This window comes from Myotis myotis, unplaced genomic scaffold (genome assembly GCF_014108235.1).
Source record: "Myotis myotis isolate mMyoMyo1 unplaced genomic scaffold, mMyoMyo1.p scaffold_m19_p_6, whole genome shotgun sequence".
NCBI lineage: Eukaryota > Metazoa > Chordata > Mammalia > Chiroptera > Vespertilionidae > Myotis > Myotis myotis.
The window spans coordinates 82,050,611-82,185,008 of NW_023416368.1; the positions used below are offsets into that span (position 1 = coordinate 82,050,611).

The following is a 134,398-nucleotide window of genomic DNA, read 5'->3' on the forward strand; positions in this document are numbered from 1 at the left end:
TGGGGAGCGAAGTGTCAACAAGATTCATTTTCACACTCTGCCTCCACCATTGCCTCACACAACCCATTCTCCACCCATTAGCCATTTCTTCACTGATTCAATATGTGTTGTGTGTACGGAGTGCCTTCAATGTGCCGAACACTGTTCTAGGTGATGAAGTACAGTGGTGAAAGAGTAGAGAAAAGCCCTTGTCCTGGTGAGCCTGCACTTTAGTAGGGGAGACAGTGGACAAAACAAGCAGTGAGTAGATCACAAGAATGCTCCTCAAACTTCAGTGTACATATGGACCACCTGGGGATTTTGTGAAAATGCAGACTCTGATTGAGCAGCTGTGGGTGGCGCCTAAGAGTCTGCATTATTAACAAGATCCCAGGTGATGTTACTGCTGCTGGGCTGTGATGCAGACTTTGAGTAGGCAGGTATACTAGGCTAATAAGTTTCATAAAGAAAAAATCAAGCAGGAAAAAGAGATACAGTGCTGGGAGAGGAGGGTGGGGTTGTGGTTTTAAATAGGGGTGTCAGAAGACTGATAATGAGTATGGACTCAATGGAGGTGAGAAGGGAGCCACGGGGATAGCTGAGGGAAGAGCATTCCAGCCACAGGGAGGAGCTGGTGCAAAGGGCCTGAGACGGGTGTGTGACTGATGAGTTACAGCAGTGGCTCCCAACCTTTTTTGGCCATACCCCACCTACGCATCTCTAAAATCCTGAGCACCCCCCTCCTCCCCGTGACATACAATTCTTTTTTTTTAAAATATATTTTATTGATTTTTTACAGAGAGGAAGGGAGAGGGATAGAGAGTTAGAAACATCAATGAGAGAGAAACATCGATCAGCTGCCTCCTGCACACCCCCTACTGGGGATGTGCCCACAACCAAGGTACATGCCCTTGACCGGAATCAAACCTGGGACCCTTCAGTCCGCAGGCCGATGCTCTATCCACTGAGCCAAACTGGTTAGGGCGACATACAATTCTTATTATTCAAAAAGTGAACTCCTATTCACGTGGAGGAAGCCTAAAAGGCCATTAACTTGGTCTAAACAAGCTTCCAAAGAGTATGGCATCCATGAAAGAGAAATATAAAAGAACAAAAGGACGGCTGAAATACTGAGGAAGAAATCACTAAAAAATTGTTTAAAAATATAGTAGTAATAATATGAAGTGATATGAAAAAATAGCAAAGTTTCCCAAAACATAGGGAACTGAAATGCATAAATATATCACAATATATATTTATATACTGTGTATGAGGCCCCTAGAACCATAAGAAATGCACTGTTAATAACTCATTCTCGAATTGCCCCCCTTAAAAATTAAATTGCACCCTTTGGGGCATGTGGCCCACGTTGGGAACCACTGAGTTAGAGGAACAGCAAGACCAGTGTGGCCTCAGTGGAGTGAGCGAGGGGCGGCAGCAAGCCGAGCGGTAGGAAGCAGCAAGCAGGTGAGCGGTAAGGAGGGAGGGGTCCCGGACTGCGAGAGGGCACAGGCCAGGCTAAGGGACCACTCCCCGCTTCTCCAGTGCACAGATTTCGTGCACCGGGCCTCTAGTTCTAAAAATAATGACATGAACTCAGTTAAGTTTTAAAAGGATTGCTCTGGCCACTGCAAGGAGAATAGCTTGTGGGAGAACAGGAGTGGAAGCTGGGACAAATGGGAGGTGACTGTAATTATCTGGGCAAGAGATGAAGGTGACGCAAGTCAGGGAGGCAGCATAGACTTGTGAGAAGGAGCTGAGTGCTGGCTAAATTTTGAAAGTTGAGCCAACTGGATTAGCAAACAGATTGGATTTTGGGTGCTTTGAAAAGAGGGAAATCAAGCATGAGTCCATCTTTTTTAGGATGAGCAAGTAAGAGGATGAAGGAGGGATGCACAGGTCGGGGGATAAGAGCAGTAATTCATTCCAAACATGTTCATTTTGAGTTGCCTAATTAGACACCTATGGGTAGATGTGAGGGAGGGAGGTCTGGAGTTTAGAGAGATATCTGGGTAAGGAGAGAGAAATCTGGGAGCCATGCGGCACACAGGTATGTATGTATGTATTTATTTATTTATTTTAATTGATTTCAGAGAGGAAGGGAGAGGGAGAAAGAGATAGAAACACCAATGATGAGAAAGAATCACTAATGGGCTGCCTCCTGCAGGATCAGGAATCAAGTCCCCAACCAGGGCATGTGCCCTGACCAAGAATCGAACTGTGACCTCCTAATTCATAGGTCAACGCTCAACCACAAGCCACTGTAGCGGTGGCACACAGGTATTTAAAGCCAGCAGACCAGATGAGATTACCAAGGGGGTGTGGGTCAAGGTCAGGGACTGATCAGGCCTCTCCAAGGCAGAGGGGTCCCTCTAAATGGTAACTCTTGTTTTCCGTTCTTGCTAACTTCCACGATTCATTATCTAGGTGGCAGCTCTAGTGACCTTTCACACAATGTAAATTCTTTTACTGCCTCCGCTGAATCCTCCAGTGGATCTCAGGTGCCTACAGTAACACCCAAGCCCTTTCCCACGGCTCACTGCCCCCTTACACTACCGCGCCTCCTCCTGCCACCTCCCTCTCACCTCTGCCACCTCCTCCCGCCCTGTACTCCAGCCACTGCACTCCTGTCCTCAAGGACAGCTAGCCTACTCCTGCTTCTGGAGCTCCGTACTTTACTCCTCCCTCTGCCTGGTGCACCCTCCCCTGGTCTGTATGTGGTTTGGTCCCTTACTCCATTCAGTTCTTGCCCAAATGTCCTTTATCCAGGTAGGCTTTCTAAACTATGGTAGGTTAAACAACCTTCCCCGTCACTGACTTCCATGACACTGCTGTGATGTCCCCAGCACTATCTGAAGCTCACTCTGGTTTTTAGGGTCTCTTTGTAAGGGCTGGGGCCCTGCCTGTCTTGCCTGACACCACATCCCTAGCAGCTAGAAGAGATGCTTTTGCGGGGTGGTGGTAGGGACAACAAACAGGTTGAGGCTAATGTGGGTAGACAGGAAGGCCTGTCAGACCAGGACAAAGAGGCAAGAGGGGTGAAGAGGAGGGCACTGAGGCCTGGCTTTACTGCTCTGGACCTTGGGCACCTGCCTTTTTTTTCCACTTCAAGTCACTACCCACTTTTTAAGTCAGTGACTTTCAACTTGGAGCAATCCTGCCCTCTGTGGGTACACTTAGCAAAGTCTGAGGCACTTTTGGTTGTTATGATGGGGGAAGGAATGCTACTGGCATCTAGTTGGTGGGGGCCAGGGAGGACGCTCAACAGCCTATAATACACAGGACAGCCTCCTCCCACCCAACAGGAATTATCCAACCCAGAATGTCATTAGTGCCAAGGTTGAGAAACCCTAATATAAATGACATGGAATAAAGTAGGATAAAATAGAAGCATCAGAAGACATTGCTAAAAAAAAAAAAAAAAAAAAAAAGAGAGAGAGAGAGAGAGAGAGAGACATTGCTCAAAGTAAGGACAAGTATAATTTCATAAAACTTTTGTGTTTTGTGTCCTCTGACACTATATGAGGTGTATTTCTCCTTGTGAGTCCTAATCAAAAAGGTTTAATAACAGCGTCCCACGGGCCCACAGAGCTGAGTCATACCCCTGAGCTTCAGGCCTCATGGAGTTCACTTCTACAGACAATAAAGAAGAAAACAAATAAATTGATGGGATTGTTTTGGAGAGCCAATGAAACAAGGCAAACATTCCAGAGAGTGCTTGGGGGAGCAAGGGGGTCAGGGAAGGCTTTTCTAAGGAGGTGACATTTGAGTGGAAACTCAGGAGCTAGATTCAGGAAGAGGACACAAGAAAAGGCTAGGTGACTGTCCGGAGCTTGGCATTTTTGAGGAACAAATGTCACCGCTGGAGCAGAACAGGGAAGGAAGGTGGAAGGAGATGAGGTTAGAAGACAGCAGAATGATAGGGAGCCAAGGGGAGGGTTTTAGGCAAGGAAGGGACATGGTTCAATTAGCTCGTATGAGGGTCACCTAGCCTGCTGAATGAAGAAGTATTAGGGGGGCACCCTTCAATGGTGAACTTGGAACACCTATGAGCTGGGTGTGTTGACAAAAGAGGTGAAAAGTAGTTGAACTTTGAATAGACAGAACAGATATCTGGGAGGCAGAGAGAGCAGGGGTTGTGGTGAAGTATTGAGGGGAAGGATGCTGGGGTGGTAACAGCTGATGGCCCTTCTCCCTAGCACAGGGTGGGAGGTCAGGCCCTAAGACAGTGGTTCTCAACCTTGGCTGCACATTAGAATCACCGGGGAATCTTTTTAAAATCTTGATTTCTGGGCCTCATCCTCCGGAAATTCTGTTTCTTTGTTTCTAATGTTATGGCCTCACCCCATAACAAAGAAACAGAATTTCCGGAGGATGAGGCCCAGAAATCAGGATTTTAAAAAGATTCCCAGGTGATTCTAATGTGCAGCCAAGGTTGAGGACCACTGCCCTAAGGGAACCAGCTAGGCAGAGCCACACACCTGACTCATAGCAGAAACTGGGACAGCCTGCACTGCCCACCTACCTCCTCAGTCCTTGCCAGGGGAAACACCAGTGAGACCTAAATGCCAGTCCCCCTCATGCCCCACCCCCCACCAGTGAGACCTAGGTCTGGGCCTTCTGCCAGGGTTTGACAGTTCAAACTCTTCCACTTCCATGTCCTTCCCTCTGTTTTGCCCCCAAGTCCATAGAGTGACTTTCTTCCCTGCTCTATCTCCCCATCAGAGTGGGATCCTCTGAGGGCACGGAGGGTACAAAACCATCCTTACCTAGGGCAGCTAGCATTGAGTTTTAGAGTCCAGCACCTCAATATTGCCCACCTAGAACTCCCGCCTGAGTCAAAATCCACTTCAAATAGACCCTCATTTGAGAGAACTTCTTGGACCTGAGGGCCTGAAGCACAACCATCCTAGGACCAGGTGATCACAATCCCCATTTTACAAACGGGAAACTGAAGCTCAAGTACAACCAACCAGTAAATGGTAGAGCCAAGATTTGAACTCGTCATTTCAATACGCAGGTTCAACAGCAGGTAGCCTTCAATCTGTGTGATACTGATCATCACCATCTTCCAGATGAGAAACTTCACGAATGGAGGGGTTAAGCAATGCACCTAAGATCACACAGTAAGTCCCACAACCTGTGGCCCCTCCCTCGATCCCACACTTGACCATAAATGAGTGCCAAGGTCTCTGCAGGAGTCGGCCCCATCAAGCTGAAAGGTCACTGAGGCCAGGGCACAGTGAGGACAACGCTGATATTCCTGCCCGCTCCACCCCTACTCCACCCACGTGATAGAAATCCATCTGCTCGTGTTTGGCAGTCGAATTATTATTTTTTAAATTCTCATGAAGATATTTTCTCATTGCTTTGTGGGTTTTTTTTCTCTCATTGCTTTTTTTATATACAGTGGAAGGGAGGCAGGGAGAGGGGAGAGAGAAACATCCATATGAGAGAGACGTGATTGGTTGCCTTCCACACCTGGTCCCAACTGGGGCAGGGGAGGAACCTGCAACCCAGGTATGTGCCCATGACCAAGAATTGAACCCAGGACCCTTCGGTGTACAGCTGATGCTCTAACCAGCCAGGGCTGATTTTTATTTATTTTTTAAAAATATATTTGTATCCCTAACCGGTTTGGCTCAGTGGATAGAGCGTCAGCCTGCGGACTCAAGGGTCCCAGGTTTGATTCCAGTCAAGGGCATGTATCTTGGTTGCGGGCACATCCCCAGTAGGGGGAGTGCAGGAGGCAGCTGATGATGTTTCTAACTCTCTATCCCTCTCCCTTCCTCTCTGTAAAAAATCAATAAAATATATTTTAAAAAAAACAAAAACTGACATATTAAAAAAATACATATATATTTTATTGATTTCAGAGAGGAAGGGAAAGGGAGAGATAGACACATCAATGATGAGAGAGAATCATTGACCGGCTGCCTACTGCACGCCCCCTACTGGGGATGGAGCCCACAACCCGGTGCCCTTGACTGGAACTGAATGGAACCCGGGACCTTTCAGTCTGCAGTCCGAGGCTCTATCCACTGAGCCAAACCAGCTAGAGCAGATTTTTATTTTTATTATTGATATGAGAGAGAGAGAGAAGGGGGGGGGGGACGTGGATGTGAGAGAGATACATCAATGTGAGAATCACCCATGGTTGCCTCCCCAAAGCACCCCTACCTGGTATGTGTCCTGACTGGGAATGGAACCCGTAACTGAGCCACTAGGGGAGAGCCGAATGTTGTTGCTTTTTTAAATAAGTAGTGAACAGCAGAATATTATGACGAATTCGTTAGGAAAGGGACTCGAACTGGAGGTTCTGAAACTTCTCCAGCTTTGCCTGAAGTCCACTTCCTCCCAGGGCTCCGCCCCGCCTCTGAACGTGCCCACCCAACTTCCGGGAAGTGGGCGGCCCAGAGAGCTAGCGCTGTGTGCGCAAAGCACCCTGGGAGTTGTAGTTCCGTCATCGGACGGAAGCCGGGAGGCACGAGCGGCGGGATGTGGAGCGGAATGCTGGTGGGGGGGACCCGGGTGGCGGCAGGAAGGTGCCCCGCGTTGTGGCCTCGCCTCGCCGCCCTCTTCCCCACACAGCGGATGCCCGAGACGGGTCTGGCCCTGCAGCGGAACTTGCACACGACGGCGGCCCGGGCTATCCCGCTCATTCCCATCGTGGTGGAGCAGACGGTATAGCGGCCGGCGGAGAACAGGCCTGGGGGCTTGGGCTGGGGGCATGGCCGCCCTGACCCTCACCTCCGTCTTTCTCCTCCAGGGTCGCGGCGAGCGTGCCTATGACATCTACTCGCGGCTGCTGAGGGAGCGCATCGTGTGTGTCATGGGTCCGGTGAGCACCCAGCACGCTGATCCTCCCTTGCTCCTGCCCGGATCCTAGGCGCCCCTTATCCTCGAATCCCCTTGGCTCCCTGACCTCTCCCACTTGAATTTCCTCCCTGGGCTCTGCTCTGCTCTAGTCACAACCTGACAGCCTCTTCCTCGTACATAAGCCTTCTGACTACCCCGCCCCAACGTACTCCCCACCATTCCCTCCTGACCCCTTCTTCAAACCTTCTCCTCCCTGATTTCTGAACTCCCTCCTACAGCTATGATCCCGTCCCCGTTCCTGGACTCCGGTCCCCCAACCCTTCTGACCCCTTCCCTTCCTGTGCTCTGAGCCCACTGACTCTGCCCTTCCGGTGCCCCAAACCCCTTGGGTCCCAACCACCCCCTACATACCCTCCTGAATCCTGAATTCTTTCCGACCCATCTCACTTGGGCCCTGACAGTCATCCTGGTTCCCAGACTCATCCCCAGCCACGCCAAAACTTGCCTCCCTTAGCCCTCTCCCCACCCCCACCCCCACCTGGGGACACCTGTCTTCCCCACTTGCAGATTGATGACAATGTGGCCAGCCTGGTTATCGCGCAGCTGCTGTTCCTGCAGTCTGAGAGCAACAAGAAGCCCATCCACATGTACATCAACAGCCCTGGTGAGCGTGGAGCGGAATGGGGAACCCCTAAGTTCGAGGGGGCACTGCTTGGATGCACTAGGTGACTCAGGAGACTCTGACACCCCCCTCCCCCCCCCCCCCCCCCCCCATTTCCCAACCCCATCAGGAATGTTCTCTCTCTGGAGAAACTAGGGATTCAGAATTAACTTCAGAATCCCAAAAGTGTCTTGAACCCTCCAAAAACTGCTCCTTGCTTTTAAGTCTAGGTTCACAAACCTTCAGCTGAATTTTCCTCTTTGATCACAGACATAACTTTTTATTTTATAGTTGAGTTGGTATTCAATGTTATTTTATATTTACTTCAGGTGTACAGCATAGTGGTTAAACAATTATGTAATTTACAAAACGATCCCTCTGATCATTCCAGCACCCATCTGGCACCATGCATGCCTATTACAATTTTATTGATTATATTCCCTATGATGAACTTTAATCCCTATGACTATTTTTTGACTGCCAATTTGTACATCTTAATCCCTTCACCTTTTTCCCCCAATTCCCTCTCTCTGGCAACCATGAGTGTTCTCTGTATCTATGAGTTTTTTGTGTGTTTTTTCTGTTTTGCTTGTTATTTTGTTCTTTAGATTCCCCATATATGTGGAATCATATGGTATTTGTCTTTTTCACACACATAACATTTTACCAACCTGACCAGGTTATCAAAATCTTAAAACTGGTAGATTCCACCACCACCCTCTCCCCTCAAAAAAGGAACTTGAGTGTTTACTATTCCAAGCACTTTTTAAGCACTTTATGTGCATTTAACGTATTTGATCCTTATGGCAACCTCGCCTGAAAGGTACTATTTAGTTACTGAGGAGACACTGTGGCCCCGAGAGGCTAGGTAACTTGCCCAGGCCACAAGGATGATAGATTGCCCAGCCAGGGGTTATACCCAGGCAGGCTGCCTCCAGAGCTTCACCCTCAGCCACATCTCTGAATTTCTAGTACCTCTTGAAAATTTGGCAGATCTGGTCACTCTGGGCCCACATGCACATGTGGCAACAGGTCACTCTCATTCTGTTCCCACCTGGCCTGTGCCACCTGTTCCTGTCACCTCCCTCCCCCCTGAGGTATTTGCAGACCCTGCTTTAAAGGGCTGCATCTAGCCCTAGCCCAGTGCCTCAGTAGGAGCATCATCCCATGCACTAGAAGGTTGCGGGTTTGATTCCTGGTCAGAGCATGTTCCTAGGTTGTAGCATATATGAGAGGCAGCCAATCCATATTTTTCTCACATCAGTGTTTCTCTCTCTCTCCCTTCCTCTCTCTCTAAAATATCAACCTTTGGGAGAGGATTTTTTTTAAAGACTGCATTTACACCAACTCTCCCTAAGACCAGGGCCTAATATAGGGAAAGGATGGTGGGAGGAGCTGGCACAGCCCCTAACTTGCGCTCACACCCATAGGTGGCCTGGTGACCTCGGGCCTGGCCATCTACGACACGATGCAGTACATCCTGAACCCCATCTGCACGTGGTGTGTTGGCCAGGCCGCCAGCATGGGCTCCCTGCTTCTCGCCGCGGGCACCCCAGGCATGCGCCACTCGCTCCCCAATTCACGCATCATGATCCACCAGCCCTCTGGGGGCGCCCGGGTGAGTGCCAGGCCCTGCAAGCTGCTTCAGGGATGGGGGACAGGGGTCTAGACAGAGGACTGACTGGGTGAAACTCCTGTGGTGATGTCAGTGTTTGAAAATGTAGGGTTTATTATTATTCAGCTACAGTGAGGTCAACAGAAGCCAACTGCTGTTGAAAAGAGTCTGTTGCTCAGTCTCCAAAAGGAAGGGGCATGCCAGGCTATGGCAGGGACACAGGGCACGTGCCAGGGCTGGTCAGGAGGCAAAGGGAGCAGGAAGAAAACGTGACCAGAGCCTTTATTGTCGTGTCTGTGGGGAAAACTGGGGGCAAGGCAAGATAAACAGCCTTAAGATTGGCTAGTCGGAGTAACTGTAACAAGCTCCGAGGTGTAATAGCTCTCCCTGGTTGTATGGCAACTGGCCTTGGGGTGATCGGGGCAGAAACAGTGGCTCAGAATCCAGGAGGTGGGGGGAGTATGGCCTCTGAATCGTCTGATTTGCACACGAAAGGTGTGCTTTTAGGTGAGCTGCTTGCTATCTCTAGGAATTAGCCAGCCCTGGCAGAGGGACCATTCCTCTAGGTCAGTGGTCGGCAAACTGTGGCTCGCGAGCCACATGCGGCTCTTTGGCCCCTTGAGTGTGGCTCTTCCTAAGCCTTAGGAGTACCCTAATTAAGTTAATAACAATGTACCTACCCATATAGTTTAAGTTTAAAAAATTTGACTCTCAAAAGAAATTTCAGTCGTTGTACTGTTGATATTTGGCTCTGTTGACGAATGAGTTTGCCGACCACGGCTCTAGGTCGATGAGGTCCAGATACAGAAAATAAGATAATATATTTAATCCAGGAAGCCTTCCTGATGGTGGCGAGGATGAAGCAGGGTGTAGAGGGACTTAAAGCCCTGACCCACCTGCCTGACCACTGGCAGCCCAAAGTCCAAAGGGGGCTCCCGGGTCCCCATCTCCAGCCTTCCCATGAGCGTGCTGACACTGGTTCCAACCTTCTCCTTGGGACGTCCCCCAGGGCCAAGCCACAGACATCGCCATTCAGGCAGAGGAGATCATAAAACTCAAGAAGCAGCTCTACACCATCTATGCCAAGCACACCAAACAGAGCCTACAGGTGATTGGTGAGTGCCCTGCCCCAGGCAGACCCCCACTGCTCCCCTTCCTTTATTTGAACCAACACAGGTGTAAGTGTCAGGCCTTGCGCTGAGCCAGGGCCTCTCAACCTTGGCACTACTGACACTCGGGGTCAATCGTTCTCTGGGGTGGGGACTGTCCTTCACACTGTGGAGTACTGAGCAGCACCCCTGGCTGCCACCCTGGAGGCCAGGAACACCCTCTAATTTGACAACCAAAACTATCTCCGGATACTGCCCAGTGTCCCCTGAGAGACAGAATCACTTCCAGTTGAGAACCTCTGTTCTAAGCACTTAAAAAAAATTTACAAAACCCTCAAAAACTTCATTGAAATGGGTCAAAAGGTTTGAGCAGGGCCTTCCACAAAGAATATTCCAAGTGGCCAAAACCATAAGAAAAGATGCTCACGCCTGGCCCTGCTGGCTCAGTGGGTTGAGCATCATCCCATGGACCAAGAAGTCCCGCATTCAATTCCCAGTCAGGGCACATGCCCAGGGGTTGCAGGCTCGATCCCCAGTAGGGGGCATGCAGGAGGCAGCCAATCAGTGATTCTCATCATTGATGTTTCTATCTTTCTCCCATCTCCCTTCCTCTCTGATAGCAATAAAAATGTATAAAAAAAAGAAAAAGAAAAGAAAAGAAGCTCACCATCTTGAGTGATGCTGTTTAATCATGACATTATGAGTTATGAGGGAAAAGAAATTAAGGCCACAACGAGATACCATTTCAATCCACTAGAATAGCTCAAATATAAAATACAGACAACATCAAATGCTGACAAGAATGTGGAACAACTGGAACGCTTATCCTGCAGGCCGGAGTGAAAATGGCAGAGCCACTGCGGCTCTGACCTGCAGCTCCCTAACTCCAGCTGTTTGGCACTACTGGCGAAGGCTAAACATGCGAAAAGATGCTGGGGTTCCCCCCTCAGCATATAGGGGAGAACTGAGTGTTTATGTCCATCAAAGATGCAGACAGGAATGCTGCTGGCAGTCCTGTTCATACAGGCCCCGAATAGGGAAACACTCGGATGCCCACAGCAGGAGAATGAGCGCATTGGTGGAGGTTTATTCACAGAGTAGAATACTACACAGCAGTGAGAGAATGGTCCACAATGACATGGCAGCCTGGATGAATCTCAGGAACCTAATGCTGAGTGGAAAAAAGAGTAAACACTGCGATTCCACATATTTAAAGAACAAAAACAGGCATAACTGTTAGGCCACTGTTAAGATGGTGGTTACTCTTGGGCAGAAGGACATGGTGACAGGAAGTGGGCTTAAGCAGGGTTTTAGGGGGTCTAGTGATGCTCCTGGTTTTTTTTTTAATCTTCACCTGAGGAGATACATATTTAAATTGATTTGAGAGAGAGAGGAAGGGGGAGAGAGAAATATTAATGTGAGAGAGAAACATCGATCAATTGTCTCCCATATGCACTCCGATTGGGGATCAAAACCACAACCTAGGTAAGTGTCCTGACTGGGAATCGAACCCATAATCTCGGTGTACGGGATGACTCCAACCAACTGAGCCACCCGGCCAGGCCAATGTCCCATCTCTTGATCTGGGTGCTGGCCGTGTGGGTATGTTCAGTCAGAAATTTATCACATTATCCACTTAGGATTCATGCCCCTTCCCAGATTATCACCCATTACTAACAAGTAAAAAAAGCTGAAATAGGTATTTTAGCAATGGGGAAACAAGCACAGAGTGGGAAAGGCCTGTGCCCTGACGGGGAACTGGCGACCTTTTGGTGCATGGGACGATGCTCAACCAACTGAGCCACACCAGCGAGGGCTCCAGGTCTCTGCTTTTAACCAGACATGTCCTGCCTCCCACTTCCCCCCTCCCCCAGAGTCGGCCATGGAGAGAGACCGCTACATGAGCCCCATGGAGGCCCAGGAGTTTGGCATCTTAGACAAGGTTCTGGTGCACCCACCTCAGGATGGTGAGGACGAGCCTGAGCTAGTGCAGAAGGAGCCTGTGGCAGCAGCGACAGCAGCAGAACCTGCCCCAGTGAGCACCTGAGTGGACCTCACCCTTGGGAGGAAAGTTGAGTGGCCAGAAGCTACAGCTGCTGCACTGTCCGCTCCTTGCTGCTGAGCCTGGAGGAGCCCCTTGAGGACCTTTGGACTTGGGTGTACCCTAGTGGCGGGTATCCTGGCTGAGACACTGTGATTTTAAATTAAATCTTTGTAGTCTTTGCTCCCCTTCTGTGGCTCCTTCCTTCCCCTCTTCACCACCATGCAAGTGTCTATGCTTCATAAGGCCCTTCTGCTTTGGCCCTAACCCTGAGGCTCTAATCTTCGGCTCCTGAACTTCAACAACCTGGACTGAGCAGATACACCATTCCACGCACTGTTAAGGCCTTGAAAGAAGGTGACACTTGAGCAAAGATCTGAAGGAGGTGAGGGAGGGAGCCATGTTGCTATCTTGGGACCTTGGGACAGAGCAGTCCAGGCAGAGGGTATAGTGAGTGTAAAAGCCCTGAGGCAGGACTGTGCCTGGCACCTGGGAGGAACCATAAGACTAAAGAAGATTAGAGCAGAAAGGGGAGAAGTACAGATTTCAAAAGGCCTGGTAGATCTTAGCAATGAGGGAGATAAATTGCAGAGGGCTTTGAGGAGAGGAACAAAAAGAAGCATGACTATGGCCCCCATGGAGATGTGGGAGAGCAGGAAGCTCAGAAACGTGGAGGCCGGTTAGGAGACTATTGGGATAATCCAGGTGAAGGCTGAAGGCCCAACCAGGTGTGAGAAGAGGTCAGATTCCAGCCAGGTTTTAAAGGCAGGGCTGACAGGTGGAATGTGAGATTTGAGAAAGAAAGTAATCTTCACAAACTCCAAGGAATTGACCCAAAGCAGCTGTAAAGATGGAGAGTTGCTAACTGAGATGGCAAGGCTGGCGGGAGGAGCAGGTTTGAGGGCCACGATCAGAAGCTGCTTTTGGTCATGTTATATTTGATACTGGATGAGCCTCAGACATCCCAGGGGATGGGTAAGTTGTGGGTCAGGGTTGGAAATAAAAATATAGGAGACGTCAGCTTGTTGAATTCGTGGTCAGGCTGAGAACTGGCAGCTGGATTTGGCACAGTGAAAGGCACTAAGTGGCCGTAAGCACTTTCAGTGCTGTGGGGTCTCGGCATGGGCTGGAAAATACTGGAGCCAGACAAGTCTTTCAAGGAATTTTGCTGTGAAGGAGAGCAGAGAACAAGGGCTGGAGCTGGAGGGAGAATTGGGGTGAATTTTATGTTTTTAAGATTCAGAGGACTTTTAATTTGGCTATCTTTATCGGTTACATTTGGCTAAACTCTTCATTCTGGACAATTTTAAATATATACAAAAATAGAAAATACAGGATAATGAGGCCTCATGCACCCATCACACCAATTCAAGGCCAACTTTTTTTTAAAATATTTTTTATTGATTTTTGAAAGTAAGAGGAAGGGAGAAAGATAGAAACACCAATGAGAGAGGAACATTGATCAATCAGCTGCCTCTGGGATCAAGCCTGCAACCCAGGCATGGGAAATCCTCTGGGAATCCAACCAGTGACCTCTTAGTGATTGGGGCGATGTTCAATCCATTGAGCTACACTGGCCGGGCTTACAGCCAACTTTGATTCGTCCCTCCCTGTCCCCCACTTCCCTGGACTACTTTGAAGCAAATCCCAGTTTTCATTACATCTATAAATATTTCAGTATGTATATCTACAAGGATAAGGAATCTCCCAAAAGGCAACCAAATACCACTTTTAAACCTAAAAAAATTACAATAGCCTTTCAGCCAGAACCACCATCTTCCAGTAATTCGCCAAAATGACTAGCACAAAGGGAAAGAGGAGAGGCACCGCTATATGTTCTCCAGGCCTTTTAGGAAACATGGAGTTGTTCCTTTGGCCACATACATGTGAATCTACAAGAAAGGTGATATTGTGGACGTCAAGGGAATGGGCACTGTTCAAAAAGGAATGCCCCAGCCCTAGCTGGTTTGGCTCAGTGGATAGAACATCATCCTGCGGACTGAAGGGTCCCTGGTTCGATTCCAGCCAAGGGTACATGCCTGAGTTGTGGGCTCCATCCCCAGTAGGGGGCGTGCAGGAGGCAGCCAATCAATGATTCTCTCTCATCATTGATGTTTCTATCTCCCTCTCCCTTCCTCTCTAAAATCAATAAAATATATTTAAAAAACAAAACAAACCACAAACAAACAAACAAAAAAGGAATGCCCCACAAGTGTTACCAGGGCAAAACTGGAAGAGTCTACAGCAGTGGTTCTCAACCTTCCTAATGCCGTGACCCTTTAATACAGTTCCTCATGTTGTGGTGACCCCCAATTTCATTGTTACAAATTGAACATAATTAAAGCATAGTGATGAATCACAAAAACAATATGTAATTATCTATGTGTTTTCCGATGGTCTTAGGCGACCCCTGTGAAAGGGTCATTCGACCCCCAAAGGGGTCGCGACCCACAGGTTGAGAACCGCCGGTCTACAGTGTCACCCAGCATGCAGTGGGCATTATTGTGAACAAGCAAGTTAAGGGCAAGATTCTTGCCAACAGAGTTAATGTACGTGTTGAGCATATTAAGCATCTAAGAGTTGAGATGGCTTCCTGAAACGTGTGAAGGAAAATGATCAGAAAAAGAAGGAAGCCAAAGAGAAAGGTACCTGGGTTCAACTGAAGCGTCAGCCTGCTCCACCCCGAGAAGCACACTTTGTGAGAACCGATGAAAGGAGCCAGAGCTGCTGGAACCCATTCCCTATGAATGGATGGCATAAGTGGGAAAAAATAAAAAAGACTTCCGTGCTGATAAAACTGTTTCTCTTAACTGACTGGGAGTGTGGCGTCCCTTCTCCCTCAAATAAAGAAAACTTTATGTCCTTAAAGAAAAAGAAAAACATTTACAATATTTACAAATATCCAACCAGTGTCCAAATTTCAATACTTACAAAAAATTAAAATACTTACAAATATCCAACCAATGACCAAATTTCCTCAGTCTCAATTTTTCTAGCTTCTTGCAACTAGTTGATAGATCTCTAAGTCTCTTGTAATTGCAGGTTTCCCCTTAGTCTCTCTCTCTCAATCTCTCCCTCTTTTCCTTGAGATTCATTTGTTGGAGAAACAGGTTGTTTTGTCTTGTAGACTTTCAGTTGGGATTTTGATGACTGGGTCAGAAAAGGTGGTGACACCTATCCTAGGTATTTCCTGTAATTTGGTGTATAAACCTAGAGAAATCGAACTAAATTCAGGTTCCCCATTTTGGCAAGGGGAGGGGGCACTTCCATCAGGAGGCACATGAAGTCCAGTTGTCCCTCTTTTCCTGACCTTAGGGGCTGACGAGAATCCTTGCCTAGATCCACTATATATTACTCCAATAAGGACTGCAAAATGGTAATACGCCAATTCTACCAGGAAGTGAAGGGTCTTCTGTTTTTATTGTGTATAAGGTGCAAACCAGCCTGTTTGTATGGGAATGGGTGATTCCTGGTTTTCCGCAAACTGGGTCCCATAATCGAGACCTGCCGTCACTCCTCTGACCCCTGTGCCCGACCCCTTCCTCTCAGTCGAATTGTTCTCTACCCTTCCAGTGGTTCTCAACCTTCTGGCCCTTTAAATACAGTTCCTCATGTTGTGATCCAACCATAAAATTATTTTCGTTGCTACTTCATAACTGTAATGTTGCTACTGTTATGAATCATAATGTAAATATCTGATATGCAGGATGGTCTTAGGCGACCCGTGTGAAAGGGTCGTTCGACCGCCAAAGGGGTCGCGACCCACAGGTTGAGAACCGCTAGTCCTGGCCAACTCCATAACGTGGGCTTTGGCCCAAATTCTGCGGCCCCTAACCACCCCAGGCCAGGTCCCGCCTTGGCCACTGGAAACGGACCTGCGGGACACCCAATAGTTTAAGCTACTGAGGGAGGCGCCCAATAGCGCGGGAGAGGAGGCGGGCCCTGGGAGGAGTCGACAGCTTAGGGAGGAGAGCCAAGCAGCAACCAGCAGTCTTCTCCGAGAGGCGGGACGCCGAGGAAAGCCAATCGCGGGACGCACTCGGCGCAGCCGCACCCCAAGGCTCTGGGGCGGGGGTGTCACCCTGACCCGGCCGGTCCCGCTCCCGGGCTCCGAGGCTATGGCCGGGAGCGGGTGGCTGGCGCTGCGGACGATGCCGGGGCCTGGCTGGGTGCGGGGCTCTGGCCCCGCCGTGCTGAGGCGCCTGCGGGATGCGGCTGTGGTGCGGCCCGGCTTCCTGAGCGCGGCCGAGGAAGAGACGCTGAGGCGCGAGCTGGAGCCGGAGCTGCGCCGCCGCCGCTACGAGTTCGACCACTGGGACGCGGTGAGGCCGGCGGCGCTGGAGGCGGGACCGCGCTGGGGGCGGAGCCACGTCAGAGGCGGAGGCGGGGACGTTGGGGGCGGGGACGGGAGAGGTGCTCTGGTGGGGCGGGGCTCCCGGGGGCGGTGCCTGGGGCGGGGCTTTGGGGCGGGGCTACGGTGGGGACGGGAGTGTGGCGCTGGGTGGGGCGGGGCTACGGCTGGGGGCAGAACCTTGGGAGTCTTTGAAGATGAGGGCAGGGCCATAACTGGAGGCAGGACCTGGAACCGAAGGGTGTTTGGGGTACAGGACCAAGGTTTGGTAGAGAAAGGGGTGTAGAGGGAGGAGAGGGAGGGTCACCGTTTGAGAGCAGAAACTGACACAAAATTGAATATTGGGGCGAGGCCAGCATTGGAGCCTGGATTTGGAACTGAATTGGAGCCAGAGGTTGGGTACAAAAGACTGAGGCCAAAGATGATGGCTTAGATAGGTCAAAGTTTGTGAGTTGAGGGTGAGATCAGGGGTCATGCAGGAAACCAGCCCCTGGCTCTGCATTCTGCCCTTCCCTACCTTAGTTTCCCTGTCTTCTCAGTGCGCTGTGTTCTCCCCGCACCCCCAACCCCCACCCCCGGCATACACCCGGGGTTTCCAGGTTTGACCTGAGCTCTCTCTGCAGGCCATCCATGGCTTCCGAGAGACAGAAAAGTCTCGCTGGTCAGAGGCAAGCCGGGCCATCCTGCAGCGTGTTCAGGCAGCCGCCTTTGGCCCAGACCAGACCCTGCTGTCCTCAGTGCACGTGCTGGACCTGGAACCTCGGGGCTACATCAAGCCACATGTTGACAGCGTCAAGGTGGGCAGAAGCCTGCAGCTTGAAGCTCCCAGCTGGGGTTGGGCCAGCCTGGCCAGAGCCTGACCCACCACCCTGCTCCCTCTTCCAGTTCTGCGGAACCACCATCGCTGGCCTGTCCCTGCTGTCTCCCAGTGTCATGCGGCTGGTGCACACCCAGGAGCCTGGGGAGTCGCTAGAACTCTTGCTGGAGCCATGCTCACTGTACATCCTTAGGTACTGCCCCGCCAAGAAGCCACCACCCTACTAATCACTGGTCAGACACTACCCAGCACTTCAAGCACCTTCTCTCATTCAGCCCTCACAGAAAACTACCATCCACTACACAGCAGACGCTTAGCCTGGAACAGGGGTGCCCTCACCCTACCCAGTCACAGCCTCTGCTTTCTCTTTCAGAGACTCTGCCCGTTATGACTTCTCCCATGAGATCCTTCGGGATGAAGAGTCCTTCTTTGGGAAACTTCGGGTTCCCCGAGGCCGACGCATCTCCGTGATCTGCCGCTCCCTCCCTGAGGGGGTAGGACCAGAGGAGCCTGGGCAGCCACCCCCAGCCTGCTGACCCCCAGGCCCTTTGACCAGCTTCTCAGGGACACTGTTTGTGAATAAAGCTAGGAAATGGACAAGGTGGCCTTCCTTGCACTGGCTGTTTGCTGGGGCTGGGATCTGCAAGGGAAGCCCAGACCCTACCTGCCCACCAACCAGGAACTAAGATGACAGGGTCAGGAGCACCCCACTGAACACAGAATCACAAGACCCCAGGATCAATTTCCTTTATTGTGTCCCTTGCTGGCATCCCCAGCCCACCCCATCTTCTCATCTTCTGGGCATCCAGGTCTCCAATAAATAAGTCATCAGACCTCTGGGGTGGCTGCAGGGCCCCATCTGGGCACCCTCAGCCACTGCAGCCGCAGGCAGCCGCTGAGAGCTGGGGCAGCCACTGCCAGCGGTGGTGATCATCCAGGAAGGCCACGTCAGCATAGCGGGTGGGCTGGCAGCAGGGGCTTCCATGTGCTCGGCCCTGGCTCCGCAGCCAGGCCAGCGTCAGGCTGTGCTGGGTGCGGGCACCTCGGGGACAACTGCCAGCACAGTAGCGGAAGATGATCGTCTCCTCCGAAGCATAGCCCAGGCCCAGCTCCACCACTGGCAGAGCCAAGCTCTGCAGCTGGCATGGGCCGGCCGGGGCTCGGCGCAGGCGGGCACCTGGATGGGAACAAGGGGCAGTTGACAGTGGTCAGGGGTTGGCCAGGAAGGAGTTGGGGAGTCACGGGGTGCTGGGGGTCCTTACTCAGCTGTGCCTTCCAGGTCCCCATGTCTGCTGCCGGCTCAGACGAGAGTGTTCCCTCCACCACTGGAGCCCCTGGCGTACTCGGGTTCCCGCCGAGGCCCAGCTGCAGGGATAGGAGCAGCAGAGAGCTGAGCAGGACTCTTCCTATGGCCATGGCGACGAACAGGTTCTGAGGATGGAGAGGTCCTGGGCTCTCAATTTATCCCCATCTGGGCTGGGAAATGACCTCTTCACTGCCGGATGCTGTATGGGCACGAAGGCCCCATGTCCCCCACCAGCTTGTCTCCCACATCCTCAGACCCAGGCAGACCAACTCCCTTTGTCCCACATTCTTTCCTTCTAAGAGTTAAGGGCTCACCCCCTCATCCAGACATTCCATAGATTTCTGACACCCCCTCCACACCTTGATTTAAGAGTTGAAGCGGCAGCCAGGGCCCAGCCCAGGGTGAGCAACCAGGGTCCCTGCCCCACTGTCCCACCTGCCATCTGGAAGGAGAGGTGGCGGGGGAGGTTCTGTGGTCCCCCCATTGGGGCCCCTTCCCATTCAAGCAGGGTGCTGAGGCTCAGGAGCCCCTGTGTTGGGCACCAGGTGGAACGGATATGTTGGAGGGGGGGAGGTGGAGCGGGAGCAGGGAAGAGGTGGTTTGGCAGGTGAATTAGCTAATGGGGACTCATCCATCATGGCTCCAGCCTAGAGGATTAAGACATCATGCTCCTGTGTCTGGGCCTGGCTGAGCCAGTGTCAAAACAGGAAAAGGGAGAGGCTCCAGGACAGCCAAGAGTTGGGACATAAGGGGCCGGAAGCTCACCCTGCAGGGACTCCTGCCTCTAGAAGGCCCACCTGAGTACCCTGGGACTCAGCCGGTCCTGGTGTCCAGAGCATCAGCAAGAAGGGAGGTTGGCTCCCACTGGGTCTTGGAGGCAGTTGCAAGTCACAGTGACTTCCATACCCTGCCCCTGTGGCCCCTGGGAAGTGAGACTGTCCCTTACCTCTGAAAGGAGGCTAATCAGTCCCTCCCACATGAGGTTTTGAGGACAGTGATTAACATGGTGTTTGGCACTGAGGAGCTTGGGAGAGCTTTTGAGGCGAAGGAAATTCAAATAGCTTTTGCATGTTTGAAGAGGTGCTCGACCTCACACAGGTGAGATTGAGTTAAAACTCTACTCGGAACCCAAGATGGGCAAAAATCAGAGCTTGCTTTCACATGGCTGGGGTGCACGCATGACATAGGTGCATCCCCACACTGTGGGTGGGAGTGTAAGTTGGTAGCAGTTGAGCAGTTGATACTGAAACTGCAAATCCCATCCCTTTGACCCCGAAACTGTCAGGAATTTATGCTTAGCAGGTGAGCAGACACAAACTCAGGACTATTCGCTACTTTCTATCAGCAAAAGATCAGAAATGACCGGAAATCTACATACAGGGGATTGCTTCACTAATTTGGTATGGTGGTTCTTTTTTTTAAAATACATTTTATTGATTTTTTTACAGAGAGGAAGGGAGAGGGATAGAGTTAGAAACACCGTAGGGGATGTGCCCGCAACCAAGGTACACGCCTTTGACCAGAATCGAACCTGGGACCCTTTAGTCCGCAGGCCGAAGCTCTATCCACTGATCCAAACCGGTTAAGGCTGGTGTGGTTGTTCTTATTGCAGTACCTATTGAGACTACTTTCAGAAGTAGTCCAGAGTCACCCAAAATTAAAAGCAGGCAGAATTTGAACCCAGGTCCTGCTGAACACACGGTCCCTGCTCCTAACCACTGATGCATATGGCTTTACTGGTAGATCAGTCCACATGGCCGAGTATAGGGGTAAAAATCCCAGGGCAAAGGGTGAGAGCATCTTTCCTGTTGCCCCAAAAAGGCCTGGCGGAAGTATGGGGAGGGAGGTTGGACCAACCTGGGACATTCCTAGGAATTAGCCTGACATCTCAGGCATTCCCATTCGACAGCCAAGGTCCTGTGGAACTGGGTGGGGAAGTTTTCCACCTGCAGTTTCCAGCCAAGGGCAAGATAGAAATCTGGATCACTTGGGATAGGGGTTAAAAAGTAGCACCTGCTGCCAAATTTCATTTCCAGCAGCAGCATTATTGTCCATGAAATTGAACAGTCCTCCCACTACAGAACATCTCTAGCAATGCTGGAAAAAATAAATGCATAACCAACTTGTAAGAAAGGGAAGCCCCAGAAACATCACTGGAAAGCTGAAGAAAATGCCAACATCAGCAATAAAAGGGGTTTGGGTTTTCACTGTCATGTAAGGGACAGAGCCCTGAGCTGAGAACCATCCCAAATGGGCTCAGGCTGGGACTCATGGGGCACCTGGTGGGAGCAAAGGCAAAACCCATTTACAAGGACCGGCCTGTAGATCATCCAGGAGTCCCACAGATAGAGCCCCAAGCTGGCCACCAGTTCCCCTATCCAAGATTATAATCAGTCATGAAGACCAGTCAGAAGATAGAAGAGGAAGCCTGTGAGCTTCAGGTGCTGATGTGTCTGATGAAAACTCTAAGATGCTTAAAATAAAAATGTGAAAGCGATGAAAAACATTTAGGACAGTCTAGCCTGTATGGTTCAGTGGTTGAGCATCAACCTATGAACCAGGAGGTCACAGATTGATTCCCAGTCAGGACACATGCCTGGGTTGCGGGCTTGATCTCCAGTGTGGGGCGTGTAGGAGGCAGCCAATCAATGATCCTCATCATTGATGTTTCTCTCTCTCTGAAATCAATAAAAATATATTTAAAAAACACACACATTAAGGACAAAACACGCAAAACAGGCCGGCTGTTGAGCTGGTTGAGCATCATCCTGTGCACCAGGGGATTGCCAGTTTGATAGCAGTCAGAGCACACATCCAGGTTGCAGTTTTGACTCCCCACTGGGGTGTGTACAAAAGGCAACCAATCAATATTTTTCTCTCTGATAGATGTTTCTCCTCTAAAATCAATAAAAACATTTTAAACTAGCCCTAGCCAGTTTGGATCAGTGGGTAGAGTGTTAGCCTGCAGCCCAAAGGGTCCCAGGTTTGATTCCAGTCAAGGGCACATGCCCGGATTGCTAGTTTGATCCCCAGTAAGGGGCATGCAGGAGGCAGCCAATCAATGATTCTCATCATTTTGTTTCTCTCCCTCTCTCTTCCTCTCTGAAATCAATAAAATTTTTTAAAAAACAAAACACACAGACCAACTGATCTGAAAAAGAAACAGCTGAAGAGAGAACTGGCAAAGTGGAAGACAGACCTGAAGAAATCACCCTATGTGCAAAATAAGTTCTGAGAGACATCTCAAGGCTCTAGAACAGGGGTGGGCAAACTTTTTGACTCGAGGGCCACAATGGGTTCTTAAATTGGACCGGAGGGCCGGAACAAAAGCATGGATGGAGTGTATGTGTGAACTAATATAAATTCAAAGTAAACATTACATAAAAGGGTATGGTCTTTTTTTTTTTTTTTTTTTAGTTTTATTCATTTCAAACGGGCCGGATCTGGCCTGCGGGCCGTAGTTTGCCCATGGCTGCTCTAGAAGGAGGAGTGGGGGAGAATAAGAGAAGTAAATTGAGAAGAATGCTGCTTAGGTTTTTCCAACTTATTAATGCTGGGTCCTGGGATTCAGGGAGCAGGGTGACAAGTGGACAGTTGGACCTACAGCAATGAGTATGTGGAATTCAAGAGCCCATGAACTTCTGGAGACGAGCTTATTTATTGGGCAAAAGGGTGGGGACCAGCCCCTCACTCCTTGAGGGAGAAGTGCATCTTGTCGTTGATCATCTTGCGCTCAGGGTTTAGGCGTTTGAGGATCTGGGCAAGCACGTTCACTGTCTGCTCGCTGCTCAGCCCTGTCTTCTTGGTCTGGAACTTTTTCAGCAGGTCTTTCGTGGTCATGGGCTTCCGTGTCAGGTAGCGGCGCACAGCGTCCTCAGTCACCTGCACGTCACTGGAGTGCAGTGGAGAGTGGGGAGGTTAGTGGGTGGCCCTCCTTCCCAGTGGTCCCCTCCTGCCCCTGCTGTCCTCACCAACTTACCCACTGCTGGGGGTTGACTTCCCAGATTGGGGCTGAGGAGTCGACTTCCCAGACAGGCTCTGGGGTCCACTGTCCAGCCGCAACCGCTTAGCTGCTGTCGCCTCATTTGTCCGCTTTCCTGTAAGAGCAGAGGCAGGGCTGAGTATTAGAAATGTGACACTGGACATGTTGGGAGACCCCAGGCCGGGTGGTGCCTAGATTATGGATACAAGGAGCTCAGGGGCAGATAGGTGTCTGCCCCTTGATCTGGCCTCAGATCCTGATGCTCAGTGCACACAAGAACAAAGGTCAGGAGGTTGCAGTGGGACGGGAAGGCCACCCACCTTGCTCCAGTTTGCTGGCAGCTGCCCGAAGGGTGGAGGAGGTGTTGCCACTCTCTGTGCTGGGTGTGCCTGGCCGGCTATTGCCCCTTGAGCTGCCCCCTGATGGCTTCCGCTCTCTCTTGGGGGGAGTCTTCTTTTTCTGCAAATTTTAGGGTTGGGGACGTGAGTCTGGAAACAGACACCAGGGCCGACATCCCTCCTCCCAACCCTGGCTGGGCCTTACAGCCATGAAGAGAGCTGAGGAGGCCTCACTGTCAATGTCACTCTCTTCTGAGCTGTCAGACTCATCACTGCTGTCTGTATGGGGACAAAGAAGAGCTGTCAGGATCAGAGGCACCCACACCCACCCTCAGCTCTATCTCAGATAAGGGGATCTAGTAGGGGCAGAGGGGACAGAAGCCTAGAAAGCCAAGCCCACCTCTCTTCCGCTTCTTCTCTTGTGGGGTGGGTGCCTTCTTCTCCTCCTCCTCCTCCTTGTCCTCCTCAGGAGGCTTCTCCTCCTCACTCTCCTCACTGCTTTCGCTCTGCTCATCCACGCCCTTGGGACCCTCCTCCTGCTGGGTGACCTTGGGCTTGCCCTCCGGCTCTTCCTCAGAGCTGCTGCAACACCAAGAGTGAGCAGAGGGTGAGTGAGCTCTTCCTCCAGGCTGTCCCAGGGTCTCACACCTGCCTCCCGCCTGCCTCACCTGGAGCCATCAGACATGTAGTCCACCTCCTGGCCCTCAAAGTCCCCATCGTCACTGTCCTCAAAGGCCTCATCATCTGACCCCTTCTTCTTCTTCTTCTTCCGGCCTGCCTTAGTCATCGGTGCCTTCTTCTTGGCCTTGGGGGCTTTGACACCTGGGGAAGTGGAGGGGGGCTGAGCACTCATCTGGGGTTTGTATATTCAAGGACATTGGGACATCTCAGGCCTTGACAAAGGGGGAGATGGCCAATTCTTAGAGAAGCAAAGGGCTTGCCTAGGGGCAACACCTCATGTGCAAACCAAACCAATTTGGGATCTATACCCCCTGGCCACAGCCTTTCTCCAATCTCACACTGAGGGCCACTGTCTTCTGCACTAAATCACTCTTGGAGCCCAGAGCCCCTGGAAAGATTCAAACTGGTGGATCCCACCATATCTTTTTTAAAATATGTTTTTATTGATTTTTTTTTTTAAGAGAGAGGAAGGAAAAGAGAGAGGGGAAACAATGATGTGAGAAACATCAATCAGCATGCACCCCAACCACAGATCAAGCCTGCAACTTGGGCATGTGCCCCAACAGAACTGAACTGCAGACCTTTCAGTGCATGGGATGATGCTCAACCAACTGAACCACACCGGCCAGGGCCCATCACTCATTTCTGCCTCCAATTCATTCTGGTGCTTCTGCAAGTGGCCCTGCATGGCATGTTGTGCCTGCCTCTCATCTCCCAGGAAACTGTAAACTGTTTTTTTCAATGGCATTAATTACTCTGTGTTGTCACTCAACTACCTTTATAAAGTAAGACTCAAGCACGACTTAGGCAGCTGTGCCGAACACCCCAGCCACCAGGGCAGGCTCTGCCCAGGCTCACCCTCCTCGCCGCTGGCCTCGCTGTCATCAGACGACATCTCCAGGTCGTCTTCCAGGTCATGGATGCGCAGCTCACTGGGCTTTTTGCGGCCACGCTTATCCTTCTCCTCATCCTCCTCGTCCTGGTCCTGGTCTTTGAGCCGCCGCTGCTGCATGATGCTGAAGTGGTTCAGGACTTTGTTCCTCCTGCAGGCAGAGGTAAGGCGTACACTGGGGTCTGATAACAGGCCTGGCTCCAGGGCCCTCCTCCAGGAACCAGGTCTCCTCCCTGCACGTCACTGGATGTTCCCCAGAAGGGAACCACAGACACGAGTTAGGTAATAAGAGGCATGATCTGACCACAGGGGACTCACACATAACATGGACACCCTAAAAGCACACGGGGAGAGCTGACCCTTTTTCAGTTCCCTCTGCCCTGAGCTCTCAAGGAGAAGGTGTTGGCATCCCAGCACCTCTCTCAGCTTAAGACCAATTTCAGGTCCACACGAAGACACATCAAAATTAAAATGGCAAAGGTGCCCAGCCAGGATGGCTCAGTAATTGAACGTCAATATGAACCAGAAGGTCAAGGTTCAATTCTCAGTCAGCACACATACCCGGGTTTCAGGCACAGTCTCCAGTGGGGGGGCGTACAGGAAGCAGCCTATCCATAATTCTCTCTCATCATTGATATTTCTATCTTTCCCTCTCCCTTCTTCTCTGAAATCAATGTGTGTATGTGTATGTGTTAAGTAAAAGAATGGAAAAAGATATTTCATGCAAACAGAAAAAAAAAAAAAAAAAAAAAAAGCTGGGGTAGCAATATTTATATCAGACAAAATAGATTTCAAAACAAAGGCCATAACAAGACCAATCTCAGGCAACAGATATCTGCAGTTGATCCAGCCTAGATCTCCTGCCTGGGTAAACTCAAGGGATACCCTGCCCTGCTCTCAGTCACCAACTTCTTAGCCCTCACAGGACCCTGTACATCCCTGATGGTTTGATTGATGTCTCCCCACTGGACTGAGAGCTCCCTGAGGGCCTGGTGGGGTCTGGCTTGGTCATCACTGAGTCCCCAGCTCCCAGCGGGGCATAAAGTTATGGTGACCTACCTCATTTCCAATTATTTTGGCTCTACGCTGGTGAAGCTATGAGACGACACTGTCTGCATCTGCTTCCCTCCCAGCCCCGCCCGGGCTTCCTCACCTCTCCCACTCCTCCTCGGCTTCTTCAGCAGTGAGCGTACGGTGCCGGGCCAACGGCGTGAAGTTGTACCAGTTGTGCACTGGGAACGCTTCAAAAGCCCCGTCAGGGCACTGGGTGAAGATATAGTAGGACGTGTTCTCTGTCACACCTCCCTTCTTTATACCCTTGAACCTGCAAAGAACCACGGTCACGGTCACAGCCTGTGTCGAGAGAGACCCGCCCTGGCCCACCATGCCCCTAGGCCTGTCCCTTCTACAGAACCACCTGGTTTCTCCGAGCAGTCAGAGGCTGGGAGGCTTTGGGCTAGCTCTTGAACTGTCTGAGGCTTGATTTCCAAATCTGGGAAGCAGGGCCAGTGCTCCTCACCTGCAGAGTGGGCTGAGGGCTTCCCCCATTTTACATATCACGGTCCTTTCATGGAAGGAACATGTTAGATAACCTGAAGAGCACAGGCCCTGCAGTCAGACCCCTCTGATCTGCCTCCAGGCTGCTCCTTGGGCCTGAACCACTGCCAGCCTCCTCCTGGCTTCTGCCCTCACACTCCTCCCACACAGAAGTCCAGGCAACGTTAGAGTGCCCCTTCCCTGCTTCCCACCTTCAAGGTGGCCCCTGGATGTACATGAACAGGGCAGGTGCCCTTGGAACTCCTATACAAGCACCAACTTGATTTACCTTTAAAAATAAAACCCTATAAAAGAGATATACCAAAGAACTTATATGCAGAGCCCATGGACATGGGCAATAGGGTGGTGAAGACCTAGGAGGGTAAAATGGGAGACATCTGTAATACTAACAATTATATATATATATATATATATATATATATATATATATATATATATATATATTAAAAAACAGAATGAATAAATAAATAATAAAATGAAACCCCATGACGGAGGACATGCTGTCACCTGCACTGTGCATAGGGGGCATACAAGTTCTGAGAGAGTACCCCACAAAGTGAGGGCATGAGGGAAGAGGAGGTGGGCACCTGCTGCCATCACCACTTACTTCCTGCCCGACTTGCCATTGACTCGGAGCAGCCAGGGCTGGTCCTCAGGCCGGAACTCCTTGAGGACGATGCCGTACTTCTTCCTCCGAGCCTCCTCCCGAAGCTTGCGGTTAAACTCACTGCCTGCACCTGACTCAGGCATCTCCTCCTCTTGGTAAATCTTCTTGTTGCTCAGATCTCTCTCTAGCCGGGCCTGGGGGCACATGGTGGGGGAAGCAGGAAATAAGATCTCTCATCAGGGCACCTGCCTTTGCTCAGGCTGTGCCCCTACCCCTAAGAACACCCTTTATTCTCTCCAAGCTGAGCTATAGACACTCCAACTTCTTGCTTGGCAAAAAAAGTAGAAAGTCAGTACTCAGTGAATGTGAGTGAAGGGATATGGGCAAGCTTTGTACTATGTCTATTTGTGCAGCTTTTTGAAAGTTTGAAATTATTTCTAAATGAAAATGAAAAAATAAAAAAAAACAGTAAAAAAAAAAAAACCACAGTAAGGTCATAGTGGTGGTAAAACAAAAACAACAATAAGCCCTAGCCAATTTGGCTCAGTGGATAGAGCGTTGGCCTGCAGACCAAAGGGCCCCTGATTCAATTCCAGTCAAGGGCACATGCTTTGGTTGCAGGCTCCTCCCGGGCCCAGGCCCTGACTAGAGCCCATGCAGGAGGCAACTAATTGATGTGTTTCTCTCACTTCATTGTTTCTCTCCATCTTTCCCTCTCCCTAAAAAAAAAAAAAATCAATGGGAAAAAAAAAATCAATGGATTAACAAACAACAATGAAAACAACCTGCTTGCCTGGCTGGCGTGGCTGTGTTTGAGCATCGACCTATGAACCTAGAGGTCACGGTTCTGATTTACGGTCAGGGCACATGCCTGGGTTGTAGGCTCAATCCCCAGTACGGGGCACGCAGGAGGCAGCCAATCAATCTCTGGCATCATTGATGTTTTTATCTCTCTCCCTCTTCCTTCCCCTCTGAAATTAATAAAAATATATTTAAGAAAAAGAAAAGAAAACAACCTGCTTAGAATTGGCCTTCCTCTCTCTGCATTAGACCCTGGACTGCCCCATGAATTCAGAAGCCATTAAAGGCTGAGGTTTTTCAAATTTTAATCTCTGGACAATTTAACAGTAGGTATTATTTTAAAATGTACGTTTATAATTCTGCCCTGGCCCTCACCCCTCAATATCCAATCCATCAATAAACCCTGTCAGCTCCACCTCCAAAACCCACTATAGTTAAATCATTTCTCATCCCCTGCTTGCTCCAAAGCCCATCATTGCTCACCAGGACCACAGCTGTCACCTCTACCCTGCTTCATCTGCCCTCCACCCTACAGCAGCCAGATCACTTTACAAAACCCCCATTTAAAACCTTGAATGGCTTCTGCTATAGACTGAATGTTTGTATCTCCGTCCCAAAATGCCTATGTTGAAACCTAACACCTGTGGATGGTATCTTGGGAGGTGATTTTATCATGGGGGTGGAGCCCTTATACCAAAGGGTCCCAGAGAATTCCCTTGCCCCTTCCTAGAGGACACAGGGAGAACAGTGCTGTCTATGAACTAGAAAGCGGGCCTTTCCAGACACCAAATCTGCTGGTGCCTTAATCTTGGACTTTCAGCCTCCTGAACTGTGAGCAATAAATGGCTGTTGTTTATATGATGTTCTGTTAGAGCAGCCCCAACGGACTGAGACAACTCCCAAAGCCCTTACGGTGGGGACTCTGAGACCATGTGTAGGATGTAGCCTCCTCCTTTGCCCAGAAAAATCTAGGCCCAAAATGCCCATCAGTGGGCACAATGTCTAAATGTTCTCCTTTCAGAAGGCCTCCTGCAGGGCCTGACAAGTTTTACTCAGAGCCCAGCTGCTCAACCTGGACCTTAGTTGTCACTTATCTCCACTGGGGAAGCACCGAGGGAACACACTTAGTTACTATCACAGCCACGACATTCACAATCAATTCTCATTCCCCTCAGAACCCGGATTTACCTGATTCCAAGTAGCGAAGTTGACTTTATCAGCTGCATTGAAGGCCATGATGTTATATTTTTTGGTTGTATTTCTGGAATGATCAAGAAGAGATAGTGCTCAATGATTGAGCTTCAATCCATTCAACAAACCCTCCCGGGTTCAGCCCTCTGTGACAGGCAATGCTGAGGACCCTTAAAACACCCCAGAGGTCCCAAGTCTGTCAGCGAAGCCAGATCCGTACTCTCAACCTATGCAGAAAAAGGTACAAAGATTTAGGGGAACCAAGATGAATAATAGGGAACTCAGACCTAGGCAGGAGGGAAGGCAAGCAGAGAATGCTTCCTGGAGGAGGAAAATACTGGAACTGGTTTTGGGGATCAACAAGAATCCACCAGCAGTCACAGCTGGGGAAAAGGCATTCCTGGCAGAGGGAATGTTAGGCCAGGGGCTGCATCGCTTGCATATGAATGTACTCATTCATTCATTCCATTCAAAAACAGTGCTACCCCAGAGAGTCCTCGCTCAATCCCAGCCCTGCCCTCGTCGCTGCCAGTCTGGAGGATGAATCACAGGCAAGGCAGCGCCTGGCATGCCTAGAGGCTCTTAAAGGTTTTGATTGTTTGGGGGGGGGGTGGGGTCGGGTGAGACTTACTTGGGAACTCGAACGACATACTCAGTGACATTCTGGCTGCCAGGACCCTGCGCGGGGAGAAAGCGGGACGGTGAGTGAGGGACTGATTGCTGAGGCCGTCGGAACCCCTGGACCCCGCCTCACACTTACGAAGGCCGCCATGGGCAAGGGTCGGTGGTTCGGGTCTGGTCCAATCCGTGTTCTTTTCGCCTCTCCTGCGGTCCGCGACCCTCACACCGGGGAAAGCCGCCTTTGCGGGATCGGGTCTTTGGCCCCGGTCGAGGACCCCAAGTCCGAGGCGCCACCGAACTACCCGGAAGCGCTGCTGGGTCGTCCGCCTCAGTGGCCGCTCCTAACACATCTGCGCCTGCGCCTAACCTGAGACACTCTCCCGCGGACCGCGGACCGCGTCACGACCGCAGCCTCCTCGTTTGCCCCGGGACCTCAGTGAGCTGTCACCTAGCCTCCTGGTGCCTTTCGGAGGCGTGAACCAGTCCGGGCCAAACGTAACTGCCTTCTGGAGCTCCTGCAGCTGCTGACCGCTTTATATAGCGCGGTTAATTTGCTCATGACGTGAGCACGCCCTCCCGTGACGTTAGCACGCAAAAGGCAGCGGGGCATTCTGGGAGGGGAAGGAGAAACCATCCACCCTCACGGACTCTCCAAGCCTAGGGCTGCCCCGCCCCACTACGGAAGTGAGTTCCAGGAGGCCGCGTCACCATAGCAACCGAGGCCTCAGTCGCGCCACGCAGCCGCGGCACCACTACCTCTTTGGAGTTTATTTCTTCTCCCTGCCCGCGAGGGGGCGGGGGGGGGGGGTTGGCCATACCATCATCTTGCTAAATGATTGGGCCAGGTGCCCTTGTGACGTTGAGCCGAGCCGGAAGAGGTCAGGGCCAAAGCGGGGATGGGGCGCGATAACCCCCCAGGCCGCTGGGAGGATGGGTCTGTGCAAATCCAAGCTGCCCCCATGGACAGACCCCTGAGGCCACAGGAGAACGGTAACATCGTGGGGGTGGCAGGCTTACTGGGGGAAGGGAAGGAGGCTATGGAGGGCAGGAGGGAGGTACAGGTGTGCACACGCTCCTCGCACACAACCTAGTAGTAACACAACTGCGCATGCTCACAGATCAGCCATTCGTTAATCCCCTTGAGCATCCGCTGTGCTGGGTTCAGGGCGGTCCACCGTGACTGTGTCAAACCAGCTCCCTGTCCTCTTGGAGATTACAGTGTAGTCGAGGAGACCGTCTTAGAAAACAGTGCCTACAACTCAGGAGATGTCACAGAAAAAGCAGAGCTGGCTCTGGAGGCCTAGAGAAGAGGGGAGGTTTAAGCTGGGCCCTTCGGGTTGCTTAGGAGTTGGCTAAGCAAAGACAAGAGGGAAGCAGGACACTCAAATTGCATCATAAACTACAACACCCCATAGGCTCCTCGCTCACTGCTGTTATGTCAGTAAACTAGAAATATAGGGACAAGTGAGACAGATAGAGTCCTTGCCCTCATGGAGTACACTGGCTGGGAGGCAAAAAAAAAAAGAAAGAAAAAGTCATCACTGATCTTTGCTGTGGAGGAAATTGCGTTCCAACACAGGGATGAGTGGGTTTTGACCTGAAAGTGCTGAGGCAGGGCTTTCCCAGATGGAGGGAACAGGCATGGGAGGAATGAGCTTGGCAGTTTAAGGGACAGAAAGGAGACCAGTAGGCTACTGGGGCTGGACCAGAGTGAAGGAAGGGGAGGGTGATATGGGATGAGTCTGGGGGATGGACAAGTCCCTTCCCCCTATCTGAGCCACAATTTCCTCAACTGTAAATGGGATGATAGAGTTATTATGATGCTTCAAGGAGATGCTGCATGCAAAGGGCCTAACCTGCTCTGGTTCACATCCTTATCCACAGAATCCACAGCAGCAGTAATGTATGCCAGGCCTGAATACCCAGGTGTCACCCTAGGACAAAAGTGGGTTTGCCATCAGACCTGTGCCTGGTATCACCCCAAGGACATGCACTGAGCTGTGGATATAGCTCTACAGGCACCAAATACTCTCCCTCTGTCTTTCTGGGCACCACAAACATCCTTAGGTCTTCCCATTTTTGTGATGGGTGGCCCAGGCTGTGACAAAGGGACGCAGTGCAAGAACATGGTGACCGCCCAGCCAGTGTGGCTCAGGGGTTAAGAGTCGACTCATGAATCAAGAGGTCACTGGTTCAGTTCTCCATCATGCCCCACATGCCAGGATTGTGGGCTCGATCCCCATTAGGGGCATGCAGGAGGCAGCCACCAATGTTTCTCTCATTAATGTTTCTATCTTTCTCCCTTTCTCTTTAAAAATCAATAAAAACTGCCGAAACCGGTTTGGCTCAGTGGATAGAGCGTCGGCCTGCGGACTGAAAGGTCCCAGGTTCGATTCCGGTCAAGGGCATGTACCTGGGTTGCGGGCACATCCCCGGTGGGAGATGTGCAGGAGGCGGCTGATTGATCTTTCTCTCTCATCGATGTTTCTAACTCTCTACCTCTCTCCCTTCCTCCCTGTAAAAAATCAATAAAATATATTAAAAAAAATAAAAATCAATAAAAACATTTCTTAAAAAGAACGTGGCAACTAATTATGGGTTCTGCCATGTGGTGGGGCTGGACCAGCTACTGTGGCAGGAGACCCAAGGTGGCACCTAGCAAGTATGGAAGATTTGCGACATGCTGCAGAGGCGCCTAGTGCCCAGGGTGAGAGTTCATGTGTGCAGGTGTAAAGGGAAGAAGAGGATACATTGGGACACAAACTTCTGGAAAAGGCCCTGTGGAAGCTCCCCACCTCAGCATTGTTTTGTTGCCCTGAGCCTCTGTGTCCTCATCTGTAAAATGGGAGAGCAGCTGATTTATTTTATATATATATAAAACAATGACATGATTTATTGTTTTATATATATATAATATATATTTATATTTATATTTTTATTTCAGAAAGGAAGGGAGAGGGAGAGATAGAAACATCAATGATGAGAGAGAGCATAGATTGGCTGCCTCCTACATGCCCCACACTGGGAATTGAGCCTGAAACCTGGGCATGTGTCCTGACCGGAAATCAAACCCATGACCTCCTGGTTCATAGGTCGCTGCTCAACCACTGACCCACGCCAGCCAGGCATTATTTATTTAATTTTATTTTAGAGAGAGGAAGAGAGAGAGAGGCCGAGAAACATTTATCAGAGAGAAACAGCAATCAGTTACCTCCCACATGCGCCCTGATGACCAGAGATCAAACCTGAAACCTTCCGGTGTGTGAAACAACACTTCAACCAACTGAGCCACACTGGCCAGGGTTAGAGGACATCATTCTTATAAAGTGTTTGGTGTGGTGCCTGACACTTAAGAAGTATTCAATAAAATTAGCACTTATTCCCTGGGCACATATATCATTGGCCTCTTCTCTGCACCTGTTTCCTCACCTGTAAAATGAAGGTCACCCCTGTACCTATCTGTAAATGAGACCCAGCCAGCCTGGCACATGGCAGTCGCTGTGTCCATTTCTCAGGAGTGCTTCCAGAAGCCTCGGCATCAGAGCAGATTCAAAACCTCTGGTATGGGGTGGGGCAGCGTTTCCCGAATTCACCTAAGGTCCAGACTGAGGATGAGAACTTGTCAAGGTGACCTGGTAGGCGAAGGCACTGATCCACCTACCCCTTTCCTTCTCGGGGTACCATCCTAGATATGATCAATGACAAGATGCTGTCTTACCTGGAGAGCCAGGGCCTCCTCATCGATGGCTTCTCCCGGGAGCTGAAGCAGGCCAAGGAGTTTGAGCACATTGACCCTAACATATGCGAGGGTGTGAGACATTGAAGCCATTCTTCCCTCCCCACCTTGGATGGAGATCTGAAGGGTGAGACTAAGGGGAGAGGAGAGGACCAGAGGGAAATGGAGTGTTGTATTATCAAGGGACAGTCAGGTTGTTGGAAGCTTCTAGAACCTGGGTGAATAGCTAAAGAGTTCTATGAGGGCATGGACAATGTCATTTTAATATCTCCCTGTACAGTTCCTGCCCACTGGATAGGAGGGGGTTTAGCAGCCTCTCTGAGCCATAAAGATGGAATACAATTCTTTATTCTATCTTCATCTATTTATTCCACTACCTCTGTTTACCTACCTCTATTCATTCATCTATTTATTCCCCCAAAGAGTCCTTGAGAACAGGCTCTGTCTCAGGGAGTTCATGAGACAGACTTGATCCCTGTTCTTAGGATGCCAACAGCCAGAGCAATAAGTGACCTGTAAAACAAAAAATTTCTGGTAGAGGTAAGTGCAATGAAGAATAGACGACAGAATGACATCTGGAGCAACCCTATTTCAGTTTGGGTGGTCCAGGCAGCCCCCATGAAGCAGGGACATTGGAGAGCGGAGTGATGGAGGAGGAGCTAGCTGGTGCTGGGCAAATTAGAGTGAATGCCAAGTTATTTTTACACATCAGTAATGCTGATGACCCATCAGCCCATCGGGGCACCTGAACAGCAAGGATTGGAGCATCTAGAAACAGCTGAGCAGGAAAAGATAAACAGGAAGGCTGCAGGCCTTCAGACATTTGGTGAATTCCAGTTGCAGTGTCTTCAAAGAAGTCCAGCCAGGAATCAAACAAAGGTTGCTGGGTCAGGATAGCTGCCACCTGGGCAGATGGATCCCTGCCCTTGTTCGCACCTCCATTGGAGCAATTCTGCACTTTTCTGCACTCATCAGCCCTGGGCCAGCGGCTGCTCTAAAGTAGGCTCCCAGTCACAAATGCCAGATGAATGGACTTCTCAAGTGGCCACAAAGTCTTGGAACAGAGGCTAGAAACCCCCAGTCTGGTGTATTCAGTTTGGATTGTAGAATTTGGGGCCCTTTTAAATTTATGGGTTTGTTTGTTTTTTAAATTGATTTCACACCTTAGTCGTTTTGGCTCAGTGGATGGAGCACTGGCCCACGGACTGAAGGGTCCTAGGCCTGATTCCAGTCTAGGGCACATACCTCGGTTGCATGCTTGATCTGATCCCCAGCCCTGGCTGGGGCTCATGTGGGAGGCAACCAATCTATGTGTCTCTCTCACATCAATGTTTCTCTCTAACTCTCCCCCTTCCTCCACTCTCTCTAAAAATCAATGGGAAAATATCGTCGGGTGAGGGTTCGCAAAAACAAACAAAAAAATAAATAGATAAAAATAAAATGATTTGGCAAATTTAAAAAAAATTTATTTCAGAGAGAGGGAGAGAGGAATAGAAACATCAATGATAAGAGAATTGTTGATTGGCTGCCTCCTGCCTGTCCTCTACTGGGATGGAGCTCACAACCACGGGCATGTGCCCTGACCGGGAATTTAACCATGACCTCCTGGTTCATTGATCTATGCTCAACAACTGAGCCACACTGGCCAGGCTGACCCTGTTTAAACTTTAAATGAGTGGCCCACTTTCAAAAATTAGGAGATGCCACATCAAAACTCCCCGCTTCTCTTGAAAATTGCCTGACTCGGTAATGTGGGGCCCACATGTCCCCATGGTAACAGCCGTGTGAACTGGTCCTGAGCTTTTTACAGAGCCTAGCACAAGAACGTTTGTTGCACTGTTAGCATCCCACTGTTTCAAGGAGGTCGGCATTTTTTGCCCAGGGTCACACAGTTTAGGTAGTGGAGGCGGGACTGGGTTCAGAATCTGGCCTGGCCCTTGGTTGGCACTGTATGTCCAACAAACACACAGGAAGCCCCCCAGGATGTGCTCTGCTCAGGGATGGTGGGGAGGACCAGACAATCCATGTGCAGGTCCCTCCTAATCCAAAGCAAGCTGTTCTGCTTGCTGCCCTTGACCCACTGAAAATCTGGGCAGCCATCTCTCCTCTGGGATTTGTCCCTGTGCTTCCTTCCTTCCAGCACTATTTACCTTGCCTCCCTCCAGCCCTTGTCTGGCCTGTACACTGCAAGTTAACTAGTGAAACTAAATCGAAGTACACTTAGATTTAGTGTGCTTAGATTTAGGTTAGTGTATTTAGATTTAGGTTCAATACGTTTTGCCCTTTTTAAAATCCATAAATATTTCAGTATATATTTTATAAAAGATGACTTTTATAAAATCATAACACTTCCATTATCACACCTTAATGTTATTAGACAACTGATCAATATTTAAATTTCCATAAACATCTCAAAACCTTTTTCATTTCACATCTTGTTTTAATCAGGATTTTTAAAAAAATGAAACTATATATATGAATATATATGAATATATATGAACTATATATATGAAGGGAGAGGGAGAGGGAGAGACAGATAGAAATATCAATGATGAGGGAGAATCATTAATCGGCTGCCTCCTGTATGCTCCCTACTGGGGATCAAGCCTGTAACCCGGGCATGAGCCCTGGACTGGAATCAAACCCAGGACCCTTCAGTCTGCAGGCTGATGCTCTATCACTGAACCAAACCAGCTAGGGCCCACCTTCTTCTTCTTCTTCTTTTTTAATTTATCTACTGATTCTAGAGAGGGGAAGGGAGAGAGAGAAACTGATTTGTTGCTCTACTTATTTATGAATTCATTGATTGATACTTGTATATGATCCCTGACCAGGGATCAAACCCACAACCTTGGTGTATAGGGGATGGTGCTCTAACCAACTGAGTCACCTGACCAGGGCTATTTTGATCAGGATTTAAGTAAGGTTTACCCACTGCAATTGGTTGCTATGTCTCTGACATTCTTTTTCATCTATATGTGCTCCTTCCACCTCTATTGCTTTTGTTTCCTTGCAATTTTATTTATGGAAGAAGCCGGTTCTCTGGTTCTTTTTATTTCACACAGTGTGGATTTTGCTGATTGCAAAGTCATTTTTTTTCTACCATGTTCTTCTCTCCTCTATATTTCCTATAAGTTGGTAGTGTGTCTCTAGAGCAGCCGTGGGCAAACTACGGCCTGCGGGCAGGATCTGGCCCGTTTGAAATGAATAAAACTAAAAAGAATAAAACTGAAAAAAAAAAAAAAGACCGTACCCTTTTATGTAATGATGTTTACTTTGAATTTATATTAGTTCACACAAACACTCCACCCATGCTTTTGTTCCGGCCCTCCGGTCCAGTTTAAGAACCCATTGTGGCCCTCGAGTCAAAAAGTTTGCCCACCCCTGCTCTAGAGTCTGGTTCAGGACTCAGACTATTTTTCAAGCGTACTTCATAGGCGTTGATGTGAATTTGTAGCAGGTGTCCTGCATGCGTAGTTGTCTCTTTGCCATAGCTGGTTTCTTGTTTAAATGTGTTAAGAGGAGTTAGGTCCCTGAATGTTCACTGGGCCCCAGGAGGTGGACTTGAGAAAGTGGGGGAAACAGTGTATTGTGCTTGCAGAGTTCTTGTTCTTTCCTTTCTTTTTTAAAACAGTAAACACCTTTATTACTGAGCTAAGATAGGAGGGAGGGGAATTTATTTGCCTTTCTGGGCCTTGATTTTCCTCAGCTAGAACTCCAGCCTGCGGCCCTCAGCACATAGCCACCTGCCTGACCACACCGGCCTGGTCTTGAAGCGAAGCAAACCAGGAGCTCGCCCTGCTGGAGCTGCTCCTCAGGAAACTGCTGCTTTTGGCATGCGTTTCCCTTTCATCCTCTTCCTTTTGCATTTTGTTTTTTGTTTAAAATCGCTTCCTCCTCAGGAGCCTAGAGCCTCACCCCCTTCTTGGGGCTCAGGTGCAGTGCATGGTGGGACTTGCACCACTGTCGGTATGGTCCGCTGTCAATGAGCATGAATGAGGCAGTTCTTCATCAGGATCTTGGTGTGGACCAGTTTGTTGCTGGATGCATTGTAGACAACATCAATAATCCTCACATGGTGTGTACAACACTTGGTGCCCTAGAAGTTGCCCGCGTCCAGCCTCAAGGCACAGTACTTCTTGCTGCCTCCCTGCATGTGGACTATGTGGGCAGGCGCCAGCTCATATTTTCCCTTCTTGTGGTAGGGCTTTCTCTTGTCCCCGGCCTTGCAGTGCTTAGGCCATTGTTCTGAGAGATGCCCATGGCTTGGGGCTGGCTGGAAAAGTCTTTTTTCTGTCCAATTCTGCCACCCAGGGCTGTGATACTCTCTTTCTCAATGGTCTGCTTCCTCCCCTGTTTACTGGTACATGAACCAGTGAGTTGGGTGTAGAGCAATGTGGTTATTTCAGCAGGCTCCTTCTTGCCTGTCTGCCACACTCTTAGTAAGGGGTCTGTCTTGACCTGAATTGTGCCGTTCAATCCATATGTTGAGGTCCTAATCCCCACCACCTCAGAATGTGACTGTACTTGGAGACAGCATCTTTAAAGAGGTGATTAAGTTCAAATAAGTCATTTAGGTGGAGGCTAATCCAATCTGACTGGTGCCCTTATATGAAGAGATCAGGACATTAAGACATACACAGAGGGAAGACCACTGAGGACACAGGAAGAAGACAGCATCTACAGGTCAAGGAGAGAGGCCTGGGGGAAACGGACCCTGCTGACACCTTGATTTTGGACTTCCAGCCTTCAGAACTATGAGAAAATATAATTTCTGTTGTTTGAGTCACCCAATCTTTGCTATTTGGTTGTGGCATCCCTAAACAATCCATAGCATCAGATAGTGACTGTTGTAAAATGCCCATCAACCTCTTATTTCATAGTTTTGTTTTAGCTTAAAAAAAAATCTTTATTGTTGAGAGCATTATAGATGTCCCTATTTTCCCCAGTGCCCTCTTCCACCTGGTTCCCACCCCACCCCAGGCCTTCACCACCCTATTGTCTGTGTCCATAAGTAATGCACATATGCAGATAAGATCTTTGGTTAATCTTTTTCCACCCCCTCACCCCCACTGCCCCGAGATTCTTGTCTGTTCCATGTTCCCAAGCCTCTGATTCTATTTAATCACCAGTTTATTTTGTTCATTAGACTTTTTGTTCATAGATATGTATTTATTGCATATATATATATATATATATATATATATATATATATATATATATATATATATAATCTTCTTCCTCTTCTTAAAGAATATCCACCCTTTAACATTTCATGTAATACTGGTTTGGTGGTGATGAACTCCTTTAGCTTTTTCTTATCTGTGAAGCTCTTTAACCTTCAATTCTAAATGATAGCTTTGCTGCCCTAGCTGGATTGGCTCAGTGGATAGAACGTTGGCCTATGGACTGAAGGATCCTGGGTTCGATTCCCATCAAGGGCACATGCCTGGGTTGTGGGCTCGATCCCCAGTAGGGGGTGTGCAGGAGGTAGCCAATGATTATCTCATCATTGATGTTTCTATGTCTCCCTCTCCCTTCCTCTATGAAATCAATAGATATAGAAATAAGAGGCCTGTAAAATTGTTTTGCCCTTGTCTATGGGGTGGAGGGCAATTGTGTAGCTCTAACAACTGACCCCTTTTCTCACACTCTAGATCAGCCGTGGGCAAACTACGACCCGCGGGCCGGATCCGGCCCGTTTGAAATGAATAAAACTAAAAAAAAAAAAAAAAAAGGACCGTACCCTTTTATGTAATGATGTTTACTTTGAATTTATATTAGTTCACACAAACACTCCATCCATGCTTTTGTTCCGGCCCTCCAGTCCAGTTTAAGAACCCATTGTGGCCCTCGAGTCAAAAAGTTTGCCCACCCCTGCTCTAGATCTTGACAAAAGTTCCAGAAAACTTTTTGGTAAGCACTGCTGTCATTGCAAGCCTATAGTGAGATGGCAGAGGCTGGAGGCTGATTCTTCCTCATCCCAGTACCAGCACAGGGCTAAGGGAGTGCAGTGCCTGCACAGCAAGCCCAGGGTGCTAATCTAACCTGCCCATGTGACCCTAGAGCAGTGGTTCTCAACCTTCTGGCCCTTTAAATACAGTTCCTCATGCTGTGACCCAACCATAAAATTATTTTCGTTGCTACTTCATACCTGTAATGTTGCTACTGTTATGAATTGTAAATATCTGATATGCAGGATGGTCTTAGGCGACCCCTGTGAAAGGGTTGTTAGACCTCCAAAGGGGTTGTGACCCACAGGTTAAGAACCACGGCCCTAGAGCAATAGCATCCCTCTTATGGCCCACTGTGCTACAAGGTGGGCTTTCTGGAGGCCATCAACTCCAACAGGGACTGGTTCCTAACAAATGTGGAACATCACAGGGTTGTGAATGGTCCCACCTAAAGGCAACACTTTTGCTGGCCTCTGCTTGGTGTTGCCACTTAAGTCTCTAGACCCAGGCAATCAGATTCAGAATGTGAGACCTGATAATTTTAAGTGTTAATTAATACTCAACCATAAATCCAAATGGAACACTCCTGCTACAGTGTGGGAGACAGTTCAAGTGGCCCCTTAACTTACTCTCCCATCTCCTGTCATCCTTGGGAGGCCATGGCCACCAAGCACTCAAACTGGCGCCATTCCCATAGACAGACTAGGTTTCCACCTCAATTCTCTAATGAGAGCACATGTAGCAAGGCCAGGCTGATTCCGGTGAGGCAGGCCGAATCCATGGGAACGCAAATCCCTGAGGATCATCCTGGGTGCTTTGCTACCCAAGTTCCCAGAGGGAAGAACAGGGTGCACCTACAGGGATATGGCCTTTTCCTCCCAAAACAAAATCAGAGGGTAGAGTCTTTGGATGGGGCTAGTACGCCCCCCTCCCACTCTCATTAGCCAAGCCTTGTTCCTTTACAAACATAACTGCGGCCAGCACACAGTTTTAGACAAAAAGCACTTTATTTAACAAAAAAGAAAAAAGAAAAAAATGGGGATGGGGGAAGAAAAGTTATAGGAAAGTACAACGTGCCTGCTGAAACTATTTTATATTTGTTTTCTTAAAAAAAAAAAAAAAAAAAACAAACCCAAAAAACACAACACAAAGCTTGTAATTTCCAATCACCATTATCAGGGTTTACAACATCTATAAAGAACAAACATCTGCTTCAAAATTCTATGGGGGCAGGTGGGAACAGAGAAAGAGAGACGGCACCCAGCAGACATGGGGAGGTTTTGTTATCATTTATTTGTGAAGTTAAAAACGAGCGATAAAAAGTAAAAACTGCCATACAATTTTTTTTTTTGTTTTGTTCTCAATTTGTTTTCATTTTCAATGTCCTCTTGAACAGATGAAACATGACAGACCAGTCCTGGGAGAAGGGACGCGGGAGGGGAGGGCTGCGAGAAGCAAGCTAGGGCAGAAGGAAGAGCGAGAGGAGCAGAGAGGCTGAGGGGCTTGACTGAGATAGGGCAGGGTATATGTGTGTGTGGGGGGGTTCCCTGCAATATCAACACCTGGTCCAAGGAATGTTCCAACTCTAACTAAAAAAAAAAAAAAAAAAAAAGCAAGAGTGACTTTTTTTCCTTTTTAAAAGTTTATTTTAAAAACATGAAGAGGGCAAGGGTGGCAGGGAGAAAATAAGTTTTCCTTGAAAGAAGCAATTTAGGGAAGACTGGGGGGTGGGATATAGAGATTTTTATATATATATATAATTTTATAGGTTTTGCTTCACTTATTGTGTTTCTTATTAAAAAAAAATTTTTTTTTTTGGCAGAGATTTAATTCTCTCTATCTTCTATGGCTGGCTCAACATGAAGGATCCCAGTTTTGAAAGAAAAAGAAAGGATGTGAGACACAGAATGGGCGAGAGAGTGAGAGCCAGGCATGACCTCCAAGCCACTCAGAGAGGGCTCCCCTGCACCCCACCCCCATGTCAGCCATCGCTCTCTCGCCTAACAAATGGAGGAAAAAAAAAAAAAAAAAAAAAGCAAAAACCAGAAAATAAGCCCCAAACAGAACAAATAATAAAAGAATTTTCACAGATGAAGAAGTTCACATTCATTCGATTCATTGAGCCTGCGGAGAGGGAAGAGATAGGAATTGGTCACTACGGGGAGGGGGAGGCAGAGGCGGAAGACTGGGGGATAGTAAGGAGGGGGCCAGGAAGCCCCTCTCCCACGCCAATGGCTAGCAGGATGTGTCTGTAACTGTCTAGTCAAGTGCTCCAGGGACTCAGCTGAAGTCAGACTGGCTCCTTGATGGAGGAGGAGAAAGAGCGACACAAAGGCAAGAAGGAGAGAAGCAGGGGCCGCGGGAGAAAGAGAAGCGAAGTCAGGGTCTGCAAGGGAGAAGGTGGTGGGTGGCTCCCGGCGCATCACAACATGAACAATCTGAGATCACGGTGTCCCCACAACACCCCTGTGAGGTAGGTTGGAACGTGGCAGCGATCATCATGCCCACTTCACAGACAAGACCGGGACACAGACACGGGCGTGACAGCAGAGGCTGAGCCCAAGGGGCCAAGCCCCTTTGCAGGCTTCCTGCATCCCTGCTGGAGCCAGGGCCACCCCACACTGGGGCTGCCTGCAAACAGTCACTTGGACACCGTCGGGGAGAAGACCATGGGTTTAAAAACAAAAAGAACAAAAGCCAAAAAAGTAATGCAGAGGGGAAAAAATATCCATTTTCTTCCCAAGTGGCCAGATTTTGAGTTAGCAGCCAGGATGGTGACCAAAGTGCAGTGCCCGGGCTGCCCCCACCCCCAGGACTACCCACCAGTTCAACAGTTCCACCTTTTATCTGTCTCGCACTCGCCCCCAGCATCACGACAGCATTACACAGGAACAAGCGAGCCGGCGGAGGGAGGCCTCTTCTTTAACCTCTGGACCCAGCGCACACTTCCCCTGGCTCATGGGGACTCCCGGAGACCTCCAGCCACACGGCCCCCGCTGCAGGCATCAAGGACACACCCCGCAGGGGAAGGGATTTCCGGCGCTACCCACTAAGGCAGGATGGACGGTGGCTGGGGGTTGGAAGGAAAAAGGAGGAGGAGGAGGGTGGCAATTCCCACTTGCCTGCTGCTGTCCCTGTTGTGTGGGTGGAGGCTGGGGGCCACCAGGACCTGGGGTCTGTCCGTAGTAAGCGGCTTGCTGTCGGTAGTATTCAGCCCAGGCGGCACTATAGTCCGGCTGGGAGCCTGGGGGAGCTCCTGGACCCCCTCCAGTGGCCACTTGAGCTGTCAGGGAGGAGAGGGTGAGTGTGGCTGGGCAAGAGTGGGGGCCTGGCCCTGCCTTGCCTCAGGCCCCACCAGTTCAGCCTGCTTTAAAAAAAAATTATGTTGAAGTACAACCATGTTATATTAGTTTCAAGTGTATAAGTGATTCACCATATAAATTCCTTAGGATGTGATCATCATACTAAGTCATTGTACAAATTCATAATGACTTACGTTCCCTATACTGTACTTACACCCTCTATTTTTTTGTATAACTCACCTTGCTTCTTGTAGTACTCCTCCCAGGCCTTTGTGTAGTCCTGCTGTGGGGGAGCTCCAGGCTGCTGGGGCTGCTGGCCTGCAGGAGGCGGGCACCAAGGTCAGACGACAGCAAGGGGACACAGCTGCCCTCTTCTGCCCTTCTGGCTGATTTGAGCCCATGCAGCAACCCGCACACTCACCAATCTTTTTGTAATACTCTTCCCAGGCCTTAGTGTAGTCTGACTGGCCAGCAGGTGGGGGCTGAGGGGGCTCGCCCTGGGCAGGTGGAGCTGCGGGTGCAGGTGCGGGGCCGGGCACGGGGCCTGGAGGCTGCTGGTAGTAGTGTGAGTAGTAGGCAGCCCAGGCTGCGTTGGGGTCTGCGGCGGCTGCAGCGGCTTTATCTGCAAGAGGAGGGCAGTGCAGGCTGAGAGCTGACACAGAAGCCAATCCTGGGCCCAAACCCTGTGCTGCCCCTCAAATGGGTAGCCTTACTTACTCGGGTCATGAGGAGCAGGTGGTTGCCACTGGGGGTAGGTATTGCCCCAGCCCTGGGGTGGGTACTGGTGAGGAGGGGGACCCCCAGCACTGTAGGATGAGAAAGATGGGGAACACATGAGCGGAGGTTGCTCCTTTGCAGGGTAGAGATGGCTAGTAGGAAGAAGGCCCAAGGAAAGATGTGAGACAACTAAATGCATAAGACCCAGGCTATGAAACAAAGTACCCCAAAATCAACATGCAGATTTGTGCATGGGGTGGAGACCAAGGTCAACACCTATTGCATCTTATAAAAGATGGTGTCTGTGAAACAAAGCTGGAATGGATTGTTTGGGCCCGAACAATCATTGCTTCTGAAAGATGAGGATGGACCTCTTGGTGGTAAATGGAAACGGGGCCTGTCGCTTTTCTTGCCAGCATATTGACACCCATGTCACAAATCCCAGGCAGCTGAAGAGTACTCACTGAGGGGGAGCCCCTGGTGGCCCCTGATTGAAGGGCCCAGGATTGAAGGGTCCCATGGGGCCGGCAGGGCCTGGTCCTCCTGGGCCTGGTCCAACTGGACAGAGGGGACCCTGGAAGGAGAATGTGACAAGGTCAGTGGTGGGTGTCAGGAGTCAGGAGCCGGACTCCCAGAGCCCTCCATGAGCCCACCTCAATCTTCTCCTCGATGAGCTGCTTGGCATGATCAATCTGCTGGGGCGAGCCCCGGATAATAAACAGTTTAAAGTTGGGGTCCCCGTTGGGCGGCAATTGCCGGGAGATCTCTACAAAGGCGCCCGTCTGCTGGTTTATGGCTTTCACGTTCTCACCACCTGCAGGGGACACAGGCAGTGAAGGGAGGGAGGGAGGAATAAGTGGGTGAGGGACGAAGGGCAGGGAGAGGCCTCCTCACCTCGGCCGATGACTAGCCCACACTTGTGAGTGGGGATGGAGAAGGTCATCTCCCCACCAGGCGGGCCCCAGTTGCCTTGGCCCCTTCCTCGGCCACGGCCCCCTGGGGGCATGCCAGGGCCCCCTGGAGGACCTGGGGGACCACTCTGCAAGACAGGGAGATGGAGAATAAATGTAGGAAGCCAGGCACATTACTCTGCCCCCACCAGCTCTTCTCACCTACCCCATGCCACCTACCCTAAGGCTCTGGAGGAGGTCATTGATAATCCTCGCCGCATGCTCGCACCGGTCTGGGGGCCCCATTATGTGAGCTATCTTCTCAGGACCTGTCCCATCATCTGAGGCCAGCATCCAGAGAGCGGAGACACGGATTTAAAAGAGAAGCACAACTCCAAACCACCACACCTCCTCAGGGCAGTACTGTGCCAAGCTAGGTGTCTGAGACATCTCAGACTCAGTGCCGCTCGCCTCACTCCACGTACTCAGGAGTGAGGAAGGAGGCAGGCAGGCCCCATGTCCCCAGAGAAGAAAACTGACCAGCTGGGCAGGGAGGTAGCTGAGGCTTTTTTCTGCAATTAGAACCCCCAGAACTAACAGATGCATTTTATAGAACTAAGAACAACAAATCTCTGAAAAGCAGGAAAGGGGTCCCTCCTCCCCACAGACCTGCCCTCAGACTCTCACAGGCTTGGCAGGAGCCCAGAGTTGGGTCAGTGATTTGATCCAGCCCAGTGCCCAAGTTACCCAGGCTGCCTAGTTGAGACAGGCTACTGGTGGGGGAGAGGGAAGAGATAGATTCAACAGGAGAGGAAAACACAGAAAGTGTGCCCATCACCAACTCTCTCACGGGGCTGTCCCACAGAGGAGAAAGACAAGATCCAACAGTAAAGAGGCACAGCATGCTAACCATGGTGCCAAGCTGCCCACAGTGGACACTCAGGTTGATCTTAAGAGGACAGCACTGGCTTACACATCACACGACTTGGCCCTGACCTTGTTTAAACTGGATCCGCACACCAGCATCATTCTGGATCTTCTTAATCATCTCTCCGCTCCGGCCAATAACCACGCCAACAGAATGCCTAGGCACTGGCACCTGAGGGAGACGCAGAGAGAGGGTCAGCTGAGTTCTGTCCCCATAGCTTTGCTGCCCACTGGACACAAGGAGCCTCTCATCCCCCGCATAGCCCTCCATCTTCTGGGGGAAGCCCACACTCACATCAATTCCCCCGCCAATCCGGGATCCATACTCATTCCGGTCCCCAAAGCTGCCCTGGTCACGCTCCCGAAGGATGTCCATCACCATCTCACAGGCTTGCTGAAAAGACACAGGGCATGGTGCACATGGCAAGCCCTGCTGCCCCACTGCACCCCCAGCCTCCCATAAACCAAGGGGTCCCAGGCTTAAGCTAAGGACTGACACAGGTGCCGAGCTCTATATTTGCCACCCTGAGAGGCAGGCATGGCCAGCAACTCCACTTTCCACATGAGAAGATGGAGGATCAGTTAGGCCACTTGCTCATATACAAACCATTGTTGAAGGGAGAATTCAACACAAGAACATGAACCTTGGGATGACTTCAAAGCCAGTGCTTTTGAAAACCTTTCCACTTTTATTCAAATCTCCAGGCAGCCCACCAGCTCTCCCTTCTCTAAAACCCACTATTCACCATCACTGCAGGGCACACTCACCTGCACTTTGTAAGGATCTCCAATGATCCGAAGGGGCTTGTCAACATTTGTATTCTGGGAACCATCTTGAATTAAAATCATCTTTACTCCAGCACGTTCCTTTAAAACCAATGTCGACTGTCAGTGTAGGACTTTCAAATAACTTTCTGGCGACTAGTGCATTTGGGGCAGGGTCCATGATCAAAAAGGATAGAAGACTGGGAAAGCAGCTGGGGGTGGTGGTGGTGTGCAGACCAGATACAGGATGGAAACTTTCTTGGGATGGATGGAACCTTCTGTCTCCACTCCCTCACCTGTAGCTGTTTAATGGTCTCCCCGCCTTTCCCGATGACAAGGCCAGCCTTCCCCGCAGGGATCATAATCTCCTGCACTGTGCCATTCTGGCCCCCGTTGGAGTTGTCATGGAACTGTCCTGGGGGGCCCCCACGACCCCGAGAGACGATGTCATCCAGCATCATCTTTGCTTTCCTGGGAAGGGGAAGAATGGGGTGCTGTCACTTGAGAGTACTGGCCTGGTGACCCCCCCTCCCCAAAGCTCAAAGCAAAGAAGGTGACTCCCAACACATGCGTTTGACAGATGATGAGGAAGAGAGTACTACGGTCCCTGGGGCTTGGCTGCAAGGACATGGTGTGGGAGTCACCCCCAATTTTCAAAGGGATCAAGAGGACTTCTGCCCACTCCCATCACAATGACAGGCCCAGCTAGGCACTTACTGGACAGATTCTGGGGCTCCTGTCAAGGACACACTGCGCTCAGGGAGGCCACCACTGTCTGGAGAGAAGAGGAGATAGGGTCAGTGCCTTTCCAGGCCTGCAGACCCTGGAAAGGCTTTTAGTGGAGATGAGGAAACTTCCAGAACAATCACCAGCCACTTTTGCCACCATTCAGCAGCCTGACAAATCAATTTACCTCCCCAAACACCTGGGAGGGTCCCCTATGCAAAGCCAAGGTCAGGAAGCTTAAAGTCCAATAAGGGAGACAGAACTTTTAGGGGAAAAGATGAGGTAGGAGAGGCAGATTCTGGAAGGTCCAAACCCTGGACCATTTTTGCCACCACTAATGATCACATGCACACCCTCTAGTTAACAAACTCCACTCTGCTGGAACAAGGCCTCAGAAGCAGACTCCTACAGAGGAGCAGGCAGAATTGGGATTCAAACCCAGGCCCACTCTCAAAACTTTTCTTTCTAATGCACCTTCCTGCCTCCCATATTCCTGTCTGGTTTCCACTAGATGTTTAGGTGGCAACTTAACATAATGGTTCACAGCAGACCTGGAATGAGGCAACCTGTGTTCAATTCTAGATCTTCCCCTTCAGTTCTCCCCCCACCCATAAAATGGAAACAAAAGTCAGAGCTACATCCGTGGTGCTGTACACTGGAGATACTACACTGAGCCTGGCACACAGAAGGCACTCAATAAATAAAACAAACAAATATGTTTCATGTCTAACGGTCAAGTTAAAAGTGAGAGGAATACTCAAGTGCAAAGAGCCCAGCCCCTGCATTCATTCTGGCGCAAAACTGGCTCACTCATACCTGGAGAGATCTGGACTTTGCAGCCTGAATCTTGCTGGATTTTATTAATCTGTTCACCTCCTCTGCCAATGACTAGGTGGTGAAGAAAGGAGAAAAGTGAGTTACTTTAAAATGGAATACAAAAGAAAAAAAAAGCAGAGCTGACGGAAGGGGCCAGCACCAAGTAAACGAGGCGATGGTGGGGCCACATGAATATTCAAAGGAGACGATGACCGCTCTTCCAGTCCAGAAAGAACAGGTTAACAGGGGAAGCCCTTTCAGACCAGAGGCTTCTGGGTTGGCAGGGCTTCCAGGACACTGTCCCAGGGCGGGGCTGTGGATATAATGGACACCCCAGAGCACGGTGACCCACACTCACTTAGTCCTACCATGCCATCTGGGACCCTGTACTCCTCTGTCATTGAAGTCCTGCAAAGAGACAATGAAGGTCAGTCTCAAATGGGAAAGCAAAGGATCTGCCAGAGAAAAGGGCCCCCAATGTTTCTGGCCTCTGACCCTGCTCCCTATGATGGGACCAAGACCTCACAAGCCTATGCAAAATCTAGCAGCATGAGGCTGGGGATCTCTTGTCCCACAGCAGGTCACTCCATTTCTTGAGGCCAAGTTTCCCCGCGCGGGCCATGAAAGGCCTGTTTGTTTTTTTTTTAATATATTTTATTGATTTTTCACAGAGAGGAAGGGAGAGATAGAAACTTAGAAACATCGATGAGAGAGAAACATCGATCAGCTGCCTCCTGCACATCTCCTACTGGGGATGTGCCCGCAACCAAGGTACATGCCCTTGACCGGAATCGAACCCGGGACCCTTCAGTCCGCAGGCCGACGCTCTATCCACTGAGCCAAACCGGTTTCGGCTTGAAAGGCCTGTTCTGAGGCAGTGTGGCCCCTGGACCAGTGCTGTCCCTAACTCAGGGGGAGAATGAGCACCTGGACACTTTTATAGCAATCTGATAAAGTCAATTTATAACCACTGACTTTAAAAACAAACAAAAAAAGGAATAATTTTGCACCTTTTAAATTTCATTTTCCAAGCAAATCATTTTTTTAAATTAAATATATCTTTATTAATTTCAGAGAGAAAGGAAGAGGGAGAGAGACAGAAACATCAATGATGAGAGAGAATCACAGATCGGCCACCTCCTGGCACGCCCCCTACTGGGGATCGAGCCCACAACTCAGGCATGTGCCCTTGACCGGAATCGAAACCGGGACCCTTCAGTCCCCAGGCCGATGCTCTATCCACTGAGCCAAACCAGCTAGGGACCTAGCAAATCATTTTTATTGTATTTTACAAAAATGTTGGCCCATTAAAAAAATAAAAGAAACAATGTGGTCCTTCACAAAGGATTCTATGTCAGATTCATTGAAGTCATGGGGTGGGTGGGGGAGGAAATAAGGTAGGCTCCATCCGCTCTCAGGGAACAAGCATTTGCAGAGGATGGGCGAGAAAACCAGCCTTTTCGAGGAAGACAGATGTGTGTGCTTCTGGAGAGTCCCCACCCCAACAAAGGAAGCACCATGGTGCAGAAATCACCATTCTGTCATTACAGGGAAATGCCACAACCCTGTCCTACCTCCAGCCTTGAAGACAGGTAAGTACAGGGATAAAGGCAGCACCTTCTACCCCTGAGTCCACTCTTTGGTGGACCATCCTGAAATGGTGCAGGGCTCCCAGACAGAGTTCTCCCTCAAGACAGTAAGAAAGGCCAGAGACAGCTGACAGACAAGCGACATTTTCTCCAAATCACAACTTACCTGGGGGGAGGGTGGATGGGTCCAAGTTGAGAACTGATGGCTACAGAGAGAAAATCCAAAGGAAAGATTGGCGTGGTTTCTCTCTGGAACCCAGAACACTACTGACCCCAGGTGCTCCTACCTACACAGGAGCGACTAACACTATTACAGTCTAAGCCAGTGGTTCTCAACCTTCCTAACGCCATGACCCTTTAATACAGTTCCTCATGTTGTGGTGACCCCAACCATAAAATTATTTTTGTTGCTACTTCATAACTGTAATTTTGCTACTGTTATGAATCGTAATGTAAATATCTGATATGTAGGATGCATTTTCATTGTTACAAATTGGACATAATTAAAGCATAGTGATTAATCACAAAAACAATATGTAATTATATGTGTTTTCCGATGGTCTTAGGTGACCAATGTGAAAGGGTCATTCGACCCCCAAAGGGGTCGTGACCCACAGGTTGAGAACCGCTGGTCTAAGCCCTCCTGAGCACTGGAGCATAGTGGACCCTGCTCACAACAGCACAGGCACTGGGTATTTCCGCCTCAATTTCCGGGGGCTATAGGAACCCCAAAGATCACGAAGCCCAGATGATGAACACCTAGAGCCTCCATAAAGGACAGGTGCGCAGTGCTCCCAACTCCAAACAACCTCCTAAGATCCTGAAGTTGCCCTCTGCCTGCATTACCCAACAGACTTACAGTCTCCCTGAGAGGCCAGTTTCTTGCTCTCCGGTTGGTCTGTGAAAGAGAGAGGATGTCAGATGCAGCACCCACCCACCCACAGCCTCCTTAAATCTGATACTGGTGCCACACTTCCTGGCAAACTATCCCCTCTTCTGCTACCCCCCCAAAATCAGAGCAGAGACAGGAAAGACCAACCCCTAAGTGAGGCCAGACTTCATCAACCGGCACTAAGGGTAAAAAAGCCCTTTATAACAGGGAGACAATGATAGTGGCATCTGAGTCCTTCTAGCTCAGGATGAGACCTGCCTTGGGCACCCGGGGTTCTGGTTGGAAGAAGTTGCTGGCCACCCAAACTTTACTCATGTGGGGCCTCAATAACAGTACCAGCATTTCTCCAGCCTACCAGAAGGGGAGAAACAATCTTGAGGACTTACAACTTGGACCCAGCCACAGTCAATCTGCTCTCCTCTCAGCCACCTGATACCTCAGGATGGTGGCCCAACAAAAAGAATGAACAAAGCTGGGATTGCTGAGGTTTTAAAAGACTGAACAGCAGCAGGCTGCCCTCCCCCCACTCTGAACCACATTCAAACAAAGGCACCTCACTCTCTATCCTCCTTCCCAGCAAGTAGTTACCTCCATCTTCCAACTGCCTCTTTTGGCCCCCAAAACCGAAGTCAGGAGTGCTGTTATTCACTGTTGTAGCAGCATCGCCTCCAATTTTGGCTGCGATCTAGAAATGAAGTTGTAAGCAGAGAAGAATTAGCACCAAAAAGCAACCTCCATGGGGCTCAGATCAACTTCTCGGAATCTCTCCTGTTCTCTTTGCTGTTCCGACTGAGAGTCAGGTTCCCCCTAATTTAGGGAAGAACTTGATGGTTAAGACATTCTAGAAGGAATTTCCACCTGAGGTCTCAGAGTTCAACAGTTAACTCCCTTTCTTGATGGGATTTGGTCCCAAATGGTTTGTGGCCAGACTGTAACCCACACTAACTTGGGGTAAAAGGAACGGAAGCTCAGTGCCACTGAGGGTCCTCAGCCAGGTTCTTCTGGGATGCTGAAGAGCATCATCTCCCTCACCCTCAGAGCCTTAGCCATTGTGAAACAAATCTCAGGGCAGTTTTTGCTTCAAAGCATCTGAAATCTTCATTTGAGGAAAATAAAAGACGCTTCTGGAGCACATGTTACAATTTAGCCACACGAAGAGCAACTTCAAATAAACCCCCATCCAACAAACCTAACACCAGAGTCTGTTTGTGCAAGTATTACAAGTTTCCCAAAGAAACACAAACCCAAAACTAAGTATCTATCCTTTCACTTCTCAACTATTTAACACTTGGAGCCAAAGCTCTTGGGCTGTCCAGATGGGGCACCCAGCACCAACTCCCCCAGGTACAGCTGCTCAATCAAGACAGCTCAGTGGGCAAGCAGACATAAGCGCACATTAAAACATCCCAAGGCAGGGAGAAAGCCTCGGGCACACTGGGCGGGGCCGGGCGGCCGCCTAACGGGACCTCCTACCCTGCCCTGGAGGCACTGGGAGTACCCGGGGTTGGGGTCTGGCTCCCGGAAAGGGCGGCCAAGTCCTCCCATTCTATGAGCCTCCTCCCCGCCAGGCTCTGGGGAGGTTGGTCCCACCAGCATGTGTCACCTCCATGTTGTCATCAAGACTCAAAACACGGGTAGGGATCCTCCTCTCTTCATCAAAAAGATAGAAGACCACGCTTTCAAGCAGCCGGAAGCATCAAAAAGAGCCAGCTCCTATGCCCACCCTCCCCGTTTCACTGAAGTGCTTGGCCGCTCGGGCAGCAAAAGGGTCCCCTTTCCGAACTCAAGAGGAAGGACTTCTTTTCCCCAAAGTCCCTTCTTCCTGGGGAGCGGGCTGAAACGGGGCTGGGATGAGGGCAAGCAGTTCTGTGCCCTGACGGGGAGGTGGGGGCCAAGTAAGACCAACCCGGGAAGGCGGACCCCTTCCTTCCAGAACAGCGGAGCATGCTTTCGCGTACCCTAAGGCGAGGCAGAGGTACCCCCGGCACTCGGGGGCCCCTGCACACCCAGGGACCGCTTTTGGGAATCCCCCGGACGCCCCTTCCCCCTGCAAGGGTCACCCGTGGGGGACCCCACTCGAGGCGCGCGGGGCGGCCCAGGCCCCAGCCTACTGCTCCACGTGACCCCGCGGGGGCCACGGCGCCCCCTTACTCGCGACCCCGTGCGCGCGCGCACGTGACCCCGCCCCCTCCCCCGCCCGAGCGCGCGCCCCTCAGGCCCGCGGCCTCCTCACCTGGCGGGCCCGCTGCACGGCGTCGGCGAAGGCGTCCTTGCGAATTCCCGGGCCGCCCCCGCCTGGGGGCTGCGAAGGGCCGCCGGCCGACCCTCCGCCCGGGCCCCCGCCGCCTCGGTCCCCTGCGCCTGGCGGGCCCTGTGGAGGGCCTCCCCCGGCGCCCCCGGACCCCCCGCCCCCGCCGGCGGTCGGCGGCGGCCCGGGCGGGGGTCCTCCCGTGCTGTAGTCCGACATGGCGCGGCGGGGCCGGGCCTGGCGCGGCTGCTGAAGCTGAGGAGGTGGAGGCGGCGGCAGCAGCAGCGGCGGCGGCTCAACGCGGGAACAAGGCCTCGCTCCACACGGCCGCGGAGCACTCTGGGAACCCAGCGGCTGGGAAGACGATGGTGGGGGGGAGGGACGCCCCCCCTCCCGCCGCCGTGACGGACGGCAGGACCGGGCCAATAGGAAGCAGCCGCCGCTCCCCAGACACCAATCAAGGGCTCTGTGGTCAAGCGACCAATCGGAGTGCTGCGGAAGGCACTGGGTAGTAGGCGCTGTGTGACTGACAGCTCTCTGAGGCAATGCGCTGCTGGCTGCCAGCGCTAGGTTGGCCCAATGAAGCGGAGTTCCAGAATCGCGGGGCGGCTTCAGAACCTATTGACCGCTTGGAAGAGTCAAGCGTACGGGAAGGAGGAGCCTAGCAAATGGCTCCTTTGAACACAAGCCAATGAGTGCACGCGGAAGGCGGTTCTTGTAAAGATTGGCAGTCAATTTAATCCAATCCCTTACGAGTTCTGGATGATGCGCTTGGGTTTGGATTGGCTTTTCATGTTAACCATAATCCTTTTCCAGCCTTGACTTCTAAGCCAATGGCTGAGAGACGGGGGCAGGTGTTAGGTGACTGACACCGGTCTAGACAAATGGCAATGAAGTAAAGGTGCCCAGTATTAGTGGGAACCAGTGGAATCGCATCTGCATTGGGGCGGAGCCTGCTACCAGACGGCGAGAGAGGATTAGTGGAAGGGGAAATGAGTGGCAGCGTACATACGCAATAGCGACTGGCTGCCAGAATTCGGGCCTGACGTCAGGGCTAGCGTCCCGGAGCCTGGCTGGGTAGGCCAGGCACGTGGTTTGCTTGAGGCCTTGGAGCTCGGGTGCTCTCTGGAGTTGAAGTGGCCTGAGAGCAGGAGGAAACCCAGGGATTCCCCTCTAACCCCTTTTCCTTTCTCCACCCATGGCTCTAGGAGCCCCTTTCTTCCAGGATTTATGGAACCAGCTCCACTCCCGAGCTAATGGGTTTTGGGCCATGGTTCCCTCCCAGCACTGAGGGATACCAGACCCTAATTCCACACCCCACACCTGCTTCACACTAGGTACCGGGACCCAAGCTTCACTGGACGCAGGCAGCATCCATCCTTCCCATTCAGGACCCAGAGGTCCGAGGTACTCAGCCCCGCTCCGGGACCCACGGAGTGCAGATACTCAGCTCCTCTCTTGGACCCAAGTATCCAGGTCCCCAGCTCCCCTCCTCAATCCAGATATCCCAGACATGTTTAGCAGAAACCATCACTTTATTCCTGGTTTGACTCCATGTTCACCAATTTGCCCTGGAACCAGGACAGACTACTACGAGCCAAACTGGAGTCCATAGTAGTTTCAGGCTGCATCTGGAGAACATCTTCTGACCCAGACCCCCAGTCTGCTTTTCCTGAAAAAAAACTTCCCTGTGGCCTGAGCCTGGGGGGCTCTTTGGGGCCAGGGGACATTGAATCCTCTGCCCATTTCTGCCCAGGGTGTGTGGCTTAGCTCATTGTCTATACACCCAGGGTCTTCTTCATGGCTTCATACACCACATAGCTGATGCCACCAGCCGGCGGCACCTTCAGTAATGTGGGAGTCATGCCTCGGTATAGCCCTGGCCAGCCCTGCTGGGCCAGGATCCGCTGGAAGACTCCACACATGGTGGGGTTCGGACCCTCCACAGTGTCTGCAGGGACAGGAACAAGCTCAGCGTCTCAGAGATAAGCTGGCCTCCCGGGGCGGGAGTGTGTGTGTGTGTGTGTGTGTGGGGGGGGGTGCTGGAATGTTACGGGATGAGGAGTGGAGCCAGGGGCAGTGGTTTGGGGGGGGGGGGTCAGTTAGAAAGAAGACTTTTAGAGAAAATCAGTTGGTTTGGGAGAGCAATTGGGCAGGAATTTTCAGATTTCCTTTTTGGGAACATCTTTAAAAACATTCAAGCCGCCGAAACCGGTTTGGCTCAGTGGATAGAGCGTCGGCCTGCGGACTGAAAGGTCCCAGGTTCGATTCCGGTCAAGGGCATGTACCTGGGTTGCGGGCACATCCCCAGTGGAGGATGTGCAGGAGGCAGCTGATCGATGTTTCTCTCTCACCGATGTTTCTAACTCTCTATCTCTCTCCCTTCCTCTCTGTAAAAAATCAATAAAATATATTTAAAAAAAAAAAACAAAAAACATTCAAGCCTATTTGGGAGGTAACTTCTAAGATCTAGAGATTTTGGGGAGTGTGCTCAGGAATAGTTTGGGGACATTTTCAAGGTGAAGGGGGTTGGCTAAGGACCCACTTGGATGTTTGAGGTTGTTTGAGAGTCCATTTGAGAGAGTCACATTTGGGGAGTTTCCAGGGTTGTGGGGGAGTGGTTATGAATTTTGGGACATCTAAGGGTCAGATTTGGCAAATTTAGGAACCATTTTGACTTTTGGAGCCAATTGAGGACTGGATCTGACTTGGAGAAGTTAGGAGGTCATTTGGGGGATATTATGTCTTGAGGTCAGAATGGGGGCCTGGGTCACATTTCGGGGGGGTTGTGATAATCATTTGGAAGATGGATGTTCATTTCAGTGATCTGTAGTATTAATTTGAGGGCTGGGATCAGATTTGGAGATGAATGTAAAGTCTTGGTGGCTTAGGGGGTCAGTGAAGTTGGCCAAGATCAGATGTGGGAGTTTGGGTATGAGAAATTCAGAGGGTTGGTGGAGGGCCAAGCAGGGAGAGCCATACACGGTGGCCACTAGGGCCAGGCTGACCTTGAGCCTGCATCCTGGTGCGCACCAAAGTCAGTGGGTAACTGGCCATCTGACCACAGGTTGTGGACAGCGTCACTGACAACAGACTGACCAGGCCACTAGGGTCCGCCATGTCTCTGCCTGACTTCAGCCAGAAGCCTCTGAGTATCTGCAAGAGAAAGGGGGACAGGAGGAAGCTTGCTAGGGCCTGGGTTCATCCCTGCCACCCCGTCTGAGGGACCCATACCTCACAGACAGCCAGGTCGGTACAGGCATAAGGGATGATGCCGAGCATGTTGGGCAGGTAGCCACGGTAAAGGGCGCGGGTGCCCTCCTGCTCCAGGATCTGCTTGGCACAATCTAGCAACCCCTTGTATTGGCCTGTTCGGTGCAGGGTCAGTCGTGTCTTCAGCACCTGGGGAGGGTGAGGAGTAAGGCAGCTCATTTGATTTAATCCTCTCAGTGACCCTCAGCAGTGGCCATTGTCCCCATCTACAAATGAGGAAACTACTCAGGAATGTGCAAAGCTAGGTGTCAAATCCAGAGCTCCCTGTCCCATTCCTTGGCCTGTGTTTGCTCTCAACCCTGGGTTCAGAAGTTCAAGTGCTGACAGAGGCCAAGAGGGGAAGGGAAGTGACATGAGCCAAGTGGGGTATGTGGCAGCTTGCATTTAGCACCAGCCAAACATAGCGCCATGGGAGTGCAGGCTCCATCCAGGTGGCCAGATCTGCCAATTTTCTGAAAGAGCCAGAAATAGGAATTTTTATGAAATGCTCCAACATCAAAATATTGGCAACTCTACAATTTCACAAAAAAATAAAACACAAAGTGTGGTAGGCAAAATTCTAAGGTGGTCCTCAAGATTCGTGCTTCCCCTGTGTACTCCCCCACCTTGAATGTGGGCTAGACCTGTGAACTCAATGAGATGGCACTCCCCTGATCATGTTACATGGTAATGACAAAGGTAACCGGATTTTGCAGATGTAATAAAGGCCTCTAAGCAGTTGACTTTAAATGAATCAGGAAAAATTGTCCTGGATGGGCCTGACCTAATCAGGCAAGTCCTTTAAAGAGGTCTATTACCAGAGGTAGAAGTAGAAAAACTGGAAGCATCAGAGACACTCTCTGTTGGTCTGAAACAGCAAACTGTTACAGAGAGGACCACATGGTTGGCTTCTAGGAGCTGAAGACATCAGTCCTACAACCTTAAGCAACTGAATCCTGCCAACAACCAGGAAGCTTGGCAGAAGGGCCTCAGATAAGTTCGTTGGTAGCCAGCTGACACCTTGATTTCCACCAGATAAAACCCTGCACAGATCACCTCACTAGCCAGTGCCCAGGCATGAACCACAGAATCAATGAAATCTTTAAAAATCTGTAATTTTGCCCTAGCCAGTTTGGCTCAGTGGATAGAACGTCGGCCTGCAGACTGAAGGGTCCCAGGTTCGATTCTGGCCAAGGGAATGTACCTTGTTTATGGGCACGTCTCCAGTAATGGGTGTGCAGAAGGCAGCTGGTTGATGTTTCTCTCTCATTGATGTTTCTAACTTTCTATCCCTTTCCCTTCCTCTCTGTAAAAAATCAATAAAATATATTTAAAATAAAAATAAAAATCTGTAATTTTAGCCATGGATGGTGTGACTCAGTGGTTAGAGTGTCCACCCTCACACCAAAGGGTCACAGATTTTTTTTTTTTTTTGCTTTAAGTCAGAGAAAGATTTATTATCAGGTCACAGATTTGATTCTCAGTCAAGTGCATATACCTGGGTCGCAGGTTTGATCCCCATCCCTGGTTAGGGCACATGTGGGAGGCAGACAACCAATCAATATGTCTCTCTCACACTGATGCTTCTCTCTCTCTTTTTCTCTCTCTTCCACTCTCTCTAAAAATCAGTGGAAAAATATCCTGGGGTAAGGATTATTTTAAGCTAATTTAGTCTGTGGTAATTTGTTACACAGCCAGTGAAAACGAATACACTTTGTTTTTGTTTTTGTTTTAAATTAAATCTTTATTGTTCAGATTATTACATTTGTTCCTCTTTTTCCCCCCCATAACTCCCCTCCTCCCAGTTCCCACCCCACCCTCCGCCCTCACTCCCCACCCACTGTCCTCATCCATAGGTGCACGATTTTTGTCCAGTCTCTTCCTGCATCTCCCACACCCCTTTCCCCCGCAAGAATAGTCAGTCCATTCCCTTTCTATGTCCCTGATTCTATTATGATCACCAGATTATTTATTCACTTGATTCTTAGATTCACTTGTTGATAGATGCATGTTTGTTGTTCATAATTTGTATCTTTACCTTTTTCTTCTTCTTCCTCTTCTTAAAGGATACCTTTCAGCATTTCATATAATACTGGTTTGGTGGTGATGAACTCCTTTAGCTTTTCCTTATCTGTGAAGCTCTTTATCTGACCTTCAGTTCTGAATGATAGCTTTGCTGGATAAAGTAATCTTGGTTGTAGGTTCTTGGTATTCATCACTTTGAATATTTCTTGCCATTCCCTTCTGGCCTGCAAAGTTTCTGTTGAGAAATCAGCTGACAGTCGTATGGGTATTCCCTTGTAGGTAACTGAGTTTCTTTCTCTTGCTGCTTTTAAGATTCTCTCTTTGTCTTTTGCTCTTGGCATTTTAATTATGATGTGTCTTGGTGTGGTCCTCTTTGGATTCCTTTTGTTTGGGGTTCTCCGCGCTTCTTGGACCTGTAAGTCCATTTCTTTCACCAGGTGGGGGAAGTTTTCTGTCATTATTTCTTCAAATAGGTTTTCAATATCTTGCTCTCTCTCATCTTCTGGCACCCCTATAATTCTGATGTTGGTACGCTTGAAGCTGTCCCAGAGGCTCCTTACACTATCTTCGTATTTTTGGATTCTTTTTTCATTTTGCTTTTCTGGTTGGGTGTTTTTTGCTTCTTTGCATTTCAAATCTTTGCCTTGATTCTGGCGCTCCTCTGGTCTGCTGTTGGGAGTCTGTATAGTATTCGTTATTTCAGTCCGTGTATGCTTAATTTCTAGTTGGTTCTTTATCATAACATTGAGGGTCTTATTAGATTTCTTGAGGATCTCACTACATTTATCGGCGGCTTCTAGACAGTTCTTAAGAGACCTTAAAAGTGTGGTTCTGAACTCAATATCCTCCATTGACAGTTTTGTCCTGTTTCTTTGTCTCCACATTTTTATGCTTTCTTGGTGCACCCCCTAGTGGTCTTTGTGCACAGTCTTGTTGTAGTTAAGCCTTGATTGTTGTCGGCAATACCGGGGGTGATTTGACCTCCAGGCTAACTGGCTATGAGAGTCCGCTGTGTCTGCAGTGGGAGAGCTTCTGTGCTGGATCTCTAGGGAGGTGCTAATCTAGCGTTTGCCTGAGGCTATCCGGCAAATGGCTCTGTGCAGGGCTTGGGTGGGGCGGGTCCCTGGGGATCTACAGGGCGGGCTGGAGCGAGCAGTTATGGCTGCTCTCAGTTCCATCCCTAGGGGCTCTGCCTCACAGAGTCCCAGCAACCACTGCAAACCTCGGAGAGAAAGCTGCCTTCGAGTTCCGACCGAAGCCAGACAGTCCCGCTTCTCCCGTTTGAGTCTGGGTCCCTAGAGACTCGCCTGGATCTGGAGCTCAGTCTGAAACTCCCTCCCGATTGAAAACAACAACCGCGCCCTCCGCCTCCAGCCCGCTCCGCGTGCACTCTGCACCTTAGTATTTCACTTCGGCACTGCGCCTCCTCTGAGTCTGGGTATGATATTCTCTTTCCTCCTAGTTGTAGAATTTCCACTCAGCCAGCCTTCCTGTGGTTCTGGATGATGCCCGTTCCGTCTTTTAGTTGTTTTTTGAAGTGGTTGTGCGAGGCAGCAATCTCCAGCGTTAACCTATGCCGCCATCTTGGTTTCTCCAAAAGTGTTCAAATCTTAAGTCACGAATACACTTTGAAAAAAACTTAACCAGACGAGGGCAAGAATTATATATATATTTAAATCTTTATTATTGAAAGTATTACTTATGTCCCCCTTTATCCCCCTTGACCCCTTCTAGCCTGCCCGCCCTCTGCCCCAGACCTTCACAACTCTATTGTCTGTGTCCATGGGTTATGCATATATGCATACAAGTTCTTTAGTTGATCTCTTTCCTCCCACTCAACCACCCCTACCTTCCCTCTGGGATTTGACAGCCTGTTCCATGTTTCTATCTCTCTGGATCTATTTTGTTCAACAGTTTGTTTTGTTCATTATAAGTGAAATCATGTAATACTTGTCTTTCTCTGACTGGCTTATTTCTCTTAGCATAATATTCTCCAGGTCCATCTATGCTGTCTCAAAAGGTAAGAGATCCTTTTTTTTTTTTTTTTTTTACTGCTGCATAGTATTCCATGGTGTAAATGTAAATGTACCACAGCTTTTTTATCCACTCATCTATTGATGTTTCCAGATCTTAGATATTGTAAATCGTACTGCTATGAACATAGAGGTGCATACATTCTTTCTGATTGGTATTTTGGGTTTCTTGGAATATATTCCTAGAAGTGGGATCCCTGGGTCAAATGGCAGTTCCATATTTAATTGTTTGAGGAAAAACCATACTGTTTTCCATAATGGCTGCACCAGTCTGCATTCCCACCAGCAATGTGCTAGGGTTCCCTTTTCTCCACACCCTCTCCAGCACTTGTCATTGATTGATGGTAGCCGTTCTAACAGGTGTGAGGTGATACCTCATTATCATTTTAATTTTCATCTCCCTGATGATCAGTGACTTTGAGCATTTTTTCCTATGTTTCTTGGCTATCGGTATGTTCGCTTTGGAGAAGTCTCTATTTAGGTCCTTTGTCCATTTTTTCCTTGGATTGTTTGTCTTCCTTTTGTTAAGTTCTATGAGTTCCTTATATTTTGGAAATTAACCCTTTATCAAATGTATCATTGGCAAACATGTTCTCCCATTCAGTGGGCTCCCTTTTTATTTTGTTGATGGTTTCTTTTGCAGTGCAGAAGCTTTTTATTCTGATGTGGTCCCATTTGTTTATTTTCTCCTTAGTTTCCTTTGCCCTAGGTCACAGTGATGGCGAACCTATGACACGCGTGTCAGAGGTGACACGCGAACTCATTTTTTTGGTTGATTTTTCTTTGTTAAATGGCATTTAAATATATAAAATAAATATCAAAAATATAAATCTTTGTTTTACTATGGTTGCAAATATCAAAACATTTCTATATGTGACATGGCACCAGAGTTAAGTTAGGGTTTTTCAAAATGCTGACACACCGAGCTCAAAAGGTTCGCCATCACTGCCCTAGGACAGTGGTCAGCAAACTCATTAGTCAACAGAGCCAAATATCAACAGTACAACAGTTGAAATGTCTTTTGAGAGCCAAATTTTTAAAACTTAAACTATATAGGTAGGTACATTGTTATTAACTTAATTAGGGTACTCCTAAGCTGGCCTTTGCTAAAAACATCCTCAATCTGATTGAGGTTCATTCACTGAGGTCGACCCCTTCCAACTCTCCCATCCACACTCGTCTTGTATACTTGTTTCATCTATCTCCTTTCCGAAAACTGACTTCTGCGCATGGGCCACGAAGTTTCAATCACACTGTACGTGCGCACCCGCACATGGTATTTTGTGGAAGAGCCACACTCAAGGGGCCAAAGAGCCGACCACTGCCCTAGGACATGTACCCACAAACATATTGCTACAGGAGAAGTCTGAGATTTTTCTGCCTATGGCAGGGGTGGGCAACTCCTGGCACGCATGCCAAACATGGCACGCTAGTAACTTTTGCTGGCACTCGAAACCCTCTCTTATAATCTTCCATTTACAATTTTTGTGAACATTTGAGTGACTTAAATGTTAAATTACAAGGAACTGGCAAGACACTTGATGTTATGTTCGGTTATATAAAGGCTTTTGAAAAGAAACTGGAAGTCTTTAAGAGGGATGTGGATGGTGAGAAATTTAGATATTTCCCAAACCTTAAGAGGCACATCAAAGACCTCCCAAAAGATGACAGAACAGACTGTCAAAGCCTTCAAAAGCTGTTTTTAAACATCATCGAGTCAACTATTGAGCAGTTCTTCTCAAGATTTGCGAAATTCAGAGAACTGGAAGAGACAGCAAAATTCATGAGGTTTCCAGACAGCATGAAACTGGAGGAACTAAACTTACAAATGTTTTCATGGATAGATAGACATGGCTGACTTTGAAATGCAGTTGATTGAATTTCAGAGTAGCTCAATTTGGAAGCAGAAATTTATTGACCTTAGAGTTGACTTGGAAAACATTGAAAAAAAGCGATTAGAGACAGGAGTACCAGAGAGAAGTGTAGAAAACAAACTACTGAGGACTTGGAATGCCATTCCAGAAAATTTTTTCTGTTTAAAAAACTTTGCAACCGTGTCACTCTCCATGTTTTCATCCACGTACACTTGTGAGTCTTTGTTCTCAGTGATGAATTTTGTTAAGTCTCATAATAGGAGTAGCCTGACGGATGAAAGTAGTTGCTCCTGCATATCTCTGAAGGTCACGAAATATAAACCTGATGTAAAAATCTCTGTCATCAGTAATGCAGCAGCAAAAGTCCCACTGATAATATCAAACGGAGTCATAAAGTTTTTTGTCAGACTATCAGTGTACATGTATACATTAAAAAATAAATGTATTTTTCATCATCATATACTGTGTTTTTGTCGCTCGAATGAATTTTATTATTTCTTCAAGGTTCTTCACATATGTACACACATTAAGAGATATCAAGTAGGCGTAACATGTTCTCAAAAAATTAGGGTTGGCACGCAGAAGAATTTTGAGTCAGAGATTTTGCTGGTTTTGGCATGCACTCACAAAAAGGTTGCCCACCCCTGGCCTATGGTTTCTTCTAGAATTTTTATGGTTTCACAACTTACATTTAAGTCTTTTATCCATTTAGAGTTTATTCTCGTGTATGGTGTAAGTTGGTGGTCTAGTTTTTCTTTTCCTTTTTTTGCATGTATTTGTCCAATTTTCCCAACACCATTTATTGAAGAGTCTGTCTTGACTCCATTTTATGCTCTTGCCTCCTTTGTCAAATATTAATTGAGCACAATGGCTTGGATCAATTTCTGGGGTGTCTGTTCTATTCCATTGATCTATATGCTTGTTCTTGTGTCAGTACCAGCCTATTTTGATTACAGTGGATTTGTAGTATAACTTGATATCTGGTGTTGTGATCAGACTTTCTGAAGATTGCTGCAGCCATTCGGGGTCTTTTTTGGTTCCATATAAATTTTTGGAGTATTTGTTCTGTCTCCTCATTTTGGCTATCCATTTGGGTTCGTGACTATGTATCAGGTAGATCCTCTATGTCTCTCAATCTCTAGTGCAGGACAGTGTCAAATGCTGTTTCTGTCTAATTAGATCAGGCAAAGACTCAAAGCCTCCAGAGACCACCTCTGCTTACAGACTGATAGGATTCTGACTTGAATTGCCCCAGGCAATCATCCTCTGGTGTGGCAAGAGTGTTTTTCAACAGGATGGAGCAGTTGCTCCTGCCTGAAGGCTAATTGTTATTTTTAGTTGCTTAAGTGGCTTCAGGGCAAAGAGTTTTTCAATAGGGTGGGTCAACTGTCTTCCCCCCAGGCAAAGCAAATGTCTGTGTGGGAAAGATGTCCTCTGCTGTGTGAGCGAATGACTCAGTCCAGGAAACCAGGGATCTCCAGAGTACCCAACCCTGTCTGTATCTCCAGAGTACCCAACCCTGGCTTCTGTTCACACAGCTCCAGTCCACTCCACCCTCCCTCTGCCAGAGCACAAGGTGGGTGGCTCCACAGGGAATTTTGTGTGTTGGCCCTTTAAGTGGGTGCCTGAATTTTCAGCCGTCTCTTCCTGCCAGATAGCAACCCTGTTGCTTTTCACAGCCAGATATTATGTGGGTGCTCTTCTCAGTTGTGGTGCTCTCTGCTGGGGGGCCCAGCTTGGGGATTAAATCCCAGAGTTTTCAGTGGCAACAGCTAAGATATCTCTCTGGAACTTCAGCTGCTTCCTGTGGGTGCCCAGCCAGCCCTTTTGCGTCTCTGCCCCTCCTACCAGTCTCTATGTGGTCTCCACTTTGGGTCCTCCAGTATCAGGGTTCTCTCTGTGAGTCTTTTGTTGATTATTCAGGAAGTTTTCCCTGTATTATAGTTGTAATTCCAGTTTGTTCCTGGGAGCATATCTGTGCAGCATTCACTTACTCTGCTGCCATTTTTTAATCTCTGGAGTATTTGTTCTAGATCTGTGAAATATGCCGCTGGTAATTTAATAGGGATTGCATTGAATCTGTAGATTTCTTTGGGTAGTATGGACATTTTAATGATGTTAATTCTACCAATCCATGGACATGGTATATTCTTCCACTGGTTTATATCTTCTTCTATCTCTTTTTCCATTGTCCTGTAGTTTTCCAAGTACAAGTCTTTTACCTCCTTGGTTAAGTTTATTCCTAAGTATCTTAATTCTTTTTGTTGCAGTAGTAAGTGGGATTGTTTGTTTTCTCTTTCTGAGAATTCATTATTGGTGTATGAAAATGCCATTGATTTCTGGGTGTAAGAATTATATTTAAAATAAATTTAAAGACTATTAAAGAACTAATGAATATGTTCCTGGATACATAGACTCAACATCATATAAATAATAGCAATCTCTAACTTGTTTATGAATTGAACACCATCCAAGTTAAAAACAAACAAAAACAATAGTTGATTCTGTCTTTTGAGCTGGACAAATTGCATCTAATTTTATATAGAAAAATCAACAGAGAATAATAGCCTGAAAAACTGATGAAGGAGAGAAGAATGGAGAATGAGAAGACATAAAACTGTACTGACAGTAAAATGATCAGTGCTTGCCAGGGATTCAGGGAAGGAGATAGGGTGAAGCTTTTTAGGGCAGTGAAACTATTCTGTATGATACTGTAATGGTGGACACACATCATTATACATTTGTCAAAACATATAGAATGTTCAACACCAAGAGTGAACCCTAATGTCCTATGGACTTTAGTTTAAAATAATGTATCCATATGGCTCATCAGTTGTAACAAATGTCCCGCCCAAATGCAAAATGTGAATAATAGTAGAAACTTTGTATTTGTGGGTTAAGTATATGAGAACTCTCTGTACTTTTTGCTCAAATTTTCTGTCAACCTAAAATTGCTTTACAAAATAAAGTCTATTCATTAAAAAAAAATTAAAAGATAATGGTGCATGAATAGACACCAGAGCAACAAGAGGAGAAAGGCCAGAAATAAGCCCAAATATATACAGGAATTTTGTAAATTAAAAAGGTGTCATCTCTGATCACTGGGGAAGAAAGGATGAGACTCATTCAATAAATAGTGTTGAGGTGACCAGGTAGCCATCTGGAATAAAAGTCTGATATGAGCCTGGCTGATGTGGCTCAGTGGTTGAGCATGTACCTATGAACCAGGAGGTCACAGTTCAATTCCCGATTGGAGCACATGCCCAGGTTTTGTGCTCCATCCTCAATAGGAAGCATGCAGGAGACAGCCAATCAATGATTCTTATCATAGATATATCTGTCTTTCTCCCTCTCCTTTCCTCTCTGAAATCAATAAAAAAATATTTTTAAAAGTGTGATACTGCCGAAACCGGTTTGGCTCAGTGGATAGAGCGTCGGCCTGCGGACTGAAAGGTCCCAGGTTCGATTCCGGTCAAGGGCATGTACCTGGGTTGCGGGCACACCCCCAGTGGGGGATGTGCAGGAGGCGGCTGATCGATGTTTCTCTCTCATCGATGTTTCTGACTCTCTATCTCTCTCCCTTCCTCTCTGTAAAAAATCAATAAAATATATATATATTAAAAAAAAAAAAGAACTAAAATCATTTAAAAAAAAAAAAATAAATAAAAGTGTGATACTGGGGGTGGGCGCGCGGGGGGGGGGGGGGGGCGGAAGGAATGGCTTATAACATGTTTGTGCCTGAAGAGAATTTTATATTGAATGAAGAAAATGTCTGTAAATATTTACTTAAAAGGCTAACTTAATGGATAGGAAATGATTAATACCTTAGTATCAATATTTGGGCTGGATGAAAATTGATTGTTGCTGAAGAAAAAATTTGAATAAGATCAGCAAGTATAAAAAACTAAAAAAAATAAAAGTTTTTTGTCATCCTAAAAAAAATAAAAAATAAATAAAAGTCTGATACGTATCTTACATGAAGAAAAAGAAGGAAAAGTGGAGAGGGACAGGGGAGGAGGGAGTAGTTGGAGCGGGCAACTAATATTCATCTTTTATGGGTCAGCTATTCTCTTACCTCCATGGGGTTGATGAGCGTCTGGGAGGTGGCCACAGCCAGGGAGCCAGCAAGGAGGCGTTCCTGAAAGGATGGGGACCCATGCCCTTCACAGAAATAATTCTTCCACTAGGACAGGAGAGAGGAGCAAGAGCGAGTAACTAACTGTCTTTCTACCTGAAGCCCACGTGGAGAGAGAGGACTGGAGGGTGAACGTCTTGGATAGTGATCTGAGTTTGGGGGAAGTGGTGAGGACTTAAGGGTGGGGCTGGGGAAAGCAGACCATCCCCCACCTGTTCAAAGACGGAGAACTTGATGGCGTACTCAGGGGCTATCTTGAGTATGTTGATACCATTGCCCCGCCATAGGGAATGGAAGCCCCCCTCTTGGGCCATGCTTCGCAGCCCCCCCAGTAGATTCATGAAGTTCGTCTTGGAGGAGTAGACCTGGCGGTAGAGAGGTCCCTGGACCTGTGAGAAGTCCTTCACCCTATTTTCATCCCCATCCCATCTTGGAACTCAAGCCCACCCTGTCCCCAGCCACACAACCCCTCCCATATCCCCATTCCTTCTCCAGCTCCTTCCCTGGCTGGTCCTAGAATTCTCTCACCAATGCAGACCCAAACCCCACACTGAGCCACATTTCCATCCCATCCATCTTCCTCTCCTCTCCAGTCCTACTTTGTCTTCAAAGACTCTCATCCTCAATCCCTGATTACAACCCCAACCCTGTCCCTGGTACCATTTTCTCAACTCCTTCCCCAAGTCATCTCCATAGATAGGAGGTGATGGGAGGTGCTCCAGGTCGTTTTTACTCACATGCCCAATCACAATCCATCAGTTTCACATTCACATCAGCTCCATCGTCATCCCCAATTCAAACCCCTTCTCCATTTCCATTCAACCATCCCACCGGCCTACCTGCTTCCAGTTCACCCTCCCACCCCCACCTGGAACTCCATCAGCTCCATTTCTGTCCGTCCCGACCCCAATGTCTTCAGCGCCATGGCCCCCCCCCCCCCCCGGCGCACCTGCATGTACACCTGGGCACGGTCCAGGAGGGCTGTGCCAGTGTGAGACACTGCCCCAGCCGTGGCTCCTGAGAGCAGAAACTTCCACAAGGCTCCCATGTTATCCACTTCCAGGATATCCATGGGCACCATCAACTGCTCTCCTGTGTCAAGAACCAGCAGGGCAGACCCAGCTGCTGCCCATACTCAGCCAGGCTGGAACCAGACACATCTCCAGAACCCCCTCCTGGCGAAAGGCCCACCCCGGTCCTCATGGCTTCAAGATGAAATTCTAGGTCTGCTTGGAGGGAAGTGGGCCATGTTGAGGGGTGGGCAGTGGGGCTTTCTCCCCGCAATGTTCTGGCTGGAGATTCTGAGTGACCTGTATCTCACCTGCTGTGATATGAGGTGCTCCAGGTCGTTTTTACTCACATGCCCAAACACATATCCATACACGTGAGTATAGCCTGGGTTCCAGAAGACAGGTGGGGGTGGGGGCGGGGGTTGAGGAGGGGGCGAAGCTTTGGTGAACAAGGCCTTGACCCTCTTAAATAGGGTCTGGGTCCTTGAGCAAGGGTTCTGGGCTTCCGCAGGTTTCACAACCATGGCAGCTAGAGAGTCAGGACATTGAGGTTCAGATGCCTAGCAAGAGATTTGCCTACCAGCAATCATGTGGGAGGTTGTAAATTTGCCTAGTAAATTTGGGTCCCGGGGATAATGAGGTCACAGAGGCCCTTGTGACCTAGCTGGATATGGTGGACAGACTGAGGGTCTCCCCTCACTCTGCTCATCCCTCTAAACCTGTGAATGTGTTATGTTACATGAGAGGGGGGAGGGTGTTATGTTTGCAAATGGAATTTAGGTTACTAACCAACGGATAAGGGGCTGGACAGGTAATTCTGGATCAACCAAATGGGTCCAAGGTACTCTTGTGAGTCCTTAAACAGGGAAGAGGGAGCCAGAACAGTTGGTGTTGGAGATATACATTGTGAGCAAGACCTCAAGGCCATCGCTGGCTTTGAGGATGGAGGGAGGGCCACCGGCCATGGAATGCAGGCGACCTTTAGAAGCTGGAAAATGCGGAGCCAGCCCTGACGACAGCTTAATTTTAGCCCAGAGAGATCCATGTCATGTTTCTGACCTCCAATATAATTCATTGGTGTTGTTTTAAGCCACCAGGTTTGGCATCATTTGTTACAGCAGCCATAGGAAACTACTACAGGGTTTCATTGTCATGGCAACAGGAGATGAAAGTAAGAGAGAATGGGACAGTGTTGTCAGTAGGATCCAACAAGAGTCTTCACTGAGGGCATCTCCGTCCTCCCCCCAAACACCCTTTATTTTGTAGGTGGGGAAACTGAGGCTTAGAAAGAGAAGCTTGTCTGGTGTCACACTGCATGTCAGTTGCAGAGCCTCCTAAATCCCAGCCATAGCGTCATGGGATATAAGAATGCAGACACGAAAATGGACGTTAACTGGTCCAATTAAATAAACTTAAAATGCTGACACTCTATGCAAGCATGGTGGTAGTAACACTGGCAATGCTAATTCCTTGTTGAAAGCTGTGTATATTGCATAACAATTTTTCTGGTGGCATGACTCCGAGATAGCAATATCCTTTGACCCACTCCTGGGAACTGATGCTGAGGACATAGTTCAAAGGAAGTAAAAATACAAAAGTTAGCAAGATTTGATCCCTTATTTGAGTATGTGGAAAATCGTATCTGTGGATGTGCGTATGTATCAGTGAGCTACTGTGATGTAATGAATTACCGCCCCCCCCCCCCCAGCAACTTAAAATGCAAACAAGATAGTAGCTGCAGTTCACTTATAACCTAATCCTGGAAGTGATATACCGTCAATTCTGCTGTATTCTCTGGCCCAAACAAACTCACCTTGGTACAATGAGAGAAGGGATTATACAAGAATGCAAATACTAGAGGCAGAAGTCATTGGGGGACATCTTGGAGGGTGACTATCACGGTCCATACAGGAGAGTTTGGACATGTAAAGACAGGGAGAAAGTGGAATGATGGGTCTACAAGCCAAGGAACACCAAGGTTTGCTAGCAGCCACCAGAAGCTGGAAGAGGCGAAGAAGGATCCTCCCCTGAAGTCTTCAGAGGGAGCATAAGCATGCCAACACCTCGATTTCTGACTTCTACCCTCTAGAACTGTGAGAGAATAAAGTTCTGCTTTGGTATGTGTTTTTTTAAAATGTCTTTATTGTTGAAAGTATTACAGATGCTCCCCTTTCCCCATCCCCCATGACCCCAAATCTCTGTTGTTTTTATTCATGATAGCTAAAAGGTGGGGAAAAATCCAAGTGTCTACTGATGGGTGAATGGACCATCCAGACAATGGAATATTACTCAGCCGTCAAAAGGAAGTAAATTCTGACACATACTGCAACATAGGTAAATTCTGAGGACATTATCCTCAGTGAAATAACCTGACAAAAAGGACACATACTGTGTGATTCCACTCACAGGAAGTCCCTAGAGTCAGATTCAGAGATAGGAAGTAGATGGTGGGAGCCAGGGGCTGGGGGAAGGGGAGTTAGTGTGTGATGGGGACAGAGTGTCAATTTGGGAAGGTAAGAAAGTTCCGGGGACGGATGGTGGGGATGGTTGCACAACAATGTGAATGTATTTAATACCACTGAACTGTACACCTAAACATGATTAAAATGGTGTGCTCGCTTTAGCAGCACGGGTACTAAGACTGGAATGATAGAGATTAGCATGGCCCCAGGCACAAGGATGACACACAGACTCATGAGGCAGTCTATATTTTTTTAAAAATGATTAAAATGGTAAATTTTATGTTATGTGTATTTTACCACAATACAAATATATCCATCAAAAAATGTGTTGTTTTTAAGCCCCATTTGTGGTAACTTGTTATGACAGCCCCGGGAAACGAATACACTTGTGTAATTAGGAACAATACGAAAACAATTAGAAGGGCTCCTGCACATGGACTTCTCCTTGCCCCACTTCACAGATGTGGAAGCTGAGGCTCAGCGGAGTCATTTCTTGGTCTCCTCCAGCTGTGAGTGATGGAAGATGGTCCATGTCCTTTTCCTGTGGGTAGTTTGAGGGTGTCCCACCTCCACCCGCCCCTTTCAGTAAAAACCACAATGAAAAGAGCTTAGAAATGTATTCCTTTTGTTCTTTTGCTTTGAAATAACACATACAGGCAGGGATGTGGGGCATGGCATAGGTGGGGAGAGGTGGAAGTCTTGGGGAGGTCCTTTACCCGTCACAAACAGTGGTTCCTCTTCTGTAGTCCTTTAATGGGGTTCTCCAAGGACTTGGGAGGAGTGGAGGAAGGGGACCCCCAATTAAGAATCCAACCATAAAGTGCAGAATGTATATGGGGGTGTTGGGGCTTGGGTTAGTTGGGGGCTGGGGGTGGGGTGAGGGAATGTCTGCTCCTCTCCATAGGAAAGTAGACCTGGAATGAGTTCTGGGGGTTTGGTTCATTTTGCATGATCCGAAGGATGGTCTGTGTAGACAAACCTGCTCTTGGCTTTCACCTCTGAAGCCCAAGGAGAGGCTGGTAGTGCTGAGGCTGGGGGGAGGTCCCCTTAATGTGTCCCCCACCTCAGATTGCCTCACTGCCAGCCCCCAAGAAAGAGCAGCGGGACCCTCCAAAGGACCCAGGCTCTGGGAGTTATCGGCTCATAAGGTGGGGAGTGGAAGACACTGCAGAGGGTTGGGGGGAGCGTTGGAGGGAGCATTGTCCTCATAGGGCCCAGAGATATGGCCATGCTGGGGAAGTGAGGGGATCCAGTGTCTGTGCAAGGCGTGAGAGGGGCATTGAGCCATATCAGGACATTGAACAAGTCCCATGGGTTTTCTGGAGCCAGGAGGCCAGGATGTGGGGCTCCTCCAGGCTCCCAGGTCCATGTTGTGGTGGAGAAGGTCTCTGGGCTCTCATGTGTGTCTGGGTGAGGGGCCATATGGAGCCATTTTGCTGTGATTAGCCTACCGGGATCTAGATGTGGGATCTGAGCCAGTGTCTGGGAGGATTCAGGTCAGAATCCAGGGGCTAAGGAGGTGGGATCCAGTGCCTGGGAGTGTCAGGGTCTGTTTCCTGTGGGTGGAATTTCAGTATCCAGGGCCTGCGTGAAGGGATTAGAGAGCCAACAGCTACAGTTACCAGGACCCAGTGGCTCTGCCTCTGGGCTCTCGTGACTGTGTTTTTAGGAGCCAGGAGCCGGTGTCTCAGAGCTTGTGGATCTGGAATCTGGTGGGCTGGGGGCTGAGGACGTAGTGGTTTAAATGTAGGGATCTGGCAGTCAAAGCAGAGGGATCTGGGACCCAGTGAGGTAAAGGAACTCAGGAATCCACTGGCTGGGATGAGGGGATCTAGGATCCAGTAGTGGGGGCCCTAGGATCTGGGCATCACATGGCCAGGAGCTGGTGGCTGAGGTTTCTTAATATTCAGGATCCAGTGGCCAAGCTTGGGAATCCAGGGATTGGAGCGTGGAGGTCTGGGATCTGCCAGTGGGGCTGGGGATCTGGGATCTAGTGCTGTAGGAAGACACTGAATCTGGTGCCTGAGGGAGCTGGGGTCTGGGTGCTTAGATATAGGGATATGTGCTCCTGTGGTTAGGGTTTCAAGATTCATTAGATGAGTTGTGGGGGATCCAGTGGTTAAGACATGGAGGTCTAGGACCCAGTGTGTGTGGGGCGGGGGTGAGGGGAAGGGAGTCAGGGAAATATGGAACCCAGTAGGTGGGATGTGGGATGCAGGACCCAGTGGATGAAGTATAGGGATCCTGTGGTTTGAGTGGGATCCACTGGCTGGGCCATCAGTCTCTGAGGTGTAGGGGTCGTCATGATTGAGGCGAGGAATCTTAGTGAGGCCGGGTCCCTCACCTGGATGTGACCCCCAGAGCCTGCTTCATGTTCTCGTAGACCACATAGGAGATGCTCACAGCTGGGATAACCTTCATGAAGTTGGGGGCGATGCCCCTGTAGAGGCCTGGTATGCCCTCCTGGGACAGGATGTGACGGAACAGACCCAGCATGGAGAGCTGGGGGGCGCCCTCGATGGAGGCTGGGAGGGGTAGGGGCCAGGTCAGGTCAAAGGTCCTCCTCTCCCTTCCCCCTCCCACCCCTCAGGGCTGGGCCAGGTGGCAGTTACAGCAGGATAAAGGAAGGTTAGACTAACAGCAGGACCTACCACTCAAGAGTCAGGACTTCTACTGGCCTTGGAATGGACTGTTCACCTTTTCACATCAATCTGGAGGGCCCAAGTTTGGGGACTATTCAAAACAGAGTAGGTATGAGTGTGTGTAGTGGGAGAGGGCACAGTAGTGTCCTCTTCCTGGAATGATTCGCTCCCACTTCTCCCAGCTAACTCATCCTTGCAACCTCCATTCTAAAGCCAGTTCTTCATGGAAGCCCTCCTGGGCAGCCCAGTCTAAGTCAGGCTCCTTTTCCCCTTTATTCAACCCTAAATCCATAATCAACTGTGGAATGGCTTATTCGGCATCTTTCTTCCTCTCCAGCCTGTGAACTACATCTGTCTTATGCCCTGATAATCCTTCAGCAAAAATCATGGGACACAAACGCTAACATTTCCTAGGAAATTCTCAAAATAGATTCAGGGATAGTAGGGGAAATCAAGGAAAGAACCCATGAAAGAAAAATACAGAGAAACACAAGATGATAACCAGCCTGGCCCTGCCCCTCCTTAACCCGTTCCTCACCTTTCCTTATGAATCCAGCCTTGCAAATTAGATCTCGAATGACCAGCCCAAATATGCTGAAGTCTACCAAGTGACCTTCCAGCTAAGATTGCTAGGGCCCTTCCACTACTCGTTGCATCCGCTCTCCTAGTTAGGGCAAAGGGTTCCCATTCCATTGTCACAAATAGGTACACTGAGGCCCAGAGAAAGGTTGGGAATTGGTTGGGCCATTCAAATCCAGGAGTATTCCAGCCTGGGATTCTACCTACCCAGGAGGAAGAGCTGGGGAAGTGGAGGTGGGAACCAAATTGTGAGACCTTCCCACCCATCCTCCCACCCAGGCCTCACCTTGGGCCTGCATACGGGTCCGGACCAGGGCCAGAGGGTAACTGGCTATCTGGCCACAAGTGCTGGAGATAGTGCCACAGGCCAGGAGCACGAGGATGCCTGGGTCAGCCGAGTCATGGCTATATTGCTGGAGCCACCGGTTCTTCAGGGTCTGGGGTGAAGAGGGGAATAGGGTGGGTTGAAGGTGGGTGACACTAGGACCTTGGCTTCAGAGACCTCGCTATATCCCATGACAGCTAGTTCAGCACTTTGTACCCCTAAATGCAACACAATCATTTTACCTGCACCTTCTCACTCATTCCCCATCTCTACCCTCTATGGTATATAGAATGATGGCCCCCCCCAGTCCCTGGATCATGTGAATATGGAATCTTACATGGCAAAAAGAATTTTGCAATGGGATTAAGTTAAGGACCTTGAGATGGGAGATGATCTTAGAGTATTCAGGTTGGTTCAATGTCATCACAAGGGTCCTTATAAGAGTCAGAGAAGCCCTGGCCAGTGTGACTCAGTTGGTTGATGTTGTTTCGTGCACCGAAAGTTTGCCAGTTCGATTCCCAGGCTGTGGGCACGTGCCCAGGCTGTGGGCTTGATCCCCAGTAGGGGACATGCAGGAGGCAGCCAATTGATGTTCTGTTCTCACATCGATGTTTCTCTCCCTCTCCTTAGACATTCCCAGACCTGCTCTTTTGTCCACTGCTACTTTTGATTACATAGCCTGCTTTATTATCTCCTGTGAGTGCATCAGGATCTAAAATTACTTATTTGCTGGTTGACTGGCTTCCTAGTTTGCTGAAGTGGTTTCCAGGAGGGCAAGGGCTGTGTTGTTCTCATTTGATACAGCAGTCTGCCCAGTGCCCAGCAAATATGGGGTCCCGACTATCATGTGTCCGGAGACCCCGGAAGGCTGAACTGCAGGTGTAAGTGAAAGAGTGAGGCTATCTAATGCCTGAAAGGCTTCCCCAGGGTCCCCAGGTCCATGGTGCTTCTCTACCCCAGGATTGTCTCCCCTGGTTCTGGAGATCAACTGAGTCAGCCCCACAGGAATGGGTGGCCCGTGGGCAGATCCCAGAGGGAAGAAGAAGGGAGAGAGGGGCGGGCTGCCCACAGACCTCATAGACGGCCAGATCGATGCCCGCGTAGGGAATGATGCCCAGCACGTTGGGCAGGTAGCCATGGTAGAAGGCACGGGGCCCTTCTCGCTCCATGATCCGCCATGCACAGTCCAACAGCCCCTTGTACTGGCCCGTCCGGCGAAGGGTCAACCGTGTCTTTAGTACCTGGGGAGAACCCGGTTATCCCTGGAAAGTTGCCTCTGGAATCACTACACCCAGGAAGGAAGACACCTATAAATAGCTACTCCTGGAAGGAGATACCCTGAGAATAAGTGAATTTAAAAAACCGCTTTCTTTAGAATCTTCTGGTATCTCTAATCTCCATACTTAAAAATGGTTACATGTGGCAGCTACGGCTAACAGTCTTCCAATATCACGGTCCCTTCTCCCTTAATAAAAGGAACCATAATTTTCAGGAAATTATGGTCCATAGCCTTTAGAAATAAAGACTACATTTCTCAGTTTCCCTAGGCATAGGGCCATGTGATTAAGCCCTAGCCAATGAAACAGAAGCAGAAGGAGAAGAGGTATATGTAACTTTCGAAAAGCATCCTTAAAGGCAGAGATGTTCTTTTCTCTGTCTATTCTTCCTTCTTGGCTGGAATGTGGATGTGATGATGACTGGAACAAGAAGTCATTTTTGTCCACAAGGTGGATGCTACATGCGGAGGTGGTGGAACAAGATAGTGGGAAGGAGTCTGGGTCTCTAACACTTTGAAGCCACATGCCAGCACTGAACCGCTCACCGTTAGACTTCACTTATGTGATTTGCGTTTTCCATCACTCAGAATCCTACCTGACACACTACACAACCTAAAACCTACAATGATTTCTCTGAAAACAGGTTTACCTAGAAATGATACCCTTGGGAACAAGCATTTTGGAAACCAACATCCTTAGAAGAGGTATATCCATAAATGGCTTCTCCCACAATGGCCGTCTAAACAGTTACAACCAACACGACCATCCCCAGAAGTCACATTTCAAATTGCAGTTCCCAGAGAGGCTAGACATGAAACAGCACTGCTGTAATGAGCTACAGTCTGAGTCAGGGAGAGGCAATGTTATAATCCCAATGCTTATCACACCACGAAGAGAAATGACTATTGCAGGCCTCCCCACCCTGCAATGGGGCCTCAGTCAGGGTCCCCCCCTTCTCACCTCCATGGGGTAAATGATGGTTTGGGCTGTAGCACCAGCCAAGGATCCAGCCACAAAGCGCTCCTGCACATGCAGTGTCTCTTGCTGTCCCCGAATGGCCCGCTTGAACTGAGGGTGGGAGACACAGCGGTGGGCAGGACCTCAGGGGGTGAGCTTTCCATGCACTTGGACCGCCCCTTTACTGTCCTCCTGTCATGGGCATCATGCAGGGGAACAGATGTGCACTCCTGGGGACCTGCAGACATCCCCTGCCCCCAAGCCAATCCTCTGAATCCTAACCCATGCCTCCCCACAATTGCCCCCACCTGCTCATAGGCCATGAACTTGATAGCTGACTCAGGTGCAATCTTGAGCACATTGATGCCGTTGCCACGCCATAGAGAGTGCACGCCCCCCTCTTGGATCATGTTCCGTAGGCCCCCAAGGATGTTCAGCTGGTTGGTCTTGGAGGAATGAACCTATGCAGGGAGACAAGGTGACTTTGCAGTCCCTCCTAGGGCCCAGGTCTCAGGTAGAGGGTGCATCTCTCCAGGGCCCCTTACCTGCATGAAGACCTTGAGGCGGTCCAGAGGGGCTGTGCCTGTCCGTGACACGGCGCCGGCCACTGCACCGGCCACCAGCTGCTTCCACCACATGCCGGTCAGCTTTTCCTGCTTTGAAAACTCATCAGGGATAGTCAGGCACTCGCCAATGTCCAGGACCTGAGGATGCAGGGGTGGAGAGATGTAACACAGCTCTAAACAGGGGTGTCTCCAAGAATCCTCAGACACCCAAACAGTCCATCAATGAATCTTGGAGATTCCCTACCAGATCCCACCAAAACATCCAAGTCAGTCATCTGTCTCCTATGTAAGATCCTAATATCCCTCCTTGGGGACTTTGACCAAATGCCATTGAAGGATTTCCCACATAAAGATCCCTCCAGAGCCAATCAGATCACTCTGAAGGATCCCACTCAAGGGTGTCCCACATAAGGATTCCAGAAGAACCTTCCAGGGCCACACAAGGTCCTACAGGGGACCTCTCAGATAAGGCGCCTAGCAGATCCCTCCCTAGGTCTCACCAAATCCCATAGGGATTTCTCCCACATAGATAATCCCTCCTTAGAGTCCGCCTATAAACTTCCCAACCAAGCCTCCATGAATCCCCTCATGAATTTCTGCACCTCCCAAGATCTCACCATATCCCACAAATGGATCCCCTCCAAATGCATCAGTTCCTACCAGAAACACTGTTCAGGAATTCCCCCTCCCCCGGAAATGGCAATCTAGAGCACCCCTCCCAAATTCCTGTGGATCCCATTGGAACCTCTGGAGGCAGTGGCTTCTTGTCTTTTTAGCAGCAGAATCCTTAATTGAGGCATTTAAAAACCAGAAAGGGAGCTGCGTGGGTTGAGGGTAGGAGGCCAGGTGCCCTATTTGGTGAGCTCTTTCCTCCCTGTGCTCCCAGTACCCACAGCCTGCTCCCAGAGGCCCCTCAGGAAGTCTCAAGGGCTCCAATCAGATTGCAGAGACCTCCCCAAATGGGTCCTCAGCCCCTCAGTTCTGGATGGAAGGAAAGAGGAGCCGAGTCTCATTCCTTGGCTGCTCCCAGTGGCTCCTCCTTCTAGAGCAGTGGTTCTCAACCTTCCTAATGCCTCGACCCTTTAATACAGCTCCTCATGTGGTGGTGACCCCCAACCATAAAATTATTCTCGTTGCTACTTCATAACTGTAATGTTGCTACTGTTATGAATCGTAATGTAAATATCTGATATGCAGAATGTATTTTCATTGTTACAAATTGAACATAATTAAAGCATAGTGATTAATCACAAAAACAATATGTAATTATATATGTGTTTTCTGATGGTCTTAGGCGACCCCTGTGAAAGGGTCATTCGATCCCCAAAGGGGTCTCGACCCGAAGGTTGAGAACCGCTGGCTTAGAGCATCCTGACCCAGCCCCTCCGTACCCTGGGGAGACCTGAGCTAGGCCCCCAGGGGAGGAGGAAAGCCACCCCCACCTCACCGTAGAATGCTTCCAGAAGTAGAGCACGTCTTCCATATTCTCCAATGAATGCAACAGGAAGTGGTCACGCCATTCCTGCCAGTCGATAGTCATAGTGCCGTCACGGTCCATGCTGGGGGGTGGGATAGAATCAGTGCCTGATGCTGGGGGGTGGGCTGGAGTGAGGCTCTGGTTGGATTTGGAGGCAGACCAAGCTTGACTGCACGGAGAGCTGGCCATTTTACAGTGGGGGAAACTGAGGCTCAGAGCAGTGAAGCAACTGGCCCAAGATGGACTTGACTCCAAAGCTCAACTTCTCAGCTCCGACCACCCTGGTACTTGGTCTAAGGCCCAGAGGCTCCAGGCAATCAAGGGATCCCAGGGGCCAGAGTTACCTGGGATTCTGGACCCCCAACTACTCACCTGTGTAGAATTTTCTGTGCCTGCTCCAGAGAGATAGAAATGCCCAGAGCTCGGAAACTCTGCTGGATCTCAGAGACATCGATGTGACCTGGGAACCAAGGTGGGGAAGCATGTGTGTGTGTGGGGGGGCCCTGAGGCCGAGGAGCAGGACAGTTTGAAATGGGAGTGGTTTAGCAAGACCAGGGATCCAGAAACCTGGGTGAAGTTTGTGGCAGGGTTAGAGAATCCCTGCCCCGCTGGGATCAGAGAAGTGGGACTGGGCAATGTTGGGGGATTCTCTGATCCATGAATAAATGAAGAGGTGAACGTTGGGGTAATTATGGGGCTCCCTGCACCATAGAGGATCAAGAGGTGATATTGGAGACCTAGAAGATACTATGGGGAGGAGGGTCTCTGTTCCATAGGGAATCCAGGAGCAATAGGGGGGCTCTTTGTCCCTTTAAAAAATCTAAGGGTAAATAATAGGGGTCTCACTCCAGGAAGAGAAGGTTTGATGGGCTGGCTGGGCCCCAAACCACCTACCTAGCTGGGGGTGAGGAGGGTTCCTAAAATAGCCTGTGAGTCATCAGGGAGAAGCGAGCCTTACCCCTCCTCCTGGCATCACCAGTTCTATGCCCATTGGCGTCTCCCCGGCTCTCACAGCCCCATCCCTGGGCCTTACCATCCTGATTCCGATCCAGACTGTGGAAAAGAAGCAGCAGGCGCTGTTCCCGCTCCTGCAGGTATTGGGTAAACTCTTCAAGGTCCAGCCCGCCATCTGGGTCAGCACCACCCTCTGGGGAGAGGCCCTGGCAGAGGGGAAGGGACAAAGGGAGCTCCAGGAGGCTGCTCCCCATCTGGAGAGGGCATAGCCAGCATATGACCCAGGAAGCCAGGGGCCCTGGTGCCTAGAGGACAGGGACAGGGGCATTCACCCCTCCCTCTGTCGGCTGGCTTGTCAGCAAGCTGTCCAAGGCCACAGAAGGGCTCTGGGGTGGAGGATAGCGGTTGTCCAGTTTTCCCAGACAGCAAACTGAGGTTCTCCAAGGTCAAGGAACTCATTCAAGGTTACCGAGTTGGGAAGTGGGAGGTAGCACTGGGCTCTTGTCTCTGAAAGCCTGTCCTCCCAGCTGTCTTACAAAAATCTGGCCCTATGGCAGTTTCAGCAGCTCCCCTTAGAGACAGCTCTGGGCAGTGTGGGGCGAAGACAGTTCCAAGCTGAGCAGCTATAGGGCCTGTGCTTTCCCGCTGGAAGGTTGGACTGGAGGTGTCAGGATGCTATAGAGCCACCCCAGTAGCATCTGGGGCTACAGGTGTGGGGGACACCTGCATTGGCCCAGGGGCAAGTTCATGCTTTGATAGGTGCATTCCCGGAGGAGGTGGCCTGGGACAGGATCAGGTCCCTGGCTGGGACAGCCTGGGGCTGGGAGCCAGGTCTGGGAAAGGGCAGGAATGTAAACAAAGAGGCTGGGGCAACCGGTGGGGAGGGCAGTGGTGGCCCAGAGGGGGAAGGGGAGAGCGTGTCTGCGGGGGTGGGAGCAGGGTACGTCTTGGGCTGGGCAGAGTTGACCCGAGAGTGTGTACGGGGCAGTGGGCAGGAAAGCAGACCAGACTCTATTCTCAGGAAGACATCCCCTGCCTCTGGGGGACGAGGGTGGGACCCCAGCCGAACCGCAGGCTCCGGGCCACCCTAGCCCCGTTTAGAGCGAACTTGTTAGGCCCAGACACGGGTGGGCAAGGGGAAGGGAACAGAGCCGCCCAGGTTGGGCACAGGTGCTGGAGTCCAGCCACAGGCAGTTCCCGGCGGCTCCCGGAGCTCCATTCAGGGTCTCGGGTTACCCAGCGCCCGCGGGGCGCCAGCGCGGCTCGCCTGGCAGGGGTACCTGTTGGGCGGCGCGGTCCGGGTCGCCCCCGCTCAGCCGGGCCAGCCCCTGGCGCAACTCCTGCACGTCCACGCGGCCGTCCTTGTTACGGTCCAGCTCCTCGAAGAGGCGACCCCAGCGCTGCCGCCGCTCCGCTTCGCCCGGGCCCCCCCGCATGGCGCCCTCCGGGGGGGAGGGAGGCCCGGCAGCGGCGGCCTCAGCCGGGGCTTCGCGGCACCCCCTCCCCCCCGGGGCCCCACAGGGCCAGCTCCGCGGCCACCGCTACCGCAGCCTCCGCGCGGCCGGCCGGGCTCGGGCACTGGCAGGAGGCAGTGACTGCTAGCCGTCGCCGGCCGCGTCAGAACCTGCGTCGCCTGCCCGACCCTCTGGGGGAGGAGCCGGGGCGGAGCTGGGGGCGTGGGGCGGGTTGTCGGGGATGCTCGGGAATGGCACAGCCTAGGGCACAGCCTCGGGGCTCATTCCGGGAAGAGGGAAGAAGGGCCAGGTAGATCCGCGATCTCAGTTCTGTTTCCAGTGTGCCGCCTCTGCGTGCCTCAGTTTACCTTCTGCCCAAGGTGGCACGGTAGGGAGACATCAGGGGTTGGGCTCCGTCACCTCTTCCCACTGACCTCCCTCTCCTACCAAGGTCTCGTTTTCGCCAGCCACGCTCAAGAACCAACCCAACGCCATCAGGCCCTCCGTCTGCTCGCCGCTCTGCTCGCCGCTCACTGCACGTCCCCCCTCGGTCACAGAGACCCGAGAGCTCGGCGCGGCGCTGCCTCTCGCCCCTTCATGCCACCCGCTCGCCTTCTTTCTCTGCCCCACTCAGACCGGGAAACGGAAGACCAACGCGCGGCGCAGCTGCAAAGTCCATTTCCTATTCGCCAAACCGCGGGAGCCTTGCCCGCCGGGCCCGCCTTGCCCACCCACCCCGGGCAGCCTCGGGCTCCGCCTCCCCGGGCTCGCCCCGCAGTCTTTCGGGGCCGCGGCCCCACCCCGACGCCGGGCCGAGTGCGCTCTCCTGACCAGCCTCGGGTGGGGGTGCGGGGGGAGGGGGTCTCAGTGTCCCAGGCGCGGCTGGGGACCTGCACCGGGTGGCGGAGCACAGTAGGCGGGGCCCCAGCCAGTCGTGCCCACGGCAGCTGCCGAACGTCCCTCCCACTGGTTTCGGGCGCAGTTTCGCTATTTATCATTAGGGGGAGGGGCGCCCAGATCACTAGACAGCGGATAATCATAACAGCTCACACCGACACAGCGCTGCTCATGCCAGGCCTTTTACTCACCTCTCGGGTCGCCCCGCCAAGCCCTATGAGGCAGGTGGGACTGGCTTTCCCCCTCCCGGGTGAGGAAACAGGAGACTACGGCGCTCTCCCCAGTCCAGTGCCCAGTAAGGGCACAGCAGGAATTTATCCAGACCTGGGATCCTTACCCATCACTCTATATACCCTAAAAGGGATTAACTTGCCCCTGACCATCCCTCTTCACCCTACAGTCCCCAAGAGGAGGTCGTCTTATTAACGTCGTTCTTTATCCAAAGATGCAGCCATAAGGACTGGTTTCCACTCAGCTTCTGCCCCAACAGGTGCGTCTCAGACCAACAAGCCTCTTATAGACGCTTTTATGTAAAGGTAGGTCCTTGCAGGTGCCCTTCATCATGGGGGTTACACATGTTTCCCACGGAGACACCCCAAACAGGTGTTTCCTCAGCTACATCCTGACAGGTGGGCCTCATTACACATACACCTCTGTCCTGCTGCCCCCCTCCCCCCGCAGGTGCTTCAATGTGGCTGTGCCTCATACAGATCTTCTCAGGTCTTTCTCTCATGTGAGCTCAATTCTATGCAGATGTTCCTCATACAAGACTACAGTGGGGCCTTGACTTACGAGTGTCCCGACTAACGAGTTTTTTGAGATACCAGCTGTCTCTCGGCCGATTTTTTGCATTGAGTTGATAGAGTCATTTGAGTTAACGAGCTCCTTAATGAGCTCCTTAATGAGCTCGGTCTCGGAACGAATTAAACTCGTACGTCAAGGCCCCACTGTACTTCCTTCACCTCACAGGTATGCTTCTCAGCAGAAATCCGCCCAGGAATGAGTTATACAGCGTCCCCACCCGCACGGGTGTTTTCGTGTTAAGTATACACCCGTATGGGTCTGTTTCCGTATAACTGAGTCCCATACAGGTGTACTTAAGTGCAGGTGTGTCTCATACCGGTATTGCCAATACATCTCCACACAGAAATTCCTTATCCAAGTGTTCATTCCAGAGGTGAGCCATGCAGCCGCGTCCTCAAAACCGTGCGCCAGAACGCCTCAGCCAGGTGTTTGTTACAATACAGCTGTTCGACACAGCTGTTTTCCACACAGGTGTGCTTCCGGTCAGCTATACGCCAAATGGGTGTGATTCAATGCAGACGTCTCCCACAGGTGTGTTTCTTACCTGCCCTTGCCGATGTCTTTTCTACCGGTTCGCTCCCATGCAGGTGTGTACCACGCAGGTGTTTTTTCATGAGGGACTCCCCATCTGGGTCGGCCCCGAACAGGAGTGCCTCATACCACCGTGTCTCCACGCCTCGTGTGTCTCCGCACCTGTGCCGTCTTACAGACGTCACCGCAATCCACGTGGGAGTTTCCTCCTGCACTTCCGCGCTTCCGCTCCTCTTTCTTTTCCGCATTACAGGATTGGGTTCCCGTTACAGGTGCGCACGCGGCGCGGCCCCACCTCCCGCCTGGCTCCGCCCCCTCATCTCTTTCAGGTGCACAAGCCGGAAGTGCGCTCCCCTCCCAGGTGAGTGACTAAACTTTCCGGGTCACGTGAGCGGGAGGAGCCGGTGTGGTCCGGCCGAGCGACCAAGGGACGCACGGAGGGATCGAGCGAGGAAAGCAGATCGGGAACCTGAGTGAGATCTAAGACGCCCGGGCCAGGTAGGGAGGCAGGTCGCGCCGCCCCCCTCTCCCTACCCCCTTTCCTTTCCAGAGCCTAGGAATGCACTTCCCGAGTTAATTTTTAATCTCTGACCTCTGGCGGCGGGGCGGGGCTGGACTCCGGGGTGCCCTGGCGCGGGTCGCCCCTCCCTAGGCCTGCGCCTGGGTCAAGCCTCCTCCCCCACGCCCTGGCCTTTCTCCGTCTCCCGCCCGCAGGTGCCAAGTCGTAAGTACCTCTGGCCCGAGATGCGGTAGGAGCGGCGCGCAAGAAGCCCTGTCCCTGGTGCCACCAGCCTATCTCCCCAGGCCCATGGCGAGCCCCAGCCTGGGGCTGCTCCTGGCGCTCGGCCTGCCGCTGCTGCCCGCCCGCTGGGGCCGGGTCTGGGGGCAAAGTAGGTACCGGCAGGGGCGCTGGGGACCCGGGACACCGAGAGGTCAAGAACTGGGGAGCGGGCATGGAGTGCCTTGGGGGCAGCAGTCTACAAGGTCAGGGCTGGGGATTTTGAATTCCTAAGTCCTTCCTTGGACGGGTCGCAGTTGGTCTAGAATTCCTGAGTTCCTGTTTGGGGTGGAATTATGAGCCGGAGGGAGAGGAGGCCCGCATATCTGAGTCTCTGTGGTTGAGGTGTTTTGGGCTGTCTGGGAGCCTGGAGGAGGCCTGCCTGCCTGGGGCTCTGAGTCCAGGATGACCACCAGGCTGGCCATATGGGTGGACCCAGCCATTCAGTCCTTCCAGTTTCAAGAGCCTGGGGTGGGGATGGGGGTGGGGGCGGAATCAAATAGATACTCCAGGCAAAAGCAGGATCTGTCCAGATCTTTCAGAGCCAAGAAAAGGCCAGGTAGGTGGGGGAGGGGAGAGGAGGGGACAGTTGGGCTTTCACACCATCTTGTCATAGCCCCCAACTCAGCGCTAACTGCAAACTACTGTGGGCAGATTCCTCACTGCTGGGCTCCACTGGGCTGAGGGTGGCCAGAGTAGCAGTACAGCTGGCCTGGCTCCGACATGCAGAGCACCCACAGCGAGAAGAGCAGAGTTCTAACGGGGGTGGGGGTGGGGCATGAGGGCAGGGGAAATCCCCAAGGAAGGGGGCAGATGTGCCAGGATGGGAGTGATAGATGGAGCTTCATTTATTCTCTCTACCACTTCCTCACAGCATTGGACCCCACTGCATATGAGAATAGCACCACTACCACCCCATACCCCAGCTTCAATGGGGCCCTGGTGAGTTGGGGGGTATATATGTCATGAGGGCAGCAGGGATTCTATTTAGGATGCTATCCACAAGTAGCAGGTGGAGGGGCCTAGATCCCCAGAGGTGGCAGGCCAGGATGGGGGTTGGCATTGGAGAACCCCAAGTGTGAGAGAACAGAATATCAACATGACAATTAGGGAGAGCCAGGGGCCCAGACTGGGGAGACCCAGAACCTCAGGAAGGGAGTAGATGGTGGCACATGCAGTGGGTCAGGAGCCCTATAGGCCTCTCGGGAGGAGGGGGGGAATAGCTAGGAACCCAGATGTGACGGGTGCTTGGAAGGGGGACCCAAGACATGGCAGATGTGGGGGACTGGGAGCCCCAAATGTGATAGATGGGGATCAGGTGGAGGAACCAGGTCACCAAAAGGAGCAGGGGTGTGTGGGGGGATTAGGAACCCGGGATGCTTCTAAGGTGGGGGCAGACAGGATCCCCAGATTCAGGGAAGTCACACCTGTCCCCTGTCTCGCAGTCTAAGGAGGCCACCACTGCCATCATCGTGGTCTTCTCCCTCTTGGCTGCCCTGCTTCTGGCCGTGGGGCTGGTGCTGCTGGTGCGGAAACTGCGGGAGAAGCGGCAGACGGAAGGCACCTACCGGCCCAGCAGTGAGGAGCAGGTGGGTGCCCGAGCGCCACCACCCCCCAACCTCAAGCTGCCTCCTGAGGAGCGGCTCATCTGAACGCTGGGGTCCGCCACAACCACCACCACTACCCAGGACTGCCTAGCACCTGCTCCCACACAGCATCCACCACCGAGACACGAGCCCATGATGGCTCAGTTGGACTTTGGGGCCATGGGGCACCTGCCGGGCGGGCTCTGCGAAGCATGTCGCCTCTGCATGACTCTGCCTGCAATTGGGGGTGCCGGTGCTAGGGACCCGCCTTTATGCTTGCTGCACCGTCTCCACACAGGCCCGACAACCCCCCTCTCCTTTCCTTTCAGTTCTCCCACGCAACCGAGGCCCAGGCTCCCCAGGACTCCAAGGAGAAAGTGCAGGGGTGCCTGCCCATCTAGGTCCCCTTCCTCTCTTCATCTCCTTCCCTTGCTGTGTGACCTTGGGGGAAGGCTGATCCCTCTCTGAGCCTTCAAAAACCTGGGCTTAAGAATAGAAGGGGAAAAGGTGCTTCAAAACTCTGCCCCCGAGGGCAAGGGAGGGTGGGGATGCTGACATTTTATATATATATATGTGTAAAATTGATAGTGAGATATAATAAAACCTTTTTTTGAACTGGTGGAGGCAGAAATTAGCCTAGATGGAGGAGGTAAATCCAGGGCTCATAGGCCGTGGAGGATGAATTGCAAGGTTTTGAGGATCTTAGGGGCTGGGAGGGTTTCCTGGAAGAGAGGCTTTTCACTACCCTTCGGAGCCAGCAGGAGGCTGCGTCAGTGGGGAAGGTGGTGGATGGGATGGGTTTAGGAGCAGAGAGAGGGCCCACAGGTAAACTCACCAGGAAAAACCAGCTTTGGGCTCTTGAGACTTTATTGAGAGAATGGCATCTCCTCCAGATGCCTGGTCCTTAACCTTCAAAACACTTTTTAAGCTCAGCAACTCTGGGCCGGTTCCTGGCCTGGGGCTCCTGCGGATTGCTAGCGGGCACAGCAGGGGCTCTGGAGCTCTCTGGGAAACCGAGATCTGAGGTAGAGTCGAAGGTTGGAGATGTCCAGGTGATATCTGAGTTGGGCTTTGTGGGTAGCAGAGGTTGGGGGCTCTCTGGAGGGCTGGGCTGGGTGGGCACTGTGGAGAGCTGGGAGCAGGAGCTCTTCTGGCCTCTGGGCTCTCCGGCGGCCTCGTGGAGAGGGGAGAGAGGTGAGGTGTGTTGATGGGGTTCTGTGAGAGAGGATTTGAGGTCCCCGCTGCTGCTTGGGTCTGCAGAAGCTGTTAACGATTGGGTTGAAGAAGTGATTTCTTGGCTGGCCTCTGAGAGAGTGAGGTTCTTTGAAGACCTGGTGGTATCCGGAGGCTGGGGGTTTTGCAGAGATGGCAGGCCGGCAGGCAGGGACTGGGAATGGGGTTCTGGGGGGTCCTCCTCATCTGGTTGCCACCTTTGTCTTCCTGGTAAGTTAGGCTGGACGGGGGGTGGGGGGAGTGGGGAGATTAGCAAGTTGCTGGAATTTAGAGGGGGAGGGGGTGGCAAGATGGGTGGGCAAGTGGGAGAGGGCTGGAGGGCTCACCAGGCTGAGGCAGCTGTCCATGTCCTCTCTGTGGCAGCAGTCTAAGCTCTGGCTGGGCCGCAGGCTGCCTGTCCTTGTGGCTCCCGTGCTCAGACTGTCTAGTATCTCACTCAACAAATCCAGTTCTTCCCCAGACCCCAGGAAGCTGCTGTCCAGAGCTTCCTCTGCCCAGGAGTCCTGGGTAGCCTCCGGGCTCAGAGGGGGTGTCCTGTGTGAGGTTAGGCAGCCTCAGATATCTGCCCCCAACCCCCAGCTCCAGGCTGGTGGCTCTGGCAGGTTTGAAATGTGGGGATCATCTTCCCCATTAGTTCTGGCCTCCCACTTACAATATTGCCCCCTCTCCTGCCTTTGAGCCTTACCTCTCCCCCAGGGACTCAGAAGGTCTCTCTTCCTGCCGGTGTCTCCTGCTGGGGCGAAGGGGCCGGTTCTGCAAAGGACAGGTTTGGAGGGGTGGGGCCCCAGGAGCTAGAGTCAGGGGAGCTGTGTGAAGGAGGGTGAGTGTGAAGCGGGCATCAGGTACTGGGGTACACGAGGAGGGAGGCAAGTTGTCTAGATGGAGATCGAGGATGGGTGGACGACTTGGTGATAATTCCAGGTGTGTGTGTCGGGGTGGAGGCAGGGCATCTTACCTGTCCAAAGTGCTGGGTGATAGGCAGGCGCTGCTGCAGGTGATCTGAGCGACTGGTGAGGGAGAAAGCCCTGAGGGAGCCCCCCCTCTGCAGGCTAGAATCCCTATCCTAGGAAGAGGTTGGGTGAGCCAGGAGCCCATTTCTCCATTCCCCCCACCCATTGGCCATTAGCTTTACCTTGTACATCAGGAGGCTCTGCATTCCCTTCAAGCCACTCTTGGCCTATGGAGGAGCCAAAAAAAAAAAAAAAAAAAAAAATTAGATTTGAGGTGATTTGACATGGGACATTTGAGAACTCAGCCCCCTGTTCCTTAGAACAGTGGAGTCTGCCATCTATTCATGTTTATGTCTCACAAATGTATTCACAATTCCCCGTGCATCACCTAAGGAGTCAATACAAACTCTCGCCCCCTTGACTAATACAAAAGGACTATTCCTGGGGGAAAGAACTCTCCAGATGAAATGGGGAGTGGCAAAAACAGAACATCATAAAAATGTGTCCGTGTTCAAAAGCCGAGTGAAGAATAAAATTGAATGGACAATTTGGAGCTGCAGAAGTTGGCCCCAGGAAATGGGCTTGGGAGAAAAACCCCAAAAGGATAGAAGCGGGGTTTGCAGTGTCTGAGAAGGACAAAACAAACAAAAAAACCAATGAATCTTGGTTGCCAATTTTAAATAGGAAAGAAATCCTGACAAACATGAGAATAGTGAATGGAAAATGAAAGTGGGAAAAATTGTTAATGGCTTAACTGCTGATTCAGGTGATAAAAGCATGTGCACTTTATTTTATTTTATTTTTTTTTAAATATATTTCATTGATTCTTTACAGAGAGGAAGGTAGAGAGATAGAGAGCTAGAAACATCGATGAGAGAGAATCATCGATCAGCTGCCTCCTGCACATCTCCCACTGGGGATATGCCCGCAACCCAGGCACACGCCCCTGACCGGAATCGAACCCGGGACCTCTCAGTCTGCAGGCCGACGCTCTATCCACTGAGCCAAACCGGTTTCGGCGCATGTGCACTTTAAATGTGGGGTTAAAATGTCCTCTGTCACCCCAGTAAACAGCCTGTCTAGCCCAGCCTCACCGAGCGGTACATGTTTCTGACGGTTGGTTGGGTCTTGGCCTTGACGGAATGCAGGAGGGCACCACCACCTTTCTGGAGAGAGAGTGCCAAGGGAGAGAGGTGTGGGCATCTGGGGTTACCCCAGGACCCACCTCACTCAAGGATTGTGTGACCCCAGACAGGCCCTTCTCCCTTTCTGAGCCTCAATTTCTTCACCTCTATAAATGAGCAAAATAATGACCCTACTTGGGGGCTGTTGTGGGATTAAATTAATCCAATAATAAACAAGACAGGTGTTCAATACCTTTAGGTTGTCTGCCCAGAGCTGGTAGGAGCGAAGGGTGCCTGGAGTGAGGAGAGAGCGTGGTCATGACAGGCATGCTCAGGCGGGGAGGGGGGTGGGGGGTGGCGGCGGCTGCTGGGGTAGGGACTCCGGGCTAGATTCAGGGCTCACCTGAGGAGGCCCCACTGCAGGTGATCTCCTGCTCAAACAGATCTGAGAACCCCTCTCCTGTGTTAAGCCTCTCCAGCCGGCCGTCAATGAACTGGGGATGGGAGAAAGGATCAGAGTCACATCTGAATGCAAGGACTAGGAGTCCTCTCTTCCTCAGGAAGTAAAAGTGATTCCTGACCCGGCTAGGGGCCCACTCACAGGACCCAGGAGGTCTGGAGGCCACCTCTGGAAGCCAGAGGTCCAACCGCCTCCTATAGCCCCAGGTCAGGACCTGTTATCAGGGACTAGACACCGCCCCTCACAGGGACCCGGAAGTTAGATTCTGCCACTTCGGACCGACCCGCCTCTCAGTGACCCTGGAAGAGGCTGACCCCACCTTCAGGGACCCTAGAACCCACGCCCGCGCTGAAGGATCCTGGAGTCCAGCCCACCTTCCTCCAGGAACCCAGGAGTCCGATCCCACTCCAACCCCCTCCCAGGTACCCGGGAGTCCCGGCCCGCCTCCTTCCTCCCAAAGTATGTGCGCAGCTGGACACGCCCAGAACTTCCGAAGACGGCATTATTTCCCCAGGGCCCAAGGAGTAGATTTTGTCCCTTAGAAAATCAGGACGGGAACCCTTATCTTTAAGAAACCTAGTTCAGTTCTGTCTCCCCAATCTGAAGAGGGAGATTCCGCCAGACCGACTCTAGCCCCGCCCACAGGACCCAGGCGTGGCGTCCCTAACCCCGCCCCCCAGGTCCCAATCCCGCCCTTGGGCTCCGGCGCACCTGTTTAAACAGCTGCAGGTGCACAGCCCGCTGGTGGAAGGCCTGCAAGGGAGTCCCGGGCTTCTGGGCCAAGAAGGCTTCTTCACTGAAGGTCACAGGCTGGCCCTGGAAGAAGGATCCTCGTTCTGAGCTCCCGGAGGCTCTCCTGGACACCAGCTGCCTCCCTTACTCTACCATCTATCTATGTAGCAAATGTTGATTGAGTGCCTGCTGTATGCCTGCTCCTGTGCAGGACCTGGTGAGCCAAGCGGGAGGGGGGAGGGGGGAATTTGGGCTTTTACCCAGAGGGAGGTGGGAGCCCTAGAGGGCAGAGGAGGGGTGAGACCTGACTTGGGTGCTCACAGGTGACTTCTGGCCGCTTCAGGGAGGACAGACTATGAGGGTGAGGGTGGGAACCGGGGAGAGGGGACTCATTAGGGAGGCGGGCACGCTTATCTAGGTGAGCAATAACGGGGACCAGACCAGGGTGGAGACAGATGATGGGGAGAAATGGGCAGATTCCAGACGTGTTGTTAAGGCACAGCCACAGGCACATCAGATACTTAAATGATAGAATTTCCCCCTCCCTTAAGTTTTTATAGAATAGTGGGAAACTGAGGGAGGGGGTCGAAAGTCAGCAGATCAGAGTCCTGGGCTTAACACTCACCTACCACAGGACTTCTCCAAGCCTCAGTTTCTTTACATGTAAAATGGGACCATAATGGCACCTATCTCATAATACTGTCATGAGCACTAAATGAGATAGTAATAGTAGAACCTAGCATTTGAATACTCGTGATATGCCAGGCACTATCCAAGCATTTTACTCACACCATCCGTTTGGGTGGGTACTATCTGGATCTCATTTTATAGATGAGCAAATGGAGGCATAGAGTAAACACTCTAAATGATATTATCTTCCAGGGTCGACTAGGCCTCCTCCTCAGCATCCCCCCTGCTCACCGGGCTGCAGACCAGCGCATCGCGGTACCCCCCAAAGAGCAGTGCCTGGGCTTTGAGGAAAAGACGGGACACCCCTTCTCCTGGGGCCAGCGCGACCTTTCTTAGCCTCAGCCTCAGCAGGGACACCTGGAGGACAAGGGAGCAGCGCTGAGCGGGTGGGTTTGGGGCCTCCCTCTCCCAGACGCTGCGGGAGGGGTGATACTGACCACGTCGGAAGGCAGCGCCTGCACGTCGTCGAAGGGCGTCTCTAAGATATTGGAGTCCACGTTCATCATCACGACATCTTCCAGGCCTTTCTCCAGCACTCTCTGTGTTGGAGGGTGGTAGGGGGACCGCAGCTCAGAGTCCGAGGAACCCTGGCGGGGGAGGGTATCTGGGGATGCAGAGGGAGGAGAACTCCGCCCGTCCTTGCAGTCCATGGCCGCTCCCACTGACCTCTGTGAGACTGGCGTGGACTCCGATGAGGTAGGGCATGGGAGCGCTGCGGACGACCCGAGGGAGCAGGGTCATGCAGGCCCTAGGCCCTGGTCCCCAGCCCCCCAGGCCCGGCCCCTCCCCAGACTCCGCCCCTCACCAGCAGTAGTCCAGCAGGTGCGGCGGCAGTGTGGGGATCAGCACGTGCTCCCATTGCATGGGGTACAGGAGGGCACAGGACGCGTGGACGCACGAGGTCAGCTGGGGACGGGTGGGTACTGTGGGTTCAGGGCCTGGACCCCCAGCTTCAAGAACCCTCTCTGGGGTGGCTCAAGAACCCTCCCCCAGCTCCATTTCCCACCCACCTCACCTTACCCACCCGCTTCTGGGTAAGAGGTGAAAAGTCACACCCCTTTAGGAAGCAGGTGGAGACCTAGAATTTGGCAAATTACAGTGCTTGGAGCAGGTGGCGCCAGGAAAGACAGGTCAGGTAAGAGGTGCTTACTCAGGGGGAGGGGCTGCGAGTGGCCTACGATTCAGGGCAAGTCCTAGGGTTGGGGCTAATATGCAACCCTCCGGGATCCCTCTTCTTAGGGGTAGAGCTGTGACTAAGCCCACTAGCTCCACCCCCAACGAGGCGGAGCTAACAGTCGCCCTAGCCCCGCCTCTAGGGGTGGAGCCACGACGCAGCTCCACTGACCCAACCCCTAAAGAGGCGGAGCTAAAATTTACCTTCCTCGGTCCTGCCCTAGGGGTGGAGTCAGCACTCAGCCTCCACGGCCACCCTCCCTGCCCTTCCACCTAGGGGCCGAGCTGGAATTCAGCGCTCCCCGACCTCGCCCTCCAGAGGGGCGGAGCCAGTGGGTGGAGTCTGACTCGGCATTCCCAAAGAGGCGCTTGCAAACGGCAGCTAGACGCTACCCACGCTGACTCCCCCCACCCGAGTGGAGCCAGAGTTCAGCTCAACCCTGACCTTCACAGGGGCAGACCCAGGACTTTGCCCTCGGGTGACGCCGGGTGAGGTTAGAGTAGGAATCCGCCCCCAGGGACGAAGCCCGGTCTCGGCCCCTCCCGCCCGGCGGGCCCCTGCCTCACGGTGCTCAGCTTGCTGGCGGTGAGCAGGACCCTCCGCTCGGCCAGGAGCGCCGCGAACAGCCCCACGATGTTCTCATCGGTCACCGCCACCACCAGCTCGGTTAGGTTCCTCTGAGGGACAGAGAGGAGCGCTGGGCGCGAGGGACGGCAGGACCTGGCAGTCCCTGCGGGTTTCGGGACCGCTTCCCGCCCCCTCGGAGGAGCCCACTCACGTTCTCCGGAATGGATGGCAGGCGGCCGGAGTCAGGGGCCACGAAATAGGAAAGCTGGTGGTGGGGGTGGTGGTGGTGGGGAGGTAGAGAGGAGATTGGCGAGGGGACTGGTTAATCAGGGGTTGGCTTCACCTGGGAGCCCAACCTTCCAGGGTCCCCAGCCCTGCTCACCGGCCTGATGTTCCCGGGGGCTGGGGGCATCCCGCCGGGCACACTGGAGAGCGTCACTCCGCTGCCCTGAGGGAGAGGTGTGTCTGTGTGGTCCTCAGGGCTGGGGGGCTGCCTCCCCATCCACCTGGGGTCCCATGCCCAGGGGTTCGGAGCTACTCACCAGCTCCACGGAGGCCTGGGTCTCTGGCAGGGTCCGCTGCAGCAGGTTTAGAAGTTCCTCGACCTCCGAGACCTGGGTGGGGGTGAGGTGTCTGAGTCAAAACCTAGCCGGTTTGCTCAGTGAATAGAGCGTTGGCCTGCGGACTGAAGGGTCCAGGGTTCCGGGTTCGAGTCCGGTCTAGGGCACATGTCCGGGTTGTAGGCTCAATCCCTAGTGGGGGGAGGGGGGGCGGCGTGCAGGAGGCAGCCAATCAATGATTCTCTCTCATCATTGATGTTTCTATCTCTCCTCTCTTTCTCTCCGAAATCAATAAGAATATATTTTAAAACAAGAGAAGAAAAGGTAGGTTGGGGATTCTGAAGGTCTTGGCTCAAGCTGGGTGTTCTGAGAGGAGCCCAGGGCTTCCGTCTGGCCTGTGAGTTCTGAGCAGGGCTGGGGGCTTGTGGGGTGGGGGGCCTATGGTTCCCGCGGAATGCGGGGGAGGGGCCTGGTCTCACTTGGTCCTGAGCCAGGAGGTCTCCCACTGTGTTCAGGAGTTTGTAGAACACCTCAAACCAGGGATGGTGGCTGTAGAGAGAGGAAGCGGGTTCCATGAAGCACTCCTAGGTCGAGGCTCCCCCCGCAACCCCTGCCCCAATAGTTCACACCTGAGGATGCAAAGACAACTGTGGGCACCGGCCCTTAGGCGGCAGAAACCAAATCTACGGGTGCCGGTCAGGTCCGTGAGGGCGAAGGTGAAATGCTGTACCGCAGGGCTGGGAGGCTCCCTGGAGGTGAAAAATGCTCAGAGACTGGGTCCCAGCTCCTTCACTCCCTCCACCCCCCACAAGTGCTCCTAGTACTGTGTCCATCATCTGGGGCCTAGTTGTTAGGGCCCCTGATTCCCTGGGTGTCTGAGTCCTTAGGTCCCCAGGTCGCTGGCTGTCTGCTTTCTTCCATACCTTTCCACATCAAAAGGGAAGCAGAATTTAGGCACCATCTGCATAGCTTCCTGGGGGTGAAAAAGAGCACACACTCTGTGGCCACTCATTTTGGGCCCCACAACCTCCCCCAGGAGGACTGACCCTGGTCCCAGGGGAGCAAGGAACCAGCCTGCATACCTGGTCCCTGAAGTCTGGGGGGAACTGCCGCAGAATGGGTGGATCTGCAGGGAGAACAGGCCTCTACATTCAGGGCCCCACCTTCCATCTCCACTCCCCTCCCCTGAGGTCCTCCCCCACTCACCCTCCTGTAGGGAGGCAGGGCAGGCTGCTTCGAAGAACCAATCAAACACGGCAGGGGGACCCTCTCTGTGGGACAGGAAAGGGCTTAGTGGGTCCATGGACTTGCTTCTGTGTGTGGTTGTATCTGCACATGTGTGACTGTGTGTGCCTGTGTGACTTGTGCAACTGTGTGTGCATGACTCCCAAGGGTTTGTGGCAGTGATTGTGTAGATTGTACGACTGGGTGTGCATGGAATGGTGTTGATCGTGTGTGTGTGAGACTGGGAGTATGAAGCAGAGTGAGGGAGTGTGACTGTGTGTGTATGTGCATAACTTGCTTGAGCAGGTGTGTGTGTGCATGATTTGTGTGAGAAGGTGTGTGTGTATGGCTTGTGTGAGCATACAGATGTGTGTGTGTGTGTGTGTGTGTGTGTGTGTGTGTGTGTGTGATTCTATCTCATGTTGGCCTGAAAGGATGAGGCTGTCCAGTGTATGTTAGGTAGGACTGCGACAGTGTGATCAAGCCAAGCCAGTGTGAGGGTGAATAAGTCCATGTTTTCTTGTGTGGCTGTGAGTGTGACTGGGTAGATGTGCGAACATTGCTCTGGTTTTGAGATCAAGAGGCCCTGCCTGTGCATCTCTGTATGTGAGACTTCATGAGGCCCCAGGGGCTGACCTCAAATTTCACACCAGAGAGAGGACAGCATGCCCTCCTACTTCTGTGAGCCCTGCAGCCTACGCCTACCTCCCTTGTCCCCTGCTTCCGCCCCCTACTCAAAGGATGCAGAGACTTGTGCTTAGGGAGAGAGATAGTGAACCAGGAGGCAACAGAAGAATAGGATGGGGACTGACTACAGACACACTGCCCCTCACCCGGAGACTCCCAACACTTCACCCTCACGTTGATACGAGTCCTGCACAAGCACTTGCACACAGGGACACACAATCCTCCCTCACTCTGCTGACCCAGAAACTATGATATACCAAGAGGTGAGGTGCTCACTCAGCATTACAAACGTAGTCACATAGAGGCGCAGGTGTGGGGTTGGGGGGAGAGAGGAAAGAAAGGGTGAGGGGAGGGACTGCGAGTGGTCTGAGTGTGTCTGAGAGTAGAGTCCATATTCTAAGCCAGCTGAGTCCAGCCTTGATTTGGGCCACCTGCCCCTGTGGCTCTGGCCTCCTCCCCAGCCTGCCCCAGACCCCCTCCCCTTGTCCCCAGCCCAAGCCTGGTCTAGGAATCTTGGTCTAGAGGATGGGGGCGGGGGGGGGGGGTGTTCTTACTCAGCTCTGGATTCCATGGTCCCTGTTGGGCAGGCCCGGTGGGGCCCTTTCCCCAAGGGTTCTGGGGGCCCGTGCTTGCTCGGGCCTGGGCCCTGAGCCGGCTCAGCTTCCTGTGTGGCAGAGAGAGGAAGTTTAATGGGTGACGTCCCCGGAGGTATGTCCCTGCCCCCACTCACTTCGAGAAAACCAGGCATCCTGTCTCCTAGCCCTTCCTCGTGATGGGTGGGCAATGGGTGGCTCAGAGACCAGACCCCAGTCCCATCCTGCCAGGCCAGGCCGGGCCAGGCCAGGCCACGTGTGGTCCCTGCTATCATACCCAATCCTTCCCCTCTCTGTGCAGCCCATGATTCAGTTTGCCTAAAGTACTTCCTCTTCCCTCAACTCTTCTTTCCTTTGGTCCATCTGCACCAGCTATTCCTTGTTGGACCACCAGAGGGAGCTGGGCCTCAGAATGGCACAGGACACCCCAGAATCAGACGACCAACTGTGGTCAGAACACAGGCACAAACGCTTGACAGATAACACACATGCAGCCAGAAATGACTGACACAGACAGACAGACCAGAACAGTCACAGACAGTAGACAAACACAAAGATACCAAGGCATTCAGGCAGGCCACAGTCACGGACACAAACCGACAAGCTCAGAGGGACAACACACACAAGGAGCAGTCCTCACCCACACAGGTGACAGATGCAGAGAGATAACACAAGGTTGCAGCCATAAACAGTTCCAGACAGGGCAACAGACAGATGGGCACACATACAGAGATCACAGCTGTCAATGCAAGCAAGATAATAGAGAAATAAACTCAGAAGACAGACGGAAATACATAGAACAGAGGCATAGCTAGAGCAGTAACAAAGGGACAGACAAAGTCAGGGCTCAGCCACAAGTCAGATTCACAGCCAGACATAGTTAAGTGCACGGAGAGAGACAGAGTTGGGCACACCCAGTCAGAGCTGCAGACTTAGAAAGAGACAGACACATAGGCATACAGATGCCGTGTTGAAAAACAAGGATCCATAGACAAACTTTCAAACCTGAATCAAGCTTTTGATATGTTCTGTTATTATGAAAGGCAGGTCAGGTAAGTGGTTAAGGGAATGATTTTGGAGACAGAGAGACCTGGGTTCAAGACCTGATTCAGTTCTTTAGTGTCTATGTGACCTTAGGCAAGTCATTTGATCTCTATGTATTAGTTACTATTGCGGTGTATTAAATGTCCCTAAGTTAGTGGTTTGAAAGAATACACATTTATGATCTGACAGTTTCTGTGAGGACCAGGGCTCTGGGCACAGCTTAGCTGGGTCCTCTACAACAGGGTGTCTCAGCTATAATCTGTTGAGCTGTAGCTAGCCATTCACACATGTGGTGAAAAGAAATAGTAGAAACAGGCTGTGCAAAGGCCCTGAGGTTGAATCAAACTTGATATGATCGAGCACATGAAGAAGGTCATTGTGATTTGACTGGAGAAGGAGCTCTTTGAAAACTCCCTGCGTGACTGCTGGCAGGATTTAGTTCATGGTGGATTATTGGACTGAGGGCCTCAGTTCCTTGCTGGCTGTTGGCCAAGGCTGCCTTCAGTTCGTTGCCATGTGAACCTTCCCAACATGTTGCTTGCTTTACCAAATTGAGCAAGCTGAGAAGGCAACGGAGTTCATCAAGACAGAAGCCACAGCTTTTTGTAACCCAATCTCAGAAGGGACATTTCATCACCTTTGCCATACCTTGTTGGTTAGAAGCCACTGCCAGGTCCAGCCCAAACTCAAGGGGAGGAGATCACTCAAGGGCATGAATGGAGGAAATGGGATCACTGGGGCCATCTTAGAAGCCATCTCCACACTCTCTGTGTCTTTGTTTCCTCACTTTGATATGAGGAAAACAGAACTCTCACTTACCTACCAGTGTGGCATAAAATCATTCATTTGCTTGCTCATCCATTCAACAAATAATTACTGAGGGCCTGTGCTGTGTCAAGCTGTTCTAGGCATGTGTTGACCAAGGTAGATTCCTGTCCTCATGAATCTTACATTTCAGTTGGGAGAAACAAGTATGTAAACAGATAAGTGATGCAGAGCTACTGGGTGCTAACTTAGAGTTGCCAGGGAGGCTGCTCAAAGGAGATATCATTTGAACTGACACCTGTGGGTGAAAAGGGGCTAGCCATTCACACATTCGAGGAAAAGAAATAGTAGAAACAGGCTGTGCAAAGGCCTTGAGGTTGAATCAAACTTGATATGATTGAGCACATGAAGAAGGTCACAGTTTATTGAGTGAGAGGGAGGGTGATGGGGATGTAGTCAACAGGGGGCGAAGACAAAGGTGAGAGTTTGGATTTCAATCTGAGTGAGACTGAAGTCATGGGGCAGTTTGGAGTAGGGAATAGACAAGTTCTTATTTGCTTGTGAAAGCTCATCTGGCTGTTGCAGAAGGAGGATACAGTGCAGGGGTAGGGGTGGCAGGAGGGGACTCAGGGAAGTGATTGGGGTTATCTGTATGAACAATTACGGTGGCTTAGATCAGAGTATAGACAGGTGGTTACAGGCCACAGTTTGAAGAAGAAACAATGGACTCAACAAAAGATAGGAAGAGTGTGCTTGGTGTGGGAAACGAGGAATCAAAGCTGATTCCTAGATTTGGGGTTTGAGCGAGAGGACGGCATTGCTTATTGGGAAAAGGGATGTTTTAGGGGTAGAATAGGGAGTTCTTTTGTGGCCACATTAGGTTGGAGATGCCAAAGACAGCCAAGTTCATTGCCTAGTCCAGTGGTCGGCAAACTGCGGCTCGTGAGCCACATGCGGCTCTTTGGCCCCTTGAGTGTGGCTTTTCCACAAAATACCACGTGCAGGCACGTATGTACAGTGCGATTGAAACTTCGTGGCCCATGCGCAGAAGTCAGTATTTTGTGGAAGAGCCACACTCAAAGGGCCAAAGAGCCGCATGTGGCTCACGAGTTGCAGTTTGCCGACCACTGGCCTAGTCCACTGTCTGCTCCACCACCCAGTGCTGTGCTGGGCCTGCTCAGATGCGGGTTGCTGTGGGCTGGATATCCAGGCTGCCTTTCTCACTCTTCTCCTGCCTCCTGCCTGCCTGTGGTGGGGCCCAGTGGTGGTGGTGGTGGGTGGGGAAAGGCTGGGTCCCAGCATAGAGTGTGATGGGAATAGTTAGTTGGCTCTCAGTATCCCTCCTTTCTTCTTTCTCTTCCTTCTGGTTTGCCTTCCTTTGTACTGCAGAAGCTGAGAAGAACCACATTTCCTAGACTTCTTTGTAGCTCTGGTTTTGGATGCAGATTCTACCAACTAGAAATGCTTGAGAGATTGGAAGGTAGAAGTGAGGTAGACCTCCCCTCCTCCGTGTGTGTGTGTGTGTGTGTGTGTGTGTGTGAGAATCCTGCTGGATATTTAATTAACTTTATATTCATTTTAGTTGATTTTTGCAGAGCACTCCAGTGGACCTATGTTCAGCTATGTGGGTCTTGGGAGGTGTTCTTGAACTTAATTAATGGCTCTGATGGCAGCCTGTTGGCTCTCCACCTTTCTCACTAAGCAGAGGAAGCAGCTCCCTAGTGGTCAGCTTTGTGCTGTGCCGGCCTATTTCCGGGCTACTCAGAATGTGGTCTCATAGGCAGCCTCACCTGGGAACTTGTTAAAAATGCAAGGTCTTGGGCCCCAGCCCTGCTGAATCAGAAACTCTAGGGTGGGGCCTAGGAAGCTGTGTGCTAGCAAAGTGTTCCTGGTGATTCTTTTGCACACTGAAGTTTAAGAATCACTTGCTTACAGCCCACTCTCTCAGTCCCTCCAACGGTGTTGTAATTCTTATATTAAATTCCTTTCTGCTTAATTTGCCTAGAATGGTTTTTACACTGAAGTGGAATAAGAGTTCTAGACTTAAACTGTCAGGCTTTGAACTGTCAGGCTATGAAGCTCACTGCTTCATAGTCATGGGACCAAACTGTAATTTCCAAAGATGGCTACAGCCTTATATCTCCCACCCCACATGCTCTTGGGGAATCTTGCCTCTCTGCACTCCAGAGGTGTGTGTAGAGTTTACATCCCACTCCCTTGAACATGGACATGACTTTGAGCAGTCCAGAGGACACCAAGTGACTCCTGAAGCTAGGTCAGAAAAATGCAATGCATTTTGCTTGCTCTCCTGGGATGCTTGCTTTTGGGGACTGCTGTGAGGAAGCCCAAGCAGACTATGGAGAGGTACTGATGCTCTCATTCTATCTGCCCCCGTTGCATGCCCAGAGGACAGTTGGCATTAACTTGGCAGCCATAGGAGTGAGCCACCTTGAAGTAAATCCCTCAGTTGAGATTCCCTAGCTGATGCCACGGGGAGCAGAGACAAGCTGCCTTTCCAAGCCCTGCCCAAATCACAGATTTGAGAACTAAATAAATGACTGTTGTTGTTTTAAGCCCCTAAACTTTTTGGGGATAGCTACACAAGAAAAGCTAATGGATATGCTTTGTATATCTAAACCTTGGTTGGAAAGGAGACAAAAGCTCAGATTTTACAGGGTTTGTGTGAGAGTTACATGAGATGAGGCATGTCAGGACATCGAAGTGCTCCATCCGTGTTAGCGACTGTTATTCTGATAGGACTGTCCCTTGGATGCTAGTTCCAGGTTGCCATCTCCCCAGTGCCCTTCCCTAAAGACTCCCCTTCTGCTTTCCATACTTGCTAGATGCCCACAGAAAATGGCAACAGCTCCATTGCCAAGTACTCCTTGTGCCAGGCACTATGCCCATAAGAGCTCCTCGAATCCTCACAAACATTCCTGGGGTGTGTGTTGGGGGGGTCATGGGGCAAATATACAATCCCATTTTACAGGTGAGCAAATCGAGGATCAGAGAGCACAAGTGCTTACCCAACACCACACAGTTAGTGGCATAGCCCCGTCTCACTCTAGAATTTCTGCCCCCTTTCTTCCTCCCCAGATTAGATATCCCTTCAGCACCCACCTCCATCCTTTAGGGGGAGCCCTTGCTTGTTGGCCTTCCCACAGGGAGATGGAAAATGCACTCAGCAGAAACATGGCAAGACAACAATTTATTTATTGAGGGTAAGCCAGAGGGAGGAGGTGGGGCGGGATGGGGGCACAGCCTCTCTTGTCCACACGTTCCAGGGCTGCTTCTCCCCACACAGCTGCCCTCCACCAGCCCTGGAAAGCCAAGGTCAGTTGGAGTTGAGGGGAGTGAGTTCAGGGATAAAACAGGGGCCTACAGAAGCCAGAGAGCAGGTGGGGTCAGAGGGTGGTGGGGTCAAAGGTGAGGCAAGGTCAGAGGTGAAGGGAGGCTCAGAGGGAGAGGGGGTCGAAAGTAGACTGGGGTTTATTTGCCTGGGAGTGCATTGGGGTGGTGGGTAAGGTCATAGGTGAAGGAGAGGTCACGGAGAAACAGGGTTCATGGAGTTAAATGTGGGCCAAAGTGGGGCTCAGGGGTCGAAGGTCAGCTGAGATCAGGGGAGAAGTCAAGGTTGTAGGGTCAGAGGGTCAGAGCTGAGTCAGGCTTGGTGGTGCTGCAGGGTTCTCAGGGGCCCAAGAGGAGCTCTAAGGGGTCAAAGGTGAGCAGCCCAGCGCGGGTGGGGGCCGACAGGGGTGAATGAATGAGGTGGTCTAGGCCACCTCCTCCTCGGCCTCCTCCTCAAACTCGCCCTCCTCCGCCGTGGCGTCCTGGTACTGCTGGTACTCGGACACCAGGTCGTTCATGTTGCTCTCGGCCTCGGTGAACTCCATCTCGTCCATGCCCTCGCCCGTGTACCAGTGCAGGAAGGCCTTGCGCCGGAACATGGCGGTGAACTGCTCCGAGATGCGCTTGAACAGCTCCTGGATGGCCGTGCTGTTGCCGATGAAGGTGGCTGCCATCTTCAGGCCCCGCGGCGGGATGTCGCACACGGCCGTCTTCACGTTGTTGGGGATCCACTCGACGAAGTAGCTGCTGTTCTTGCTCTGCACGCTCAGCATCTGCTCGTCCACCTCCTTCATGGACATGCGGCCCCGGAACACGGCGGCCACCGTCAGGTAGCGGCCGTGGCGCGGGTCGCACGCGGCCATCATGTTCTTGGCGTCGAACATCTGCTGGGTGAGCTCGGGCACCGTCAGGGCGCGGTACTGCTGGCTGCCCCGGCTGGTCAGCGGCGCGAAGCCGGGCATGAAGAAGTGCAGGCGGGGGAAGGGCACCATGTTCACGGCCAGCTTGCGCAGGTCGGCGTTCAGCTGGCCGGGGAAGCGCAGGCAGGTGGTGACCCCGCTCATGGTGGCGGACACCAGGTGGTTGAGGTCCCCGTAGGTGGGCGTGGTCAGCTTGAGGGTGCGGAAGCAGATGTCGTACAGGGCCTCGTTGTCGATGCAGTAGGTCTCGTCCGTGTTCTCCACCAGCTGGTGCACGGACAGCGTGGCGTTGTAGGGCTCCACCACCGTGTCCGACACCTTGGGCGAGGGCACCACGCTGAAGGTGTTCATGATGCGGTCGGGGAACTCCTCCCGGATCTTGCTGATGAGCAGCGTGCCCATCCCGGATCCCGTGCCCCCGCCCAGCGAGTGGGTCAGCTGGAAGCCCTGCAGGCAGTCGCAGCTCTCAGCCTCCTTTCGGACCACGTCCAGGACGGCATCCACCAGCTCCGCGCCCTCCGTGTAGTGGCCCTTGGCCCAGTTGTTGCCGGCTCCGGACTGGCCTGAGAGGGAAGGGAACGGGACACACGGGCCCTTGTGGGAAGAGCCTCCCCAGCCCCTCCCCCAGCCATCCTAGTGGTTGAACAATAATGACAAAATTATTATTATAGATAACATAAATTATTATAATTTTGTTGTGATGATTATTCATTGTCCTCTCTGCTTCCATCCTTGCCCCTCCCTTCAGCTGTTCCCTCTGTCTTGTACATCCTTCCTGCCTTTCCATGCCCTAATCATCTTTTAGGCTGCAGACATTAATAACAATAATGATCGTGAAAACAACAAGTGCTTTATTTACCTTTTTCTCGGTGCTAGGCATAGTTCTAAATCCTTTACACATATATATTTTTAAAATATATTTTATTGATTTTTTACAGAGAGGAAGGGAGAGGGATAGAGAGTTAGAAACATTGATGGAGAGAAACATTGATCAACTGCCTCCTGCACACCCCTTACTGGGGATGTGCCCTCGACCAAGGTACATGCCCTTGACTGGAATCGAACCTGGGACCCTTTAGTCCACAGGCCGACCCTCTATCCACTGAGCCAAACCGGTTAGGGCTAAATCCTTTACACATATTAATGGCTTTGAGCCACACAAGCCTGTGAAGTAGATTTTTTATCCCTATTTTAAAGATGAGGAGATGAGCACGGAGAGACTGCCCAGAGTCACCCAGCTGACTGGATCAGTGCCTGAGCTTTACTTGCTTATATTGCCATTCTCCCTCCGTCCACCAGGGTGCCAGCTCCAGGGGAGAAGAGAGCTTTGTCTGTTTTGTTCTCATGTGTATCCCCCCGGGGATATAGTAGGACCCGCATGCAGTAGGTGCTCAATAAATCTGTGTAGAATGTATGAAGTGGCAGAGCTGGGGTTTTCATGCAGGAAGCCTTCCTTACCCACCCCCACCCAACCCCAATGCACCCCACCCACCCCTGCCACTGTATCAGATGCCTCCCCTGGGCTCCCACAGTCGCCCGGCTGGCTGTCGCCAACATAGCCCTGACTGCCTTCTCTGCCTCCCCCCCTGATCTGTGGGGCCTGTGAGGGTGAGTTTTCACTAAGCATTTGGAAGTCAAAGGAGCAAGGGGCTTCCCTGCCTGTACTCCATGCCTGGCACTCACCAAACACAAAGTTGTCAGGCCGAAAGATCTGGCCGAAGGGGCCGGAGCGGACGGAGTCCATGGTTCCTGGCTCCAGGTCCACCAGCACGGCTCTGGGCACGTAATTTCCTCCTGCCGGGAAGCAGATGGAGGTCAGCTGGGGTGAGCGCCAGGAACCAGCATGCAGTCCCCCCATGCCTTCCCACCCCCACTCCAGAAGGTGCCCCTGCATCCTACCTGTGGCCTCATTGTAGTATACGTTGATTCTCTCCAGCTGCAGGTCGCTGTCCCCATGATATGTGCCCGTGGGGTCGATGCCATGCTCATCACTGATCACCTCCCAGAACTAGAGGGGTGGTGGTGGTGGGGTAAGAACCAGTAGAGAGGGAGAGGGGATCCAGGCCTGCCCTGGCCTCCATCTTCTGGGTTCAGGACCGCCAACCACCTCCCTGGCTGCCACCTGTCCCCCAGCAAGGTGAACGGGGGACCTAAAGGCATGGTGGGGAGGCAGGGATGAAACAGCAAGAAGGGAGAGGTGGGGGCAGGGTGAAGCAGAGTCGCCAGCCAAGACTGCTGGTGTCAGTGCACCCTGGCTGCAGCCAGCGCGAGAGTCTGGGACTCTTTGTGCGTGTGCAGGGGACAGTGGGCCAGCTGTGAAGCCAGCTGTGGCCAGCAGACAGAAGGCTGGTCCCCACCCCCATTGGCCCCTTTGTTCGCAGCCTGGTCCAGCCCCCGCGCCCCCTCCCTCACCGTCCCTGGGGTGCTGGCCTCCTGGAGACCCCGTTGGCCAAAAGGCCCAAGGTCGGGAAGCTCCGCGGAGTTCAAGGGCCCCGCTCCACTCGTCTCAGCCACCTCCCGGGGCCCGGTTCCCCGCGCACCTTGGCCCCAATCTGGTTGCCGCACTGGCCGGCCTGCAGGTGCACGATCTCGCGCATGGCGGTGGCGCTGCTGGCGGACGCGGTGGCGGTGGCGCTGATGCTGGGAGCTGTGGTGGCGGGGCAGGAGGTGGACGCGGTGGCGGCGGCGGCAGCGACGACGAAACACGGTCCCCGAGTCCCCCCGCGTGCCTCTATAAGAAAGGGTGGGGCCCGCGTCACGGCCTGTCACCGGCCCGCTCCGCCCCCTGGTCCCGCCCTGGGACAGAGCGGGCGGGGGTGGAGGAAGCCAGCCACCTGGAGACCTCCCGGGGTACGCGCTGGGGCTCTCCAGGGCCCCGTGCGCCCCCACCCCGGGCCTTGGCGGGGAGACCCGTCAGGCGCTATCAGCATCTTGTACTCCCCCCCCCCCCGCTCCCCGCCCCCAGCCTGGTCTGGCGACTCGCGTTTTGCAGAGATTGGGCGGGGGAAGGGAGAGGCCGGGTAAACAAGCATGGAGACATCCTGTCACCGCCCCCCCCCCCCCCCCCCCGCCCCGGCCCGGGAGGCCCTGCCTCAGTTTCTCTGTCCGAACCATTCCATGTAGATACCCTTCCTAGAACCCTTTAATTACTGGGAGGACTTCTTGTGGGCTCAAACTGGTGGCTCCCGAGTTGCGATTTGTCTTGGAGAGGGGGAGGGCGATAGGTTCTTGGAGGACTTGAAGCTGCATAGACAGTAAAACCAGATTTTCCTTCCATGTTTCCTGGGAATGTTTGTGGAAGCTGATGGAGGCTTGCGCTCCCCCTGGACACTTCTGCTGGGCCTTGGGTTTGTAGCAGGCGGGGTCACCCTAGCCTTGCCCGGGTTGGAACTTCAGGGATTAAGACTTAGAGCTGGATTTCAAGGGGGAGGGGGAACGGTGAGCTTTGGGGACTGCTTTGCTTTCTTCAGATCAGCACCTCTCTGCTCCAGTGTTATAATTTATTACAAGCTAGTACCCTACCTTTCACAGTTCCTGTTGGCCATATGACCTTGCCTGGGCAGCTTTGCCTCTGTGGCTGAATTTTCTCATCTGCCAGACAGGCAGTCAGGAATGCCCACCCCCCCAGTCCCGTGGGGAAAGTCAGATGCCATGGCCCAGTGAGTAAGATGGCCCCAGTTTCCCCTCACACAGATTAAACAATAAATTGTAGCTATTAGTATTACAATTATTATCAGGGGCAGTACAAAACTTCCTGTGACGTCCCTTAAGTGAAGGCCAGATCTCTCTCTCTTTTTTTTTTTTTGTTAATCCTCAAGGAGGATATGATTTTTATAGAGAGTGGAAGGGAGGGGGACAGAGAGAGAAACATTGATATGAGAGATACATCCGTTGGTGCCTCCTGCATGTGCCCTGCCGGTGTAGGGATCAAGCCTGCAACTGAGGTACATGCCCTTGACCGGAATTGAACCTGCAACCCTTCAGTCCATGGGCTGACACTCTAACCAGTGAGCCAAACCGGCTAGGGCCACACCCCTTTTCAAAAATTATTATTGTTATTATTTTTAAATCTTTATTGTTGAAAGTATTACATATGTCTTCCTATCCTCTATTCACCCATTCTAGCACGCCCCTGCCCCTGCCTTCACCACCGTGTTATCTGTCTCCATGAGTTATGCATGTATGCATACAAGTTCTTTGGTTGATCTCTTCCACCCACCCCTTCCTTCCCTCTGAGATTTGATAGTCTGTTTCATGCTTCTATGTCTCTGGATCTATTTTGTCCATCAGTTAATTTTGTTCATTAGATTCCACATATGAGTGAGATCATGTGATACTTGTCTTCCTCTGATTGGCTTATTTCGCTTAGCATAATGCTCTCCAAGTCCCTCCACACTGTCTCAAAGGGTAAGAGATCCTTTTTTTTTTTTTTTTAAATATATTTTATTGATTTTTCACAGAGAGGAAGGGAGAGAGACAGAAAGCTAGAAACATCGATGAGAGAGAAACATCGATCAGCTGCCTCCTGCACACCTCCCACCGGGGATGTGCCCGCAACCCAAGTACATGCCCTTGACCGGAATCGAACCTGGGACCCTTCAGTCTGCAGGCCGACGCTCTATCCACTGAGCCAAACCGGTTTCGGCAAGAGATCCTTTTTTACTGCTGCATAGTATTCCATGCTGATGGGCACTTGGGCTGTTTCCAGATCTTAGCTATTGTAAATTGCACTACTATGAACATAGGGGTGCATACATTCTTTCTGATTGGTGTTTTAGGTTTCTTAGGGTATATTCTTAGAAGTGTGATCACTGGGTCAAATGGCAGTTCCATATTTAATTTTTTGAGGAAACTCCATACTGTCTTCAGTATGGAAACTCCATACTGGCTGCACCAGTCTGCATTCCCACCAGCAGTGTACTGGGGTTCCCTTTTCTTCACATCCTCACCAGCATTTGTCATTTGTTGATTTGTTGATGGTAGCCATTCTGATAGGTTTGAGGTAATAACTCATTGTTGTTTTAATTTGCATCTCTCTGATGACCGGTGCCTTCGAGCATTTTTTCATATGTCTCTTGGCCTCTGTATGTCCCCTTTGGAGAAGTATCTATTTAGGTCCTTTGCCCATTTTTTAATTGTATTGTCTTCCTTTTGTTAAGTTGTATGAGTTCATTGTATATTTTGGATATTAACCCTTCATCAGATGTATCATTGCCAAATATGTTTTCCCATACGGTGGGCTCCCTTTTCATTTTTTTGATGGTCTCTTTTGCTGTGCAGAATATTTTTTAAAAAAATATTTTTATTGATTTCAGAGAGGAAGGGAGAGGGAGAGAGAGATAGAAACATCAATGATGAGAAAGAATCATAGATTGGCTGTCTCCTGCACACCCCCTACTGGGGATCGAGTCCGAAACCTGGACATGTGCCCTGACCAGGAATCAAATGGTGACCTCCTGGTTCATAGGTTGAGGCTTAACCACTGAGTCACACCAGCAGGTCCAGACTCCTTTTTGATGGCAGCCTCCAGTTCTGCCATCCAGAAATCCCCATCCTTGCCACCTAGGGCTTCCAGCCATTGAGTCAGCCACTTCAGCCATATGGCTGGTCCTTCACATTCACCAATGGCCTCTAGTTTTAACCAGTGGTTCTCAAATGGGGGTGATTTGCCTTCCAGAGGACACTTGGCAATATCTGGAGACACTTTTGGTTGCCATGTCTGGTGGCAGTTGTGTGTATGCTACTGGCATCTAGCGGGTGGATGGTGCTAGACATCTACAGTGTATAGGACGGTCTCTCTCTCCTCCCTTCACCAAAGACTTATCTGGGCCCAAATGTCAATAGTGCTGAGAATTGCTGTGTTAATTAACTGGGGAAAAAATTGAGTTAGCCCCCCAGCTAACTGGATTCCAGAATAAATCCCTGATGGATCAGATGGTATAAACCAGGTTGACCCCTAATATCTGTGAGTCACCTCCTCTCCCCATTCCATTTAAATGTGTACAGCATTCTAGTGAGACAAATTAGTAAGCCAACACAAGTGGAAAAGGGAAACTGAGACAGATAGTTAAATGACCAAGCAGTTTACAGCCATCTAGTAAATCACAAAATCCTATCTTCCCTAACCAAGAACACTTAAGAGTAAATGGGTCCTGGCTGGGTGGCTCAGTTAGTTGGAGCATTGTCCCATACACCAAAAGGTTGTGAGTTCAAATCCTAGTCAGGGCACACAGCTAGGTTGCAGGTTATCCCCTGTCCGGGTGCATGAAGGAGGCAACTGATTGATGTTTCTTTCTTTTTCTCTCTCTTCCTCTCTCTGAAGTCAATAAAAACATATAAAATATTTAAAAAATAAAACAAAAACATATCCTTGGGTGAGGGGAAAAAAACACAACCTTATGGACACAGACAGCAGTGTGGTGATTGTCAGAGGGAAAAGGGGATGGGGGAGATAGAAGTAGGTATAGGGGGATAAATGGTGATGGAAGGAGACTTGACTTAGGGCAGTGAACCCACAATACAATATACAGATGACATATTATAGAATTGTACACCTGAAACCTATATCATTTTATTAACCAATGTCACCCCAATAAATTCAATAAAAATGGGGGGGGGGAAGAAGAGTAAATGGTTTACACTTCTCTCCAACCAGAGGGTAAACAGCTTCAATTACCCAACTCAGGGAGATAGATAACAGAAATCCAACCAATGCCATTTGTGCCAACCACACCCAAGGAGGAATGAGGTCAGGGGAATAAACCTCATTATGGTGAATCAGCATAATGCTGATAAATATTCTACCGAGATCTTCCTCTAAGACAGGGATTCTCAACCTGTGGGTTGCGGCCCCTTTGGGGGTCGAACGACCCTTTCACAGGGGTTGCCTAAGACCATCGGAAAACACATAGATACTTACCTATTGTTTTTGTGATGAATCACTCTGCTTTAATGATGTTCAATTTGTGACAATGACATTGGGGGTCACCACAACATGAGGAACTGTATTAAAGGGTCGCGGCATCAGGAAGGTGGAGAACCACTGCTCTAAGACCTCCCTAAAAGTCCCACCTTTAGAAAACAAATAAGAACTCTCAAGAAAAAAAACCCAGGAGGGGCTCTCTCTGGAGCACGTCCACACTTTTCTTCCTTTTCAAGTGTGCATCTTTACTGCCCCCCACCCCCCAGCTCTAAGGGTCTCCATGAGACTTGCAACCAGGGGAGCAACTGGCAATGGCCGGTTGTCCTGGGCTAACCCTCTGATTCTGTCTCTAAGGCCCCCTTTCCTCTGACTTCGGGGAGCTAACAGCAGCCGCATCACGGCTCACTTCTCCCCTATAACATTTCCAGAGAGCCAAAGCAGAGCACCACGCAGGCTCTCCTTCTCTCACCCGTTGCTTCCTCTATCCTAAGCTCTTCCTTTGTTTCACTGTCCCCAGCTGTGATAAATGTGCCCGCAAAATCACCTGGGCTTGTGTTGTGAAATCTTTCCTACATGAAGTCAAGAAACATGCACAGGCCAATGCTCTATCCACTAAGCCAAACCAGTCAGGGCTGCTTGTTTATGTTTTAACATGAAACCACAACCCTAGGAGGCAGTTGCTGTTTGCGTGCCCATTTTACAGAAGCAAAATGGGAGGCCTGAGAAGGAAGTTGAGTATCTCACCCAGTGTTACACACAGTTGAGGCGGTGATAGATCCGGCTTCAAAGACCCTGTTCTCTTATCAAACAGAAGCTGTAGTTACTTTGTTACATGGTCTTTTCTTTTTTAAAGGCTGGCAGCAGAATGGGTTGTCTTTCAGGAAGAAATGTTGCTGGGTTGCTGGTGTGAAAACATCCGTGTGACTGTCACATGCCCCGTGGCCTGGGCCTCTGTCTGTGTCATTGTGTCTGTCCACCACGTGCCCAGGTGCTCTGGGCTGGCTCCCGTATATGTGATCCAATTCCACCACCAGAATCTATGCTCTCTTTGTCCGCTGGGTCATTGGCTGTTTCCCAGCGGGATCCCTTCTCCCCAGCTCCTCCTGCCACCTCACTACCAAAACTTTGGACCTGCACCTCAGCTGGATCTGATTTCCCTCCCACCCACTCCTGGTGGAACCTAGCCCTGGGCATGGACCTAGCCTGGTACGGGCCATCTCCAGCTGCAGGGAGGAGGAGACAGTGTTCTGGAAGTTGCCATTCTGGGACAGAGACACTGAATGAGCCTTAAGAGGAGATAGGCCCTCCCCATTCTTGCCCTCCCAACTCCACGGACACACACACAAGCTCCATGGAAGCTGTGCCTGGCACTGCTGGCACCAAGCATGGGGTGGGGGTGGGGGCGGGGGACAATGGAGTATTCTCTGACCTCACCGGGTGTGTGGCCTGTCTCCCGCCAGCACTCACCATCAGATGCACCATGGCATACATCCTGAAAGAGGCATGCTCAGAATAGAAGGATTTCCTGGGGGATGGGCAGGGGAGGGCTGCCATCAGCTGCGGCGGGGGTGAGGGGACCCTTCCTGGGTTCTCTTCCCCAGCTGCCCACTCGCCTGGCACAGAGGATGTCTTCAGCTTGCCTGGTTTGTGATGTAGCCAATTTTGCAGTCCAAGGAGGCCCGGTTGGGCAGGCACACAGCCAGGAAGTGGGGCCTCAGGTGACCTGTGGCCATCTTGGCAATGTCAGTCTGGGACCAGCTGGCCATGCCACCAAACACAAAGATACCAGGTTGCCTGTAGATCATGGCCTTGTAGATGCTGCTCATAAAGGCTGGTGAGCTCAGCTGCAGGCCCTGGACATGGATCATCTCTCCCAGGCTGATCTGCAGGATGGGGGTGGAGTGGGGAGAAGTGGAGGGGGCGGGGGCAAGGGCGGGGGGGGGGGGGAAGCAGGAAGCAACAAGAGTAAAAAATCTCCAACCCTTTTTTTCAGAGAGGTTGCATGTCCCACTTCATATGGAAAGGAGGATATGATTTCCCACTAAACCAGGCAAAAGGGGAGGCTTCTCATTTCATAGCGCGTGTGTGCCCCGCCCCCCCTCCCCAGCACCCTGGGGCCTTCTCCCACCCCTGTCCCTGAAATGGCCAAGATTTCCTATTTTACTAAAGCAAGGGGCATGGCTCCCCATTTCAAGAAAAGGGGTGGGACATCCTCCTATTTTACCTCAGACAGGGGCAGGAGTTCCAAATCTGAAAGAGGTGGGACTTCCTGTTACCCAGGAAAAGGGTTGGATGGCGCCTAGTTTATGTTAGGCGTAGGCAGGGTTTCCTGTCACCTATCCGAAAGGGGCAGGACTTCCTGTTACACCAGGAGAAAAGGATAGACCTCCTGAATGCCTGAAAATGGTAGGACTTCCCTTTTTACCAGAAGAAAGAGGCAGGATGTTCCCTCTGTTTGAAAGGGGAATATTTCCCAACTCCCCCAAAGCGGGCAGGATTGCTTCCTGCTTTATGCATGTAAAAGGAGGACTTCTTTGTTCACTGGAGGAAAGGGGATGCTCTTGTGGCATGCCCAAGGCTGAGAGGCTGGCATTTCCCCTCTTCTGTGTCAGCAAGGGGTGAGCCTTACCTTTTCCTCGGGGAAAAGATTTCTTCTATGCCACCGAGCAGCAAGATCCCCCATTTCATTAGGAAAAGAGGTGGTACTTCCTCCTGCCTTAGGCCTGTAATGGGTGGGGTTCCCCACTTTGCCAGAAAAATGGCTGAAGCTTGCCTGTGGCACCTCACTGCTGCATGGGGTGAAAGTGGCCGGCCCCTTACCATGCAGATGGAGATGAGAAGACCATGGTAATGAGTGCTGAGTCCTCAACGATGTAATGAACCACCAGGGTGCATGTGATGGTGGTTTCATTGCGAAGAAGACCCGGATGTGGGGTGCTAGCAAACTGCTCTCACTCAGCCGGGTGGGGATGCTGACTGCAGGGGGCAGACAAGACCCTACTCAGGGACAGGCCACTTGAGCTTACTCTCCTTAGGCATTCTGGGTTAGTTTGTCCTCCCTGTGTCTCCACAATATGGACATGGTGGGAAGGTAGGGGGAGTGGTCTGGCCAGAAGGCCACAGGAGGACAGAATCCCGGGGACCCTTTCATGGGTGGATCCTGTGAATGAGGTAGGTAAGGAGTTGGGATAATGAGGGGACAAGGGTGGAAGGGCTCACTTTTTCTGTATGTGTCAGTCCTGATGGATGTGTGGATGATTGTGGCAGTGTGCATGTCTATGCATCTGTGAATGTGTGTGTGGTTGTGTATAGGTGCTTATGGATATCTATGTCTATGTCACCTGCTACATCAGTATGTCTCTGAGCATGTCTGTTTCCTAGTGTGGCTGTATGAATATATGTAGATGTATGTTTCCTGGTGAATGTGTAATTCTATGTAGCCGTAAATTGGTGTGAACTTTCTTGTGTCTTTTTTGGTGTGTAGGAGACTATGTGGCCACGTATTTTTGGAAGTGTGTGGTTTGTTCTGGCATGCACACCTGTGTGCTTGGGGATCTACATGAATGCAGATACACATGACTTGGTATGTGCACACGTCATGCCTCATGTGCATGTATACTGTGAATAGGTGTTTGTGGTGCACATAGGTGCATGTGTGGGTATATATGCTCTTTTTTGTGATCTCAGTGTATGTAAGATTATGCATGTGTGTTCATGGATGTATGGGTTGTGCTGGTGTGTGCATAAGCCACACATCCATGTCTGGGATCTGTGTGTGTGTTCATGCCTATCTCTATGGCTCTGTGGCTGGTTGATCTAAGACAAGCATGTCAAACTCAAAGGCTAATATGGGCCAAATACACAAGGTTTAAATTTATGTGGGCCGCAAAAAACCAAAAGCTTCAATTTTCATAGAAACATAGGTTTATTTCGATAGAGACATGCTGAATACAAAGGGCTGAAATAAATACATAATCATTAATATAAAATAATAGAACATTTAAATAAAAATTAATATTTTTTCTTTTTCTTTTAAATATATTTTATTGATTTTTTACAGACAGGAAGGGAGAGGGATAGAGAGCCAGAAACATTGATCAGCTGCCTTCTGCACACCCCCTACTGGTGATGTGCCTGCAACCACAATACATGCCCTTGATCAGAATCGAACCTGGGACCCTTCAGTCAACAGGCTGACGCTCTCTCCACTGAGCCAAACCGTTTAGGGCAATATTTTTTCTTGAACATTAACTTGGCAGACACTGAATAACTGCACAAATTATTAAGTGTAACACAAATAAAGCTATTTTTCTTGTCCTCTGAAAGCGAAATATTTCCTGTTGCTCACACCAAACAAGTCAGTCCAAGACTAATGACGTGGCAATCGGCTGCTAAAATATTCGCTGCTAGTATTAGTGGGGAGAAATGGTACGCCTGCGTGTAAGACACGTAAGGGAAATGAATGCATGATTATAGTAATCAGTCATTAGAGAATGTTGTAGTTCGTTATTAATAATTATGTGTAACAGGATATTGTAAAAATTAAGTTACAAAATTTTTATTAAAATGTCTCTTACATATTGTTATATTGGCTGGGACGCAAAAATATTCATTGTGGGCCGCATGTGGTCCGCGGGCCGAGACTTTGACATGCTTGATCTAGGAGATATTGGTGTGAATGTGTGTGAGCAGGGTCCAGGCCCCTGACCCCACCATCTTAAGGTCAGGAAGGGCAGGGGCCTGTCTCCAGCAGGTGCCAGGCTCTCTGTTAGGCCCATTCACCCTGTGAGCCTACCTCCAGGCCTGCCACCCTTCTTTTGACCCTGTCATTCTCTCGCCCACTGTAGATTGGTGGAGCTAGGCAGTTGGAACCCAGCCCGCTCACAGCTCCCAACTCCCTTCCTGGGCTGGGAGCTCTAAGTGTCCCAGCCTGGACTCTCCTCCCCAGCAAGGGGGCTTTAGTCACTAACTTTGCCCACTGGGATATACACACATAGTCACAAAATGCAACAATATACTCACAATACACATAGGTCCATATAGACCCAGACACACACCTAACTACACAAATACCATTGGATCCACCCCCAACCCAGATGCATGAAAAGGCTCCCATAGACCAAGTGTATGCATAGGACACAGTAACCATACCTCCTCCAAGCCAATACAACAGAACACAAAACACAGAGACCCAAACACACACACGCACACACACGGAGTCACAGATACACTCTATACCCTGTACATACACAGTCAGACCTAGTTGTATGCACACACAGAAATACACATGCATGAGCACAAATATGGAATTATACATTCACATGGATATACATATAACACAGACAACCCCCAGACACATAGATGGACCTAGATATGCAACTCAAAAAGTCATACAGCAGATGTGTTATAGAATTATACACCTGAAACCTATTATAATTTTATTAACCAATGTCACCCCAATACATTCAATATAAAAAGACATACAATAAATAAAACAGTATGAAAAACAAAAAGAAAATGGTCGAAGGGAGAAGATAAAATCATGAGACTGAAAAAAAGAAAAAACCCCACAGCCAGCTGCTGACCCCAGCATCCAGACCCAGGAAGACAGGTAAACACACAAAAGTCACTTTTGTGTACAATCCCTTTCTCTCCCATTCACACAAACACACACTGACCCAGACATGCCAGAAATACGCTGATGAATGCACAGATGTGAAGACACACCACAGGCTCCAGCCTAGCCGCCCTTGGATAAAGACAGAAAGACAGGCAGACAGACCCCTCCACGGCCTCAAGGGTGTCTCAAAGCTGGGGGTCGGGGGAGGGAGGGGAGGAAGGAGGCTCACCCAGCAAGCAGCAGACATAGCATGTCCAAAGCACCAACATCTTGGCGGTGAAGGAGTGTGGCAGGGAATGGGACCGGACTGATCTGCGCGGGTTCCTCAGCCACAGGCACTGGTAACCAGATCACCATGTCGGGCAAGGCCCGTTAACACCCTGTGTGATAAATTTATCGATTGTGGGGGTGGGGTGGGGTGGGGGGCCCTCCCACCCGGACTGGTATTATAGCCTCGCGGGGCTACCGCGGGAAGAGGCGGGCTGGGGTGGTGCAGACCACGTGGGCAGGGGCAGGGTCCCTCTGCGGGCCGGTAGACGGCCAAGAGGAAGGGGCTTTCCCTTGGAAGGGCAGGGCTGGGGAAACTGAGGCCTCTCTCTCTCCATTAGCTAGGAGGCTCCATCCCACACCAGGAACTTGACAAAAAAAGGTCTTGATAGTGTGGGTGGGGCCTGGAAGAAGATAGGGCGGTGTACAAGGGGAGGAGCCTAAAGGAATGAGACAAAATGGTCAGACCTGCCGGCCGCTAGGTCCCCAGGGAAGTCAGATTATGGTTGGGGATGGATTGAAGGCTCGGACTGGGGAGCAGGCATTGGGCTCTGGAGAGGTGGAACCCAAGGAAGGAGGGAGGATTTTAGACAGGAGTCCATGGAAGGGCGGAGCCTGGGGACAGGGGGTGCTGGACCAAGAAAAATAGAAAAATGGGTGAGGCAGGAGCGTGAGCAAGAGGCACCTGACCAGGGAGGTGGGCAGGGCCCAGGGAGAATGACGAGGAAGTGGGTGGTACGGGGGGGGGGGGGGGGGGGAGAGGCTGGCAAAGTGGGCGGGGCTTAGCGATAATGCCGGAAAGTGGGCGGGGCGGGGAGTGGGCAGGGCTTGGGGGGACCCGGGTCAACCCTGGAAGGGGCGGGCCCACCTTTTTCAGGATCCTGCGGGTCAAAGTGACGTCGGAGTTGGCGATAACTCTATGCTGGGGAGGCCACATCTAGGGCGATTCCTTGGTGGTCATTTTCTGGCTGAGATCCATTGCCGGGAGGGACGGAATCCTTCCCTCTGAGTCAACGATCGCCCCGCCCTACCGGGTGCCCTCGCTGCGCCTCATTGGTCGGGCTCGGACCAATGGGAACCCGCCTCTGGTCTCACTTTGTCTCTCGGGTTCCAGCCCAGCAGGAGCCCGGCCGGACCTGGAGCGGCGTGGAGTAGGGGCGGGTGAGGGTCTTCTGTCCTGCTCCTGCTAAACTCAGCTCTATTTAGCGCCGAGGACCCTGCCGGTCCCGGCCCCGGACCGTCCCCCTGTTCCCTCACCCCGCTCTCCTTCCTCTGCAGGCCTTGCATTTGAGGCGGAAGACCCCAGAAGCATCTTTTCCTCCTTTCAGTCTACGCCCTCTCCTCGCCAACTCCGTGCAGCTCTGGACTGAGGCTCCTGGTTCACCAGGGGGCGCCCGCGGCCTACACTGGGCGCTGCTGATGAGGAAAGGAACCCGGAACCGGCTCTCTCTGGATCCCGCCCAGGCTTTTCTTCCCTCCCAGGCGTGCATCTTTACTTTTCTCTCCTAAGCTCTAAGGGCCCCCACAAAACTTGCAACCAGAGGAGAAACAGGCGGCAGCAGCTCATCCGGGGCTTCCACCCTGAACCTGTTTCCAAGGCCCCCCTTTCTCTAACTTTGCTGTGAGCTGACAGCAGCCCGCCATGGCTCTTTTTTTTTTTCTTTCCCCCCCCCCTATAACGTTTCTTGAGAGCTAGAGCGGAGTTATTGCCTAGGCTCTCTCCTGTTTCTTCTACACTAAGCCCCCAGCGGTCCCCAGCTTTAATAAACATCCTCTCTCTCTCAAAAAAAAAAAAAAAAAAAAAAAAAAAAAAAAAAAAAAAAAAAAAAGGAAAAAAAAGAAAGAAAGAAAAGGGACCCTGAGGTTCCTCGAGGGCGGGCTGGGCACTCAGGAGAGCCTGGATTCCTTTTAGAAGGTGGAGGATCTTGGGCGGTTTGAAGGATGGAGCCTGGGTCTCTACTGTGGGAAAGGCCTGGGTTCCTTGGGTTGTGTTACCTTGCATTTTGTGTCTTTATTTCATGCGTCTTGCTGGTCTCTGCAGATTTGCCTGCTGTGTCTCTGCCCACCCCAGAGTGTTTGAGTCCCTCTGAGGCTTTGCTTTAGTGGGTATATGTGACCATGGCCATGAGTATGTCCTTGTGTCTGCTGGTGGCTAGCTTGTGTGTCTGCTCTTGTATATCTATTATTGTCTCTGGGCATCTGTCTCAGTGTGTGCCTGTTTTGTGTATCTCCATGTCTGTTTTGGTATGTGTGTGATAGTGTGTGCGACTGTTCTGTTCTCCCTGTGCTTGATGAGATATGTCCCTGTGTGTGCTTGTTGGCTAGCTTTGGTGGCTGTTCCTGTGAATCTATAATTATAGGTATGTGTCCAGATATGTGTGTGTGTGTGTGTGTGTGTGTGTGTGTGTGTGTGTATGTGTGTGGGAAGAGAGAGAGAGAGAAAGAGAAAGAGAGAGAGAGAGTTTGTGTAGGTCTCTGCGTGTGTCTGTTTCATTTGTATAACTGCAATAGGGGTGTCTTATACCTGTCTTAGTGGCAGTTGCCTCTGGGCAAGTTGGAGAGTCCCTTCCAGGTGGTAGCCCAGCTGAGACTTCCTTCCTAGGGCAGGCTGGCTTGCTTCCCAGCAGAATGAGCTGGCTTCTCACAAGGGGCCCCTCTTAGGGGTCCCTGGGGCCCTGCTATGGTCTGCCTGGGTGTTCCCCATCTCTATATTACTCTGTCCTTACCAGGGAAACACCATTTCCTGTCTTTGATGTCACTGGGGCTAAATTTTCCCTTCCTAAGAGTTCAGGCCACTGGTTTCTTTCTTCGTGTATGTGTGTGTACTTGACCACTATTCCATGCTTAATACAGAAACCTCAAAACAAACAGTAGCACATGGAAAATGCAAGTGGGTGAAAGTACATACAGAAAAAGGTCCAAATTCTCTCAGCCCAAATCCCACATTTCTTTTATACCTTCCAGAAATGCACTATGCAAATGTACCTCTGCTCCGAAACAAACCCCACATTTTGTATGTAGCACTTTATTTTTTAACCCTTAGAGATTTCTGTTAGCCCAAAAGAGATGCCTCAACCTTCACACCTGTGATTACTGAACTGATTTTCAAACAATAACCAGACAATTTCACTTTCGATGATTGTTTTGGCTATTTTCGTCAGAACATCTTTGCAATAGATGTCCACACTAATTTTTGGACCCTGGTTGTTCACTCACAAGATCAACCCCTGCATACAATCATATAGAGCTACCAGACTGTCAGCCCCATCGGCAACCATGATGTCTACTGTATGCCAAATGCTATTCTGATTCCCTATTTTTTTTAAAAAAATATATTTTATTGATTTTTTACAGAGAGGAAGGGAGAGAGATAGAGAGTTAGAAACATCGATGAGAGAGAAACATCGATCAGCTGCCTCCTGCACATCTCCTACTGGGGATATGCCCGCAACCCAGGTACATGCCCTTGACCGGAATCGAACCTGGGACCTTTCAGTCCGCAAGCCGACGCTCTATCCACTGAGCCAAACCGGTTTCGGCTCTATTTTTTTTTTTTTTTGATTCCCTGTTATTTTCTTTTCTTTGTTTGTTTTAATCTTTATTGTTCAGATTATTACAGATGTCCCTCTTTTTTCTCCCATAGTTCCCCTCCACCCGGTTCCCACGCCACCCCAGGCCTTCGCCACCCCACTGTCCGCGTCCATAGGTACTGCATACATACCTATAAGATCTTTGTCTAATCTCTTCCCGCATCCCCACACCCCTTTTCCCCCAAGAATTGTCAGTCCACTTCATTTCCATGCTCCTGATTCTATTACATTCACCCTGTTCATCAGATTTTTTGATTCACTTGTTGATAGATATGTATTTGTTGTCACTTTGTTGTTCTGATTCCCTATTCTTGACAATAATCCTGCGAGGTGGTCACTATTGTTAGCCACACTTCCCAGATAGGAAAAGCAAGGAACAGAGAGGTGAAAGAATTTGCTCAAAATCATACAACTAGCAAGAGGCAGAGCTGGGATTTGAAGCCCCACAGTTTGGATCTTGTGCTATTTGTTGTTTCTCAATTAGAAACACATCTGTGAACACATGGAGCCCCCTTTCCTCATCTCTGAACACAAAACATCACATTGGACACACACAAGTCCAAAGTAGCTTGGGATGCACCCCAACTCCACAAAGCTTCAGTGTTTGTTTTTTAAAAAGTATATTTTTATTGATTTCAGAGAGGAAGGGAGAGGGAGAGAGAGATAGAAACATCAATGATGAGAGAGAAACATTGATTGGCTGCCTCCTGCGCACCCCCTACTGGGAATCAAGCCCGCAACCTGGGCATGTATCCTTGACCAGAATCAAACACAGGACTCTTCAGCCCGCAGGCCAACACTCTATCCACTGAGCCAAACCAGCCAGGGCGAAGTTTCAGTGTTTTGCATCACCATGCCTTGCAACATTTACACAACACGACAGGTATGCACGTGTGCCGGCCCTGTGTTTTCCTGGTCTATCTAGGACCCAGCTTTTTGAGAGACTTGACTAACGTGGGCAATGTAGTTCCCCTCTCTGTGCCTCTTTCCTCCTTCAGTACATGTTACCACTCTCGCAGACCTCATTGAATTCTTTCCTTCCCCCTTTTCTCTTTTTCTCAGTTCACACCCCCTGCCCCCCAATTTGGTCCTTTCCTCACTAGCTTGTACACTCACTCAGCAAACATCACTACCATCCTCTCGTAGGCTTTGCCTCTGCCCTGGGAGACACAGAGGATCCAGGACAGTAAAGTTGACACTGGGCGAGGCCACATCAAGGGGATGGGGACAATGGGAAACCCAGAGAAAAGGAAATGAAGTTTTCTAGAAAAAAATCAAGGCACACCTCTTGGAGCAGGTGCCTGTTTGTTGGGCCTCAGAGGTAGAAGATGGGGGCTCCCCCTTCAACGACTTCCTGCCCCATCCCTCCCTTGAGCCCTATGATTGTTGAGCATGAGGATTCAGGCCCTACCCCTAGCGATGAGGAAAATGGGCCCACGCTCACCTCAGGGAGACAGCTGAGCACAGAGGTGTTAGGAAGGTAATGCCCACAGCTCCATGGTGGGTGGGGCTGCCTGGCTCAGATGTCCCAACCACAGCTGCACGTCATGGTGCTCCCTGGCTGCGGCCTGAGCCTTCCCCAGGCTGCCAGACTTCGTTTCCCCTCCCTGGAGGGAGTGAACAGAGCCATACTAAGCCCCTCTGTGTGGAAAAGGGTTTTAGAACACTCACTGTGCCTCCTTGGTTGAGTGACTTCAACTTGTGAAGTCAGTTTCTGCATCCACATCTTGGGATGATGGTGTGCCAGAGTTGCCGAAAAGATGCCTTGAGCATGACAGCTCCTCACCTTTTCTGAACTCTTGCAAACTGCCTGTCACTGCCTACAGCAAGCTCTCAACTGCCCTTTGAGATCTACTATTGTTCTCATTTAACAGATGTGAAAAATAAGGCTCAGCAAGAAACCTGAGAGCTGAGGCAGCCAATTTTTTCTAAAATGGTCCAGAGAGAGTAAATATTGGCTTTGTGGGCCAGTCTCTGTCACAGCTACTCAGCTCTGCTGTAGTATTGCAAAAGCTGACATCAGGCAACATGTAAATGAAGGAGTGTGGCTGTGTGCCAATGAAGTTTATTTGTGGACACTGACATTTGAATTTCATATCATTTGTATGTCAGGAAATAGGCTTATTTTTTTGACTTTTACCAGCCACTTAAAAAACAATCAAACAAAAAATTTATAGTTTTCAGACTGTAGTTTGTTGATCTCTAGAGCTGATGCTGTTAATTGCTGTAATTCATTAACTTACTCACTCATTCCATAAATATTAATAGGCACTAGAGGTAGACTCGAAACTAGCCGTTGAAGATGCTCCTCTTCAGGAGATAACACTTTTGTGGAAAAAGTAATCGTAAGCAAGTAAACAAGAATATTCTAGATGGCAGAAAGGGCTAGTAAGGAAATTTGGTGAGTGATGCAACAGGGCTGAGGGAGGGGTACTTTCATTTGGGTTGTCTGAGATGGTGACCTTTGGAGTCCTCTGAATTCCTCTTTTTGTTCTTTTTGTCAGCTTAGGCAATCTTTGTCTGTCGCCCGCTGTGGGCTAGGGCTTAATAATAAACAGATTGGCTTCTTCGCAGGGCAGTAATATCGAGGGGAGGTTCGCTGTGGCCTCAGCATGTTTAAAGCTTTCTTCCTGGTCGGTCAGATTCCTCAGAGATGGGTCTGTCAGCATCCCATCTTCTGGGTCCCGATGTTGAGCGGGGTGAGGGTTGCGGTGGGGAAGTTTTAGCGCCTGCATTCAGGTTACAGGTTTGCTCAATAGTCCTGTGTTCAGAGAGATGTTTTTGGTCGATAACTGCTGTTCCTCTGACCAGAAACACTGCTATTTCCGCTCTTTGGAGGACAAAAGAAAACAGATACTTACCCACCCCGATGGGAAGTATCAAAAAAAAAAAAAAAAAAAAAAAGGATCTACTTCAAAATGGAGCTGGAGCTGCCATGTTAGAGAGAATTCCGTGCACATCTTATGTCTCAAACCTTTGGAATGTTAAAAAAAGGGCCAAATAACCTTGGGGCTGGGCTTAAGAAGCCTTGTTTCTCCCCAAAAACTGTCTGTAAAGAAAGCAGGTATAGCCTGGCTGGTGTGGCTTAGTGGTTGAGCGTTGACCTATGAACCAGGAGGTCAAGGTTCTTCGAATCCCAGTCAGGGCATATACCTGGGTTTCAGGCTCGATCCCCAGTGGAGGGCAGGCAGGAGGCAGCTGATCAATGATTCTCTTCCATCATTTGATATTTCTCTCTTTCCCTCTCCTTTCCTCTCTGAAATCAATAAAAATATATTTTAAAAAGAAAGCAGATAGAATGACTTACTGGACTAAAAATTAAAAAAAAACTGTTTAGCATTAACAACACTGTTAAATGTATCAATAGAAATGCCTTCTGCCTATTGATGTAACTGTCACCCTTCCCTTCTCATAAATACCCCTTGCCTTTGTCTCCTAAGTGGGAGGAAGACTGGTTTTCTGCCTGAATTGGTGCATCCCGAATAGCTATTCTTTTTTATTTCAAATAAATGCTTGTTTCCACTCACTTTAAAAGCCTTTTATTTGTTGGTTAACCGGAGAAACACTGATGTCTCTTTTGGGAACTGACTTTCAGTAAACTCTTCTGTTTTAGTGGCCACCCATCACTCCTTCCTTCAGCGTTGGCGAGAGTCACCAATAACTGAACTTTGGGGGATGGTGCTGGTGAAATTCCAAGAGGCAAATAATATTTGGCTTTCCACCCTGCTGGCTAGCCATCTTGTTTTGGGTTTTAAAACAATCACTGAACTGTCACTGCAGTGGGGTTTTAGAAGAGTGAAAGTAAAGGCTGATGCCCTGTTCATCATCTTGACCCAGAAGGATGGTGGGAGCTGAGGATGGCTGCCAATGTGGAGAAAGAACATTCCAGTCAGAGGGTCTGCAGGGGTGAAGGAACAACCTTGGTCCAATGCAGTGGGTTCTCCAACTTGGGCAAACCTCGGAATCTTCCAGTTGGCTCATTCAAACACCGATTGCTGGGCTGACGACTGGGCTTTTTCCGTTCCCAGAGTGTCAATAGACAATAGATGGAGGTGCTAGAATTTGCATAGGTGATGCTGTCGCTGTTGGTTTGGACACCACACGTCGTTCTTATAAACCATTTACATAACGGAAGCATTTAGCACCTTTGCATTAACCTGAGCCAGTATCATTATGGTTTTTCTCTCTGTAATTCCCCCGCAGGGCCCAATGCTAGAACTTCGAGCCCAGTGTGGCATCCTATACCCAAATCCCCCCGCATTTCCTGGCCTGCTGGCGGAGGCCTGAGACCAACTGCCCACTCCATCTTCCCACTGGGTCCGGGAGCAGCTCAAGGACTGACCAGTGTCCACCCGGCTGGTCTGGGCAGAGCAGGGCTTTCTTCCCATCTCTCAATCCAGGGTTGCTTCCTCTTTTGGGTTTTGAGTTATGGCAGCTTCTCTGCTCCTCCTCCCACCCCCGCCCGAGTGAAGGGAAATTTGAATTTCCTCTGTCTCACTTGTGTCCTTTTCCTACAAGGGGAATTTCTCTACCTGGACTCTCCAGCCTTCCGCTTGTGGGGTCCAGGGGGGCTCCTGACAGGAAGCGGTCTAGGTGGGTGGGTGGGGGCAGGCCAAGGAAGGGCTAGGGTCCCGGAGGAGTTGAGAGAGGGAGGGGGCGCCCCGAGTATGGCACTCAGGGTTCCACTGGGGGGTTTTGCTCCAGAGGAGAAGGCAGCTGAGGCCTGGCTGTCCTCTGATGGTTCTGCAGGAATACTGGATTTAGGGGATCCCTGGGGGGACCTGGGTGGGAGTGACAAGGAGGGGAAAGAGATAAAGAGACAAAGAGGTTCAGAAAGTGAGAGCAAGAGACAGAGGGAGGGAGAGAGGGAGAGAGGGGCGGGAGGACAGGGAGGGACACTGAGACAGAGGCAGGGAGAGTCAGAGCCAGAGCCAGAGACACAGACATAATAAGGGATAGAACCATCCCGAGACCCGGCCCAACGCAGACAATCAATGGACACAGGGACAAATGGGGAGAGACGTACAGATAAAAGGAAAGATACAGAATTACAGAGAGGCACCCAGAGAGGAAGGGGGGGGGGTACAGAGAGAGAGGCAGAGAGAGAGAGAGACAGAGAGAGACAGAGAGAGAGAGGCACAGAGAGAGAGACAGAGAGAGAGACACAAAGAGAGACAGAGAGAGAGGCACAGAGAGAGACAGAGAGACACAGAGAGAGAGAGAGAGAGAGAGACAGAGAGAGAGGCACAGAGAGAGAGAGAGAGACAGAGAGAGAGGCACAGAGAGAGACAGAGAGAGACAGAGAGACACAGAGAGAGAGAGAGAGGTAGAGAGAGACAGAGAAAGAGGCACAGAGAGAGACAGAGAGAGACACAGAGAGAGACAGAGAGAGAGGCACAGAGAGAGACAGAGAGACACAGAGAGAGAGAGAGAGACAGAGAGAGAGGCACAGAGAGAGGCAGAGAGAGAGGCACAGAGAGAGACAGAGAGGCACAGAGACAGAAAGAGAGAGGCACAGAGACAGAGAGACACAGAGAAAGAGAGGCAGAGAGAGAGGCAGAGAGAGAGAGACAGAGAGAGAGAGACAGAGAGAGACAGAGGGACACACAGAGAGAGGCAGAGAGAGAGAGACAGAAAGAAAGAGAAAGAGAGAGACAGAAAGAGAGAGACAGAGAGAGACAGAGAGGCAGAGAGAGAGATAGAAAGAGACACACAGAGAGAGGCAGAGAGAGAGGCAGAGAGACAGAAAGAGTGAGACAGAGAGAGAGAGACAGAGAGAGACAGAAAGAGTGAGACAGAGAGAGATAGAAAGAGACACACAGAGAGAGGCAGAGAGAGACAGAGAGGCAGAGAGAGAGAGAGAGGCACAGAGAGAGATAGAAAGAGACACACAGAGAGAGGCAGAGAGAGAGGCAGAGAGACAGAAAGAGTGAGACAGAGAGAGAGAGACAGAGAGAGACAGAAAGAGTGAGACAGAGAGAGATAGAAAGAGACACACAGAGAGAGGCAGAGAGAGAGAGAGAGAGAGGCAGAGAGAGAACGCGGGAGCAAGAAGCGTGGGACAGAGATTGGAGGGCGAGAGAGAGCAAGGAGACCGGAGATGAGATCCAGAGAAGAGAAAGTTGGGGAAAGCCTGGCTGGAGGGGGCGGGCGCTGGGATCCCCACCGTCTCCGCCCCGGAAAGCGGGGCTTCCGGGTTCACTATAAAACGGGGAGCCCGGGACCCCGGCTTTAGCCGCCTGCCGCTGGTCATGGGCTCCAGCTCCGACGCCGTCCCGGACCCCGAGGCCCCGCGGCCGCCCGCGCCCCCCGGCCCCGCCTGCCGCCGGCTGCCCTGGGCGCTGAGCGCCGCGCTGCTGCTGCTGCTCGCGGCCGCCTGCGCCGTCTGCGCCGTCCGCGCCTGGGAGCTGCCCCGCCGCCCCGCCTCGCCCGGCCCCGGCCCCGGCCCCGGCCCCGCGCCCGACTCCAGGCTGCCCGAGCTCCCTCCCGACGCCCGGGCCCGCCTCCCCGACTCCCCGCAGGTGAGATGCGCCCCTGCTTGGGACTCCTTCTCTACCCTGCACCCTGGGCCGACCCCTTTCTGCACCCCGAGTCCCTGAAAGCACCCCTTCTTTACCCAGGACATGGGGGGGCACCCCTGCTCACCTTGTACCCCCGCGAGACCCCATCTGCATCCGGCACCCTAGGGCGGGACCCTTTCTCCATCGCGGACCCCGAGGGGCACTTCGAACCTTTGAGGGGACCCTCACTTTCCCCCTAACTCCCGGAGAACCTAGGTTTCCTCCCGGACCCCTGGGGTGTCCCCCTTTTCCTCCCAAGACCTCCCTGTTCCAAGCCACCTGGAGGGATCACACTTATTTTCGGTCTTGAGTCCTGGTGGGTGTGCTGTCCTTGCAGATCCCACGGATTGGGGCCGGTTGAGCCCCCAAGTTGAGGTGTGCGTGGATGTTGGGGTGCCCTTTTGGAGGAGGGGGAAAGGAGAGCGGAAGGGCTGCGCAGACGCGGTGGGGCACTTTTCAGGGGGCTGCCGAGCGGTTGGGGGACCCTCCGCTCACTTTCTGCCTTTCCTCCTCAGGATGTGGGCGTGTTCGCGCAGCTGGTGGCCCGAGATGGTGAGTGTCCTGCGCCATCCCTCTGCCCCCCCCCCCCGCACCGCCCTCCCCCGGGATAGGGACACTAAGTGGGAAGGTCCCGGGAGCCGGAGGCCTCCTTCTGACTAAATCCGACCCTCGACTCCTTCCCTCTGAAAGCTGTCTTCTCCCCTCTATGAATCTCACCTGTCTCTGCGCTCCCGCTGCCCCTCAGCTGACTTCCATCTGCCCACTAAAACCCACCCGCTCAGGCCTAGGGCGGGATCCCCAAACCCCGTCCCGTCCTGGTCTCTCCCACTGGCCTCTGGGAACTTCACCCTCTCCTTCCCACTCGCTTCCCTCCTTCCTTCCAGAGACCTCCCTCCCCTGTCCCTTTTAGACTCTCCTCCCAATCTCTGCTTTTCTTCTCTACACCCTTCCTGAGACCCCGCCCACCTTCCCTCCTCCTTCTGAGTCCCCTCCTTCATGCTGTCCCATTCCCCTCACCTCCCTCTCTAACCCCCTTCCTTCACCCCCCCACCCCCCCCCCAGTCCCTAGCCCTACTCTCCCCTTCCCATCCCCTTTTGCATCGCAAGTCCTCCTGCAGGTTCCTATTCCTAGAAGTCTCTCACCTTCCACCCCCACCCCTTTCCGTGTCCCCCCTCCCCCTCCCTCTTCCTGACAGCCTCCCCCCTTTTCCCTGTCCCTTCCTCCCTCCATCCTCCAGCCCTTCCTCCCTCTGAGAACCCTTCTGTCCTCAGAGCCCCTCCACCCCCTCCCCAGGTTGTGCCCCTGCCACATCCTTGCTCAGGAAACCCCTCCCCCTGCCTCCTCTTGCAGCACTGCTGACAGAAGGGCTCCTGCATTGGTACAGTGACCCTGGCTTGAAAGGTGTGTTCCTGGCACCGGGCCTGAGCTATGATGAGCACACACAGGAGCTGGTGGTGTCTGAGGCCGGCATCTACTATGTGTTTTTGCACCTGGAACTGCAACGTGTGGTGGCTAGAGCTGGCTCTGGCTCCGTCTCCATTGCCTTGCATCTGCAGCCGCCGGGCAGAGGGGCTGCAGCTATGGCCCTGACCTTGGACCTGCCATCTCCCTCCTCTGAAGCCGGGGACTCAGCAGCTGGTTTCCGGGGTGGCCTGCTGCACCTGCGCGCTGGCCAGCGCCTGGGTGTCCATCTCAGGGCTGCGGCTGGGGTGCACCCCGCCTGGCAGCTTGCACAAGGTGCCACGGTCTTGGGCCTCTACCGAGTGGCCACCAAGGTCCCTGCTGGACTCCCCTCGGGACAGCCTTCATGAGGCAGGCGGGGTTGCCACCCCCTGCAGGGAGACTAAATCCTGCCTTTCTTCTGCGGGGCCTCTGGTGATGAGCCCTGGCTTCTCTACCTCACCAGGCAGGGCAGGGGTTCTGGCTGCTGACCCCCTCCTCAAGGATTCTCCTGGTCCCTCTATCACTCCTGCCCCGAATCAAACCCTTGGTATTTATTATGAGCCTGAGCTCAGACAGTGGACTTTATATTTATCTGTTTAACTTATATTTATTGAGTGCCCAGGCCAGGTACTGTGCAGCAGGGCTGAAGAAACAGACCAAAACAACCAACAGCAAGCAAGACAGACCTCAAAAAATCCTTACTTATGTTAATAAGTGAGAAATAAAGACTCACTCCGAGCCTCCCCCTTTGGGATTTGTGGGGTAGCTTTAGGGGGTCTGCAGAATTCTTTGTTGTGTGAGTTTCATTCATGCAACTTGTCTTTTGACCATCTACTATGTGTCAGGCACTGTTTTAGGTGTTGAGGACACAGCAATGAGCAAAACAGACCCAAACTCCAGCTTTTGCCAAGCTGACATCTTCTAGGCTGGTTTGCCACTATGACTGTGATTGTGACCTGGTGTGCCTGGGCCAGGGGGCAGTGTGAGTGGTGGATGGTACTGGGTAATAAAATGTTTATAAATGTAATGACTGTATTGAGCTTTTACTGTACACCAGACAGTGTTATCTGGGACTCATAACTACTGTATGCTTTAGGGGTTTTATTATTTCCATCCTACTATTATGTATGCTCGAGGTTATTTTCCTCTATGGTAAGTGGGTGGTGGAAATACTGTAGAATACAGTTCTGCAGGAAGTCACTTGCCAGCTCTGTTCAGTACCGTCACGCCAGTAACTTAAAATCAGCCACGGGAATCAGCAAATGCTACAAGCCAGGGCTTGATTTATTGTCTGCTGGTCAGCTAGACTTAAAGTGATGGAGGAACTGATGTTAAACAAGTAGATTAGACTTAAAAGTGTGTCTTGGCTCTACCTGTTATGTTGTGAATATCAAGGAAGTCTTCATCTACTGTTTTCAAATCGTTATCTGATTTTGTAAAGAAGTTGCTCATGTTTTCACAAGCAAGTGAAGTGTGGACATACATCTTTGGCCCGTTTTATCTTAGTATTTTTTTAAAAATTGATTTTAAAGAGGAAGGGAGAGGAAAAGAGAGATAGAAACATCAATGATGAGAGAATCATTGATTGGCTGCCTCTTTCACGCCCCCCACTGGGAATTGAGCCTGCAACTGGACATCGAACCTGGGACCCTTTAGTCCACAGGCCAACGCTCTATCCACTGAGCCAAACTGGCTAGGGCTTACCTTAGTCTTTAAAAGGAAAATACAATCTACATCACGTTTGTCATTTGCACGCAGTGTTGACTATTGGTACAAGAGTGGGAAAAATTAAGGCATTCTGCAGAGAATCAACTGACTAAATAGAATTTGCAATGAAGAGCATTCTCTATTTTATTCATAAATGGTGTCCTACACAATAATTTATGCCTACAAAATTTATAATAGACACACAATTTCATTCCCTCCCATAGTTAACCCTGCGTGCAAGTGACAAACAAGTGATGTAGATTTATTTTCCTTTTAAAGACTAAGATAAGCCCTAGCCTGTTTGGCTCAGTGGATAGAGCATCAGCTTGTAGACTGAAGGGTCCCAGGTTCGATTCTGGTCAAGGGCACATGCCCAGGTTGGGGGCTTGATCTCAGGTAGGGGGTGTGCAGGAGGCAGCCAATCAATGATTTTCTACCATCATTGATGTTTCTAGCTCTCTTTTCCTCTCCCTTCCTCTCTGAAATCAATTAAAAAAAGAGACTAAGATAAAATGGACCAAAGATCTATGTCCACACTTCACTTGCTTGTGAAAACATGAGCAACGTCTTTACAAAAGCAGATAATGGGTTGAAAACACAGCACCAGCATGCTGTTCCTCTCTCCAGACCTCGTCAGTTCTCCCTGCCCCATAATTTTGTCACCATGCACAACCCATTACTCCTAGTCCCCATTCCTGGATACTTCCTTTGGACTCCTAGGGCGGCCCTTGTGACCAAGCATCTAAAACCTTAACCCTTGGTGCATCCCTAAAATTTGTGGGGAAAGGTTGTCCCCAGAATTCTTGGTCCAGGGACCACAGTCAGATCTGACTGGTCAGCGTCTGGCTACGCTGGTTGTTGCCTATTGAATAACACCCTTGGCACCAGGTGATGCCTTCCCTTGGCACAGCTGATTGGGTGGACTCATGACGCAAGCTGGGCCAATTTCCACAGAGTGGGCGGGCTTGACCTCACAGGCAGTGTTAGTCAGGAAATCGCACCTCTACAGGAGAGAGAAGCATGAAAGGTCCCATCTGCAGAGAGAGAGAGAGAGGAGAGGAGGATGCACAGGAATTTACAAGTGAGATCACAGAACCCTGGAGAGACAGAGGAGGGACTTAGATTTTCTACTTGGTGACATGGGAAACCCTATGCCTATTGGAAAACCCTATGACAGGGTGGGACAAAAGTAGGTTTACAGTTGTGAGTACACAAAACACAGGCTTTATTCTTATATTATTATTTATTAACTATTGTATTATTTTTCCATATAAATGATTGTCAACCTACTTTTGCCCCACCCTGCGGTTTCTGAGGGCGACAAACTGGGTGGCTTAAAACAACAGACATGTATTGTCCCCCAGTTCTGGAGACCAGAAATCCAAAATCAAGGTGCCAGCAGGGCCATACTTCCTCCGAAGGCTTTAAGGAAGACTCCCTACCTGCCTCTTCCAGCTCCCAGTAGTTGCCCACAATCCTCGGTATTCCTGGCTTCATAGCTGCATTACTCCAATCTCTGCCTCTCTCTTCAATGGCCTTCATCATTCTGTGTGTCTCTGTCTTCTTTTCTCTTCTCTTCCTGAAAGGACAAGTCATATTGAATGCAGGGCCCATACTCATCTAGTATGACCTCATCTTAATTTAATTACAGCTCAGTGGTTGAGTGTCAACCTATGAACCAGGAGGTCAGGGTTCAATTCCAGGTTGGGACACATGCCCAGGTTGTGGGCTTGATCCCCAGTGGGGGGCATGCAGGAGGCAGCTGATCAGTGGTTCTCTCTCATCATTGATGTTTCTATCTCTCCTTCTCCCTTCCTCTCTGAAATCAATAAAAAAACACATTTAAAACAATTAAATTACATCTGCAAAGATTCTATTTTCAAAAAGGGTCATAATCTGAGGTTCCATGGAGGACATGATCTTGGGGGGACACTTCAACCCACTACATCTAGTGTCTCCCCTTGGGGGCAGTGAGAAACTTCAGTATCCTATGATTTTCCTTCTGGGGAGGGTTGTGTTCTGTGCTGCCAAATGACCTTTAAGATAGTGGTCCCCAAGGATGCAGGTTCTCAAGGCTGTTGGTGTCTTTCGTCGTGGCTTTGGGATCTGAGAGACTATCCTATTTTCTGGGTTATGTTAGTCTGAGGGCATCCCACGGTGCTTGGGTCCCAAGTGTCTGTGGGATGTTATCAAGACTCAAGGAATGCAGATGGAATTCTACAGTAGTAACAATAACCATAGTTGAAATTTATTACTGCTTATTGGGCCAAGAAACTAATTGCTTTGCAAGGACTCCATCAGGAGGGTACTCTCCTATTTTTAAAAAAATTCTTTATTGTTGAAAGTATTACATATGTCTCCTTTTTCCTCCACTGACCTCTCCCCACCCACTCCCGCCCCCCAGCACATGCCCCTTCTCCATCGTCTGTGTCCATTAGTTATGCTCATATGCATGGATACAAGTCCTTTGGTTGATCTCTTAACCCCCCAACCCCCGCCTTCCCTCTGAGATTTGAGGGTCTGTTCAATGCTTCTATGTCTCTGGATCTATTTTTGTTCATCAGTTTATGTTGTTCATTATATTCCACAAATGAGTGAAGTCATGTGATATTTATCCCTCTCGGATTGGCTCATTTCACTTAGCATATTACTCTCCAGGTCCATCCATGCTGTTGCAAATGGTAAGAGTTCTTTCTTTTTTACAATAGCATAGTATCCCATTGTATAGATGTAATGCAGCTTTTTATTTTATTATTATTATTATTATTTTTAAAATATATTTTATTGATTTTCCACAGAGAGAAAGGGAGAGAGACAGAGAGTCAGAAACATCGATGAGAGAGAAACATCTATCAGCTGCCTACTGCACATCTCCCACTGGGGACATGCCCGCAACCCAGGCACACGCCCCTGACCGGAATCGAACCTGGGACCCTTCAGTCCGCAGGCCGACGCTCTATCCACTGAGCCAAACCGGTTTCGGCTATTTTATTATTTTTAAAATAAATCTTTATTGTTCAGATTATTACAGTTGTTCCTCTCCTCCCCCCCCCCCATAGCTCCCCTCCACCCGGTTCCCACCCCCACCCTGCCCTTACCACCACCTCCCCCCCGCCCGTCCTCATCCATAGGTGTACGATTTTTGTCCAGTCTCTTCCCGCACCCCACACCCCACACCCCTTTCCCCCTGAGAATTGTCAGTCCATTCCCTTTCTATGCCCCTGATTCTATTATATTCACCAGTTTATTCTGTTCATCAGATTTTTTTTTATTTTAGCCCAAGTTCAGTAAATTTATTTTGTCAAAACAATTGATATCTTGAGCATTACTGAGCCAACAGGACATCAAAATAAAAAGTTGTCTAAAGTTAAAGGCACAGTACATTAACAAACAAATGATCCTCAGTCACAAATTATAAATGCAATTTGGGATGGGGGTTGGTGGGAGGGGAGTTAATCCAAACTACAGCAATGAAGTCTTCAAACCACCTTCCGAACAGGGCTGCTGATTGTTCATCTATTTGTGTGACCTTGAGCTCCCTTTAAAAAAAACATTTCAGTGGAGAATCACAGCTGGTAATGTACTGCAAGTTCTTAAAGCTTCACAAGGTATAGTCTGGCTAAGTTACATGTGGTTTCCATATTAGCTTGTTTGGCAGGGTGACCTACTGCAAAGCAGTCAACCCCTTGGGAGTTATAATTTCCTCTGTAGCCATCGCTGTTGTAAAAGCCTCCATAGCCACTTCCACCAAACCCTCTGCTGCTGCCATGGCTGCCTCCCCCACTGTGGCTGCTGCTGAAGCTGGAACTGCTGGCACAGTTGCTCTGCCGATAGTCTCTGGTACCAAATCCTCCTCTGAATCGACTACTCTTACATTGTCCGCGACTGCTACCCTTGTAGTGGTGTTCGTGAGCCATGCTTTCCAACCAAGATGGCACCTCTTGCTTAGTTTCAATGAGCAGATCCAACAAATCCTTTGTGATGTTTATGTTCCTCTCATTAAAGAATGAGGTGGTAAGGCCAAGGTTTCCTACACGTCCTGTACGGCCAATGCGATGGACATGTTCTTCAATATCACTTGGCAAGTCAAAATTGATGACATGTTTCACATTTGAAATGTCCAGGCCTCTTGCTGCTCCTGCTGTAGCCACTAGAATCGGGCTTTTTCCTGAGCAGAACTGGTGCAGAGCCTCCTCTCTATCTCTCTGAGATTGGTCTCCATGGATACTGGTGCATGCATATCCTTCATGGTACAAGAAATCCTCCAGAGAATCTGCACCCTTTTTGGTCTCTACAAACACTAAGGTGAGTGAACCCTTGCCTGTTGCATTTAGAAGGTCAAACAGAAATGACCGCTTGTCTGTCTCTTCCACCCACACTACTTTCTGTGTGATGTTCTCAGAGGTAAAGCCAACTCTTCCTACAGCCAAGAAGATATATTCGTCCAAGAAATCGCGAGCAAGCATCTGTATTTCCTTGGGGAAAGTAGCACTAAACAGCATAGTGTGGCGCACGCCCTTTGGTGGCATCGTATCTTGTTCAACTATTCTATGAATCTGAGGTTCAAACCCCATATCCAACATCCGATCAGCTTCATCCAAAGCCAAGTATTTGCAGAAGTCTAATCCAATCTTGCCTCTTTCCATCATATCCACTAGACGTCCTGGACTAGCTACTAACAAGTGGCATCCACGTTCTAAGTCTCGAATATGCTGACCAATATTGGCACCACCGTAAACAACACAAGGACGAACTCTAGATCTGTATGAAAATTTCCTGGCTTCCTCATAGAGCTGTACTGCCAATTCTCTAGTTGGTGCTAATACCAAGGAGATTGGGTATTGTTTGCGGCACCCGTACCTTCCATTTTCCTTCATGGCCCTCAAGGCCTCGCCTGGGCCATCCGTATAAATCTGACTCAAGATGGGCAAAAGAAATGCCGCCGTTTTTCTATACCCTGTCTGGGCACAAGCCATCAGGTCTCTTTGATAATAGGAATAGCATGCTTTTGCACTGGAGTCGGGTGAGTGTAACGAGTTAGCTCAATGTTTCCCATAATAATCTCTCCCATCTCAACATTACTGAAACTTTCAATATGTGGAGGACTGTTGTTGCCTGTTGCCTCAACTGGAATATCATCATATTTCTCAAAGTTAATCCCAGTGTTTCCTCCAGAAAAGAGTTCCTGTTCCAAGCATTCACTTGGTGGGAGTGGTTTGGACCAATCTTCCTCATCTGATTTGTCACACCAGTGACTATTTCCACCACGTTCAAATTTGCCAAAGCCACTTCTGTCACCACGGCTGCCAATGCCATCATAGTCAACCCTTCCACGATCATCAAACCTTCCTCTTGACCCACTTCCACGGTCACTGAAGAAACTAGACTTTCCTCTTGAATCACCATGAGCTCCAAAATTGCTGTTTGCATCCTTATCTTTGCTGGAACTCCAACCTGAACTGTCTTTATCATAGAATCCTTTAGTAGCTTCTCTGTTCCTTAAGTGAGGAGGAATATAGCGCCCTTTGCTGGCTGTACTTCCTCCACTCTGATTATCTGAAGAGTTCAGGTCTAGGCCAGCAAACTGCTGGTCTAGCCCGAGCGCATTTCCCACCGCCACATGACTCATCCCTGAAGAGTACCGGACACTCAGAGTCTTCTGCTGCTGAGCGAGTGAGTTAGGTTCACCGCGGAGGTCCTCTCATGGGAGAACTGTGGCTCTCTGTTCATCAGATTTTTTATTCACTTGATTCTTAGATTCACTTGTTGATAGCTATGTATTAGTTGCTCATAATTTTTATCTTTACTTTTTTCTTCTTCTTCCTCTTCTTAAAGAATACCTTTCAGCATTTCATATAATACTAGTTTGGTGGTGATGAACTCCTTTAGCTTTTTCTTATCTGTGAAGCTCTTTATCTGACCTTCAATTCTGAATGATAGCTTTGCTGGATAAAGTAGTCTTCGTTGTAGGTTCTTGGTATTCATCACTTTGAATATTTCTTGCCACTCCCTTCTGGCCTGCAAAGTTTCTGTTGAGAAATAAGCTGACAATCGTATGGGTATACCCTTGTAGGTAACTAGCTGTTTTTCTCTTGCTGCTTTTAAGATTCTCTCTTTGTCTTTTGCTCTTGGCATGTAATTATGATGTGTTCTTGGAGTGATCCTCTTTGGATTCCTTTTGTTTGGGGTTCTCTGTGCTTCCTGGACTTGTAAGTCTATTTCTTTTACCAGATAGGGGAAGTTTTCTGTCATTATTTCTTCAAATAGGTTTTCAATATCTTGCTCTCTCTCTTCTTCTGGCACCTCCATAATTCAGATGTTGGTATGCTTGAAGTTGTCCCAGAGGCTCCTTACACTATCTTCATATTTTTAGATTCTTTTTGCTTTTCTGGTTGGGTGTTTTTTGCTTCTTCGTATTTCAAATCTTTGACTTGATTCTTGCGATCCTCTAGTCTGCTGTTGGATCTCTGTATAATATTCTTTATTTCAGTCAGTGTATGCTTAATTTCTAGTTGGTCCTTTTTCATATCCTCGAGGGCCTCACTAAATTTATTGGCGGTTTCTAGAAAATTCTTGAAAAACCTTATAAGTGTGGTTTTGAACTCTATATCCAGTAGTTTTCTTTCCTCCATTTCTGTCATTTGTGACCTGTTTTTTTGTCTCTGCATTTTTTTGCTTCCCTGTGTTGACAGAGTGGCTTTCTGTGCTAGATGTCCTATAGGGCCCAGTGGCTCAGCCTCCCCAATTACCTGAGGTGGACACTCTTGGTGCACCCCTTTGTGGGCTTTGTGCACAGTCTTGTTGTACTTAAGCCTTGATTGTTGTAGGTATCACTGGGAGGAATTGACCTCCAGGCCAACTGGCTGTGAGAATCAGCTGTGTCTATGGTGTGAGAACTACTGTGCTGGAGAAACCCTTATGGGACAAGACTTGCTTCAGTGGGGCTTTGGTGCTCACTGAGTCTGCCCCCTGAGTGTGTCCCTTATGGATCTGAGGAGTTGTGATCTGGATGGTCCCACTCTGACCACTGGGTACACTGGCTCTTGGATCTCTAAGGAGGTGCTAATTTAGCCTCTGCTTGAGGCTACCCAGCAGGAGCTACAGAAAGATCTGCAGATTCCTCTTCTTTGTTTGGGGTTTGGAGGTGCCCAGATGAGGCCCAGCTGTGAAGCAATGCAAGCTGCTGTGGGGCCTTGGGCCTTCTTTTGGAAGTTCTGGGTCTATCTGGCCCAGCTGCAGTTTGTTATGTAATTTTAGATTGCAAAGGGCCAGGCCATTCATATGCAAAAGCCTCTGCACACAGCTTGGGTGGGGCGGGGTCTCAGGGAATCAACTGGGTGGAGCAAGCAGCTATGGCTGATCCTCAGCCCTGCCCTAAGAGACCCTGGGTCTCAGTGTCCCTTGGTAATTGCTGTAAGCACCTCTGAGAGAAAGTCGCTCTCGAGTTCTGCCCGATGCTAGACAGTCCAGTTTCTCTCCGTATGAGTCTGGGTCCCCAGAGACTCACTCAGAACTGGAATTCAGAGAAGTTGGGAGCTTGTGTCTCCCTCCCGATTGAAAAAGACAACCGCATCTTCAGTTGCCAGCCCTTTCTGAATGCGCCTCCGCATTTTACTTCCACACCTCCTCTGAGTCTCAGTGTGCTTTTCTCTTTCCTTCTAGTTGTAGAATTTCCATTCAACCAGCCTTCCTGTGGTTCTGGATGATGTCTGTTTTGTCTTTTAGTTGTATTTTAAAAAAATATATAATATATGTATATATATTATATATATATGTATATTCTTTTTTTTCTTTTTAATATATTTTATTGATTTTTTTTTTTACATAGAGGAAGGGAGAGGGATAGAGAGTCAGAAACATTGATGAGAGAGAAACATCAATCAGCTGCCTCCTGCACACTCCCTACTGGGTACATGCCCTTGACAGGAATTGAACCTGGAACCCCTGAGTCTGCAGGCTGATCCTCTATCCACTGAGCCAAACCGGTCAGGGCTTAGTTGTATTTTTTTTTTTTTTATGTGATAGCAATATCAGCCACCATTTTTTAAAAATATATTTTATTGATTTTTTTACAGAGAGGAAGGGAGAAGGATAGAGAGTTAGAAACATCGATGAGAGAGAAACATCGATCAGCTGCCTCCTGCACACCCCCTACTGGGGATGTGCCTGCAACCAAGGTACATGCCCTTGACCGGAATCGAACCCAGGACCCTTCAGTCCACAGGTTGACGCTCTATCCACTGAGCCAAATCGGTTAGGGCTTAGTTGTATTTTTGAAGTGGTTGTGCGAGGCAGCAATTTCAGGCGTTTACCTATGCAGCCATTTTGGTTTCTCTCTGTAATACAGCTTTTTAATCCACTCATCTGCTGATGGGCACTTAGGTTGTTTCCAAATCTTAGCTATTGTAAATTCTGCTGCTATGAATATAGGGGTGCATATATCCTTTCTGATTGATGTTTCTGCTTCCTTGGGATACATTCCTAGAAGTGGGATCACTGGGTCAAATGGGAGTTCAATTTTTAATTTTTTTGAGGAAACTCCATACTGTTTTCCATAATGGCTGCACCAGTCTGCATCCCCACCAGCAGTGCACAAGGGTTCCTTTTTCTCCACATCCTCGCCAGCACTTGTCATTTGTTGATTTGTTGATGATAGCCATCCTGACAGG

At 50.6% G+C, this 134,398-nt stretch overlaps 13 protein-coding genes and 1 non-coding gene across 29 annotated transcripts; 6 read left to right on the plus strand and 8 right to left on the minus strand.

The window, feature by feature from the left end:
• The first annotated feature begins 6,438 nt into the window (after window positions 1–6,438).
• LOC118658938 (caseinolytic mitochondrial matrix peptidase proteolytic subunit) lies at window positions 6,439–12,408 on the plus strand. The gene is made up of 6 exons (XM_036314776.1): window positions 6,439–6,663; window positions 6,749–6,820; window positions 7,366–7,462; window positions 8,890–9,077; window positions 10,084–10,189; window positions 12,058–12,408. The coding sequence occupies exons 1-6, from the start codon at window positions 6,478–6,480 to the stop codon at window positions 12,228–12,230; spliced, it is 822 nt and encodes a 273-aa protein (XP_036170669.1). The 5' UTR covers window positions 6,439–6,477; the 3' UTR covers window positions 12,231–12,408.
• A 3,813-nt stretch (window positions 12,409–16,221) lies between these two features.
• ALKBH7 (alkB homolog 7) lies at window positions 16,222–17,997 on the plus strand. Its single transcript, XM_036313290.1, has 4 exons — window positions 16,222–16,546; window positions 17,199–17,372; window positions 17,461–17,585; window positions 17,766–17,997. Exons 1-4 carry the CDS (start codon window positions 16,343–16,345, stop codon window positions 17,926–17,928), a joined length of 666 nt encoding a protein of 221 aa, XP_036169183.1. The 5' UTR covers window positions 16,222–16,342; the 3' UTR covers window positions 17,929–17,997.
• Window positions 17,998–18,116: 119 nt separating this feature from the next.
• On the minus strand, window positions 18,117–21,642 carry PSPN (persephin). The gene is made up of 2 exons (XM_036313291.1): window positions 18,655–21,642; window positions 18,117–18,569 (listed from the first exon to the last, which is right to left on the minus strand). Exons 1-2 carry the CDS (start codon window positions 18,806–18,808, stop codon window positions 18,262–18,264), a joined length of 462 nt encoding a protein of 153 aa, XP_036169184.1. The 5' UTR covers window positions 18,809–21,642; the 3' UTR covers window positions 18,117–18,261.
• Window positions 21,643–22,337: 695 nt separating this feature from the next.
• GTF2F1 (general transcription factor IIF subunit 1) lies at window positions 22,338–29,908 on the minus strand. Of its 5 annotated transcripts, none has more exons than XM_036313286.1 (12): window positions 29,508–29,908; window positions 29,379–29,425; window positions 28,745–28,817; window positions 26,756–26,949; window positions 25,745–25,915; window positions 24,558–24,742; window positions 23,687–23,840; window positions 23,419–23,597; window positions 23,224–23,297; window positions 23,001–23,139; window positions 22,678–22,795; window positions 22,338–22,590 (listed from the first exon to the last, which is right to left on the minus strand). In XM_036313286.1, the coding sequence occupies exons 1-12, from the start codon at window positions 29,517–29,519 to the stop codon at window positions 22,386–22,388; spliced, it is 1,551 nt and encodes a 516-aa protein (XP_036169179.1). In that variant the 5' UTR covers window positions 29,520–29,908; the 3' UTR covers window positions 22,338–22,385. The 5 variants fall into 5 exon arrangements, with proteins under 5 accessions (XP_036169179.1, XP_036169178.1, XP_036169182.1 ...); XM_036313285.1 differs by having other exon boundaries at window positions 23,419–23,600; window positions 29,508–29,903; XM_036313289.1 differs by lacking the exon at window positions 25,745–25,915 and having other exon boundaries at window positions 23,419–23,600; window positions 29,508–29,906.
• A 323-nt stretch (window positions 29,909–30,231) lies between these two features.
• Window positions 30,232–33,285, plus strand: LOC118658724 (adenylate kinase isoenzyme 1-like). The gene is made up of 2 exons (XM_036314320.1): window positions 30,232–30,358; window positions 33,058–33,285. Exons 1-2 carry the CDS (start codon window positions 30,265–30,267, stop codon window positions 33,189–33,191), a joined length of 228 nt encoding a protein of 75 aa, XP_036170213.1. The 5' UTR covers window positions 30,232–30,264; the 3' UTR covers window positions 33,192–33,285.
• Window positions 33,286–40,326: 7,041 nt separating this feature from the next.
• LOC118658340 (KH-type splicing regulatory protein) lies at window positions 40,327–52,278 on the minus strand. Of its 2 annotated transcripts, none has more exons than XM_036313762.1 (19): window positions 51,916–52,278; window positions 50,271–50,367; window positions 49,650–49,688; window positions 48,957–48,996; window positions 47,560–47,609; window positions 47,202–47,273; window positions 46,377–46,434; window positions 45,956–46,130; window positions 45,663–45,761; window positions 45,190–45,288; window positions 44,964–45,066; window positions 44,208–44,308; window positions 43,972–44,116; window positions 43,731–43,891; window positions 43,542–43,651; window positions 43,078–43,229; window positions 42,782–42,982; window positions 42,601–42,678; window positions 40,327–42,341 (listed from the first exon to the last, which is right to left on the minus strand). In XM_036313762.1, the coding sequence occupies exons 1-19, from the start codon at window positions 52,147–52,149 to the stop codon at window positions 42,064–42,066; spliced, it is 2,292 nt and encodes a 763-aa protein (XP_036169655.1). In that variant the 5' UTR covers window positions 52,150–52,278; the 3' UTR covers window positions 40,327–42,063. The 2 variants fall into 2 exon arrangements, with proteins under 2 accessions (XP_036169655.1, XP_036169656.1); XM_036313763.1 differs by having other exon boundaries at window positions 42,064–42,341; window positions 43,078–43,166; window positions 51,916–52,149.
• Window positions 52,279–53,708: 1,430 nt separating this feature from the next.
• Window positions 53,709–66,783, minus strand: SLC25A41 (solute carrier family 25 member 41). Its single transcript, XM_036315084.1, has 7 exons — window positions 66,572–66,783; window positions 66,199–66,355; window positions 65,462–65,614; window positions 65,190–65,297; window positions 55,165–55,332; window positions 54,939–55,086; window positions 53,709–53,881 (listed from the first exon to the last, which is right to left on the minus strand). Exons 1-7 carry the CDS (start codon window positions 66,781–66,783, stop codon window positions 53,709–53,711), a joined length of 1,119 nt encoding a protein of 372 aa, XP_036170977.1.
• Window positions 66,784–68,870: 2,087 nt separating this feature from the next.
• LOC118659422 lies at window positions 68,871–68,973 on the plus strand. Its single transcript, XR_004968550.1, has one exon. It is a non-coding gene; the product is annotated as a U6 spliceosomal RNA (small nuclear RNA).
• Window positions 68,974–69,323: 350 nt separating this feature from the next.
• Window positions 69,324–80,707, minus strand: SLC25A23 (solute carrier family 25 member 23). 2 transcript variants are annotated; one of them, XR_004968168.1, is made up of 11 exons: window positions 78,779–80,707; window positions 77,578–77,704; window positions 76,917–77,004; window positions 76,515–76,626; window positions 75,047–75,205; window positions 74,810–74,962; window positions 74,505–74,612; window positions 73,341–73,508; window positions 72,229–72,379; window positions 71,373–71,454; window positions 71,104–71,246 (listed from the first exon to the last, which is right to left on the minus strand). XR_004968168.1 is itself a non-coding variant. In XM_036312837.1 (10 exons), exons 1-10 carry the CDS (start codon window positions 78,932–78,934, stop codon window positions 71,062–71,064), a joined length of 1,407 nt encoding a protein of 468 aa, XP_036168730.1. In that variant the 5' UTR covers window positions 78,935–80,707; the 3' UTR covers window positions 69,324–71,061. The 2 variants fall into 2 exon arrangements, 1 of the variants encoding a protein (XP_036168730.1); XM_036312837.1 differs by lacking the exon at window positions 71,373–71,454 and having other exon boundaries at window positions 69,324–71,246.
• Window positions 80,708–81,512: 805 nt separating this feature from the next.
• Window positions 81,513–84,167, plus strand: CRB3 (crumbs cell polarity complex component 3). 2 transcript variants are annotated; one of them, XM_036312838.1, is made up of 5 exons: window positions 81,513–81,682; window positions 81,899–82,074; window positions 82,837–82,904; window positions 83,408–83,551; window positions 83,878–84,167. In XM_036312838.1, the coding sequence occupies exons 2-5, from the start codon at window positions 81,993–81,995 to the stop codon at window positions 83,947–83,949; spliced, it is 366 nt and encodes a 121-aa protein (XP_036168731.1). In that variant the 5' UTR covers window positions 81,513–81,682; window positions 81,899–81,992; the 3' UTR covers window positions 83,950–84,167. The 2 variants fall into 2 exon arrangements, with proteins under 2 accessions (XP_036168731.1, XP_036168732.1); XM_036312839.1 differs by lacking the exon at window positions 81,513–81,682 and having other exon boundaries at window positions 82,037–82,168.
• A 230-nt stretch (window positions 84,168–84,397) lies between these two features.
• DENND1C (DENN domain containing 1C) lies at window positions 84,398–93,824 on the minus strand. Of its 8 annotated transcripts, XM_036312830.1 has the most exons (23): window positions 93,504–93,806; window positions 92,245–92,309; window positions 92,121–92,164; window positions 91,962–92,011; window positions 91,668–91,787; window positions 91,518–91,587; window positions 91,021–91,092; window positions 90,861–90,926; window positions 90,690–90,743; window positions 90,478–90,588; window positions 89,543–89,643; window positions 89,404–89,449; window positions 89,175–89,276; window positions 88,969–89,094; window positions 88,027–88,131; window positions 87,259–87,349; window positions 87,109–87,149; window positions 86,826–86,897; window positions 85,914–85,958; window positions 85,737–85,844; window positions 85,467–85,534; window positions 85,108–85,315; window positions 84,398–85,001 (listed from the first exon to the last, which is right to left on the minus strand). In XM_036312830.1, the coding sequence occupies exons 1-23, from the start codon at window positions 93,695–93,697 to the stop codon at window positions 84,453–84,455; spliced, it is 2,508 nt and encodes an 835-aa protein (XP_036168723.1). In that variant the 5' UTR covers window positions 93,698–93,806; the 3' UTR covers window positions 84,398–84,452. The 8 variants fall into 8 exon arrangements, 6 of the variants coding, with proteins under 6 accessions (XP_036168723.1, XP_036168724.1, XP_036168727.1 ...); XM_036312831.1 differs by lacking the exon at window positions 90,861–90,926; XM_036312834.1 differs by lacking the exon at window positions 88,969–89,094.
• Window positions 93,825–98,540: 4,716 nt separating this feature from the next.
• Window positions 98,541–102,479, minus strand: TUBB4A (tubulin beta 4A class IVa). 2 transcript variants are annotated; one of them, XM_036314408.1, is made up of 4 exons: window positions 102,160–102,479; window positions 101,519–101,627; window positions 101,303–101,413; window positions 98,541–100,182 (listed from the first exon to the last, which is right to left on the minus strand). In XM_036314408.1, exons 1-4 carry the CDS (start codon window positions 102,214–102,216, stop codon window positions 99,125–99,127), a joined length of 1,335 nt encoding a protein of 444 aa, XP_036170301.1. In that variant the 5' UTR covers window positions 102,217–102,479; the 3' UTR covers window positions 98,541–99,124. The 2 variants fall into 2 exon arrangements, with proteins under 2 accessions (XP_036170301.1, XP_036170302.1); XM_036314409.1 differs by lacking the exons at window positions 101,519–101,627; window positions 102,160–102,479 and having other exon boundaries at window positions 98,541–100,252.
• A 19,585-nt stretch (window positions 102,480–122,064) lies between these two features.
• On the plus strand, window positions 122,065–125,547 carry TNFSF9 (TNF superfamily member 9). Its single transcript, XM_036314046.1, has 3 exons — window positions 122,065–122,445; window positions 123,039–123,130; window positions 123,930–125,547. The coding sequence occupies exons 1-3, from the start codon at window positions 122,270–122,272 to the stop codon at window positions 124,388–124,390; spliced, it is 729 nt and encodes a 242-aa protein (XP_036169939.1). The 5' UTR covers window positions 122,065–122,269; the 3' UTR covers window positions 124,391–125,547.
• A 3,775-nt stretch (window positions 125,548–129,322) lies between these two features.
• Window positions 129,323–131,395, minus strand: LOC118658534 (ATP-dependent RNA helicase DDX3X-like). Its single transcript, XM_036314047.1, is given in 2 exon segments — window positions 129,323–130,716; window positions 130,719–131,395. Coding segments are annotated over 2 exon segments (2,034 nt in total). The 5' UTR covers window positions 131,359–131,395.
• Window positions 131,396–134,398: the final 3,003 nt, after the last annotated feature.

Excerpts from the sequence above, each read along its gene's own strand:
- LOC118658938 (XM_036314776.1), top strand. The coding sequence starts at position 6,478 with ATGTGGAGCGGAATGCTGGTGGGGGGGACCCGGGTGGCGGCAGGAAGG. Across the intron at positions 6,664-6,748 it reads CCATCGTGGTGGAGCAGACG|GGTCGCGGCGAGCGTGCCTA; the intron begins GTATAGCGGCCG and ends TTTCTCCTCCAG. Across the intron at positions 9,078-10,083 it reads AGCCCTCTGGGGGCGCCCGG|GGCCAAGCCACAGACATCGC; the intron begins GTGAGTGCCAGG and ends GACGTCCCCCAG.
- ALKBH7 (XM_036313290.1), top strand. The coding sequence starts at position 16,343 with ATGGCCGGGAGCGGGTGGCTGGCGCTGCGGACGATGCCGGGGCCTGGC. Across the intron at positions 17,373-17,460 it reads CACATGTTGACAGCGTCAAG|TTCTGCGGAACCACCATCGC; the intron begins GTGGGCAGAAGC and ends TCCCTCTTCCAG. Across the intron at positions 17,586-17,765 it reads TGCTCACTGTACATCCTTAG|AGACTCTGCCCGTTATGACT; the intron begins GTACTGCCCCGC and ends TTTCTCTTTCAG.
- PSPN (XM_036313291.1), bottom strand. The coding sequence starts at position 18,808 with ATGGCCATAGGAAGAGTCCTGCTCAGCTCTCTGCTGCTCCTATCCCTG. Across the intron at positions 18,570-18,654 it reads GACCTGGAAGGCACAGCTGA|GTGCCCGCCTGCGCCGAGCC; the intron begins GTAAGGACCCCC and ends GTTCCCATCCAG.
- GTF2F1 (XM_036313285.1), bottom strand. Across the intron at positions 28,818-29,378 it reads TATGTCGTTCGAGTTCCCAA|AAATACAACCAAAAAATATA; the intron begins GTAAGTCTCACC and ends TGATCATTCCAG. Across the intron at positions 23,140-23,223 it reads CCTCAGCTCTCTTCATGGCT|AAAAAGAAGACTCCCCCCAA; the intron begins GTAAGGCCCAGC and ends TAAAATTTGCAG.
- LOC118658724 (XM_036314320.1), top strand. The coding sequence starts at position 30,265 with ATGGGGCGCGATAACCCCCCAGGCCGCTGGGAGGATGGGTCTGTGCAA. Across the intron at positions 30,359-33,057 it reads CCTGAGGCCACAGGAGAACG|ATATGATCAATGACAAGATG; the intron begins GTAACATCGTGG and ends GTACCATCCTAG.
- LOC118658340 (XM_036313762.1), bottom strand. The coding sequence starts at position 52,149 with ATGTCGGACTACAGCACGGGAGGACCCCCGCCCGGGCCGCCGCCGACC. Across the intron at positions 43,652-43,730 it reads TCATCGAGGAGAAGATTGAG|GGTCCCCTCTGTCCAGTTGG; the intron begins GTGGGCTCATGG and ends TTCTCCTTCCAG. Across the intron at positions 43,230-43,541 it reads CCACCAGGGGCTCCCCCTCA|CCATCTCTACCCTGCAAAGG; the intron begins GTGAGTACTCTT and ends TCTTCCTACTAG.
- SLC25A41 (XM_036315084.1), bottom strand. The coding sequence starts at position 66,783 with ATGGTTGTGAAACCTGCGGAAGCCCAGAACCCTTGCTCAAGGACCCAG. Across the intron at positions 65,615-66,198 it reads GTGCCCAGGTGTACATGCAG|GTCTACTCCTCCAAGACGAA; the intron begins GTGCGCCGGGGG and ends CTCTACCGCCAG. Across the intron at positions 53,882-54,938 it reads CACCAGGATGCAGGCTCAAG|ACACTGTGGAGGGTCCGAAC; the intron begins GTCAGCCTGGCC and ends CTGTCCCTGCAG.
- SLC25A23 (XM_036312837.1), bottom strand. The coding sequence starts at position 78,934 with ATGCGGGGGGGCCCGGGCGAAGCGGAGCGGCGGCAGCGCTGGGGTCGC. Across the intron at positions 74,963-75,046 it reads GCCTCAAGGTCTTCATGCAG|GTTCATTCCTCCAAGACCAA; the intron begins GTAAGGGGCCCT and ends CTCCCTGCATAG. Across the intron at positions 74,613-74,809 it reads AGTTCATGGCCTATGAGCAG|TTCAAGCGGGCCATTCGGGG; the intron begins GTGGGGGCAATT and ends TCCCACCCTCAG.
- CRB3 (XM_036312838.1), top strand. The coding sequence starts at position 81,993 with ATGGCGAGCCCCAGCCTGGGGCTGCTCCTGGCGCTCGGCCTGCCGCTG. Across the intron at positions 82,905-83,407 it reads CCAGCTTCAATGGGGCCCTG|TCTAAGGAGGCCACCACTGC; the intron begins GTGAGTTGGGGG and ends CCTGTCTCGCAG. Across the intron at positions 83,552-83,877 it reads GGCCCAGCAGTGAGGAGCAG|TTCTCCCACGCAACCGAGGC; the intron begins GTGGGTGCCCGA and ends CTTTCCTTTCAG.
- DENND1C (XM_036312830.1), bottom strand. The coding sequence starts at position 93,697 with ATGCCTGGTTTTCTCGAAGTGAGTGGGGGCAGGGACATACCTCCGGGG. Across the intron at positions 91,588-91,667 it reads AGTTGTCTTTGCATCCTCAG|CCACCATCCCTGGTTTGAGG; the intron begins GTGTGAACTATT and ends CTCTCTCTACAG. Across the intron at positions 85,316-85,466 it reads TCTGAGTCCCTGGGGGAGAG|GACACCCCCTCTGAGCCCGG; the intron begins GTAAGGCTCAAA and ends AACCTCACACAG.
- TUBB4A (XM_036314408.1), bottom strand. The coding sequence starts at position 102,216 with ATGCGCGAGATCGTGCACCTGCAGGCCGGCCAGTGCGGCAACCAGATT. Across the intron at positions 101,414-101,518 it reads ATACTACAATGAGGCCACAG|GAGGAAATTACGTGCCCAGA; the intron begins GTAGGATGCAGG and ends GCTTCCCGGCAG. Across the intron at positions 100,183-101,302 it reads GCCTGACAACTTTGTGTTTG|GCCAGTCCGGAGCCGGCAAC; the intron begins GTGAGTGCCAGG and ends CTTCCCTCTCAG.
- TNFSF9 (XM_036314046.1), top strand. The coding sequence starts at position 122,270 with ATGGGCTCCAGCTCCGACGCCGTCCCGGACCCCGAGGCCCCGCGGCCG. Across the intron at positions 122,446-123,038 it reads CTGCCCCGCCGCCCCGCCTC|GGGGCTGCCGAGCGGTTGGG; the intron begins GCCCGGCCCCGG and ends GGCACTTTTCAG. Across the intron at positions 123,131-123,929 it reads GCAGCTGGTGGCCCGAGATG|CACTGCTGACAGAAGGGCTC; the intron begins GTGAGTGTCCTG and ends CTCCTCTTGCAG.